A 132,813-nucleotide genomic window follows, 5' to 3' on the forward strand; every position below is an offset into this window, starting at 1 on the left:
AGCTCTGTGAGGACACAGGGAGAAGATGGCCATCCACACGCCAAGCAGAGAGGCCTCAGGAGAACCCAGCTCTGCCGACACCTTGATCTCCAGCTTCCAGCCCCCAGAGCGCCTCACCCACAATGGTGTCAGGTCTCATACCCGCTCTTTGTAGACTGCAGTTGTCTGTCTGTAACCACACAACAGCAACATCACACGGCCCTCCGTCTCAGAAACCAGTGGGCGTTGCTGCAAAGGACACACAAGTACACCCCGGCTGGGCCATTTCCTGCCCCAGTGAGGGTCAGCTGTGTGGCAACTCACTGAAACGTTCATTATGTCTCAGAAATAGAAAAATTCAGAACAGTTGTGATTCTTGAGATGGCAGAAATAACCTAACTGCTGCATTTTTGTCATTTACTTTAATCGATTAAATAGTTCAAAGGAGGGGCCTTTGTACTGAACCCCCTGGTGATCTTTGTGTTATTACAGGCTGTGATATCTCAAATCAACAGGACCTGCAAACACAGGACTAAACTGGGGTGGGACCATAACCACTTCTGAACTCCTAGAATGTGTTACTGTATAAGTATAGATATATGCACACCGCACATAAGGGCTTCCCTCGTGGCTCAGTGGAAAAGAACCTGCCTGCCAATGCAGGAGGCGTGGGTTCAATTCCTGGGTTAGGAAGAGCCCTTGGAGAAGGAAATGGCAACTCACTCCAGTATTCTTGCCTGGGAAATCCCAGGGACAGAGGAGCCTGGTAGACTACAGTCCATGGGGTCACAGCAAGTTGGGCATGACCGAGAAATTGCACATGAGCATGCCATATATATGATAAAAATTTATATGTATCATATATATAATAAAAAACAACTTTGGAAGTCTATCTCATACCACATATAGAAAGATGAAATCCATGTGTATTAAGACTTACATGAACAAGACAAAACTGCAGTGTTGGGTAGAAACAGCAAGTTTCAGGTATGTTTCCACATGTAGTCCAAACATGGAAAAGTATGTAGTATATTGCTTAATAAAACCAATATGGTTAAATATAAAGTGGAAAAAAAAGGTAAAGAGAAAATTCAAGTTTGCATTTTCTCTTAGGGGAAATAAAAAGGGGAGATGGAGGATCTGAATGTCTTTGCTTTTTTAAATTGGGTGGTGCCCACACAGAAGCTTGTTTAGTCATTCCACTTTATATCTTACACAATTTTTTAAGGTTCTTTTGTAGCTACAAATGACTTTTTAAAAGATTTTAAATGTATATATGGAAAATATGTCTTACTAGATTATTGTGAATATCAGACATGAAAATATTTGAAGAAGCATTAAATAAATTGTTATCTATTACAAAAAAAATTCACAGCATTTAGTAAAAAAAAATATCACAGTTCTGATGAGTAAAAAAAATCACAGTCCTGCTGTGTAAAAAAATCACAGCTCTGGTGTGTAAAAAAATTTTAGTAAAACAATCACATGTTTTTGGTGACTCAGGACTCAGAATCCTTCCAGCTTGTAGCACTCCATTCCCAAATTCATCATCTGCATCTGCAGAAGGGGAGGGGCAGTGGAGAGGAAGGTGAGCCTCAAAAGCCTCAGCGTTTATTACCTCTTGCACCCCAGTGCTGAGATGCCCTCATGAGAAGAGTGAGCCCCCAACAGCAAAAGAGGCTGGGACACATAGTTCAGCCTGGACTCTGGCCACAGTCCCATTTCCATGGGAGCAGAGGATGAATTTCAGCAGATAACCTGCAGGTCCTATTGCAGATTAAGGCAGAAGAAGAGTGTTAGAGCAAAGGCCAGCTGGGACCGTCATTTAATCCACTGAATCACTGGTGATGATAAACTGGATAGGTCTCTGAAACTGAGCTACCTGCCCAGGTAAGATATTGGACTTAAAAGTTACTTAAAAGTTGGTTCGGGTTAACCTCAAGAAGTTAGCTGAGGAGAAGTACACTGGCTGAAGGTAAGCTCATTCCTAAGAGAAGAATTGTTAGCCAGCAGGACATTCATCCCCAATTACCAGTTCAGCCATGTGCTAAATTCCAGGCTAGAGAGAGGAAAGGGAAGCAGAGGTCAGGGTGTTACACAAATTGGGCCCTCCCCACAGGAAACATCAGGAGTGGGAAATAACTCTTCCACTCTAAAGTCCTCCTTCAAGGGCAAACCCAGTTGTTCCTTCTTCCAAAAGACATTGAGACTCCAGGCAGAGTCAATATGCCTTCTCTCTGACTTCCCTGTGGTTTGGACTCTGATGGAGCTGGCCTTCTTTTCCTTGTATCACAGACTAGTTCATGTATATAAATTATATATACATTATCCATGAACAGACCATAGGCTCCCAAGGAGAGTTCTCATCTCCTATCATTTTGAACTATTCTCACTAACTAACATTTGCCCTCAAATGCAGCAAAATCTTAATGATGAACAAATAAATGATTGAAACTTATAATATATGTTGAGCACAATGCAGATGGATGAGCATTTATAACAAAAGGGTGAGTTTCCTGTGCTTCCAGCACAAGACAGTTTATTCTCAACACATGGAGTGCTGTTGGAGCAAACATGCTGGTTTAACTCCTACTCACAGAATGACATGAAGCCAGTTCAGAATCTCAGAGGGCATGCTCATTGCAGGAAATGAATACACAGCCTTAGCATTTCCATTTAGCTCCCAGATTCCTAAAAGTGAACAGTTTACTCAACAGTTAGCAAATTAAACAACATAACATGAATTGGTCACAATTTTTTTAAGTAAACTTGAAGTATTTTCTGTTTGGAGATCTCATTTCACCCAGTGTTTACAACAATGAATTATTAATATGACTGAAAAATTTCCATTGAAAAACAAAGCTTATTAAAAGCTTTTAGTAACAGAAGTAAATTATAGACTTGGCATTTGTAAATTCTCACTTGAGGAATACCATCCCTATTTTTTAGAATGAGGACATTGTGAGGTAAAACATGAAAGGCAATATTTTTCCTTCCAGTTAGGTAAAGTCAGTTGTTGGAATCATGAATTACTGGACATCATTTTAGAGGAATGTGACATCAGAATATAAAGTAGTTAAAATGGCTTTGCTATTCTCCCTTTGAAACATCACCTTGACAAAAGGAAATAAATCCACTATGACTGATGTTAATACTTCCCTTTTAGTAAAATAGTCTTTCCTAGTTAATACAGTGAATAGTTACATAGAATTAACTTCTGGTTTATACAGTACATCGTTACCATAGAAATAACTCCTGGTAAATACAGTGAGTAGTTACCACAGAGTTAGCTCCTGATTAATACCATACATAGTCACCATAGAGTTAACTATGCGCTATATTAACCAGGAAAGACTCTTCGAGCCCTCCCCTGGGCTAAGACCTCCCTTTGGGGCTCTTTCAACATCTGTTCAGGAGAGACTCACACCCATCATGTTGACTCTATCATTTTCAGCCTGTCTCCCACATTTCAGCCTGTCCGTACTCACGTGTCTCCCACGTGTGAGACCCTCGAGGGGAGAAATGGTTTCACTCAACCAGCACAGATCCTGGGCTAGGATGGATATTTCATGACTGATATTCCTGAAACTAAGAGTTGGTTCCTAGTGGTCTTCACACTTCTCAGCCCATCACTCCAAGCCCTTCACAACCCTATCCCTGGTTGCTTTTCCAGCCTTAGCTGTCAGCCCTATGCACGTACCCAGAGATTGCAGAAAATCCTCCTGCCCACCCACTCCCATGCCTGGGTCCATGCCCTTTGACTCCCAGCTTCTTTCAGGCAAAGTGGAACAGTGCTTTGATTTTCCTCAGAAGGCTCATCCACAGAGGAAGCAGCAACTCCATCTTTCAACCACTGCCACCCACCATGGGTCCTTAGAGAATCATCCCATTACAATACCTCTCATAGTTATGATGACCAGGCCTTTCATTCAGACTCAATTGTCAGCTACTTCAGGGCAGGGATCACATGTCCCTGGCAGTACCAGCACTTTGGGGGGCATTCTAGAACTGTTTCTTGAATTGAGACAATTTCCTAATGAGGCAATATATGTACTGATAATGTAAAAACAAGAGGGACTTTCCTGGAGATCCACTGGTTAAGATATTGCCTTCCAATGCAGGGGTATAGATTCGATCCCTGGTTGGGTTGCTAAGATCGATCTCACAGGTCTGGAGGCCGAAAATTCAAAACATAAAACAGAAGCAATATTATAACAGATTCAAAAAAGATTTTTGAAAATGGTCTGCATCCAAAAAAAAAAAAAAAATAGGCAAGAATGATCTTCCTAACATTGGTCTCCTCTGTACTTAAAAGCTTCCCAAGTGGCACAGTGGTAAAGAATCCACCTAACAATGCAGGAGACACAAGGGATACGGGTTTGATCCCTGGGTCAGGATGATCCCCCTGGAGAAGGAAATGGCAACCCGCTCCAGTATTCTGGCCTGGAGAATCCCATGGACAGAGGAGCCTGGTGGGCTACAGTTCACAGGGTCACAAAGAGTCAGATATGAAAATTGTCACCACAAACTATGTCTTTTTTCATTGCTATGGGGAAAAATATTTAAATAATCATCTTACTCTTTGAGTGCAAGTTCAACATAATGCCAGAAGGCATCAGTGTCAAATTAAAATAATGAATTATTATTAAAAGGACAATACCCAAATTTCAAGAAACTAAAAAATTTTAAATATGTTGAATATTGAAATAATTTTCTCAAAAATCCTAGAATGTATCTAAAATGAAATCAACCCTTGAAGATGCCATTTAATCAAATTACAAATGAGAATGTGATAAAATAAATATTGAGAAAGGGAGACTTGCAGGATATGTGGGTTTGATCCCTGGGTCAGGAATATCCCTGGAGTAGGTTAGGAACTCAACATATATAAATTTTGTAGGAACACAGGTTAGCTCATAACAAAATATTAATTTGCTTGTACTTTTCTTGTTTTGGACTTTTCATGGGTATAGCAATTACCTTTGGAAGTGATTACCTATATTACTAGGGTCTGTTTTCACGGTAACAGAGGTTAAAGAGATGCTTTCTGAAATGTTACAGAAAAGAAACCTGGCCTTGGGTCCCCCTGGCATGGGGACCATGCTTTTATAGTACTCATCTTTAAACACTGAAAATGCTTTCTATGCCATTATTCTGGAGAGAGGTTTGTTTCTACCCCAACACTGGGGCTACTCCTACATTGCCAGCATATTCTTTACTACTGAGCCACCAGGGAAGCCCCAGTGTTAGATTAGATAGGGCCTTTAAAGAGGTGATTAGGTTAAATGAGATCTTAAGGTTGGGGCCCTAAATCAACATGGCAGGTGTCTTTATAAGAAGAGGAGATATCAGAGATACTTCTCCCTTTCTCTCTTTCCCTACACACACACATACACACACATCATACACACAAACACAGAAACACACACACACACAAGCCTATGTGAGAACACAGACACAGTCTGCCATCTGCAAACCAAAGAGAGAGATTGCCTAAAAACCGACCCTAAAGGCACCTTGACCTTGGACTTCGGGCCTCAAGAACTGCAAGAAAATTAATTTGTGTTGTTTAAGCCACTTAATCTTTGGTGTTTTGATATGGCAACCTGAGCAGACTAATGTAAGCTGTCTCTCTTAATTCAAGCTTATTACACATGCTATCAAAATTAATGATCATCTTTCTAGAAAAAAAATGAATTATCAGCACCTAAATGTATAAAAATTAGTAGGCATTGCTGAGGAACCTAGACAGCATTGTGTATATGTTTCGGTTCAGTTCAGTTCAGTTGCTCAGTCGTGTCTGACTCTTCGCCAACCCATGAACCGCAGCACGCCAGGCTTCCCTGTCCATCATCAACTCCCGGAGTTTACTCAAACCCATGTCCATAAAGTTGGTGATGACATCTAACCATCTCATCCTCTGCCGTCCCCTTCTCCTCCTGCCCTCAATCTTTCCCAACAGCAGGGTCTTTTCAAATGAGTCAGTTCTTCACATCAGGTGGCCAAAGTATTGGAGTTTCAGCTTTAACATCAGTCCTTCCAATGGACACCTAGGACTGGTCTCCTTTAGGATGGACTGGTTGGATCTCCTTGCAGTCCAAGGGACTCTCAAGAGTCTTCTCCAACACCACGGTTCAAAAGCATCAATTCTTTGGAGCTCAGCTTTCTTTATAGTCCAAATCTCACATCCATACATGACCACTGGAAAAACCATAGCCTTGACTAGACAGACCTTTGTTGGCAAAGTAATGTTTCTGCTTTTTAATATGCTGTCTAGGTTGGTCATAACTTTCCTTCCAAGGAGTAAGCATCTTTTAATTTCATGGCTGCAATCACCATCTGCAGTGATTTGGGAGCCCAGAAAGATAAAGTCAGCCACTGTTTCCACTGTTTCCCCATCTATTTCCCATGAAGTGATGGGACTGGATGCCATGATCTTCATTTTCTGAATGTTGAGCTTTAAGCCAACTTGTTCACTCTCCTCTTTTACTTTCATCAAGAGGCTTTTTAGTTCTTCACTTTCTGCCATAAGGGTGGTGTCATCTGCATATCTGAGGTTATTGATATTTCTCCTGGCAATCTTGATTCCATCTTGTGCTTCCTCCAGCCCAGCGTTTCTCATGATGTACTCTGCATAGAAGTTAAATAAGCAGGGTGACAATATACAGCCTTGATGGACTCCTTTTCCTATTTGGAACCAGTCTGTTGTTCCATGTCCAGTTCTAACTGTTGCTTCCTGACCTGCATACAGATTTCTCAAGAGGCAGGTCAGGTGGTCTGGTATTCCCATCTCTCTCAGAATTTTCAACAGTTTATTGTGATCCACACAGTCAAAGGCTCTGGCATAGTCAATAAAGCAGAAATAGATGTTTTTCTGGAACTCTCTTGCTTTTTCGATGATCCATGAGATATTGGCAATTTGATATGTGGTTCCTCTGACTTTTCTAATACCAGCTTGAACATCTGGAAGTTCACAGTTCACGTATTGCATATGTTTACATCATGTAAAAAATTCTTTGTTAAGCTGTTGATGTATTCTGTTTCCTTGGAGGGATGTGGGGACAGAAGGGGCTCCTCTCTGAAGTTTATTGTTATGCTGTTCAGTGGGGAAAGCACGACTTTGGAGTAAGTCACGGATACTTGAGTTTGAATCCCAACCCTTATATTTATTAGTTGTGTGACCAGAGGCAATTTCTGTAATTTCTCTGAGCATCAGCTTTTTCCATTTCTGCAAGGGGAGAATTCTGCCTCTCTTCATTGCTGAGAGAAACATGATGTTGTATTCCAAATGTCTGGTGGAGAATCAATACTCCTGTTTGGTTTGCTTTAGCATTTTGTGGGCTTTCAGATACCAAAATCCTCAGAAGCTGCTTGGGAAGTAAATATTACTATGGGGATTCTTACTTGTTTATGTATTAAAGTGTTCACAGTGTTTCTTTGACGGTAGGGCCAGAGAAGAACTAGACTTCGATCAGTAGTTACTGAACAATAGGTCACGACTGGTCTTAAACACAACATAACTGGGCTCAAGTCTGGACTCTTCCACTTTCTATGTAACTTAAGCTTTATTATCTCTGCCCTCAAGCTCCTCATTTGTAAAATGGGAATAACCACCCTCTCAACCTCACAGACGTCTGTGGGATTCAAAAGCAACAAGCAAAAGCATTTTTCAATATGTCAGAAGAGAAATTAGGCTCTAACACAAAAGAATCATTGGATTCTCAGGGGTGGTTCAGACTATAGTTAATAAGGGTTCTGGGTCATGTATCCATTCAACCACTATTTAGAGAAGTGCCAGGCACAAAGTCTGCCTGGATGGATCAAAGGAATTGGGCTCTGCCCTTCGAGAGCTCACCATCAAGCAGGGAGGTAAGTAATACACACGAAGATAACTAATAAGTGTATTATTTTGAACTGTGATAAATCCTATAAATTAAAAGAATAGGCAGCCATGAAAAGGAATACCTCAGGGCTCAGGGGGGTGGGGACTGATTTAGACAGAAGGTCAAGCAGAGCCCTCTGCCAAGGTGATGAGATGGTCAGGGTGGGAGGAGGAGAGACGGGTGAGGCTGGCTGGGGGAGAGGGGGGTATGGTTCTCTGGAAGGGAAGGGGTCAGTTCATGACACCAGCCTCAGACAAGACAAGGGACCACCGCGGCCAGACCTTAGAGAGCGAGGGGGTGTCAGGAGTTGGGAGGGAGAGAGGGCAGATGAGAGATCATTTTCACCCATGTGCTGTGGGAATCCAGGAGTCGATGTCACAGGGGAATGGCAGGATCTAGTTAAGGTCGCAAAGCTTACTCCAGCTGTTCTGCACAGACAACGCAGAGGAGGAACAAGTGGGTGATGGGGAACCAGCAAGGACGGCATCCCTGCCATCAGGCTGCAGGGGTAGGGGGCAGACATCCCCTCAGTGCTGGGAGGGGATGGGGAAGGGAGCCAGTCTGGGCACTGGGATGAGAGGGAGGAAGACTGGTCCTAGAGAGAGGGCAGGAGGTGGGCGGAGTTGCTATTTTGTTTTGCAGGCAGCATAATGAAGGAGTTCTGCTCACCTGTTTTATCATAAGAGCCGGGCTGCCTTGTCACCTGTGGGAGAGGAAACATCGTGATGAGAAGTGTGAAATCACATGAATCATCCCTTCAGATAAAGCCTTTCACTAAGCTGATCATTTTTGAAAAGTATCGGCAAGTCAATTTGAAGTGTTTTGAAAGTTCTTTTTTTCTCAAAGGAAGAGTAATGTAATTCCACTAATTTCACACCAAGGAATGAAGGTAACCCATGGCCTGGGGATAGGAGAGAAGAAGTGGTTAGTATTTTATTCAATAAAAACAGTCAGTGTCCTAACCATTGTTTTTCTCTCATATTAATTGAGTGTAATAAGATTTTGTGGTTGTACTTCAATCTCAATATCATCAGTTATTTTCTTTGCCTCTGGAATTCTTCTGAAAGTTCCCTACGTGTGTTTTTCATAGAAGTGTTTATACTTTGTTGCTCAGTCGTGTCCAACTCTTTGTGACCCCATGGACTGTAGCCCACCAGGCTCCTCTGTCCATGGGGTTTTCCAGGCAAGAATACTGGAGTGGGTTGCCATTTCCTTCTCCATGTCTTCCTTTAAGTTACCATAATTATTCTAATTATATTTCTACTTCGATTTTATATTCTATTTTCTTTTTCTTTCATTTGCCTTAATGAGGAATATGTCACTAGTTTATAAAAAACGGCAGGTTTTCACAACTTTAACTTCAACACAATAAAAATAGCACTTTAACCATTTTTCCAAGGGCAGCGGTTATGAAAGAAAGCTTTACACTGTAGAAACATCAATAAAAACCAAATAGAGCTTTCCAATAAAATGCCAGCTCACAGAACTTGGAATTACAATACTTCCAGGTTTCAGTCATCACCACATTTCAACTTGTCGTCTCTTCTTCATTATTAATAACCCTTAAAGCATCTCTCTTTCAGTTTTTATCTGCTCTCATAGCACTCTGTTCTCAAGAGTTGGCAGGGAGGGAGAATGACCGCTCTCTCACAAGAACCATATACGTCTCTGTCATTCCTCACCTTCTTAAGTGATTTTGTTCACAGAAAATGTTTCCATAAATTCCTCCCTTTTTAACTTGCAAAGTGATTGATTCATTTTGTAATGCATCTTTCACTCAGCCATGGGCATATAAAAATAAATTATAGTTTACACCATTACACCCGAACAGGAGTACCACCATCCTTTGCTAGTGTTAAAGATTCTATTTATATCAAATCTACTTGAAACAGACTGATAGTGACAACACCAATAATGCTATGTATTTGCATCACATCTCTTCTCTGCAACTTGAAATATGGCTAACCTGATAAATAATTGAGTCAACTCATTTCAGAGAGATGACTGGTTTTCTACCATCCAGTAATTAACTGAATCCTCTCAGGGCAGAGATGGAGAAGGTTCCAACTTCTCAAGAGCTTCAGCACTGACTTTGTCGGGACACCACACCCTCCTGAAGTGCCCTCTCTCAGGAAAGGGAAGACACAGCTGGAATATAGATAATCTTAGCTTCCCTCACATTTTCTCACTGAACAGAGCCAGTGAACTTACCATGCTTAGGGGTAATGATGTCAAAACACTTGATCTTCTCTCTGGACCTCTACAATTTATGTACATTTCAGAAACGGGAAAAAGTAGGCATTTGATATAGCTTTCATTCATAAATAATACAAAATTATTCAGCTAATAAATTTAGTTTTGCTTACTCATATAGATATGTCTGTTTTCTATGCTGCATAACACAACTGTAAGGAGAAAAATCATAGTTATAAATGTCCTCTCTATAACACTTCGAAGTTGATATAAGGCTCATATCAGCCCCTCATTTTGATTTTGATGAGCACATCAGTACCAAGGAGAAACGAGAGTAGTTACTGGTTCTATCTCATAGGTGTGCATGTGTGCTAAGCCCCTTTGGTCGTGTTCAACTCTGTGTGACCCTATGAACTCCTGCTCATCCATCCATTGGATTCTCCAGGAAAGAACACTGGAGTGGGTTGCCATGACCTCCTTCAGGGGATCTTTCCGACCCAGGAATGGAACTTGTGTCTTACTTCTGCATTGGCAGGCGGGTTCTTTACCTCTAGCGCCACCTGGGGAGCCCCTGATTCCACCACAGTTTCGAATCTCACTGACTCCCATTCTGGTCTCTTCTGTGGCAGCCGAAGTCCCCTGACTGCTCCTCACTCTGTGGACCCGCCATCCTCCCACACCAGGAGCTCCTTAGGTTCTGTGGATGAAGGGATACAGGATGCATGAAGACAGCCTGTGTGTGTGTTAAATGACCTTGGCACCTCTCTAATTTTTACCTTCATATTGACCTGGCTGTATTTTTTAAAGAGCTACCAATGTATTTTCTCATTTTTAGTAATTGTGAATTTTCTTGTTGCAGACAGCTCTCCCACCAAGAACAATTAGAAAGACTGGGGGAAAATTAAAACTTCTGTGTGTGTGTGTGTGTGTGTGTGTGTGTGTGTGTTCGTTCACATCAAAGGCTTCCTTGTGATTTTTCTGTTGAGTTTTTGTCAGTTTTACCATGCTAACCTTGGGTTGTTGCTCTTCATTCAAATTTTGTGTTGAAGTTATTGTGTATTTGAATCTATGGCTTGGTGTCTCTCATCAGTGCTTTAAAGTTCTAGGTCTTCATTAGTCTAATATTGCCTATCTTCCTTTCTCCTCTTCTCCTATGCTGGATCCAATTCAACATACATTAAAACTTCCACCACATCCCATACATCCCTAACGCTCATGTTTGTATTTTCTAGGGGAAGAAGACTTCTCAACAGAGACAGGTGAGGCCAGGAGATCTGAGAATGTAATATGCAGAGTGTTGAAAGAGAATCGATGTCACTTTAGATATATACCCATTAAAAATATCATTTGTAAATAAAGGCAAAATAAAGACATTTTCAAACAAGTAAAATCTGGTAGAATTTGTAGCCATAAGATACTCCCTTTAGAAAATGATCCCAGAAAGAAGAATAAGGACAACAGAAGTAGTGAAAACCAAGAAAATGATAAATATGTGGGTAAATCTAAAAGAGTATGAACTTTGTACGAAAATGATAATATTCTACTGGCTTTGCAACAGCTAGGGAATGAAAATACAAGGCAGCACAAACACAGAACATGAAAGAAGGCTTACTCATGGTGGGGGGAAAGGAGTCTTTTGAATAATTTGTGATGAGTCAAATGGATATTCTCATGGAAAAAATACGTTGGCTTCAAATGCATACCATAGACAAAAATCAATTCCAAGTGGATTCTACTACTACTGCTACTACTAAGTCGCTTCAGTCGTGTCCGACTCTGTGTGACCCCATAGACAGCAGCCCACCAGGCTCCCCTGTCCCTGGGATTCTCCAGGCAAGAACACTGGAGTGGGTTGCCATGTCCTTCTCCAATGCATGAGAGCAAAAAGTGAAAGTGAAGTCGCTCAGTCGTGTTTGACTCTTAGCGACCCCATGGACTGCAGCCTACCAGGCTCCTCCGCCCATGGGATTTTCCAGGCAAGAGTACTAGAGTGGGGTGCCATTGCCTTCTCCGAGTGGATTCTAGATATAAGAATTAAAAGGACAATACAACTTCTACAGAGTCATATGTGAGGATGTTCTTTGACCTTGGGAATAGGCTAAACTTTCCTAAAGAGAATTCAATAAATGTTAACTATAAAGGAAGATAGGTTTGTATTAGGTTATGTTAAAATTACAAGCTTCTGTTCAATACAAGAAAGTGAAAAGCCAGAGTGGAAATGTGCTCTCAGTACATATACCCAACAAAAATTTTGAATCCAGAGTTCCGTTAAAGTCTGACAATATAACAGTGAAGGACAGGTGACCCTCAGTTAAAGACTTGATTGTGTGTGTTAGTCGCTCAGTCGTGTCTGACTGTTTGTGACCCCATAGAATGTAGCCCCCCAGGCTCCTCTGTCCATGGGATTCTCCAGGCAAGAACACTGGAGTAGGTTGCCATTTCCTTCTCCAGGGGATCTTCCCAACCCAGAGATTGAACCCTCGTCTCCTGCATTACAGGTGTATGCTTTACCATCTGAGCTACTAGGGAAGCCCGAAGACTTGATTACATGAGTTTATGTAAGCCTCCTTGGCATATGACCCAAGGAACCATGAATCAATAACTGGTATTATTTATAGTAAAATAAGAAGTAGGGGACACATGCAAGTTACAGCATTACTGACTGGAATATAAGCAGTCATATTTTTATAAAACTGTTCAGCAATGCAGCTTATTTTTACTATTTTCAACTGTCTTGCCACTCATTGCTTTTTCACACTGAATTATGTAGATCAAACATGAATTTTCCCATCATTTTTATTCCCAGGCAAAAGTAGGTGTTTTGACAATGAATTTATTTGCAGGACAGCAATGGAGAAACAAACATAGAAAACAGACTTATGGACACGTTGGGGTGGGGAAAAGGAGAGGGTGAGATGTATGGAGAGAGTACCATGGAAACGTATATTACCATATGTAAAACAGATAGCCAATGGGAAGTTGCTGTGTGTCTCAGGGAGCTCAAGCAGGAGCTCTGTGGAGGCCTGGAGGGGTGGGATGGGAAGGGAAATGGGAGGCAGGTTTGAGACGGAAGGGACATATGCATACCTATGACTGATTCATGTTGACATCTGGCCACAGAAAACAACAAAATTTTGTAAAGCAATTATTCTTCAATTGAAAAGTAAATCAACTTTTTTAAAAATAGTAGGGGAGTTGAAATGTGTTATTATTAGCTTTTTCATGTGTTCAATTTTTGTGTCTGTTATATATGCGTTTATGAAACCTCTGGGCTACCTATCTAACTCTACCAGGTTCTTAAAGAAACCATAAATGGGGAAATCAATAAACAGCAGAAAGATAAGCCACATCATATTCAGAGTGGAGTTTCCTAATGGTTTCATTCATAATCATTAACTTTGTGAATAAAAAAGACGGCATGTTTACATAGTGAACATAGCAACCTGCAGGAGAAAATTCTCTCTAAATTAAAATAAGCCAGGATGGAAGGACACTTCATTCCCTTATAATTTATTGATGTCTCTAAGGGCTTCCCCGATAGCTCAGTTGGCAAAAGATCTTCCTGCAATGCAAGAGACCCTGGTTCAATTCCTGGGTCAGGAAGATCTGCTGGAGAAGGGATAGGCTACCCACTCCAGTATTCTTGGGCTTACTTAGTGCCTCAGAAGGTAAAGAATCTGCCTGCAGTGCAGGAGATCTAGGTTTGATCCCTGAGTTAAGAAGATCTCCTGGAGAAGGGAAAGGCTACCCACTTCAGTGGCCTAGAGAATTCTAGAGGCCATGGGGTCACAGTGAGTTAGACACGACTGAACGACTTTCATTTTCAAGCTATAACCAACTCATTTTTTCATTCCCTGTGATGATTCTTTCAAATAGTTCCCCTTCTCCTAAAAGATCCACATACTTCTCATTAGAAGCTCTTGTTCCTAACCTATCAGTAATATTATCATTGATCTGTCTCAAATTTCTATCAGTTCTTCAAACTCATCTACATTTTCATTCACAGTTTTCCCTCTTTCAGGCCCTGGAAGGGGTTCCCCTTTCTGCAACAGTGGGACTGAGCCCTTGACGTGTGAGGTGTGATGCTATACTTGAGTAAATAGCATCTAGACTAAGCGGAATTGCAGGACACTCAGCCAGGATTAAAGAGTTTCTTGCTGGTGGGAAACACACACTGGAATTGTTAGGTGCAGGAACTTTTAGATGCTACTATGAAGCAACTGAACTGAACTGAAATGAACTGAACGGATGAATGAAACTGTTTTCTTCACTTCTTTTACAGATTGCTTGTTAGTGTGTAGAAATGGAACTGATTTTCATATGTTGATTCTGTATCCTGCAACTTTGCTGAATTTGTTTATTAATTCTAACAGTTCATACATGTGATGCCTATGTGTGTGTGTGTGTGTGTGTGTGTGTGTGTAAAATATTTAGGGCACACTTTCTTTTAAACTGTTTTACAATGTAAGGCATAGGGAATTCACACCATTGCATTTTAGCATTGAATGTGCCACTTGGGTAAGCACAAAGATGCACCACCCAGGTGCCCCTTTAAGGAAGGACTTTCTGCCCAGAGGTGGAGAGTGAGTTGGCAGACAGATTTTACAGACCTCAGTCCAGACGGTCTGCCTCTGCTTCAGGGAGCCACCTCGTCCACAGTCAAGCCCTTCCCCGGACTCCCATCTCCAGAGACTCAGGCATCAGATAAACACCTGGCCTATTCAGTTCGATGCCAACAATCCCTCCCCTAAGCCCCTGCCAGGGTGGGAGGCTCACCCTATGAAACACCCAACCCAGCCCCTGCCCTTTCGTTTCATGGTTGATAACACAAATGAACACCTTGCATCCTAATCTTAGTGTCCGCTTCTGGAAAACTCAACCTGAGACATCATTAGCAAATATAATCATTGTTTTAAAAGATGATTCCTGTTGTGTTATTTATACCTTAAGATTTTGCAGTTTGAGAAAAGTCCATTTAAACAATGGCAATAATTCATTTTTTAGAAACCCTATGACAGAAGCAATTCCAAAGTAGCAACTCTATTTCTGTTTTAATTCCCTCATCCTTGTTTTCAGGGGAATGAATAAAGATGACCTTAGGGTCTCATTTACTTTTCATGCAGAACTGACATCAGGCACATGCTATTGTTTAAATCCCAGCTCCTTGTAGCTTTACTGAAAGGCTTAAGCTCTCGGAAGGGTTATTTCATATCTTGAACTGCTGTTTTAAATACATCTATGATTAAGAGTCCAATCAGGAGTCATCATTATTGAAAGTTGCCTCATGTTCTTTCTGTGCTTTAAGATGTTTTTTGTTTATTAAGACTCTGCCTAATTCCAATCCTTCAGCTTTTATATTGCAGGGCTTTCTTTTCCATGAATAGGGATTGGGCCTGTGTCACTAAGGAAAAAGGAGAGAGGCAGAATCCCTTACAGAAATGTGTCTTCTGTCTCAGCAACTCTCATAAAACCCACCTAAAGAACAGGCCGTGAGGGTGAAAGACGGGAAAAGGCAAAACTCATTCATGTAGGTGTCACACTGCTTCTAGTCCGATCAAAAGTCATCTCTTCTGGCCATGAAATGACCACACAAAATAACTACTGTCTTATATTACTGTGGCACAATCAGCCATGATCAACTGATTTTGTTGATGACTTAAAATAACAAGATTAAACATAAATGAAGCACTATATTCATACAAAGCACGCGTTTATTTCTCATGAAATCTGCTGGTCTGGTTCCAACTTCAGAGGAAGCCTGGTAGTTATGCAATTATTGTCCCCAATGGCAACTGCCCAGATTGATAATTCAGGTAAAATTGGTCTCTGTTTCATGCTTCAATTATCAGTGTTCACTGATCCTTGCAATTTTACAATAACAGAGCAAAATAGAAAGTCACTCGGTCCAGCCGTAAGACAATAAAAAAAAACCATCAGGGTGCTAGTTCTGCCTAGTTTGGGCATTGATACAAATTTTCTGGGAAAACTTTAATACCGTCCTTCCGCTCTTTTTACTGAAAAGCAGAATAAAGAGAAAAGTGTACTCTTTTAATATTTTCAAAACCTTTCCCAACATGAAGTTCTTAGTGCCCAATGATTGAAAATCAAAAGAAAACAAGAAAAACATATGTCTCTGCCTCTGTCTCTGTATATACACATGTGTGTATGTGTGTGTGTATGTGTGTGTGCACATGAATTACTTTTTCTGTTTCACCAAAAACACTTGTGGCTCCATATTGTTGGTATCTTTCATCGTGTTTACTAAGATTCCTGGCATTCCATTTCCCCTTGGAATATTTTGAAAATTCAGTATCAGTTAGGGTTTCCTTCAGTGTAAATAACAAACTTAAAGAAGTTAATTATCTGAATCTCTTTCTTCTCAGGTAGATGAGGACTAGAGGTGTGCAGTCCTGAATGGAAAGAGTATCTACAAACTGTCCCCAGAGAATCAGGCTTCTACTTACCTGCTCTGCCATCCTTAGCATGTGACTTTCATCCTCTTGTTCACAAGGTGGCTGCTGTACCTCCAGGCACCACATCTTACATTCCAGGCAGCAAAACTGAGAGAGAGAAAAGGTCAAACAATATGCCATCTAAGTCTTTCCCTTTTTATCTGAGAAAAGTCTCACCCAAGAAGATGCTAATTATAGCTTACTAGACAGAACTGTCACATGGTCACTGCTAGCTAGAAGGAAGCCTAGGTAATTGAGATTTTTAGCTGAACTCCAGACAAAATCAGTTTTCTTAGAAATAGTAGAGTAGTGATAAATATTGGGTAGACCAAATTCAGAGCCCTCCACAACTCAATTAGTGGTGAGGATAGAGGGACATATTCATTTGTTGTCTATTTATCTTTATTGAAGGATAGTTGATTTACGATGTTTCAGGTGTACAACAAAGGGATTCAGTTAGAGGATAGATAGGTAGATAGATAGATGAGACAGAGATTCTTTTTCTGCTTCTTTTCCATTACCGGTTATTATTATAAGATATTGGATATAGTTGGAGAAGGCGATGGCACCCCACTCCAGTGCTCTTGCCTGGAGAATCCCATGGGCGGAGGAGCCTGGTGGGCTGCAGTCCATGGGTCGCTAAGAGTCGGACACGACTGAGCGACTTGACTTTCACTTTTCACTTTCATGCATTGGAGAAGGAAATGCCAATCCACTCCAGTGTTCTTGTCTGGAGAATCCCAGGGACGGGGGAGCCTGGTGGGCTGCTGTCTATGGGGTCGCACAGAGTCGGACACGACTGAAGCAACGTAGCAGCAGCATTGAATATAGTAGATCTCTGCTATTTATCTATTTTAAAATATTGATTTCTCACTGAATAATTGACACTGAATATGGGTTAAAACTTTATTTTGGGGGGCTCCAAAATCACTGTAGATGGTGACTGCAGCCATGAAATTAAAAGACATTTACTCCTTGGGAGAAAAGTTATGACCAATCTGCTGCTGCTAAGTCGCTTCAGTCGTGTCCAACTCTATGCGACCCCATAGATGGCAGCCCACCAGGCTCCCCTGTCCCTGGGATTCTCCAGGCAAGAACACAGGAGTGGCTTGCCATTTCCTTCTCCAATGTATGAAAAGTGAAAGTGAAGTCGTGCTCAATCGTGTCCAGCTCTTCTCTACCCCATGGACTGCAGCCTACCAGGCTCCTCCATCCATGGGATTTTCCAGGCAAGAGTACTGGGGGTGCCATTGCCTTCTCTGATGACCAACCTAGACAGCATATTAAAAAGTAGAGACATTACTTTGCCAACAAAGATCCGTCTAGTCAAGGCTATGGTTTTTCCAGTAGTCATGTATGGATGTGAGTTGGACTATAATGAAGGCTGAGTGCCAGAGAATTGATGCTTTTGAACTGTGGTTGGAGAAGACTCTTGAGAGTCCCTTGGACTGCAAGGAGATCCAACCAGTCCGTCCTAAAGGAGATCAGTCCTGACTATTCATTGGAAGGACTGATGTTGAAGCTGAAACTCCAATACTTTGGCCACCTGATGGGAAGAGCTGACTCATTTGAAAAGATCCTGATGCTGGGAAAGACTGAAGGCAGGAGGAGAAGGGGACCACAGAGGATGAGATGGTTGGATGGCATCACTGACTCAATGGACATGAGTTTGAACAAGCTCCAGAGTTGGTGTTGGACAGGGAGGCCTGGCGTGCTGCAGTCCATGGGGTCGCAAAGAGTCGGATACGACTGAGTGACTGAACTGAACTGAACTGATGGGTTAAAATATGTAAGGTTTGTAATATTTATGATGCCAAGAAGAAGGAGTGATCTGGGGCCGAGCCATCAAACGCTGTCTGGCTAGTGGGTGGCGGTGCTCATGGGATGGTCAGGTGAGCCCCTGGAGAAGGCTCTGGTGCAGCTGCTGAGGCTGCTGGTGCATCTTCTCTGGGTGTGCTGGGAGGAGAGCGGGTGGGAGAAAGGCAGGGGGCGACCCCGGAGCGCAGGGTCTCTCTCCAGGAGAGGGAGAATGATATACGTAACCATGGTGAAGGCTCACTCCTGCACGGGGCTTCAGATACCATGTCGCTATTCCCCTTGATACCGTGTTCATCAGAACAGAGTGTACTTTCCTGAAGCCCTGAAATCAAAACAGTGTCTAATTTCTCCACAGGACACTGCTGACCCCAGGAAGGCAAGTGATGATTGTTATAAACATGAAAATACCTCCACTGTGTGCTGATACTGAATAAGGCTTTTTAATGATCTTGCAGCAGATTCCATCCTCTGTTAGGTTCTTTACATTTCATTTGAACGAATACGTAGTCAAAAACTGATATGTAACTACGTCCTCTCGTCACTGCCTTTCATGGTAACTGAAAATATCATTTCCCTCCCCCTTGACCAGAACTTCCTCTGCTTAAACTTAGCATCTGTCAAGGCTGAAATTAACAGCAAAATTACAGGCTCTATTGTTTCCACTTCTGACTAGCTCTGTGCCAGGCCACCCATTGTTAAGTGCAACAATTGAACTAAATTACTGCTGTAAATTATCCTCATTTTATCCCCATTTCATCCATGCTATTCAAACCACACTCAGTGATTTGTTCTGTCTTTCTTTCCTCTGTGTTTAGGGACTGAAGAGGTGAACAGATTATATGATAACAAAATCGGGTTTTGATCTTGTTCATAAGGGAGTTGTACATTACAATTGATCAGAGGTCTTAGTCCTCGAGATTCTGGTTGTTTCTAAGCTCAGAGGTCGCAGGATAGAAAGCATCAGACGTGGGGTGTCTTCTGCAAAATGTGTATCTGTGTTTTAGCTCCATAATGTCACTGAAAACATTTGTGGGTAGGCTAACTATCCTCACAGCTCAGCTGATAAAGAATCTGCCTGCAATGCAGGAGACACTGGTTTGATTCCTGGGTCAGGAAGATCCACTGGGGAAGGGATAGGCTACCCACTCCAGTATTCTTGGGCTTCCCTGGTGGCTCAGCTGATAAAGACTCTGCCTGCAATGCAGGAGACCTGGGTTTGATCCCTGGGTTGGGAAGATCCCCTGGAGAAGGGAAAGGCTACCCACTCCAGTATTCTGGCCTGGAAAATTCCATGGACTCTATAGTCAAAGGAGTCGCAAAGAGTCAGACACAACTGAAGGACTTTCACTTCACTTCACTTCACTTAACTAACCATGGGGGCTAAGAATTGTGACCATGTATGTTAATTATTGTGTTTTCAGCAGTTATGGCAAAAGCAGATAGAATCCAATAAATTAATAAAGCATAGAAAAGTGATGCATTTCCTTCACATAACGGATGGGTGTGGAAATCTCTAAAAGGAAAAACTTCAGAAATCTAGACATGAATAGCTCAAGTTCAATGCCCATTAAAATGCCCATCCAATGCCCATTCTTGGATGAATCATCCAAGAATCCATTTGTATGCAACTCTACAACTACAAGGGACTAAGCCAAGAAATTCATGGGGCTTTGTGAAGAATGTATTGAGGAGCTCAAACCAGTTTTCTCCTGAGCTTTGTGACAAGCCTCAAAGATCGGGAGAAGCAACAGATAGGACCTGGTTTGTTGTGAAAGCCACTGTCGCTTCCTGCATGAGCTTCAGTCTCGAGTAGCACGTTAGGAGGTTGGGATCTTGGAAGAGAGAGGCAGACTCACTGTAAAGTTAACCACCAGAGCAAGCCAATAAGTAGGCAAGGTAAGCCAGACAAAATTTCCATTGATAATTTGCCTAGAAAATCAAGATTCAGCAAAGTAAAATGAATTTAAGATAAAACTCTAGCAAAACCAAGAAAAATAAGAACACGAAATGAGCTAATTTAATATAAGTCTGAGTCATCTGGAAACATAGTCATTGATCTCATATTTAATTCCACAACCATTTTGTTATTATGATTCATGATATTTATTGAATAAGAGTGTAAAAATGCATGAAGATCAACCACATGAGAAAAACACAGGTTATTTATGCAGAGCTTTCCATTGGCAAGGGAGTCAGCACCATCACTTGTGTTTGGAAGAGACTCAAAGGCAGGCAGAGGAGTGAGAAAAGTTTTGTTGGGGGGGGAAGGACAAGGGACAGCTCAGAGGTGCCCCATTGGATGACGCCGGTCTGGGAGGCGGGACGAAGCAGAAGGAGAGCATCCTGTGTGATTGGTTAGGGGGTGCACATTTGGCTTTCTGGGTGTGTTTGTGTGCGCGTGTGCCCAACTCTTTGCAACACCATGGACTGTAGCCCGCCAGGCTCCTCTGTCCATGGGATTTCCCAGGTAAGAATATTGGAGTGAGTTGCCATTTTCTTCAGGGGATCTTCCTGACCCAGGGATTGAACCCAGGTCTCTTATATTGCAGGCAGATTCTTTACCATCTGAGCTACCAGGGAAGCAGTGTGTTAGTGTCTACAGCAAGGAAATGACCTGAATGCATGAGTCTCTTGAATAGAAGGCCATGGTAGGGAAGGGCTCATATCCTTCCAGAGAAAGAATGCCTCATGCCTGCCCCAGGCTTCATCTTTCATTTTATCAACAATGAACAAACAATACCTTTAGGCAGACGCTCACGACATCCAGCACTAAAGTTTGCAATCAAGTGAGAAAAGTGCTCAATTAAAAGTTTGGTTGAAAGTATAGTTGTTTCAGAAGAATGTGAGGACCTTTTAATGCCCCTTCTGAATAAATAGATCCTAAGGTGATATCCTTTAAAAATTCAAAAGCAAAATAATTTGAATGAAATAGCATAATTGGGAAATTATACAGAAACGAAGTGAAATAAAATTAGGGGAGCATGAATATTCTAATTAGATGCATTTTTGAATTTTGTTGCTGTTGTAAGCCTCTGCATTTTCAAAGGTTAAAGTGCTTTGTGCTCTCTGCTGCAGTGGGTCTGCAGCCCTCACAGATGAACGTTAGGGGTGCCGAGGGAGTTATGAACACATGCAAATGACTTAAGTTCTGGATTCCATTTTGCAACATCTTACAGAAAAAGAAAAGTGAAGAATAACTTTTCATCGTTCAAATTGTCAAATAGTCTAGGCTGCATCAAAGATGAATAAGGATTATATTTACCAGTGCTAGAGAATATTAGAACTTGCTGTGCCTGGGAACGTGTGGCATGTGAAACAGAGGCTGGAGAAGAACACTGGCAGTGTGATTGATTTTGCTGCTCATTTACTAAACTTCTCTGAAGAAGACTTTGGAAGTAATCTAATTCAACCTCATTGTCTACATGTTAGTCTTAGGAAACGTCAAGATTGAACATAGACATACAACTAGCTAGCTTCAGCGATAGTACTAGAAATCACTCTTGACTCCTAGCACTTTGTGCCTTAGCGATCTTCCATTTATTATTTCATCCATTTCATTGCATTTCTTGCATGAATTCAGTGTGACAACTATCCTGGAATCTGGATGCTAAAACGAACAAGGAAGACAAAGTGCCTGCGCTGAATCTGCTCTTGACATTCTGTCTCCAAAACTGCTTTTGCCTGGTTTGGACTCTTAGACCCAATCTCTTCAGATTCTTTCCAGTGCAGTTTTCATTTCTTACAAAGGCTTTCTATTTGTCAGTTTTTCTTACATATTATTATTTCCCCAAGATTAACCCATAAGAATCTAAATAAAGCTAGACATTTCATTAGGCAAAAGAACTGCTCCTTGGTCCTTTGCTGCAACTCACTTGTCACCAGGTATTATTCCGTTTCCTTTTTGAAGTTTCAACAGTTGTTGATCTAAGGGCTTGGTCATTGAAGCCAATTTAAATAAATATTATAAGGTATACTGGTTTAAATGTTTTTTATATCAGAGTCATAAAGATATGCAATGTCTTTTCTTCTACCATCTTCTTGTTGCTTTAGGGGCAGCATAAGAAACTAAGTTCTTGAAGGAATGTAATATCTTTTTTAAAGTTCTTTTGATGCTAAAATCCTTTATGGTTAAAGGGAAATTTACTTTCCCAAATTAAAAACATATGCTTCTAAGGCTTTATGGTTGTTTCTCTTCCCTGTTGGAACTTTACCATTTACTGTAAACGACATTTGTCATTTTTGCAGTTCAGCGGCCATCACCCCTCATTTTAATAACAGCTTTTTCAGGGATAAAATGAATGACTCTTTGTGACCACATGGACTGATGCACACCAGGCTTCCCTTCATTGGACACATGTGGACCAAATCAGATTGATCACCCCTCTTACCCTGGAGTGATACCCTGGAGCAGAGGGACACTCAGGATCAGAGCTTCCCAGAGAGGTCTCTGGAGATGCTGAATCTGTTAAGTTAGTTTCCTCTTAAATCACATCTAAATCATAGCCTTATAAAAACTTCCTTTATCCCTGATTTCACCAAGTTTATTTCCATCTCTTAAAATTGAAAATACTTCATCATCCATTAAGTATTAATATATTTAAGTATTTACTTAAATATTATTACTTAAAGCAAACGTTAACATTACTTAAAATGTGCAAATCTGAATTAAATGGAATGAAAATATTTGATATAGGTTATTTTTTATCTTTGTAACTTGGTACACACATCACTTCATGGCAAATAGATGGGGAAACAGTGGAAACAGTGACAGACTTCATTTTGGGGGGCTCGAAAATCACTACAGATGGTGACTGCAGCCATGAAATTAAAAGATGCTTACTCCTTGGAAAAGTTATGACCAACCTAGACAGCATATTAAAAAGCAGGACATTACTTTGCCAGCGAACGTCCGTCTAGTCAAGGCTATGGGTTTTCCAGTAGTCATGTATGGATGTGAGAGTTGGACTATAAAGAAAGCTGAGCACCAAAGAATTGATGCTTTTGAACTGTGGTGTTGGAGAAGACTCTTGAGAGTCCCTTGGACAGCAAGGAGATCCAATCAGTCCATCCTAAAGTAGATTAGTCCTGAATATTCATTGGAAGGACTGATGCTGAAGCTGAAACTCCAATACTTTGGCCACCTAATGAGAAGAACTGACTCATTGGAAAAGACCCTGATGCTGGGAAAGATTGAAGGCAGGAGAAGAAGGGGATGACAGAGGATGAGAAAGTTGGATGGCATCACCGACTTGATGGACATGAGTTTGAGTAAACTCCTGGAGTTGGTGATGGACAGGGAGGCCTGGTATGCTGCAGTCCATGGGGTCATAAAGAGTCGGACATGACTGAGTGACTGAACTAACTAACCAACTTGGTACAAAGAGAGAAAGTCTTTTTTGCAATTCTGCTGTATAAAAATGATCATTTATCTCTTTGCAAAATCCAACACAAATGTTGACTATTTTATAAATCCCCTTACTGATTCTCCAGTTAAAATAAAACTTAGGAAGAGTTAAGCAGCAAACTTTAAAACAATAGAATTACTCAAAGTATCCACGCAGTCACCATAATCACTACTGCTGCCGAAGCCACTACTGACTAGAGGAAACAAGTCGTTGGTCATCTGCTGTGTGCTTTGCCGTTGTTGTTCAGTCACTAAGGTGTGTCTAACTTTTTGTGACCCCATGGATGGCAGCACGCCAGGCTTCCCTGTCCTCACTATCTCCCAGAGTTTGCTCAAATTCATGTCCATTGAGTTGGTGACGCCATCCAACCATATGTGCTTAGTATTATTCTAAATACTCCAAGGGTACAAAATTGTAGGCTTAGCTCATAAGCTCAAGGAACTTTCACTGACTAAAAGGGGAAAAAAATAGCATAAAAGCAGGGACATGTTGAGTTGGAAAGTTGAAAAGGACATTTTGATAAGTAAAAATGTAAATTGGTTTTCCTGTGTTGAGTACATTAGTTTAGACAGAGGAGATACTATTTACAAAGGCAGTGTCTATGAATGAAGGATTTGAGATTTAATGATTTAACTGCCATCCCACAAGACTGGGATTCCCAGGTGGCTCTAGTGGTACAGAACCCAGCTGCCAAGGCAGGACATGTAACAGATATGGGTTCGATCCCTGGTTGGGAAGATTCCCTCCAGGAGGGCTTAACAACCCACTCCAGTATTCTTGTCTGGAGAATCTCATGGATCGAGGACCCTGGTGGGCTACAGTCCATAAGGTCACACAAAATCAGACATGACTGAAGCGACTTAGCACCCACCCACAAGATTCAGTTCAGTTCAGTCGCTCAGTCGTGTCCAGTTCTTTGCGACTCCATGGACTACAGCACGTGAGGTCCATCACCAGCTCCCGAAGCTTACTTAAATTCATGTCCTACAACTCAGTGATGCCATCCAACCATCTCATCCTCTGTTGTCCCCTTCTCCTCCTGCCTTCAATCTTTCCCAGCAGCAGGGTCTTTTCAAATGAGTCAGCTCTTCGCATCAGGTGGCCAGGGTATTGAAGTTTCAGCATCAGTCCTTCCAGTGTATATTCAGGACTGATTTCCTTTAGGATGGATTGGTTGGACCTCCTTGCAGTCCAAGGGACTCTCAAGAGTCTTCTCCAACACCACAGTTCAAAAGCATCAATTCTCTGGCACTCAGCCTTCATTATAGTCCAACTCTCACATCCACACATGACCACAGGAAAAACCATATCCTTGACTAGATGGACCTTTGTCGGCAAAGTGATGTCTCTGCTTTTTAATATGTTATCTAGGTTGGTCATAACTTTTCTTCCAAGGAGTAAGTGTGTTGTAATTTCATGGCTGTAGTCACCATCTGCAGTGATTTTGGAGCCCAAAAATATAAAGTCTGCCACGGTTTCCACTGTTTCCCCATCTATTTGACATGAAGTGATGGGACCAGATGCCATGACCTTAGTTTTCTGAATGTTGAGATTTAAACCAACTTTTTCACTCTCCTCTTTCATTTTCATCAAGAGGCTCTTTGGTTCTTCTTCACTTTCTGCCATAATCTGAAGTTATTGATATTTCTCCCGGCAATCTTGATTCCCGCTTGTGCTTCATCCAGCCCAGCGTTTCTCATGATGTACTCTGCATATAAGTTAAATAAGCAAGGTAGCAATATACACCCTTGACGTCCTCCTTTCCAGATTTGGAACCAGTCTGTTTTTCCCGCGTGCAGTTCTAACTGTTGCTTCCTGACCTGGGATCACAAAGAATCAAACACTACTTAGGGACTAAGCAACAACAACTGAATGTCAGGAAAGCACATGGCATGAAGTTTATTAGACTCCTTCTAATAAACTTCTTATGCCACTTTGCTGAAATCAAGACCTGAAGAAATGATCTCTCTTCTTTCCTTCTACACCATCCAGTGGGAAGCTGGCTGCTCCTCCTCTGAACTAAGCTATCACTTTCTACCACTCTTTTGGAATGCATCAATGTCTCCTGGGGTGGCATAAACACAGAATTAAGTACGAGCCTCTGGAAGGCACAGTCCATGATCATCTCTGATCCCAAACAGCCCCTGCGTCACTCCTTCCCCTGCAGTTGCTTACCCACGGGGTCTTCTTGAGCGGAAGGATTCGTTCCAGGATCCTCACGGATGCTTCTTCCTCATCTCCATCCTCACCCGGACAGTAGCAGCCTATGAACAGCTCCCTTGTGTCTAAGAGAGAAAATTCTTCCAGACCTTGGGAGGAAAAGAAAGCTGATATTTTTACTTGTCACAATGCACAATTATGCTCCATAGATCTGCTTTCCGCTTTTTTGATAAAATACCCTTAGCTCAGTCTCAGGACGTTTATTCATGGCATGTCTTTGCTCCAGCACTCCTGGTTCCCTAGAATACTCCAAACCCACATCAAATGCAGCAGAGCTCCACAAACTTGCACACAACCCAGATGACAAGTATTGACATGTTTCCTTGGTCCAGCTGGAAGATCAGTCTTAGGCAGCTAGGTAAGCGTGAGGACAGAGCCCCACACAGGTCTGACAAATGGATGTCTGTTGTTTCCTGAGGCTCAGAGCACTGCACGCCCTCTGCTTGGCTGAACTGGGGTGGGGGCCTTAGGGACCTGAGTGGCACTGATGGGAGGAAAAGCCTGCCCAGGCCCTCCCACATGGGCTGCTACAATATGTGTTAGGAAGAACGGGCACTCAAAGACCCTATCCCAGGACACTGGATGTAAGAAGGGACCTCAGCCCTGACTCCGCCCCCAGTGTCACCTGGGACCTGGGAAGTCACTTTGCCCTCTTGCCTCAGTTTCCCCAGGGGTGGGATGAGGTGGGGGGCCTGTGACCAGACTAGCTCCAAAGGCAACACAAGCTGTGTTAACTTTGCTCCTTAAAAATATTTAGGACTCGTACAGGTCAAATTGAGATTCATAACACCGTAAACAGGTCCAAGGGTTTCAGAATACTGTAAAGGATGTGCCTCTGTCCAGAAAGACAGTTAAAATGAGATGTTTGCAGCGGCAGCCAGTTTTCCAGGATTGAGGAGCTTGTAGATGATCATAAATGATTGCATGCCTTGAGGACACACAAAGCAGAAGGCATCCCAAGACATCTACTCTTCTCCGGAGCATGGAAGCCAAAACCCGTAGAAGTTTACAAAGGGGTAGGGAATGACCCAGTGCAGTACAATCTAGGATTCCAGGTAGTTATCAGAGTAGAGCTGTGAATATGATTTTTGTCTGTTTTGTCCTTTAGGAAGATACACATTTTTAGTTCCTATCAATTATACTACCTTGAATCCAGGAGGAAATAACAAGGTGACAGAAATCATAAACATGTTCAAAACATGTTTTGATTTAGTCTTTATCAAAATATGTTTTGATATAGCCACTGTAAAGCATAAAAAATATTTTACATTGATTTTGCCAAAGATATTTTCCTAAAGATTATAGAAGTTTTATAAAGCTCTCACTGCAGTTCAGTTTCCTTTAATGGTACAATTTTCTAAAATCTGGAGTATATAAGTGCTGTTAGACACAGCTGTCTTTCAATTTTAATCTTCTCTGATGGGTTTATCGAAGCAGTAGACTGTATGAAAGCCCCTTTGTGTTCAAGACAGTGGTCTACGGGACGCTGTCAGGACATGGCCACCCCAGACTTCGCCTGGAGAAGTTACAGTCTGTGAGAGATGATACCCACATGCCAATAACCACCAAACCAGGCAGCAATACAGAAGCACGGTTGCAAATGTTCAGTCTACAAAGTCTGCTCTTAAACTCCTGCTTAAACTACATAAGGTATTGCTGATTTTTCTCAGCAACTCTACAGAATAGGAGAAGGTGGGTACTATCACTCCAAATTAACCCACAGAGGCACCAAGTCAAGTCACCAAGACCACGGTCATCAATTGAGCAATGTAGGTTTTTACTTCCTAATACATCAAGCTGTTCTTACGACTAATGGGAGACACATGTCATTCCCCAAGGTCAAGATGAGAAACTCAAGATGGCTTATTGAAGGTCAGGCTTCTGATTTGAGTCAAAAAGAGCAGGTGTGAGTTCTCTCAATGGAGTTGAGGCTGGTGAGTGTCTCAGAGGAGGAAGAGCATGGACAGAAGGATGGACAGGAGGCAGTAAGGGATGCTCAAGGGACCTACAAGCAGCGAGCTCAATGGAGTTGAGGCCGGTGAGTGTCTCAGAGGAGGAAGAGCATGGACAGAAGGATGGACAGGAGGCAGTAAGGGATGCTCAAGGGACCTACAAGCAGCGAGCTCTGCCTGAAGGACGGGGTTCCTGCAGAGCATGGAGAGGAGACAGCAGGTCAGAGTCTGCTGTGTCCAAGGTGGAGCCTGGACTGAGCAGTTTATTCTGCAAAAAGTTGGAATGCTTGGGAACATTTGTGTAAAAGATAGTGATGGATGGAATGGGTAATTTAGAAAGAGTAACCTTGAAGAGTCTTATGTTGTTTTTGTTTAGTCACTAAGTCACGTCGGACTCTTTGCAACCCCATGGACTGCAGCCCACCAGGCTCCTCTGTCCGTGGGACTTCCCAGGCAAGAATACTGGTGTGGGTGGCCATTTCCTCCTCTAGGGGATCTTCCCCACCCAAGGATGGAACCTTCATCCTCTGTATTTGGCAGGCGGATACTTTACTGCTGAGTCACCTGGGAAGCCCAAAGCAAGATTAGGGTGTTAATGTGTTAGTTGCTCAGTCGTGTCTGACTCTTTGCAACCCTATGACTGTACCCCATCAGGCTCCTCTGTCCATGAGATTTTCCAGGCAAGAATACTGGAGTGGGTTGCCATTTCCTTCTCCAGGGGATCTTCCCAACCCAGGAATCAAACCCAGGTCTCCTGCATTGCAGGCAGATTCTTCACTCTCCAAGCCACCAAGGAAGCCCTTTCTCCTTTCAGTTCAGTTCAGTTCAGTCACTCAGTCGTGTCCAACTCTTTGCGACCCCATGAACCACAGCACGCCAGTCCTCCCTGTCCATCACCAACTCCTGGAGGTTACTTACATTCATGTCCATTGAGTCAGCGATGCCATCCAATCATCTCATCCTCTGTCATCCCTTTCTCTTCCTGCCTTCAATCTTTCCCATGGAAGATTATGGAACTCAAAATGTCCAGAAGGCAAATGGAAACGTGACCCTAGGGCATCCTACAAGGTCACTGTCAGAAGATTTTCAACAGTGGAGACTCTTGTGAGCTGAATGGTGTCCTCTCAAAATTCAGACCCTGAAATCCTAGCCCCAGGTGACTCTATTTGGAGACAGCATCTTTTAAAAAATATTTATTCACTTATTTGACTATATCCAGCCTTAGTTTCTGCACGTGGGATCTTCACTGTGGCACGTGGGCTTAGTTGCCCTCAGGTATGTGGGCTCCTAGTTCCCTGACCAGAGATAAAACCCACATCCCCTGCACTGGAAGGCAGATTCCCAGCCACTGGATCACCAGGGACATCCTGGAGATAGCATCCCTAAAATAGTAGTCAGTAGGCTTCCTTGTGGCTCAATCAGTAAAGACAGCCTGCAATGCAGGAGACTCAGGTTCCATCCCTGGTTCAGGAAGATCCCCTGGAGAAGGAAATGGCAACCCATTCCAGTATTCTTGCCTGGAAAATTCCATGGGCAGAGGAGGCTGGCGGGCCACAGTCCATGGGGTTGCAAGAGTCAGACACGACTTAGAGGCTAAAACACCAACCACCACCAGGTACAGTGAGGTCACTAAGGTGGATCCTGATTCATTACTGGTGTCCTTATAGGAAGAGGAAGTTAGGACACAGATAAGGACAGAGAGAAGACCATGTGAAGATACCAGGAAGTGATCATTGCCATGCTCAGGGAGAACCTTCAGAAGAAACCAGCTCTGTGACAACTTAGTCTTGGACTTCCAGCCTCCAGGACTATGAGAAGATGAATTGCCACTGTGTCAGCTGCCCAGTCTATGGTTTCTTACTGTAACAGCCAGAGTGGACTTACACAGCAACTTCAGAAAGACTTTGCAGTTTGAAACTAGAATCTTGTGATTTCACCTTTGTACCATTTGCACATTGCCACAGAAGCTGTGTGAGATGCTCTGAAACTCTGTTCAAGTTGCAGCTTGACTTGAGCTTCACTGGAGCTCACTGTGCTCTCATTATTCGCCCTCAACTACCCCATAAGTGACTCAAATTCTTTAACCTATATTTACAGGAAAATTGCTGATCAGAAGAGGCAAAGAGCCCCCTGAAATGGGGCAGTTTGCTGGCAACCCGCAGGGAATACTGATGACTCATCAGTGCTGTGGTGCTATTTTTTCCCCATGAGGTTGCAGTCATGGTTCTGGTCTCTTGTGAGTTTTTCTAGGACTTTGCTGCACCCCCTGCTTAGCTGGAGCAGTGTTCTCCTTCCCTTGAGCATGGGCTATTGCAGACACCATCTCTACGAATAGCGTGTGATGAAAGTGATACCTCGGGTTCTGGCTGTCTCCCTGTTGGATGCTCACCCTTGGAACCCAGCTGCTAGGTTGTGCAGAAGCTCAGGTCACATGGAAAGGCCACATGTAGATGTTTCAGGCCAACAGCCTGGGTTCCATGTGACAGTCACGCATGTGGGTGAATGAAGCTTCAGATGGTCCCAGTCCCAATCCTGCTACTTCCTCGCTCCCCCATTTCGAGCTGCACAGACTCATGCCAAGATTTTTCCTTGAAAATTCAACCTTGTAAGGCCACCTTTGAGGCAGGGGAAAGGCGCCTTTTCTCTTGGCCTCTGGCCAACACTAGCCGGCAGCCTGGAGGTCCTACAACCCTGACCTACTGGGGGGTCTTCAGTGTCCCCGTGAGTCTGGGGCAGCAAGAAGGTCCTTCAGGGGCATTGCAGGTAGAATTCGTGGTCCAGTGATAATTGGCCCTCCAAGAGGCAGGCTTATTTGCGGGGACACATGGAGCACTCTAAAGACTTCCAGAAGCCATAAAGTATCCTCGGGGGAAAGAACTGAAGCTCCACTGCTAACATGGTGGGGGCTTAAACCAGGGATGAACCCACCACCTGCTCTCCCACAAGCATGCTTCTGCCCCCGGCAGTTCCCATGATGCCTCAGTTGAGAAGTTTACACTGTCCACGTGGACCTCACCTTGTGCAAACGAGACACTCTCATCTTCTCAGACTCAAGCAGAATTCTAAATGGTTGCCACCAGGCAAGCCAGCAAACTTTAAAAACATAATCCCCATAAAGCTGATAGCATGCTTGGTAAAGCAGTTTGACACACTGCAGATGGAGAGAACTTTGCCAAAGAACAATTTAGCGATGACACCAGAAGCCTGATGTAGATGCACACACAAAAATTTTCTCCCAGCAACTCTTTTATTTTTTTTATTTTTTTATTAAATAAAATTTTTCTTACATAAATTACAGGTACACAAAATACTAGTTCACAAATTTTAAAGGTTATACTCCATTTGTGGTGAAATAGATGCATCCAGATGTATCTTGGTCCCATAACTTCACTCACAGGACTGAATCTTCAGAATCTAGTCATGGACGTACACAAAAATATGCCTAAAAAGACATTTACTGAAATTTTGTTTTCAGTAGTGACTGTTGGAAGCTAAATCTCCAAAACAGAGACTGGGTATTCATGTAAGTGAAATCAATACAGGCACCGAGAGTGACTAGAATACCTATGCACACCTGCAGGAGGAAAGTGCCTGCTCTAACGTCAGGAAGGACAGTGCCTGGGAGGCAGCACTCAACCATCTGAACAGCTGCAACAGAGCAGAGCCCTATGGTCCTTCCACCATGGCCTCTGCCTGTCTTTTCTCTGCAGGAAAACTTGAACCAAAGAACAAGTTTAATCAGAGAAGTGGGAACATGTGGAAACAAAGGAAAAGAGTCAAAGAAGACCTAATAATAACAGCTTAGTCATTAAACGCAATTCAGGACCTTTAGCTCCTCTACTTCCCTGGTAACTCAGATGGTAAAAGCATCTTCCTGCAATGAGGGAGATCTGGGTTCAATCCCTGCGTGGGGAAGATCCCCTGGAGTAGGAAATGGCAACTCACTCCAGTACTCTTGCCTGGAGAATCCCATGGATGGAGGTGCCTGGTAGGCTACAGCCCATGGGGTCACAAAGAGTCAGACACGACTGAGCATCTTCACAAGAGCTATAGCTAATACTCTGACCATATCCTGTGAGTGCTGTCTTGTAGACACTGTAACCCCCACCAAGTGGAGAAGTTTACTACAGGATGACCAGCCTGCAGCCAGGTCATAAGCTGCCACCATTCTGAGAACTGGCCTTAAAGGATGAAAGGAATGAATTGACCCTGGAACTGAAGACTAACTGTACTTAAAACAATCAAGATGACGCTGATCAGACCACAACATGACCAATTTCAAGACGACCTTTGGTGCTAACTGCACTATTTCTGCACAGAGCCCCTTCCCTCCATATAGAAATGCTCATGTCAGTGAGGGGAGTCAGCCTTTGTACAAGAGTCCACCCTTCCCCCCTTCACCCCTCCACCCCTGGTGCCCACCTCTGAAATAAACCAAATTTCCTTTCCACCAACCTTACCTCTGGAGCATTGGCTTTAAAGCGATGAGTCTCCGGACCGCATTTTTGGTAACACAGCCTCCTTATCCTAAGAAACACAATCAAACAGTTTGCCATCACCTTCCTCAGGGCGGGAGGAGAGCCTGGCCAGCTTGGCTCTTGGTCTTCACATTCTTCTTTCCCACCCTCTTCCTCACTAACAGTCCCAATCATGTTTGGATCACAGTGTGCAAAGCACAAAAGTCTCCACTTCCCAGACCTCCCCAAAGCTAGTCAAGCAGATGAAGCAGAAGGCAGCTGCAGACTTCTGAGAAAGCCCTGCTTTAGTGAAGGGCTCCCTTTCCTCCTTGATTTCTTTGAATTTCCATCCTTCCTTCTCTCCCTTTCTAAAATGCAGATATAATACTTAGAGCAGCCATCTTTTGTCCAAAAGAGGGGTATCTTCAGGGGCCGGAGGATGAAGGAGTCCTGGTTTCTGAAAGCATTGCATCGGCCCTGGACCAATTACATGAGGAGGAAAACCCCTCAGGACACTAAGCCACCATTTCTTGGGTCTCTGTTGCTGCTGTTCAGTCCTCAGTCGTGCCTGACTCTTTGCAACCCCGTGGGCTCTAGCCGGCCAAGCTCCTCTGTCCAAAGGATTCTCCAGGCAAGAATATTGGAGTGAGTTGCCATTACCTGCTCCATGGATTTCTGTTACTGACTCACACTTTAAACCAATTTTTAAAAATGGATAAAATGTTAAATACAGAGTCAGTTTAAAAGATTTTTAATAAAATTTGCACAGGGCTGCCCTAGTAGCTTAGACAGTAAGGAATCTGCCTGCAATGCAGGAGACTCTGGTTTGATCCCTAGATCAGGAACATCCCCTGGAGAAGGGACTGTTCTTTCATAATAGTGTTAAAATGTATTATTTTCCTAAATATCCTTCTTATCAAATGTCTCTACTGTGTAAGCACCTCACATAAAGACTGTGTGATGGTTGGAATAAAAACGGACATTTCTGTTAGTACGTGAAGGGTGATGCTTGCAATTTCCAGGCATGTTAGCTGCCAAGCAGCTGGAAAGCAATGACAACCCTCTTGTACAGTTTAATTGCTTGACCAGGAAAAACAGAGCTACTTTAGCACAAAGCTCCGGAGCTGGCTGAAATGTACAAGCACCGTATCAGTGATGCTACCAAATTCCCTATACAAACCTGGAAAACATTTTGTCTGGATTCAAAACAACAAACACGTTGAAGTGTTCAGTTTCTCAGCGTTTATTCCATCTACGGAGCTGAAAACCGTACAATTAGGAGGAAGCCTCACGGCACTGCCTTCAGACTGAAAGCAGCTCATTCCTGATTGACGTCAAGTAGCATCTCCAAACTCCCAGGTTCCTTAAATCTGAGACCGGAAAAGCGTTTAAGAACTTCAAGTACCGTTGCCCCCACAGTGCTGTCTCTCAGCCCCTCCTCCACCGTATCTTTCACTTACCCCCTTCCATCTCCTTTGTCCCATTACCAATCATCAACCAATCCCCTCTTTCCTGGAGGAAGGAGGAGTGGGCAAATACTTACTGATATCATGACACTGATGCTGGGAAAGATTGAAGGCAAAAGGAGATGGGAGCGACAGAGGATGCGATGGCCGGATGGCATCACCAGCTCGATGGACATGAGTTTGGGCAAACTCCAGGAGACAGGGAAGGACAGGGAAGCCTGGCAAGCTGCAGTCCATGAGGTCACAAAGAGTCAGTTATGACTTAGTGACTAAACAGCAACAAAGAACAATGCAAAGTACAGTTTCTGTTAACTCAGATTTCTGGATGTTTTGGTGGTAGCTTCTAGTCCCAGAATCTGTGTTTTAAAAATACTAAGCAACATTCTGCTTTTTCAATCACCTGGTGGCCATCTTTATTGTACCAATTAACACTTGGCGAGCATTTTGAATATCCTAGGAGAAAGCCTGGAGTATCATATAGTCTGTGTGTTAACATTTGATGAGCATTTTGAGTATCCCAGGAGAAAGCCTGGAGTATCATATAGTCTGTGTGTTAACATTTGATGAGCATTTTGAATATTCTAGGAGGAACCCTGGACTATCATATATTTTGTGTGAAATTTTCCATGTAACTGTGACCTAAATGCATTCCTTCCAATAGAAACTACATAATACATGTCACTGCAAAACTTTTTATAGGTCTGAGCTGATGTCATATCAAAAGGCAAAAATGCACAGTTTCTGTCCAGCCCATGTTATGCAAGTATGCAAATCTATCTGTGTAACTGCCAGTCACATGTCCACCCAACGAAGTACAGTAAGCCCTCCACACAGGCTTAGCACTGTGTGCTGAGAAAGTGGGGTGGGGGCTTGTGAGTATCCCCAGCCAACTTTCAGATCATAACTTTTGCACAGCTTAAGGTGAGTTCTCTGGTGAGTTCTCAGGGGCTTCAGTTTCTTTATGATAAAGGACTTGAAACAAGAGAGGAGCTGGCCCCTGGGAGTATTAGAAGGGAGTGGGCAGTTCAGAAAGAAAGAGTCATGTGTGCGCTCCTTAGATGTGGAGCCCAAGCCTGGCTTATGCTTCGTTGTTGTTGCTCAGTCACTGAATTGTGTCTGGCGCTTTGTGACCCTCGTGGACCGCAACACGCCAGGCTCCTCTCTCCTTCACTGTCTCGGAGAGTTTGCTCAAATCCATGTTCTTTGAGTCTGTGATGCTACCGGACCATCTCATCCTCTGCTGCTCCCTTCTTTTGCCTTCAATCTTTCCCAATATCAGGGTCTTTTCCAGTGAACTGAATCTTCACATCAGGTGGCCAAAGTACTGGGGCTTCATCTTCAGCATCAGTCCTTCCAGTGAATATTCAGGATTAGTTTCCTTTAGGATTGACAGGTTTAATGTCCTGGTCCGATAAATATTTATAAATATGCTTAGGGAATTGTTTCCCACAAATTTCACAAAGACCCACAAGGAATCAATTATTCAAGAAAATTTAAATATATAGGTCCCAAACAATTTCCCTTAGAAATGTTACTTCAACAAAATATACAGTTCATAATTTTAACACATGAATCTATCATTTTTAATGATATCTATTAATCTGATAGATTAATGATTAATGATTAATATTAATGATATCTATTAATATCTATTAATATTTCTGAATATTCAGTAATATACCTCTAGGTATGATTAGTTGCTAACATTTATTTTATTTGACCCCACACATTTGTCAACATTTAGGGCTCGTATTAATTGACCCTTTCCTTCCTTCACTTCTGGCATTCTACACACCCTGCTGCATGCATATTCTTCAACACTTATGAACAAGTGCAGGGCAAGTAGCTATGTACATAAACAATTTGACATTAATCATCAGACTCAACTGTTTAATATAAATTATTCCTATGAACTTTTCAATACCATTAAATTAAATGTTTTGAGTTTGAAGTCATTTAGACCAAAGAAATCATCAAAATTGTAAAGATTTATTTCAAGGATTATGAAAATTGCTACTAGACAATTTGAGTTCAGCTGATGGAAATATCTCTGTTTAAGTGGCAGATGATTTTAGTTCTAGGCACTTTGTTAACTGAGGGTCTGGGGTGGAAAAAAAAATCAGTGTGATTTTGTTTGTTTGTTTTTAAAATACAGAAGATGAAAATACTATCTACTGTCATGTCTGATCAGGAGGTTATTTTGAAACTAACAGGAAATGGAGAAGAAATCTTTAAAAGCATTAAGGCATGTGAGATGCGGCTATGATAACCCCTTTGCTCTTTGTCATCAAACGTGTGTACTTTATGTCCTTCATACAAATGCAGATTCACAGGTAGTGATGGGGGAATGCGAAAACACAGAGACAATTTTTGAATTCAAGGTCCTGGGTTACATCTTCATGAAAGTATTTTTGTTAGTCAAACCTTCCATTGCCTTTCTCTGGGCACTGGCCTTTTCCTACCAGCCTCTCAGGCTTCCCCATCTCTGACAGTAGAGTCAATATTTCCGTGGACTGGTCCGGCACCATAAACCTTAAAGCCGATGGGGTTCAACTCCAGGACTTTGGTGTTGGAATAAGCAAGGCTTCCTCCAGTGGGCCCTCAAGAAGAAGGTGTGCTCCTGAGGAGGGTACAGCTGCAGGGCACACTGCAGGAAAGATGACGGGCGCCTCATGCAGACATGTGTGTGTCAGGGCACCAACACCAGGCTCTGGACGTTTGAAACTGACAAATTTCTGCTCTCACAAGTCTGAGATGGGGGCCCTTGAACTTGCAGCAAAAGATCCCTATCTATTAATAACATGCATCTTAAGACACTAACAATTTTTTAAATAGATGTATTCTTTTTAGAGACTGTTATTAGTAAAATGATAGGTTATAATTCTTCGGTCACCAAAATTTAATAGGGTAGGTCCTAAATTCATTCTAAAAATATACATGAAAACTCTCCCAAATGCCAAATAGAGCGCTACATTCAAGGCCATTTAAACATGTGGTTGGCAAAGAGATGAAGTTCAGAGTCATAAAAATCAGGACCATCTAAGGGCCCCTAGAGAGGAAATTCGCACTGAAACCGCTTTGTCCTGCCTTCCCAGCTACTAATGGCAAGTGTGTGTCAACTGATACATGCAGAATGTGCCCAGAGAGGGCCTCCCAGATTCCAAGTGCAGTGAGGTGAATCCATTTGTATACCCTGATGACCTTCAGGTCCCAGCTACAAATCCAAGATATGGAAGAAAGGGCACCAAACTCACCCCTACTTTGTGGACAAGAAAGATAAAACAGAAGAAATTCCATAGAATGTTTTCTAGATCTTACATATAGATGCCTATGTACTTAGAATGTAGCTTGCCCAGGCATCCCACCTTTGGCAGGTCGTCTAATGTTCCAGTTGGCTACTGGTTCCAGGTCATTAAGAAGGTAAATTTGATAGTAGTGTCTTGGATTTGGTACTTGACAAAGACTGAAGGGGCTTCCCTGGTGGCTCAGTGGTAAAGAATCCACCTGCCAATGAAGGAGACACGGGTTTGATCTCCTGTGTCTAGAATCCTAGACATAGATTCTACACAGGAAGATCCCCTAGAGAAGGGAATGGCAACCCACTCTAGTATTCTTGCCTGGGAAGTCCCATGGATGGAGGAATCTGGTGGGCTACAGTCCATGAGGTCCCAAAGAGTTGGACACAACTTAGCAACCGAACAACAACAACATGAGTGATGAGACCTGTAGGCATATCATGGACCAACACACACTTTGAACCAATGGTTCATAAACATCTAAACCAAGCATTTCATCTGACTCTGCAGTCAGACTCTCAGACATTTCAAATATATTATGAAATTTGATTTGAATGGCTGTAGTTTTCTAGGTAACACTGAAAAATCAAAGTATTAAAATTTCTAAGGCAGTCTATTCAACCTTCCCACAGAGAGTTGTTATGTTTTCCTATTCTACACAACTCATTAAAACTTCTTTATCCTCTTTTAATCTTAAGATGTTTGTTTAGTATCTTTCTTCAGCTCATGCATTTATTTTCTAGAATTAGGTTGACTTTTTTCTCATTTGTTGCTTTTGTTTCAAATTGGAAATGGCTTTATTTTTCTTATTACAAATTTAATGGACATTCCCAGAAAGAAATCACATATGAAAATACTAAATATTTAATCTATCTTTCCAAAGTTTTTTCAAGCACACATACATTCATATACATGTAATTATATAATGGATTACAATACAATGTTATGAAGTGACCTTGGCCACATTGTGAAACATTTGGAATTTTAGTTTCCCAACTAGGTATCAAACCTGCACCCCCTGCATTGAAAGTGTGGAGTCTTAACCATATGACTGCTCAGGAAGCCTAGAACAGTATTCTCTAAAATTTTTCTATGGATCTTTGAGTTCTCATATTGAGTTTCAAGATGCTAGACTGATTCATATGCATTTGTCTCCACTGCCCTCCAAACCCCCTAAAATGACTGTTAAGCCATAAAAAAACAAAAGCCAGAGAGATATACCTGGGAGGCATCTCCAAAAGTTTGGAGACTCAAGATACTGATAGCCAGGTACCTCCAGTGAAACAAACAAAGAACAAGTGAATTCACACCATAGAGCCCCAGTGCTAAGTGTGTGCTAAGTCTTCAGGAGTGTTTGCCTCTTTGCAACACTTTGGACCATAGTCCACGAAGCTCTTCCATCCATGGGATTCTCCAAGCAAGAATACTGGAGTGGGTGGCCATGCCCTCCTCCAGGGGATCTTCCCGACCCAGGGATTGAACCTGCATCTCCTGTGTCTCTTGCATTGGTAGGCAGTTTCTTTACCACTAGCACCACCTGGGAAGCCCCATATAGATCCCAAGATGGTCCAGGAATCAATAGTGAGTGTGAGTGAGGCTGAAAAGAGGGATTGGTTACAAGTCTGTATAAGAAATCATTAAAGCCCAAAATTGCCTTCTTCACACAATGCAGTCAAACAAACACCAAGACCCCAAGCCAGTAGAATATTTGCATTTCAATCCCCTGAGTAGTTGAACAGGAGAGATCCTGAGTTCATGACAAGAGATGGCTGAAGGAGTGAGTATCATTATGAAAACAGAAGAGCTGAATGAAAATCTACTCTAAAAATGGTGAGGCATTCACATGCCTTTCTATCTCAACTCAGAAAGCCCAGGGGAAAGGCCTCATGGTCTAGGCAGGAGCTGGAAGAGTTCTCTTGGAGAATGCCTGCCCTACTAAAAATCCTCCAGGTAGAAATTAGGTCTTTTGCTGCATTTACAACAGAAGTTAGGCTCCTACATGACTACCCTGTAGTGAAGTCCACCACTCAAAAAGCCCTGGCTTACAGAACTTCCCAGTTCTGTAAGTTGCATGATGAGTATGTAAATTTATTTTTTTAAAACTGTCCATTTGTTTTGAAAGTGGTTAATCCATTTTTTTTAATCACCAATGACTTTGTGCCACATATGACCACATGTGTGTGGGCCTATTTCTGGACCTACAATGGTAACTTGAATTTTCTACCTTCAGGTCTTACTGGTCATTGTTATCCTACTCATGTTAAAACTCTTCAACATGTTATGATTTAAACACTCAGTTTTCTTTTGGTGAATTTAAAAAATGAAAATATCTTTCTCTCTCTCTCTTTTTTTTTTTTACTATTTCCAGCATGTCTCATTAATTTATGTAGATCCATATTTCCATTCGGAGAAGGCAATGGCACCCCACTCCAGTACTCTTGCCTGGAAAATCCCATGGATGGAGGACCCTGGTAGGCTGCAGTCCATGGGGTCGCTAAGAGTCAGACATGACTGAGCGACTTCCCTTTCAATTTTCACTTTCATGCATTGGAGAAGGAAATGGCAACCCACTCCAGTGTTCTTGCCTGGAGAATCCCAGGGATGGGGGAGCCTCGTAGGCTGCCGTCTATGGGGTCGCACAGAGTCGAACACGACTGAAGCGACTTAGCAGCAGTAGCAGCATATTTCCATTGGGCTTCCCTGGTGGCTGAGATGGTATACCTGGGTTAAGAAGATCTCCTGGAGAAGGGAATACCCACTCCAGTATTCTGGCCCGGAGAATTCCATGGACAGAGGAGCCTGGCAGGCTATAGTCCAAGGGGTCACAAAGAGTCAGACACGACTGAGTGACTTTCACTTTCATATTTCCATCTGGGAATATTTTTATTCTTCCTGAACAAATTTAACATTTGTTTACTGCAAGTCTACTGGTAATTAATTCTCTCAGCTTTGTCTGAAAAAAAAATCCTTTATTTATAAAAGGTCTTTTGGGGAAAATTAGAATTCTACCTTGATAACTTTTTTCTTCCACTACTTTAAAAATGCTGTTCCATATTCTTCTGCTTCACATAGTTTCTGGAAAGAAATCTGGTGTAATCTTAGCTTTGTTTCTCTGTATATAAAGTGTTTGTTTCTCTAGCTTCTTTAAAATATTCTTGTTATCACTAGTTTCAGAAATTTGATTATAATGTCCCTTTGTATGTGTGATTTGCTTCATTTTTCTTCTGCTTGGGTTCCATTAATCTTCTTGAATGTGTAGGCTTATCATTTATATTAAATTTGAAAAAAAATTTTGCCACTTATTTCTTCAAGTATGTTTTTTCTCCCCTTCCTCTCCTCTCTTCTGAGACTGCAGTTATAAATAACCACTTTGCTGTAAAGCAATTATCCTTCCATTAAAAAATAAATAATAAAAAATAACCACTTTGTACCAGCCACCAGAGTTCTGTTGTTTCTTTTCCAGTCTCTTTATTTCATTTGGAATAATTTCTATTAGTATGTTTTTTCTTCTGCAGTGAGTAATTTGCTTATAGAGTTTGAATTTCAGGTATTCCATTTTTCAACTCTAAAAATTCCATGTAGATCTTTTCAAAATTTTTACATTTCTTTCCTCATCGTATTCATGTTCTTTTATATGCTCTTAAACATATGAGGAATATTTATATTCCTCTAACATTGTCTGGCAATTTCAGCATCTCTTTCATTTCTAATCATTGGGTTTCTTCTGGTTTGGGGTCATATCTTCCTGCTTATTTTTATGTTTAATAGTTTTGAGTGAATCCTAGAAATTATGCGTTTTATTTTATTATGTTGTTTAGGTTTCTTTTCTAACATTCCTTTATGGAGGGTTGGCATTTGGTTAAGTTCCTTTAGCTCAGTCTGATTGTCTTGAGATTTGCCTTTTAAGCCATTTGATTATCATGTCCCTTGATGTTTGATTTCTTCATTTTTCTTCTGCTTGGGTTCCACTGACCTTGAATGTGTAGATTGATCACTTATACTAAATTGGGAAAAATTTTTTCTACTTATTTCTTCATATTTTTTTAAGAACTATGACCCCAAACAAATTTTGGTAGTTTTATGGCCTATATGGACTAGTTTTTTAAACAATATATTTTAAGAAACCATATATAGACTAATGTTTAACAATTATTTCTATATTAATCTCTTTGATTACATGTAGCATGAATTAAGAACCCCAAACCAATGCATATTACAGGCTGGAATTTCTGTTTTCTCATGGGCTCCTATGAGAAGCTTCTAAATGTAGCTTTCAACCAGAGCTCCCCACATGGGCACCGGGTCCCTGTTGCTGTTGTTCAGTTGCTAAGTCATGTCCGGCTTTGTGACTTCATTGACTGTAGCACACCAGGCTTCCCTGTCCACTGTCTCCTCGAGTTTGCTCAGACTCATGTTCATTGACTCAGTGATGTCATCCAACCATCTCATCTGCTGGCATCCCCTTAGACTCCTGCCTTCACTCTTTCCCAGCATCAGGGTCTTTTCCAATGAGTCAGCTCTTCCTATCAGGTGGCCAAAGGATTGGAGCTTCAGCTTCAGCATCAGTCCTTCCAATGAATACTCAGGACTGATTTCCTTTAGGATTTTTTGGCTTAATCTCTTTGCTGTCCAAGGGACTCTCAAGAGTCTTCTCCAGCACCACTGTTCGAAGGCGTCAGTTCTTCAGTGATCAGCCTTTTTTATTGTCCAGCTCTCACATCTGTACATGACTACTAGAAAAACCATAGTTTTGACTATAAGGACCTTTGTAGGCAAAGTGATATCTCTGCTTTTTAATACTCTGTCTAGGTTTGTCATTACTCTTTTTCCAAGGAGCAAGTGTCTTTTAATTTCATGGCTGCAGTCATGGGTCCCTAAGCACTGGGTCCCTAAGTTAAGGTTTTTCTAGTCTTTATATTCTGGCCTTTTTAAAAAAGTGGGCTTCCAGTTCCACCTACATGAAAGGCATATTGTCCTTGCAGGGGCAGTGAACACCTAGTATTTAGACAATATGTGTTTCTGATTATCCCATGCTTAATACTCTCAACACTCACTCAGGCTCTGCATTTAAATCTCCCTTCATTTGAGGCACTTGTGATGTTTCTTTTCTTTCCAATCTCAGCTCTGCATTCAATTTTACATGGATCATATTTATTCAGGCTTCCCAGGTGGTGCTAGTGGTAAAGAATCTGCCTGCCAATGCAGGAGACACAGGAGACGTGGGTTTGATCCCTGAGTCAGGAATATCCCCTGGAAGAGGAAATGGCAATGGCAATCCACTCCAATACTTCTGCCTGGAGAATCCCTTGGACAGAGGAGCCTGGCAGGCTATAGTCCATGGGGTCACAAAGAGTCAGACACAACTGAGTGACTAACATTTTCACATTTTCACTTCCATTGTAATACAACTTAGTTGAGGAACCTTTAGGCATTTTTAAATAAGCTCTTTGGGTGGTAAAGTGTTAGATGTCTGAACTTTTCCTGACTTTGCTTTTATTTTTATTTTCTTAAGACAAGCCTTTGAGCCTTAATAGAGTGAGCTGAGGGAAATGGAAGGCTTAGGCCCAGGACACACTGGTCACAGTACTTTGGAGGTGATATAAAAGCAATGGAGACAGCTTCCCCACAGGAACTAGTTTGTCTCCTCAGAACTCAGCCTATCACAAAAGAGAAAATCCAGTGTCACTTAGCAGACACAGTAAACTTATTCTCAAAAGAGACAAACATCGCAACCTTCTTTCTAACCTATCCATTTGAGAGTTAGACACATTAAGCCGGTTTTCTGCTTCAGGCTGTCAGAATTTTGTACACATCTGTGTCCAGTTCTGGAAGGATAAGATGCACTCTGGATTTTTGCCCTCAATCCCTTCCCTTCTTTTGTTTCCCAACATCTCAACTTTTTCTTCATACTCATAGGATTAAACTTGGGCAAAGTGGGTTAAACTCTGAGTCCTCCTGGACTGGATAACGACTCATTGTTGACTCCTAATGCTGGTGACCCTCACTCACAAAGAACCACCTCCACAAACCCCAACACCTCATGCTGGCCCACAAGAGGACCCACTATTACCCAAACCCCAGATTAATTTTGTTGCACTGCTGAAGCTTGCTTTCTGAAAAATCTTCCAGAAAAGAACCTGACTACACTGTAAAGTTCACAGTGCTGAATGAACGGATAAAGAAGTTGTGGTACATATGCACAATGGAATATTACTCAGTCACAGAAAAGAACGCATTTGAGTCTGTTCTAATGAGGTGGATGAACAGACAGCCCACTATATGAGTAAAGTCAGAAAGAGAAAAACAAATATTGCATAGTAATGCATATATATGAAATCTAGAAAGACGGTACCGACCAACCTACTTTCAGGGCAGTGGAGACACAGACACAGGGGACAGGCTTGAGGACACAGTGTGGGAGGGGAAGGGTGGGGCAAGTGGAGAGAGTAGCGTAGACACATGTACACCACCATACGTAGAATGCATAGCCAGTGGGAATTTGCTGTATGAGGCAGAGAGTTCAAACCCAGTGCTCTGGGACAACCTAGACAGGTGGGATGGAGTGGGAGGTAGGATGGAGGTTCAAAAGAGAGGGGACATACATTTACCTATGTAATATTTCTGTGTGTGTGTTTACCAACACAAAATTATATAGCAACTATCTTCCAATTAAAAATAAATTAAAAAAATAAAGTTCACAGTGATGCATTTTAAAATGAACTGGACAGTTGGCTATTTCCTAAGCACTGAGAGCTCACCCTGCATCCTGGTCTCAGGTCTGGCAATCTGACCTTTACTGACTGCCAAGGCCAGATCACCCGTACTTAACAAAAGTCCCATTCCTACCCAAGGGGCCTTTCACATTCCCAAGACACCCACCACCTCTCCTTATTTCTCTGCCTCTAGATTTCAAAGCCCTTTTCACTAGCTGCGCTGAATTTATTGCCTCCAGGTCTATGGAAGGACCATCTTCCTAGTGATGTGTTCCGGGTGCTGTTCTTCCCGGAGCAGCAGTGTGGTTGGGGGTTTGGACAGTACCAGCTGCCCGGGGCATGGGGAATAGCCCAGGAGAGGTGGTGTCTCCACATCCTAGCCCTGCCAGCTCCACTGTTAACTGTCCTAAGTGTGCTGCACATACACTTTAATTTAAAAAGAAAGGAAACACACAACTTAGAACAAAAGCAGGGACTTGTTTGGCGGCCCTGTGGTTGGGATGTTAGGATTTCACTGCGGCGGTCCAGGTTCCATCCCTGGTCAGGGAAGATCCCACAACCATGCATGGCACAGCCAAAAAATTAAAACAGTTTTTTAAAAAGAAGAAGAAAGAAAGAAAAGAAATTAAAGCCACTCCTCCAAGGGAGTAAGAGCTGCTTGTGATTTTGACAAAGCTTCCCAGAGCCCTGCCTGGGGCCTCCTCCTGACCCATCTAGCTTCTCCCCTCTCACCTCGCTCCACAGAACTGCTCTGTCCTGTTAAACTCTTTCTGTCCTCCCAGCCTCACTGCAACCTGCCCCGAGCATCCTCGCCTCCTTTCCCGACCAATGCTCTGTGCTCTGCTACAACGTGAAGATGTTGGCCCTCCCTCTGCTCCGTCGCTGCCTTTGGGGAGAGCGCTGCATGCGCAGGCTCTCAGGAGTCTCCCTTCCTCCTCCCTGGTTCCGGCAACTTCACTCAGAGAGCCCAGGTGCCTCCCCTTCCAGGTGCCCCAGGCTGTGTGCAGTACACTCAGCCCCCCCACATCTGACAGCTCCTCACCTGGTGCGGAGGTGGTGCGTCTACTCAGGGACGGAGGAGAGTCCACCTGGGATCCGACAGAGTTGTCTCAGCATCACAAAGTCCCATTTTCCATTATTTTCGATGAAGATCTGCATTTTCAAGACGGCATCTTCCTATGCGATTGCTCCTATGAAGGAGGTTTGTATCTCGATTCAGCTGCTATAAGAGCGATCATTTTTGCTGAATTCCATTTATCCAAAGTCTTCCCACATGGCTCAGTGGTAAGGAATCTGCCTGCCAATGCAGGAGACCTGGGTTCGATCCCCAGGTTGGGAAGATCCCCAGGAAGAGGGCATGGCAACCCACTCCAGTACTCTTGCCTGGAGAATCCCACGGACAGAGGAGCCTGGCGGGCCACAGTCCATGGAGCTGCAGAAAGTCGGACCGACTGAGGGACAAAGCACAGCACGTAGCACAGCACACGTCCCTATAAGTGTTAAAAACATCCCCATTATGCAGATGGGAAACTGAGGCAGGTAAAGGTCAACTAGCATCCCAAGGTCACAGTAAGTGGCAGGGTCAGAGGATGAGCCCAGGCAGTCCCACCTGTGCCCCCCCATTCAGCTGAGCAATCTCCATTCCCACAGAGGGCAGTGACAATTCCCTTGCACAACTTGCCAGATTAGTTTGAGGATATCAGTTTCTGAGGGGCAAAAGCACACTTCAGAAGATGTATAAGTCAATATACAAATGCAGACTATTACTCTGACACTTTGTATGACTGAGGGCTTTTTGCTCTGCTTTCTCTAATGTTTATATGGTAAGTGCTTAGTTGTGCTTAGTTGCTCAGCTCCATCTGACTCTTTGTGACCCCATGGACTGTAGCCCACCAGGCACCCCTGTCCATGAGGATTCCCCTGTCCATACTGGAGTGGGTTGCTGTGCCCTCCTCCAGGGGATCTTCCCAACCCAGGGATGGAACCCAGGTCTATTGCAGATGGATTCATTACCATCTGAGCCACCAGGGAAGCCCTTAAATGTTAAGGGATAAGTTAAATAATTTTTGAAATACTACTGAATATATATAAAAAAAAGTTTGGAAAAAAATGTTTCAGACTATGTGATCATAATCTCTCAGACTACTAAAATGTGAAATAGCCCCTTGACCTGAATTCCCCCCAAAGACATAGGAAATAACACTGAAGCTGCCAAAATCCACCCCCGACTCCCACAGCTTCCCACGTTGCATGATTCACACTTCAGTTCTGTTCAGTTCAGTTGCCCAGTCGTGTCTGACTCTTTGTGACCCCATGAACCACAGCATGCCAAGTCTCCATGTCTATCACCAACTCCTGGAGTCCACCCAAATCCATGTCCATTGAGTCAGTGATGCCATCCAACCATCTTATCCTCTGTTGTCCCCTTCTCCTCCTGCCCTCAATCTTTCCCAGCATCGGGATCTTTTCCAATGAGTCAGCTCTTCGCATCAGGTGGCTGAAGTATTGGAGTTTCAGCTTCAACATCAGTTCTTTCAGTGAACACCCAGGACTGATCTCCTTTAGGATAGACTGGTTGGATCTCCTTGCAGTCCAAGGGACTCTCAAGAGTCTTCTCAGTGGTGCCTAATTCTGACCATGTAGTCATAGTTAATCCCTAAGATCTATTTTTTCCTAGCTGTACTGTGACCTTGAGAGTAGGTGGTGGAAATCCTTGATTTCTTTATATCAGCACTGCATCTCCAGGATTAATAAAAGTCTGTGGATCTGAGCTGGCTCTGTCTCCCTCTCCTCCACACACCCCAAGCTAGGAACAGTGAGTTTTCTGACATCTATTAGCATAGTGAGGTTGACAGATTCAGACACAAAATTGTACTTTCACTTCAAGGGGAGGCTTGCGTGGGTGTCTCCGTTTCTACTGCTCTAGGCGCTTTGCTGGTACATGCTGGTTTTCAAATACCTCCTGATTTAGTCAGGTCAAAAATCCACTCTGAAGCAAAGCCAGACATGGACCTCACAACTGATGGATGCTGGCCTTGCCCTGAGCACTTGGCTTTTGTTCTTTTCTTAATAGAATGGCAGTCTTCTTGCTGTTTCTAAGCACGGACGCACTTTCCCCAGGGGCTGCCGAATGCTGAAGTCGTTGAGGCTGAGAGCTTGTCCTGGGAAGCTGAACTGATGGAAATGCCCCAGCCTGGCCCACGGCTTGGAGGCCGCCTTCCCACAGGCATTGTTATATATTTGGTTATTTTGCCATCACCTGCGGGTTCCCTGAATTATGACACGCTGGGATCTAGGTAGCCACTCTGTTCTTCCCTTTGGTCCCTTCTTTCTGAAACACTGCTTGCTATCAGCAGACTTGACCATGATAAAGCCTGTCCCTTCCCCTAAGTCATTAGAAAATGCATTGACGCCATCCATCAAAACAACCCCAGAGAACTCTCACTGTTCACCTTCGTATGAACTGGCTGTTCACTCAGACCCTTCGTCCGCCTCATAGACAGCTGCTCTCATCTCTTTATGAACCACATCTTCTTTAGCCTCTCATAAGCCAGTTAGCAAAAGCCCTTCCCATTTAGGAAATGTTGAGTGAATGAGGGAGTGAAGTCGCTCAGTCGTGTCCAACTCTTTGCAACCCCATGGACTGTAGCCTACCTGGCTCCTCCGTCCATGGGATTCTCCAGGAAAGAATACTGGAGTGGGTTGCCATTTCCTTCTCCAAGGAAATGGTGCACATCTAAATAAATTATGTCTCCTGATATGTCAGCCACTATTACGTCAACTTCAGAAGTCCTGTGATGGATTAATTTTGCAAAAATTGGCGTTCTCTATTTTTCCTGTTTTTATTCAATCTCTATTGGCTAAGGATTTACTTCATTTTCTGTCCCATTTTTTCTCTTGTTCCTCCTGACATTAGACTTCAATTCTAACTATGTCCACTGGATTCATGCTCACTTCAGATTCTTTTTCTCTCTCTCTCTTTTTTTCTTTTAGCATTTCACTCCTCGTTGAATTTTTATTCTCATACAAAACCAGTCAGCGACATCTTTGGATGCCTTTTGTCAGGGTCTGTAGAATAATTACCAGGACATCTGTGTCGGTCTTTAGAGTTTATTCATGAAAGAACACCTGTTCTCTAAATGGACATCTGGTCACCCCAGCGTAAGAGCTGACATTTCACACCTCTGCCCTTAGGCCTGATTGCATCTGCAGTAATGAGGGTCCATCCTGGGGTGACATTAAAGCTCCATTCAATTTTTTATCCAAAGACATCAAGTTCACATTTCACTCTAGAAACTTAAGCACCAGGAGCTATTAAATTGGGAAATATCCATCAAGAAAAGTTCAAATTAGCTCTCTCATGGCCTATATATCACACAGACATGTCCAACGGGCAGTACCTCCGTGTGGAGCTGCCCTGAGGACAGGTGTGGGTGGAGATCAAGACCACGAGACAGTGACAGGGTCAGCGTCATGGATTTCATCCATGTTGTACTATTACTGTTGTAGCCACACATACAGGGAAACAAACTCACTCAGAAGGAGAGTGCAGAGAGTGGAGTGCAGTTTATTACTCCGGTGGGCCCAAGGCAGAGTCTCCTCTTAGCCAAGGACCCCGACCTGTTTTTGTGAAAACCTTAAATACCCTAAGTGACCGTGCCCAAATCCACCTCCCCAGATTCCCTGAAACTAGTCTGAACAAAGGAAAAAGAAAGATACAATCAAAGTTAACTCATGATTCATATGCCTTAAGCCTAGGTAGTTAACAGTAAACAATTCTCAATAGGCTTACAGTCATACCCCAATAAGCATAACAGAATGTATGATTCTATTCGGTTACACAGATAATTAGGGTATTCTTTTAGGTGATGGAGAGCGCTGGGGCTCTTCCTTTCCAGGGGCCTGGTTTTCCAGTTGGTATGTTGTTTCCATATATACCGCACATACGGCTCAACGTCCACAGTCTGGCCCAAGATGGAGTCCTGCTTTCAAGATAGAGCCTGTTCTGTTTCCTCCTTCATTACAGCTGGAGAAGACCTAGGAAAGGCAGGGACATATACGCACACCAGGTTGCCCTAGAAAGAGTCCATGTCCAGGACTAAAGTTTCAAGAGAAGGAGGCTCAGGTTGGTGTTCTAATCAGTTGTCATCAGTCACTGAGTTGTGTCCAACTCTTTGTGATCCCATGAACTGCAGGCTGCCAGGCTTCCTTGTCCTTCACCATCTCCCAGAGTTTGCTCAAATTCATGTCCATTGAGTCAGTGATGCCATCCAACCATCTCATCCTCTGTCGTCCACTTCTCCTCCCGCCTTCAATCTTTCCCAGCATCAGGGTCGGCTCTTCTCATCAGGTGGCCAAAGGATTAGGGCTTCCGCTTCACCATCAGTCCTTCCAGTGAACATTCAGGGTTGATTTCCCTTAGGATAGACTGGCTGGATCTCCTTGCAGTCCAAGGGACTCTCAAGAGTCTTCTCCTCTAATCAGAGTGGCTGCCCACACCCAGATGGCACACAGGTCTCACAAGTCCCTGGTGACAGAGGCAAATCCCCTTTCAGGCGGCACTTCTCTCTCCTCAGATGTCTGGTGCTCACCTGGCCAGGAAATACATCAGGTGGTCTCAGCTTAGGGATGACCAGGAAAGCAAAACAAAAGAGAAAGGAGGAAGCTGTCCTGCCTGGAAGTCTTCTGGGAGCAGCACCCCAGAGAGGACCAAGTTTAACTTAGACTGAGTCTCACGACCCCAACAGATCAAAGAGCCTCTTAAAGGAGGTGACACAACCTCACTTTTTATTCCTTATCTGATGGCGACCACAAAGCAGCTCTCAGGCTCAAATAACCTAACGCAACTGCATATGTTCACTTAACCACAGAATCCAGTGGTCAAGAGGAAGAGCAAAGAGAAGCAGAAAGAGAGAAGAGGCAAGGAAGGTGGGAGACAGGGCTAGCATGGGAAAGACCACAAACGGTGAGGTTTAAGGAATCCCTAAAATGGTCAGTGGTGAGCACTGTAGAGCCAAGTGTACTTGGTGTCTAGGAGCCCTTGGTTTGGGGAGCTCTCTGGATGTCTGTGCCCATCAGCTCCCACCTGCTGTCATTTCAGAGTCCCTGACTATCCCTTCCCCTGCCTACCAGGATCAGCACCATCTTGCTTTATTGTCCTTCTCTTCCACCTGGTCAAAGCCCCAAAGGAGGATAATTTCATATTGTGTGTGCGTGCATGCTCAGTCGTGCCTGACTCTGTGAGGCAGGCCCAAGGACTCTGGCCTGCCAGGCTCCCATGTCCATAGGATTTTCCAGGTGAGAATACTGGCATGGGTTGCCAATTCCTCCTCCAGGGGATCTTCCAGACCCAGGTATCAAACTCGCGTCTCCTGGGTCGCCTGCATTGGTGGGCAGATTCTTTACCACTGAGCCACCTGGGAAGCCCAGTTTCCCATCAAGGACCCTTAAAGTCCATATATTAATGCATATCTACGGTATCTAGAAAAGTGGTACAGGTCAACCTCTTTGCAGTGCAGGAATAGAGACGCAGACATAGAGAATGGATATACAGACACAGTGGGGAAAGGAAGGCGAAATGAATTGGGAGATAGACGTATATATTACCATATGTAAAATACATAGCTAGTGGGAACCTGAAGTATAGCACAGGTGCTCTGTGATGACTCAGCTCAGTGCTCTGTGAGGACCTAGATGATGGGTTGAGGGTGGGAGGGAGGTCCAAGAGGGAGGGGATATATGTGTACGTATCGCTGATTCGCTTCTTGTACAACAGAAACTAATACAACATTTTAAAGAAACTAACACAACATTTTAAAGCAAGTATATTTTAATTAAAAAAAAAAAGACAACAGGCAAGTTTGAAAGAAAAAAAAGAAAGAGAAAAGCTATAAAAACACATTAGAATAGTTGTTTATATAATAAGAAAATGTCAACATCTGTTTTGGCATATCCCTAGAACTGGCAGACTCATTTGCTTAGCAGTTTTCTACCAGGAGTTGATGATATTTGAAAGGTTAAATGAAAACAATGAGACTATGTTTTCCATAGGGTGATTCAATGGCTAGAATGGAAAACAAGGCAAGATATTTAAATTCTGATGCCTGAGCTTGATCGTTTCGGTTTATTGATCAATAGTGCCAAGTCCACAATTTTATAATTTCTGAATTGAAATTTTCTATTCTAAAAATTTCAGAGGAAGGCGGTCCTAAGATGGTGGAGGAATAGGACGGGGAAACCACTTTCTCCCCCACAAATTCATCAAAAGAACATTTAAACGCTGGGTAAATTCCACAAAACAACTTCTGAATGCCGGCAGAGGACATCAGGCACCCAGAAAAGCAGCCCATTGTCTTCGAAAGGAGGTAGGAAAAAATATAAAAGACAAAAAAAGAGACAAAAGAGGTAGGGATGGAGCTCCGTCCCAGGAAGGGAGTCTTAAGAAGAGAGAAGTCTACAAACACCAGGAAACACTCTCACTGCCGAGTCTGTGGCGAGCCTTGGAAGCACAGAGGCAACATACCAGGGAGGAAAACTAAATAAATAATTAAAACCCACAGATTACGAGCCCAACGGTAACTCCCCCAGCGGAGAAGCAGTGCAGACACCTGCACCCGCCACTAGCAAGCGGGGGCTGGGCAGGGAGGTGCGGACTGCAGTGCTTAGAGTAAAGACTGGGCCTGAATGTCCTGAGGGCAATCTGAGCGAACTAACTTGGGCTAGCAAACCAGACTATGGGATAGCTACCATGCGAAAAGCCCTAAGACACTGCCAGGCTCGCTCACAGAACAAAGGACTGAACAGAACTAGCCGGCTGCAGACCATCCCCCTCCAGTGACAGGCAGCCAGAGTCGGAAGGGGGCAATCACAGCCCCAGAGAGACATTATCTACCAAACTGCAAGCAGGCTTCTTTGCTAACAAAGCCTTCTTGGGGTTCTGGACAGTCAACATACGCCTGAGAAGGTGCGCTGGTTGTACACCCAGAAAACCGAGCGACAGGGGCAGGGGAGGCGATAAGTCGCAGCAACCGGGTTCGCCAAACACCTCATCACCTGAGCTGCTTGGACCTGGGAAGGGCACAAAACGCAGGCCCAACCAAGTCTGCACCTCTGAGGAGTACCCGAGTGCCTGAACCTGAGCGGCTCAGACCTGGGAGGTGCATGCAGCCCAGGGCCCGCATCAGACGGTTCCCGGCGGAGCAACCTAGAGCCTGAGCGGTGTGGGCAGGAAGGGTACATGCGCCGTGAGCAGGGGCAGGCCCAGTGTGGCTGAGGCACTGTGAGCACATGCCAGTGTTATTTGTTGGCAGCGTCCTTCCCTCCCCACAGCACGACTGAACAAGGGAGCCTAAAATGTGTCCACCACTGCCCACCTTGTGTCAGGGCTGAAATCAGACACTGAAGAGACCAGCAAACAGAAGAAGCGAAAACAGAGGGAACTGCCTTGGAAGTGAGAGGTGCAAAAGATGAAAACCCTGTTGTTGGTACTGACTCCATAGGAAGGGGCCTAGAGATCTTGAGAAACATAAGCCAGACCAAGGAACTATCCAAAAATGAACTGACCCCATAATACCCACAACAACACCAGAGAAAGTCCTAGATATATTTTTACTATTATTACGATCATTCTTTTTTTTTAATTTTTTTAAATTTTTAAGTCCTCTATTACTCCTTTATTTTTCACTTTTATAACCTACTATTATTTTGCAAAAAAAAGACACTATTTTTTAAAAGCAAACTTCATATATATATATTTTTATAATTTTTGTGAATTTTTTTCTCTTTCTTTTTTTCTTCTTTTCTTTAATATTGTATTTTTGAAATTCCAAACTACTCTAGATTTTTAATCTTTGCTTTTTGGTATTTGTTTTGGTATTTGTTTGGTATTTGTACAATTTTGTACCTTTAAGAACCAAATCTTCAGTACTCATTTTTACCTGGGAGCGAGATTACTGGCTTGACTGCTCTCTCCCCCTTCGGACTCTCCTTTTTCTCCACCAGGTCGCCTCTGTCTCCTTCCTACCCCCTCTCTTCTCTACCCAACTCTGTGAATCTCTGTGTGTTCCAGACGGTGGAGAACACTTAGGGAACTGATTACTGGCTGGATCTGTCTCTCTCCTTTTGATTCCCCCCTTTTATCCTCCTGGCCACCTCTGTCTCCTTCCTCCCTCTTCTCTTCTCTGTATAACTCTGTGAATATCTCTGAGCAGTCCAGTTGTGGAGTGCACATAAGGAAGTGATTACTGGCTAGCTTGCTCTCTCCTCTATTGATACCACCTCATCTCATTCGGGTCACCTCTAACTCCCTCCTCCCTCTTCTCTTCTCCATGTAACTCCGTGAACCTCTCTGGGTGCCCCTCACTGTGGAGAAACTTTTCATCTTTAACCTAGATGTTTTATCAATGGTGCTATATAGAAGGAGAAGTCTTGAGACAACTGTAAAAATAAGACTGAAAACCAGAAGCAGGAGGCTTAAGTCCAAACCCTGAGAACACCAGAGAACTCCTGATTCCAGGGAACATTCATTGACAGGAGCTCATCAAATGCCTCCATACCTACACTGAAACCAAGCACCACCCAAGGGCCAAAAAGTTCCAGAGCAAGACATACCAAGCAAATTCTCTAGCAACACAGGAACACAGCCCTGGCTCCAATACACAGGCTTCCCAAAGCTACTCCAAAACCATTGACATCTCATTACTCATTACTGGACACTTCACTGCACTCCAGAGAGAAGAAATCCAGCTCTGCCCACCAGAACACCAACACAAGCTTCCCTAACCAAGAAACCTTGACAAGCCACTGATAGAACCCCACCCACAGTGAGGAAACTCCACAATAAAGAGAAGTCCACAAACTGCCAGAATACAGAAAGGCCACCCCAGACACAGCAATATAAACAAGAAGAAGAGACAGAGGAATACCCAGCAGGTAAAGGAACAGGAGAGTTGCCCACCAAACCAAACAAAAGAGGAAGAGATAGGGAATCTACCTGATAAAGAATTCTGAATAATGATAGTGAAAACGATCCAAAATCTTGAAATAAAAATGGAATCACAGATAAACAGCCTGGAGACAAGGATTGAGAAGATGCAAGAAAGGTTTAACAAGGACCTAGAAGAAATAAAAAAAGAGTCCATATATAATCAATAATGCAATAAATGAGATCAGAAACACTCTGGAGGCAACAAATAGTAGAACAGCAGAGTCAGAAGATCGGATTAGTGAAATAGAATGGTAGAAATAAATGAATCAGAGAGGAAAAAAGAAAAACGAATTAAAAGAAATGAGGACAATCTCAGAGATCTCCAGGACAACATGAAATGCTCCAACATTCGAATTATAGGAGTCCCAGAAGAACAAGACAAAAAGAAAGACCATGAGAAAATCCTTGAGATAATAGTTGAAAATTTCCCTAAAATGGGGAAGGAAATAATCACCCAAGTCCAAGAAACCCAGAGAGTCCCAAATAGGATAAATCCAAGGCAAAACACCCCAAGACACATATTAATCAAATTAACAAGGATCAAACACAAAGAACAAATATTAAAAGCAGCAAGGGAAAAACAACAAATAACACACAAGGGGATTCCCATAAGGGTAACAGCTGATCTTTCAATAGCAACTCTTCAGGCCAGGAGGGAATGGCAAGACATATATAAGTGATGAAAGAAAATAACCTACAGCCCAGATTACTGTACCCAGCAAGGATCTCATTCAAATATGAAGGAGAAATCAAAAGCTTTACAGACAAGCAAAAGCTGAGAGAATTCAGCACCACCAAACCAGCTCTCCAACAAATGCTAAAGGATCTTCTCTAGATAGGAAACACAAAAAGGGTGTATAAACTGGAACCCAAAACAATAAAGTAAATGGCAAAGGGATCATACTTATCAATAATTACCTTAAACATAAATGGGTTGAATGCCCCAACCAAAAGACAAAGACTGGGTGAATGGATACAAAAACAAGACCCCTATATATGTTGTCTACAAGAGACCCACCTTGAAACAAGGGACACATACAGACTGAAAGTGAAGGGCTGGAAAAAGATATTCCATGCAAATAGAGACCAAAAGAAAGCAGGAATAGCAATACTTATATCAGATAAAATAGACTTTAAAACAAAGGCTGTGAAAAGAGACAAAGAAGGCCACTACATAATGATCAAAGGATCAATCCAAGAAGAAGATATAACAATCATAAATATATATGCACCCAACATAGGAGCACCGCAATATGTAAGACAAATGCTAACAAGTATGAAAGGGGAAATTAACAATAACACAATAATAGTGGGAGACTTTAATACCTCACTCACACCTATGGATAGATCAACTAAACAGAAAATTGACAAAGAAACACAAACTTCAAATGATACAATAGACCAGTTAGACCTAATTGATATCTATAGGACATTTCACTCCAAAACAATGAATTTCACCTTTTTCTCAAGCGCACACAGAACCTTCTCCAGAATAGATCACATCCTGGGCCATAAATCTAGCCTTGGTAAATTCAAAAACATTGAAATCATCTTTTCTGACCACAAGGCAGTAAGATTAGATCTCAATTACAGGAGAAAACCTATTAAAAATTCCAACATATGGAGGCTGAACAACACGCTGCTGAATAACCAACAAATCACAGAAGAAATGAAAAAAGAAATCAAAATATGCATAGAAACGAATGAAAATGAAAACACAACAACCCAAAACCTGTGGGACACTGTAAAAGCAATGCTAAAGGGAAAGTTCATAGCAATACAGGCATACCTCAAGAAACAAGAAAAAAGTCAAATAAATAACCTAACTCTACACCTAAAGCAACTAGAAAAGGAAGAAATGAAGAACCCCAGGGTTAGTAGAAGGAAAGAAATCTTAAAAAATTATGGCAGAAATAAATGCAAAAGAAACAAAAGAGACCATAGCAAAAATCAACAAAGCCAAAAGCTGGTTCTTTGAAACAATAAATGAAATTGACAAACCATTAGCCAAACTCATCAAGAAACAAAGGGAGAAAAATCAGATCAATAAAATTAGAAATGAAAATGGAGAGATCACAACAGACAACACAGAAATACAAAGGATCATGAGAGACTACTATCAGCAATTATATGCCAATAAAATGGACAACGTGGACGAAATGGACAAATTCTTAGAAAAGTACAACTTTCCAAAACTGAACCAGGAAGAAATAGAAAATCTCAACAGACCCATCACAAGCACGGAAATTGAAACTGTAATCAGAAATCTTCCAGCAAACAAAAGCCCAGGTCCAGATGGCTTCACAGCTGAATTCTACCAAAACTTTAGAGAAGAGCTAACACCTATCCTACTCAAACTCTTCCAGAAAATTGCAGAGGAAGGTAAACTTCCAAACTCATTCTATGAGGCCACCATCACTCTAATACCAAAACCTGACAAAGATGCCACAAAAAAAGAAAACTACAGGCCAGTACCACTGATGAAGATAGATGCAAAAATCCTTAACAAAATTCTAGCAATCAGAATCCAATCATTTCCTAAGACAGTGTTGTCTCCTAATTATAGGTGGAGATGTGGAGGCTCAGAGCACGTGAGCAACTTTTCTCAAGGCTACACGGGCCAGGTAGATCCAATATTAACTAACGTCCCTCGTGCCCTTCTTCCTGGGCAATGGGAAGAGACTGGCTTTCTTTTTTTTTTTTTTTTTTACTTTATTTTACTTTACACAAAAATGTCTGGCTCAAAAACTGGCTTAATAGCTCATTGCAGAAGGAAAAAAAAAAAAATGCACCACCTCGTTGCCTCATAGGGAGTGGGGCCGGGGGGAGGACATTTACTGCGCTTGAAAAAAAAGAGTTAGTTGAAAACAGTGCAAATGTTGTCTCGGGGCGCTCTCTAGTGGAACGTTCCTGAAGTGACATCCTTTTAGGTCTTCATTTCTTGCATTTCCCTTGTTCCTTTAGAATCTACCTAAGGAAGGCCATGGGGCTTGGTTTCACAAGCAAAATGAAGAAGGCAGTTTCTCATACGGGGGAGGGGGCCTTTATCCTGACAGTCACCTGCGTCACCGTCACTGAGCTTTGCCAGGGCTTCCCTCATAGCTCAGTTGGTAAAGAAACTGCCTGCAGTGCAGGAGACCTGGGTTCGATTCCTGAGTAGGGAAGATCCCCTGGAGAAGGGCATGGCAACCCATTCCAGGGTTCTTGCCTGGAGAATCCCATGGACAGAGGAGCCTGCAGGCTACATGGCCTTGGGGTTGCAAGACTTGGACACGACTCAGCAACGCAACCATCGCTAAACCACCGCCCAGGGTCCCCCTGCCTTCCTGGCACACCTCACTGCAGCGGCGGCTGTCGATGCCCTACGCTGATGTCCTCCACGGGGTCACCCGTGCCCAGGCTGCTGCTGTGGTGAGTTCTGCAAGAGGCTGGCCTCGAGGGGATGGATACTTGTTCCTCTGGCAAGAGGTGTAGCCCCAGGATGGACGGTGATCACTTAGACGGCAGGTTCAAAGCCGTGTCGGTTTCTCTTCCTTCTCTTTCTCAACTTTTTCCTTTTTCTCGCATCCCTTTTCCTTTCCTGAACAATTCAGGCCTCAGGGTAGAGCCAGGGAGGCGTTTGAGGTTGGCATCCAGGTACTATGGGGCCAGCGGGCAGCGTCCGGGACTGGGCGAGGGGAGGTCATCCCAGGGCTGGGCAGCCCTTCTGGGAAGCGTTGGTGGGCGGGGGCGGGGAGGGGGTCTCCTGAGCACACCGAGGACGTGGGACGAGGTCCCCAGACACAGAGGGAGACCCCCCGGGAGAGCCTGCCTGCAGGTTTGTGCCCCGCACCCAGGTCCCCGGGCATGTGCCCTTTAATCACCCAGGTTCCTCTCAAGGATTCTCTGAGCCTCCTTCGCCTCACCTGTGATCTGCCGCACAGGTGAGGTATTTCCTATGCGACCCTAACCCCGGGGGGCCCCCTCCAAGCGTGGCCCCTTTGATGTTCCAGGACATTGTTCCTTCCGAAGCACAGAGCGGTCGATTGGCTCCCGAAGGTGGATGGACACCCCTGGGTCTTCTAGAGCCTCTAACGAACATGAGACTCCAAACAGACCCACAATTCCTGCAGCAGGCTCCTCCTCTTCATAACCTGAGGCTGGATAATCCCAGAGGGCATTACTGGAACATTCCACAAGCCTCACCTGACATCCACCTACTTTTCATTTCTCCATTATTTGGTCACTGGATTAACAGAGTGGAAGGAATCCATAAATCTGTAGCCTGTCCTGATTTTGTCAGAAGCCTCCAGGGCTGAACAGTTCCCAACCTGGGACCGTTGGGTGAAGCCATTCAGGGACCACTGCACCTGCAGCGAGAAGCTTTTACTGTAACCCTGAAGCAGTCCTCAAGAGAAGCAAGAGCCAGATCTTATACCTGTCGTCATTTCTCCATTTGTTAGCCGTTTGGATCCCCGGGGTCAAGGCCACGCTCAGATAAAAGGACTTCTGCGGCACTGGTAACATAGTATAGCATATGGAAGAAGTATGACTCTCTTCACATGCAGATACTTTGTCATTAGTCACCTGAATCATTCCTGCAGGTGCCTGGGGAAGGCTGGGGCCAGCTGACATCGCTGGGATGATTGTATAGTCTCTGTGTCTCACACAACTAAAAATAGCTAAGTTGGAACATTTCAGTAGGCCTACATTTTTTCTGCCTAAGCAAAAATCGTGCCTATTAAACCTCTTGAATCTGCTTAGTGTGGCTCTTTGCTTTAAATACCCTGCTTGCTGTGATTGGTCAGTAAGCTGGCAGGGAAATCCCACAGTTCACTTAAGTGGCTGATTTTCTGGGCAAAGTCTAATGATGTCTCAACAAACAGAAGGGAGAAGTCCATATTATCTCCCAGAGCATCCTATAATGTTGGATAATTGCTTGTGTTTACCTGCCGGTCCTAAAATGAGGTTGGTCCAACCCCTCCCCTATCTCCCTGCTGATGTATTAATACGAGCAGCCTAAAGAGTTAACACATCATTTCTGAGGTTTACAGACTCAGGTTTCTGTACATTCAGTCAATATCCCGATGAGGCTGCATTTCAGGATGGGATGAACCTTTGCCTTATCTCATCCTGGGTGCTTAAGGTCCTTGAAGGACTCCTCTGTCCTAACCCAAGAGGGCCAGTCAGGGGGAATATCTGCTGGTCAAAGTCAGGCCTCCTGTCCAGCTATGATCATTACATAGGCAAGTGCTGTACAGCACGTGGATGACTCAGATGGAGAAGTCCAAGTCTGTAATGGATGTGAACATGAGAATGTGTTTTTGTCATCCAGGACTGTAGAAAGTTTAAAGGATGTAGACAAAACCTCATGCCTCATTATAACTGAGCCACCCAGAGGCTGGGGACTTAGACCAATTGCAAACTGACTGAAAGTGTCAGTCGCTCGGTAATGTCTGACTCTTTGAGACCCCATGGACTGTAGCCTGCCAGGGTCCTCTGTCCATGGGCTTCTCCTGGCAAGACTACTGGAGTGGGGTGCCGTGCTCTTCCCTACCCTGGGATTAAACCCAAGTCTTCTGCGTTGAGGCAGATTATTTACCATCTGCGCCACCAGGGAAGCCTCTAGGTGATGTCTTACTGTTGTTGAGTCGCTCAGTTGTGTCCGACTCTTTGAACCATGGACTGCACGCCAGGCTTCCCTGTCCATCACCAAGTCCTGGAGCTTGCTCAAACTCATGTCCACCAAGTCGGTGATCACATCCAACCATCCCATCCTCTGTCGTCCCCTTCTCCTCCTGCCTTCAATCCTTCCCAGCATCAGGGTCTTTTCCAATGAGTCAGTTCTTCGCATCAGGTGGCCAAAGTATTGGAGTTTACGCTTCAACATCAGTCCTTCTCAGGAACATTCAGGACTGATTTCCTTTAGGATGGACTGGCTGGATCTCCTTGCTGTTCAAGGGACTCTCAAGACTCTTCTCCAACATCACAGTTCAAAAGCATCAATTCTTCAGTGCTCAGCTTTCTTTATAGTCCAACTCTCACATCCCTGTATGACTACTGGAAAAACCAGAGCTTTGACTAGATGGACTTTCATCAGCAAGATAATGTCTCTGGTTTTTAATATGCTGTCTAGGTTTGTCATAGCTTTCCTTCCAAGGAGCAAGTGTCTTTTAATTTCATGGATGCACCATCTGCAGTGATTTTGGAGCCCCCCAAAATAAAGTCCCTCACTGTTTCTATTGTTTCCCCATCTATTTGCCATGGAGTGATGGGACCAGATGCCATGATCTTTGTTTTTTGAATGTTGAGTTTTAAGATAGCTTTTCACTCTCCTCTTTCACTTTCATCAAAAGGCTCTAGTTCCTCTTCACTTTCTGCCATAAGGGTGGTGTCATCTGAGGTTATTGATACTTCTCTTCGAAATCTTGATTCAGGCTTGTGCTTCCTCCAGCCCAGTGTTTCTCATGAAGTACTCTGCGTATAAGTTAAAAAAGCAGGTTGGCAATATACAGCCTTGATGTACTCCTTTCCCAATTTGGAACCAGTCTGTTGTTCCATGTCTGGTTTTAACTGTTGCTTCTTGACCTGCATACATGTTTCTCGGGAGGCAAATCAGGTGGTCTGGTATTCCCATCTCTTGAAGAATTTTCCACAGCTTGCTGTGATCCACACAGTCAAAGGCTTTAGCATAGTCAATAAAGCAAAAGTAGACATGTTTTTTGAATTCTCTTGCTTTTTCTATGATCCAACAGATGCTGGCAATTTGAACTCTGGTTCCTCTACCTTTTCTAAATCTAGCCGGAATATCTGGAAGTTCACGGTTCGTGTACTGTTGAAGCCTGGCTTGGAGAATTTTGAGCATTACTTTACTAGCATGCGAGATGAGGGCAATTTTGCAGTAGTTTGAACATTCTTTGGCATTGCTTTTCTTTGTAATTGGAATGGAAACTGACCTTTTCCAGTCCTGTGGCCACTGCTGAGTTTTCCAAATTTGCTAGCATGCTGCGTGCAACACTTTCACAGCATCATCTTTTAGGATCTGAAATAACTCAACTGGAATTCCATCACCTCCACTAGCTTTGTCCTAAGGGCCCCTTGACTTCGCATTCCAGGATGTCTGGCTCTAGGTGAATGATCACACCATCACGGTTATCTGGGTCATTAAGATCTCTTCAGCACTCTTGCCTTGAGAACCCATGAACAGTATCTAAAGGTGATATATTAGCTCAGTTCAGTTCATTTTAGTCGCTCAGCCATGCCCAACTCTCTGCGACCCCATGGACTGCAGCACGCCAGGCCTCCCTGTCCACTACCAACTCCCGGAGCTTGCTCAAACTCATGTCCATTGAGTCGGTGATGCCATCCAACCCTCTCATCCTCTGTCGACCCCTTCTCCTCTTGCCTTCAATCTTTCCCAGCATCAGGGTCTTTTCTAATGAGTCAGCTCTTCACACCAGGTGGCCAAAGGACTGAAGCTTTAGCTTCAGCATCAGTCCAAAGTATTGCCACCTTTGCATCAGGTGGCCCATGAGTGTTCAGGAGTCTCCGGCAGAGGAGTGGGCCGGTGGTGGCCTGTGCAGGGTCAGGGGCACAGTGTAGCCATGAGTGCATGGAGCCTTTGGAAGGAGGTCACCTTTATCTCCATCACCTCCACAATAGTTTGGTCTCAGGTCAAACAACGTGAGGGAACACGGTCCCCCCCCCCCCATCAACAGAAAATCGGATTAAAGATTTACTGAGCATGATCCCACCCATCAGAACAAGACCCAGTTTCCCCCACAGCCAGTCTCTCTCATCAGGAAACTTCCATAAGCCTCTTATCCTTATTCTTCAGAGGGTAGACAGAATGAAGACCACAATTACAGAAAATGAATCAAACTGATCACATGGACCACAGCCTTGTCTAACTCAATGAAACTATGAACCATGCCATGTAGGGCCACCCAAGACAGATGGGTCACGGTGGAGAGTTCTGACAAAACATGGTCCACTGGAGGAGGAATGGCAAACCACTTCAGTGCTCTCACCTTGAGAACCCCAAGGTGACATATAGGTGTTAATTACCTAACACTTACATTTATGTAATTAACATTCAAAGTGTTGGGGATCCACGAAGGGTCTTTAGTCTGTTAATCATGGCCACCAGAATAAATAGTGGGACTTTCCTGGTGGCCCAGGGGTTAGGAATCTGCCTTGCAATGCACAGGACCCAGGTTGGTCACCTGGTTGGAGAGCTAAGATCCCAAATGCCATGGAGCGACTAAGTCCACAGGCTGCAGCTAGAGAGTCCACGTGCTGCAAGGAAAGATCCCGCGTGATGCAACTAAAACCCAGTGAAAGTGAAAGTGAAGTCGCTCAGTCGTGTCCGACTCTTTGTGACCCGTGGGCTGTAGCCCACCAAGCTCCTCCATCCATGGGATTCTCCAGGCCAGAATACTGGAGTGGGTTGCCATTTCCTTCTCCAGGGGATCTTCCCAACCCAGGGATCAAACCCAGGTCTCCCGCATTGCAGGCAGACTTTTTAACCTCTGAGCCATCAGGGAAGTCCCAAAGGTGTGCTCTTTTAGTAGAGCCCTAAAGGTGTGGCTCTAAATCAAACCCAAGCACCCTGTGGGACTTCCTGGGACAAAAACTGGTATCTTAGAGTACATGAAGGCTGCCCTGTGGGCGACTGAGAAGTACAATGGCCTCTAAAGGCATGAGTGAGTGAGTGAAATCACTCAGTCGTGTCCGACTCTTTGCAACCCCGTGGACTGTAGCCCACCAGGCTCCTCTGTCCATGGGATTCTCCAGGCAAGAATACTGGACTGGGTTGCCATTTCCTTCTCCAGGGAAGATCCAATACAGCCACACAGTTAAATATTAAAAAAAAAAAAGTTTATAAAAAGAGAGGAACACAGGGCATCTCTACAGGGCTGCCTGGTTGGCAGTGTACTCCCAAATCTTATAGGAGCAAGTCACACTCATCCTCTGGGGTTTTCTAGTCCAGCTTGAAAGAAGCCTTCCCTAGTCCATCCCCTTTGATAATTAAGTAAAAATGCAGGTGAGTCATTTCCTGCTACTACTTTAGCTTATTCATTCGACTCTTTGCGACCCTATGGTCTGTAGCCCACCAGGTTCCTCTGTTCACAGGATTTCCCAAGCAGGAATACTGGCATGGGTCGCCATTTCCTTCTCCCGGGGATCTTCCCAACCCAGGGATCGAACCTGTGTCTCCTGAGGCTTCTGCATTGGCAGGTGGATTCTTTACCACGTGAGCCACCTGGGAAGCCCCTTATTCATCTATAATTTCCACTAAATAGGGTGCAAATGAGAAAATAATCTGTGCATGTGGCTAAGTCCCCTGGCTGCAGTGGTTCTCGCATATTTTACTGAGAAACTTCATACAAAGAAAATACAACCTTCTCAGTATTTTTCCCTTGAAAATACTAAAGCGAAAAAAAAAAAAAAAATAACCTACAGATATATTGTGAAATAAGGGCAGGATTTAGCTGCTCTTAGACACAATGGAGTCACGCTGTTTGGTGAAAGTCATTCGTCTGGAAAAATAGAAACATGATTTAGACCTTTTCCAAACTGTTCCTCTACCTGTTAACATTTGGACCATGAATTAAAGCTGGTGAGAGGTGCTGAGTTAATGGCTATTGAATCGAGGGCCGTGGAGACAGACATGTGCTCTGGGACCAGGCAGTGGGGTGGGCACTTGCTGGCGGAATGGGAAACAGCAGAGTGAGCTTGCCATAATCAAACGCCCTGAAATTCAGAGCACACCCAGCCACGAAGCAGTGTTGCTCCCAGAGTAATGGCAGAAGAGAAAGGGACAGAAGAGACAGGAGCAACAGGAGCGGTATTAGCAACACTAATAGATAGAAACACGTTGGAAATCCTTATTTTGTATCAGGTGTAGCCCTAAGGACTTGAAATCTGCTAATTTCTCTAATGGACAATTGTGAAAATTCCTGTCCATTTAGGTTAAACTTTCTCCCCAGTTGCCAATATTGATGAAGATTTAACAGTCTTCTCAGAAGGCAGACGGTGTGATGCAGGCTTTCACACCAAGTCTGCTGGGCAGAGTTCTCTGTCCCGTAAAGGCAAACAGACCAAAGGTATTCTTGCCATCAAGTGTCATGCCCTGCTGTTTATCCAAAGCCCCCAGCTCAAAACAAGGTCGGGATTCTTTGCAGAGAAAAAATGCAAGGTAGCACTCTGTCCACATCATTGACTCTGTGATTAACCACTAAAGAAATACCACACAATTCAGTCTCACCCTGCACAGAGCAAAAGAGCGTCCTGTTGCCTGTTCAGAAAACCTGCATCCAAGTATGGACAGAGGTGTGAGGAGAACGTAAGCCATAAAGACCCACAAAGTCTCCAGGATGTTTTAAGCCACATTTGTCTTACACGGTTGGAGGAAATTGAAGACGTCTTTTATAACGAATATTGCCCTTGTCCTTGGCTTGTCTAATATTGATAACAAAAACCAGATTTTCTTATATGTATCTGAAAACTGGAGTTAAAAATAGGTGAATGTTCAGGAACTAGAATGCAATTAAGATGTACAGAAAGAACACCATTTTATATTTTCTTAATTTGATGAAATTAAAAAAAAAAATCCAAAGCTAAAAAGATCCTGGGCAGACTGCTTTGCAATATCTGGATAAAGGGCTGAATGGAGATAGCTGGACACCGTGGAAGTCAGTGTCTTGCAGTCACCAAAGCCCATCCAAGCTCATGCCAACCACACAGGCTTTCAGGAGCATGCGTGTGTGACCGCGCCCGTCCATTCCCCGGAAACTTGACCTTCACAGCTGCCAGGTGGCTCCATCAGTCAGCGACCAAATTACAAGCCCAAGGGAACAAAACAGTCCTGACCCAATGCCCCTTCTGACCAATCTTCTGACCAATATATTACAGCGGACATGCGATTCCACTTCAGCAACCTCACATCCACCAGGGCACATTTGGAAGCCATGCAAGATGCTAAATGATGCAGAAAGTCCCTTTTCTTTTTTTTAAGACAGAAATAATGAAAGCAAAGGAATGACACTCACGTGCTGGACATTCTGTTTTCCAATTTCTGCGTCTTAACATAGTAGAAAATAACGAGCATGTTAAGAAAATGGTAAAATTTTTAATCTTTTCATTCTTCTTTCATTAGGTGTTTTTTTGATGGAAGACTTCTTCCTCCGGAACAGAAAGTGCCTCCTCCAAGAAGCTATGTTCTGTACTATTACGACCCCATGATGCTCCCCTCTTTCTGAAGCCAAATTTCATGTCGGTGGTGGCCTAATTTAACACATCGGGCATCTGGTAGATCATGGTTTACCATCATCTTACTGGCTCAGATGGTGAAGAACCTGCCTGCAATGAGGGAGACCTGTGTTCGACCCCTGGGTCGAGAACACCCCCAGAGGAGGGCATGGCAACCCACTCCAGTATTCCTGCCTGGAGAATCCCATGGACAGAGGAGCCTGGCAGGCTATAGTCCATGGGGTCGAAAGCAGTTGGACACGTCTGAGCAACTAACACTAACCTCTTTGTGACAGTAATTTTCACTAGTAACTGCGTAGTGAAACCTAATAATGACAAGAGAGGAACACAGTAAAAATTTCCTCTTATTGATCTTGATATACATATAATTGGGGCTTCCCTAATGGCTCAGATGGCGAAGAATCTGTCTGCAATGCGGGAGACCCGGGTTTGATCCCTGGTTTGGGAAGATGCGCTGAATAAGGGAATGGCTACCCACTCCAGTATTCTTGCCTGGAGAATTCCACGGGCAGAGGAGTCTGGCGGGCTACAGTCCATGGGGTCGCAGAGAGTCAGACACAACTGAACAACTAAACATACATATAATTTTTAATTATAAACATCAAAATTAAATATTATAAAAGATAAATATTATAAAATTATAAAATATAAATATTATAAAAAGATAAATAGCAATGGATTGCTTCTCTTTAATTGCACCAAGTCATTCTTTGAAAAAAGGGGGAAATTCATAACTACATATCCATCTAATGGCTTAACAAATTACAGAACAGCATTTATTTCAATCTGTAACTTCTGAATATTTGTCAAAATTAATATTCTTTGCATATTCATGTTCAATGGACATATAACAAGATTTGTCATGTCACTTCACCCATAGTTAACTGAAAAACACTTTTTAAATGTTAAGTTCAGAAAGTTAAGTTCATGAAGAAACAGATATATGAATTGTTAGGAAAAGTAGTAAATATAAGGAAAAGTTTGTCAGAGATCCATAAAAAAAATCATATTTCACAATGAATTCCAGAAACTGAAATACTGTTCCTGTCTTTGTCCCTTCAGGACTGAGTCTAATGGTTTTCAAATGTCTCTGCAATAGAAGAATTTCCCCTAAGATATCTTCAGCATAAATTTCTATTAAGTGAAGATGTACAACAGAGTCTGAGAAAAGAGCTAGATGTTAAGAAACATTAAGGATGTTTAATCCATTACTTTAGAACTGTCCAGTTCTTGGTGAAATCAATAAAACACTCAAACAAGCCTTGTGGTCCCTTCTGGCAACCCAAGGCTGGCCTCTTTTGTCCTTCCCCTGACATTCTTCCTTAATGGAAGAATTAAATTAAATTGGATTCTTTTTCTGTGCAAATGTCCATTTACTTACACTTTACTGTTGCATAGTTATCAATAAAATTTTTGTTTAAATTTGTGGTTTTCTCCACAACCTCTGATCTTCAGGCAACAGTTTTAAAGCTTGAGCTTCACTATATCATTTTTAAGGTTGTTTCTGACTGTTTATAAATATTTCTATATCTGATTTACTTGATTTAAAGTTTACACCAGGGAAAAAAGATGGCTCAGAAAAAAATGATATATCTCTACATATAGTAGAGAACAAAATCCAAGAATGACCTGCTGTGTCCATGTTAATTTTCAGATGGCAGCGCACTGCAAAGGTTGATGCGGACGTCTAGATCTGTCTTAAGCCCGTGTAGAACTTCATATGAGCACATTATATCAATAGGGAGAGTCATTCCAGGCTATATCTAGATTTCAAAGCATTTTTTACCTATAAAGTGAGAATGAAGGAAGTAAGTAATTGTTTCCCAATTATTTTCCAATGTTAGAAAGGGCTTCGCTGGTGCCTCATTGGTAAAAATTCATCTGCCAATGAAGGAGATGCAGGTTCGATCCCTAGGTTGGGAAGACCCCTTGGAGGAAATGCCAACCCACTCCAGTATTCTTGCCTGGAGAATCTCATGGACAGAGAAGCCTGGCAGGCCACAGTCTATGGGGTCACAAAAGATTAGGACACAACTTAGCAACTAAAACAATGTTAAAAAGAAAGTCACCATGAAGGAAAACTTCAAGCGGTCAGACAGAATAACAAAATTGAAATAGCTCAAGTTCTATCTGTTTGTGTCCATCATCCCCATGCCATCATTTTAAATTGTGACTCTTTTGTTCAAATGTGGTAACACCTAAGGCAGCAGAGACTGAAGATGGGGCCATCCTAAAGCTCTAATGAGGCTGACTCCTACTGATTCACTCTCAAAATAAAAACAGGAGCTCGCAGTCATTGCTGGTGGGAACACAAAACAGGACAGTCACTTTGGGAGGTAATTTGGCAGCTTCTTAGAAATTTTTATTTACAAAAGGAAAAGAAAAGCTTAGCATCCAACCCAGAAATCCCCCAGAAGTCCCATATATGTATCCAAGTGAAGTGAAAAACTTACATTCATGCAGATTGTCTTCAGTGGCACCCCCCTCCAGTGTTCTTGCCTGGAGAATCCCAGGGACGGGGGAGCCTGGTGGGCTGCCGTCTATGGGGTCGCACAGAGTCGGACACGACTGAGCGACTGAACTGAACTGAACTGAAGGTGGCTCAGATGGTAAAGTGTCTGCCTACAGTACAGGAGACCTGGGTTCGATCCCTGGGTCAGGAAGATCCTCTGGAGAAGGAAATGGCAACCCACTCCAGTACTCTTGCCTGGAAAATCCCATGGACAGAGGAGTGTAGTAGGGTCCTCAGTCCATGGGGTCGCAAAGAGTCGGACACGACCAAGCAACTTCACTTCACTTCACTTCAAAGTTTTTTAAAACGTAACTTAAGAATCACAGAATATCTAGTGTTCCTAAGAATAAAATGAACAAAAGATGTGTAAACACTGTGTGGAAAAAAAAAATTACAAAACTTTACTGAAGAACATTACAAAAGATTTAATCAAAATGAGAGAACCATTTTCATGATAGTAAGCAACACTATGGTAGAGATTTCAGTCCTTCTATAATCTATTCAAGGCAATTCCAATTTAAAAATCTCATCAGGATGTTGTTGATGAACTCCAAAAGCTGATTCTAAAATCTACAAAGAATAACAAAGACCTGAGAATAACCAAGATGCTCATTTAGAAGAAAAATAAGATGGCATGTTTACGGGGCTGTTAAATCTTAGCCAAACCTCCTCGTTTGCAGACTAGGAATGATGACACATAGCTCACAGAAACTCAGTGATGACTATATGAAGTCCACAAGGGTTGACACACAGGAGTAGATGAACGCTGTTAACCCTGGGATGTGGTGGATGTGGGCAGACTAGGGAATCCCAGGTCCTGAGCTGAGCTTCTTCTCCGATCACACAACCCACTGCTTACAAATGTTATATTCACACATACACTCGACATCATAAATGCTGAAGAGAGGCTGATCCGACAATGAAATGCATTCAGCATTCTTCAGCCAACTCTAGTTTAACATTCTTACTCTAAAAGAATACTTCTAAAAATAAAAGTTGTTCTAACCTTAAAAAACACAGCTGAACCTCTGGTCATGAAAATTTAATGGATGTCAAAAGCAGTGTTTGGATTTCCATGAAATGTCAACCAACTCCACTTAAAAAGAAAAACGTTAGCTTTAAACGAAGCATAGATGAAAGACTGGAAGAATCGATTTAGCAACAGAATGAGTAACACTGCTTTTAATAGTGTTCAACTTAATGTTCCTTTCTGAGTGGGGAAAATTAATCATATTTATTCAAACACTGCAAATCTATTTAAATTACCTCAGTTTTCAACTTTGAAGACTGTCACTTAGACCTGTAATGTACACGTGCATTAGGTAAACTGCATCACCTGGGTGATTAGAACTAATCTTTGTGGCTCAAAGAGTGAGAGGGAAACCAGAACCAGCCGGATCACGGCACACGGGACATTCTACGGGGCAGCCGGGCTCCCTCGGTGGCTCAGTTGTGAAGAATCCACCTGCGAATGCAGGAGACGTAAGAGACAGGTTCAGCCCCTGGGTCGGGAAGATCCCTGGAGGAGGAAATGGCAACCCACTCCAGTATTCTTGCCTTTGAGATGCCAGGGACAGAGGAGCCTGGCGGGCTACAGTCCATGGGGTCACAAACACTTGGACACGACTGACCGAACTTCACATCACAGTGCCCCTCAAGCACGTACTGAAGCTGAGCAAAACTTTCCATAACCAAACATGAAAAAGAAAATCACTGCAGTCTCTAAAGCAAAATAAACTCAGTACTTCAATTAAAAGCAGATAAACAGATAAAAACTTAAAAGCACAAATCCAGATGAAATAACTTTATAATTAGTGTAGTGATAAAAGAAGTTAAAGCTTAAATTTATTAATGTGGATAGCCTTTCCAGTATTTTATTAATCTGACTGATGAAAGAGGAAATTGAAGTACAGTCCACTTAGTGAGAACTTATCAGGAAAATTCAGTTAAAACCAAGTCATGTCCAGTGGGAAAAAAAAATTTCCAGAGTGGAGACACAGGGTTCTGAGCAGGCAAGAAAGCAGCACAGCTCAGAAGCCCCAGGTTATTGGAAATCATGCCGCTGCCCTGGGGATTTTAAAGCCAAGGAATAGTTTGGGTACTTGGGAGCTTGGCAAGTCAGAAGAACACCCTCAAGTCTGATCAGAAAACCCAGGTTTAAACAATACAGTATACTAACACAAATATATGGAATTTAGAAAGATGGTAATGATGACCCTATATGCAAGACAGCAAAAGAGACACAGATGTAAAGAACAGACTTTTGGACTCTGGCAGAAGGCGAGGGTGGGATGATTGGAGAGAATAGCACTGAAACATGTGTATTATCATATATGAAACAGATCGCCAGTCCAGGTTTGATGCATGAGACAGTGTGCTCAGGGCTGGTGCACTGGGATGAGCCAGAGGGAGGGGATGGGGAGGGAAGTGGGAGGAGGGTTTAGGATGGGGGACACATGTACACCCATGGCTGATTCATGTTAATGCACAGCAAAAACCACCAAAATATTGTAAAGTAATTAGCCTCCAATTGAAATAAAAAAAAAAAAGAAAAGAAAACCCAGGTTTAAGACTTACTTAGACTTCCTTAATTGTTTATTTTTCATGTAGCAAGTTTTAACATTCAGTAACAATCTGATATACAGGAATACATTGCCTTTATTTCATCCTAAGTGATCATAGTTTGCTCATAAACCTCTTAATCCAGGCTTGGTAACCAAACTGTTTTCTCTCATAATATGTCTGACACCATGTGTACAGGTTTTTTCTTATGCTGAGATATATTTCCTCTACACCCAATTTGTTGAGGGTTCATATCATAAAAAGATGGTGAATTTTGCAAAACTATAAAATATAAATGAATGAAACTGTGGAAGACACAAATAAATGGAAAGGCAGTCCATGCTAATGGACTAGAAAAAGAAACACTATTAAATGTCCTTACTAGCTATAGTGATCTACAGATTCAGTGAAACCCCATTCCACTGGCACTTTTCATAGAAATTGAGAAAACAATCCTAAAACTTGTATGAAATAACAAAATGTCCCAAATAACCAAAGCAATCATGAGCTGAAGTTGTTTTAAGGCCTTGGTAACCTATGTAAGATCGAAGGCAGGAGGAGAAGCGGACGACAGAGGATGAGATGGTTGGATGGCATCACTGACTCTATGGACATGAGTTTGAGCAAGCTCTGAGAGCTGGTGATGAACACGGAAGCCTGGTGTGCTGCAGTCCATGGGGTCACAGAGTTGGACATGACTGAGTGACTGAACTGAACCAACGTAAGCCACCAAAACTTTACATAGTGCCTCAAGGTTAAGAAATCAAACCTAAGGACATCCAGTAACAAACAGCCAAATAGACTTTCCCAAATAACTCTTAAGCCATAGGCCGTCAAGGAATTTCCTTGCTTCGCTTCCCCATCTTCCCTGTAAGTCTTCTTCCTTAACTTCTGTAGGTGGAACACTCCTAGCAATTTCCTGTTAGGAGTTTGATTTTTTTTTTTTGCAGGGAGGGGTGGTGGGGGGGAGGGGCCGTGGGCATGCCTCAAGGCTTGAGGGATATTAAACCTGGTGGGCCCTGGCAGTGAAAGCATTAAGTCCTAACCACTAGATCACCAGGGAATTCCCTGAATTGAATTTTGCTGCAATAAAATCTTAAAATTTTAATATACCTCTAAATAGACACAACGGAATGTTCCTCAGTCTTAAAAAAGAAATTCTGCCATTTGCAACATGAATGAGCACAGAAGACATTATGCTAAGTGAAATAAGCCAGACACAGAAAGACAGAAATTGTACAGTCTGACTTATATGTGGAATCTAAAAATGACGAAGTCTAAGTCATAGAAATAAAGGGTAGAATGGTGGTTACCAGGGGCTGGGGGCTGGGGAAACGGGAGATCCAGTCAAAGGGCACAAGCCCTTTGGTTATAAGAAGAATAAGTTCTGGGGATCTAACACAAAACATGGTGACTATAGTTAACAGTGCAGCATTGGATACTTGAAATGGAGTAAATCTTAAACTTTCTCATCACACACACTGAAACATGGTAACAATGTGAGGCAATAAATGTGATAATTAACCCGATTGTGGTAATCACGTCACAAAGTCTACACAGACCAAATCATTATATTGTACATTTTAATTATATACAATTTTGTTTGTTAATTGGGCTTCCCAGGTGGTTCAGTGGTAAAGAGTCTGCTTGCCAATGCAAGAGAATCAGGACATGGGTTCAGTCCCTGGGTAGGAAGATTCCCTGAAGGAGGAAATGGCAAGCCAGTCCAGTATTCTTGCCTGGAAAAGTCCATGGACAGAGGAACTTGGCGGGCTACAGTCCATGGGGTCATAAAGAGTCAGACATGACTGAAGCAACTTAGCATGCATACATGCCAGTTTTCTTGCCTGGAAAATTCCATGAACAGGGGAGCCTGGTAGGCTGCAGTCCATGGAGTTGAAGAGTTGGATAAGACTGAGCTACATGCACGCACACTGTTAATTTTACCTCAAAAAAGCTGGAAAAAAACCTTAAGACAACTAACATTTGCTTTACTGGTTTTCTCTATTGCACTTTTTTTTTCTATTTTATTGGCATCTTCTTTTATCTTTCCTGTGTTCTTCCATATGCTTGTCATTTAATGTACTGGTCCTTTTCCAACTTCCCGGTATTTAAGCTTAGATCATTGATTTTTCAGCTTCTTTAATTTGATCAGAATTTAGACACAACAGTTTCCCCCAGAACACTGGTCTGGTTGCAAACTTCAAATTTTGAAACGTCTTTTCTTGTCTTCATCAAAATATTTTATAATTTCCTTATGATTTTTTTCTTGAGTCATAGGTTATTTTGTGTTCCTTATTTTCCAAACATTCGGAGGTTATTCTGGTTTCATTTAGCTATTTTTAGTTTAATTCTTAGAAAACCTATTGTACAGCTCCCATCTTTTTGAAAGTTGGTGTATTCTGGTATATATTCAATGTAAGCTGGAAGGTATGTTCTATTCTGAAGTTGTTGGTGTTGGTGTTTTATATATGTCCATCAGCTCCTGTTGTGTTAAAAGTTCTTTAAACACTTACAATTTTGTCTGCTTGTTCTTTGTGTGCTATGTCAACTTTCCCAACTGTGATTTTGGATTTGCCTTTTCCTTTAAGTTTTGAGTTTTTGCTTTCCATCAATATATTGAGTTGGCGAAAAAGTTCGTTCAGGTTTCTCCACAGCCTCTAACAGCCAAATCCCAAAAGAACTTTCTGGCCAACACAGTATTTTTATGCTTTCTTACTAAGTGGATATTTAGGATTTTCATGTCTTTCTCATCAATTCACTCTAATCACTATAAAAAATATCCATCCCCTGCAATATTTCTTGAAGCTTCCTTAATTTAATAATTTTTATTTATTTATTTTTGGCTATGTTGGACCTTCATTGCTGTGCAGGCTTTTCTCTAGTTGTGATGAAAGTGAGTCACTCAGTCGTCCCTAGACTATACAGTCCATGGAATTCTCCAGACCAGAACACTGGAGTGGGTAGCCTTTCCCTTCTCCAGGGGATCTTTCCGACCCAGGAATTGAACCCAGGTCTCCTGCACTGCAGGCGGATTCTGTACCAACTGAGCCACAAGGGAAGCCTTGTTGTGGTGAGTGGCGGCCACTCTCTAGTAGGGTGGGGGTTTCTCATTGCTCTCACTTCTCGTTGCAGCTCCCGGGCTCTAGCACACAGGCTCAGCAGTTGTGGCACACGGGCTGTTTCCCCCGGGTGTGTGGGATCTTCCCAGACCAGACTGAACTGGAGTCTCCTGCATTGGCAGGCAGATGCTTTACCACGGGGTCACCACAGAAGCCCTTCTGAAGCCTGCTTTTACGCTAATTAAACTACACTCCCTTTCATTTCCATGGTATTTTGTTGTTGTCGGTCAGTTGCTCAGTCATGTCCAACTCTTTGCAACCCCATGGACTGCAGGATGCCAGGCTTCCCTGTCCTTCACCATCTTCCGGATTTTGCTCAAGCTCATGTCCATTGACTCAATGATGCCATCTAACCATCTCCTCCTCTTTTGCCCCCTTCTCCTCCTGCCCTTAAGCTTTTCCAGCATCAGGGTCTTTGCAGATGAGTTGGCTCTTCACATCAGATGGCCAAAGTATTGGAGCTTCAGCTTCAGCATCAATCCTTCTAATGAGTATTCAGGATTGGTTTCCTTCAGGATTGACTGGTTTGATCTCCTTGCAGTCCAAGGGTCTCTTGAGAGTCTTTTCCAGCACCAATGTTCAAAAGCATCAATTCTTTGGTGCTCAGCCTTCTTTATGGTCCAACTCTCACATCCATACATGACTACTGGAAAAACCATAGCTTTGACTGTACGGACCTTTGTCAGCAAAGCGATGTCTCTGCTTTTCAATATGCTAAGTTTGTCATAGCTTGCCTTTCAAGGAGCAAGTGTCTACAGTGATTTTGGAGCCCAAGAAAATAAACTCCTGTCACTGCTTCCACTTTCCCCCATCTATTTGCCATGAAGTGATGGGACCAGATGCCATGATGTTAGTTTTTTGAATACAGAGTTTTAAGCCAGCTTTTTATTTTTTAATTGAAGGATAATTGCTTTACAGAATTTTGTTGTTTTCTGTCAAACATCAACATGAATCAACCATAGGTGTACATATGTCCCCTCCTTCTTGAACCTCCCTCCCATCTCCCTCTCCATCCCACCCCTCCAGGTTTATTTATTTGCAAGGCAGCAATGGAGAAACACACATAGAGAACAGACTTACGGACACAGGGAGAGGCGAGGAGAGGGTGAGATGTATGGAGAGAGAACCGTGGAAACTTACATTACCATATGTAAAACAGACAGCCAATGGGAATTTGCTGTGTGTCTCAGGGAAGTCAAACAGGGGCTCTACAGAGCCAGCTTTTTCACTCTTCTCTTCCACCCTTATCAAGAGGCGCCTTAGTTCCTCTTCCCATAACCTTTATTATCTTCTCAGACATCATAATTGATATTCATTCATCCATTTATGGCTCTCCTCAGTAAGAATGCAAGTTCTGAAAAGAGAGGCTTTTATCTATTTTCTTCACTGCTGTTGCCACAGTACTTCAGGACCTGGCGAAGCAGGCACTGGGAATACCTGTGAAATGGATGAAATTTCCCTCTGGGTATTGCTTTGGCTGCAACTCATGTGTGTGTTTGGCACTTTGGAAGAAATCAGTCCTAAATATTCTGTAAACCACTTTCATTTCCTATGCCACAAGTCATTTGCATGGGTTTAAAAATTCTTCAGTGTGGCCTCAGTGGGCTGATATAGTTGCTTCTTAACTCTGTCAAGACCAGCGAACAATGCCTTATCCCACACTATCTGTTGTCTCCCTTTATGGCCTAGGTCATGGTCAATTTTAAAACCGTCTCAAGCATCTGAAACCAGTGTGGGTTGCAGATGCCTGGATGCGGCTCACACGTCATCTAGGTTGCCAGCTGTGAAGTGCACATTCCCACATTTTTTAACCTGACAGTTTATGACTAAGTAGATTACGTCCCAGTATTATGGTGTCTGGAATTCAGTTTAGACTACTCCAGCACAGACAGAGGTGTTACAGAGAGTAAGGAACTCTCTGGGTGCAGTCAGCATCCTAATGAGGAAAACCAAACAGCTGATGGCTACCTCAAGCTCTTCTACTAATTTCATCACTCATCAGCCTTATATCACCCAAAATAATGGGCCCAACAGTAGCTTCTTACAATGACAGGTTAGAAAGGGGCTCTCACTGAACACCTAGTAGTACTATGATGGAGTTTGACTATATTAATCAGAGGTACTTCCCACTGCTACACAGACGAGGTCAAAAAAGACAACCAGCAAGACTCTTGGGGTGGCGCCTGAGGCGTAACCGCAGAACAGCACTGTGTCCAGCCACTGGGCTGGGGGTGGGGGTGGGGTGCAGTTCATGATGCTGAGAGGAGCGAAAGTCTGCCCTTTTCTTACTCACATCCACCTTGATGTGAAACTTTTTATGCAAGATGTAGCCGGACCACCTAGAGAGACAGCGCTGGAACTTCATTAAGCTTACAGGCCTGGCTGTAGGAAGAGTTGTGCCTGACTGCTAATAAAGAAAGAAAACTTCAACAGCTGTGTGTGCTGCAGAATCTGGCCTGGGATCTAGTCTTACCCTCATCTGCTGGCAAGGCTGTTAGGGAGCAGCTGATTAACTCTCATCTGAACCTGGTAACTCACAACCTAACAGAAATTACCCGGATGTTGGGCACCAACCACACAGCTCAGGCCAGGATCTGAGAACATGATGAACACTCTTCAGGTTCTGTTTAGGGATCTGTCAGTTGGGCGGTCATGTATAGGCTTCCCACATGGTCTAGCGGTCAGGACTCCTGGCTTTCACCCAGGCGGCCCGGGTTCGACTCCCGGGATGGGAACGTGGTAACACTTAAGACTTCCCTGGTGGCTCGACTGTAAAGCGTGTGTCTACAATGCAGGAGACCCGGGTTCGATCCCTGGGTTGGGAAGATCTGCTAGAGAAGGAAATGGCAATCCACTCCAGTACTATTGCCTGGAAAATCCCATGGACAGAGGAGCCTGGTAGGCTATAGTCCATGGGGTCGCAAAAGAGTCGGACATGACTGGGTGACTTCACTCTCACAGGCTTCCCTCGTGGCTCAGACAGTAAAGAATCCACCTTCACTGCAGGAGACCCAGGTTTGATTCCTGGGTTGGGAAGATCCCTTGGAGAAGGAAATAGCAACCCATGCCAGTATTGTTGCCTGGATAATTTCATGGACAGAGGACCCTGGCATCCTACAGTCCACGGGGTCACAATGAGTTGAACACAACTGAGCCACTAACACGAACACAACAACATGGATGGGCAGCACTGGCACAGGGACCCAAGTTCTCAGCGGTATTTTCTTGTTAGAATGGTCAACAAGGAGTATCGTTCTTTGTCCCTTTTCATGTTTTCACCTTTAGTCTATTCTGGCTGACATATATCAACATATGCACATAATTTTGCTTGATATGTTTTCTTATGCCTTGTAAGTTTTTCCAGAAGTATTTCTATTGTAAAAGACATGAAATATGTATGGTTAGAGGTTGTAACAAACTGCTTTGAAGTCTTGAGAAATCTTAAGATTATACACAGTATTATTTTAGATATTTATCTTTCAAAATGACCAGAACCCTGTGACAGGTAGAGATTTTTTAAACGCCAATCTCTTTAATTAAAAAAACAATATATACCAGAGACTAGGAGAACAAATTTCCATGCCCCTTTTACACTGGTTTCTGTTCTGACAAACGCTAGAAGAGAATGGGCCGGTGGGCACTGCCTTAGTCCAGCAATCCATTTGAGCTGCTCTAACAAGGTATCGTGGGCAGCTTATAAACGACAGAAATCTTTCAGTTCTGCAACCCAGAAGTTCAGGCCAGGTGCCACTGTTGTTCGGTTCTGGTGAAGGCCTCAAGGTTGCGGACGCCGACTTCTCGCTGTATCTTCACAGGGCAGGAGGAGCAGGGAGCCCTGTGGGGCGTCTTGAAACAAGGGCACTGATCCCATTCCTAAGAGCTCCACCATCATGACCTTGCCACCCCACAAAGGCCCAGCTCCTGGTACCATCATATCAGAGGTGAGGATTCAAACATATGAATCAGGAGGCAGGGGGGAAGCTGGAGGACATAAATATTCAGACAATGGTAGGAATTTATTAAATACAAGGGTATTAAGTAGGCATTTTAAGCCCAGGTTACAATCACAGAAATAACAATAAATTATGTGGGAAAATTTAAAAGTACACCAAAAGGGGCAGAAATCAAAAGATGGGAAATGAATCTATAATCTGAATGCAAATTTCTTTAAATTCTGGAACTGTGATTTTAAGAAAAAATAACCATGCTAAGTATAAGTAAATCATATGCCAGAGTGGAATTTCAAAATATAGGTTGTATTTCCAGCATCATGAAAAGAATCACTATAAGCATTACCTTAAAATGTTTTTATCAGAAATATAGTTTTGGTAATAAACCATCTGATAAAATTATATATAAACATGTAATCAGATATACTATACATATATAATTTTAATACACTCATATGAATACTCTTTATGGTGTATTCTGTATAAAATAAAATTTAATTTTAGATTATTAAAAAAACTGGCAACAAGTTCACAAGACCTGACCACCTACCAGGTCAGCTCCCATGCTCACATTCTGCGCTGAGAAGCCCTCACACGCACCAACAGAGAATCCCAGTGAGCTGGTCGACGTCCCTGCAAAAATTCTCCAGGATGTGGAGGTAGCCTGGGAGGTGCTGGTGGAGGAGTCAGGGCCGCCTTTCCGCTCAGGGTGGTTTGGGGAGAGGGGAGGTATGGAGGTATGGAAACCTGAATTGAAAGTTTCCTGTATAGTTAAAACAGTTCACAACCCACCCCACCTCCTCCAAGAAATGTTGGAAAAAAAAAATTTTTTTAATTTAAACGTTGAAAGTCCCAAGCTTCAAGTCAAGTTTCATGTTAGTACTTTCAGCCAAAAAAAAACCTTAGTTCTCTTCTTTTGCTTTCTAGGTTTATCACCAAATATCCTGAAGATACCGCTTTTCTTCTTTTAAAGTGGCCAACGTTTTCATGGCCTCTAGTTTTTCAGCTCCAGTCTCTCTGCTTATTATTTCCACAAGGGCATCGTGGACATCCTTGGCCATATTCTTGGCATCTCTACAGAAAAATGAGTAACAGCATTCTGCTTAACAACAGGAACTGTGTACTAAATCCTCCTGCATTCACGAATCTCAGGCTGGGCCTGCGTCACCACACTGCAGCCCCCCTCCATCTCTCTGGAAAGTGACCCTGAGGTCTCCAGGCACTGGTCACCACCACACCCCCCAGCCCAAGGCCAGGCCTTTGCCCAGGGACTACCAGCACATGCAACGCTGACCACCCCATTCACAGCTTTAAGTCCTTCAACGGGCTCTGAGCTCCAGGAGCAGCCGAAATCTTGACGCGCCTGAGGACCTCACGTGCTGGGCCCTCCTTGCCTCTGCCCTCCCTCCACTCTCAAGGCCTTCCTGGGGCAAGGAGCTCCCCTGAGAGTCTAAGCCTGCATACCTGGCAGGCACACGGGCACACAGTTATTAACAGGCACATCACTGAGAACTTGCTGAGGGCTGCCTTGGTGCAGTTCCACGGCCCAGCTCTTTCACTGCAGGCCGGGCGAGGCCCCACACAACCCCCCCTGCACCGTGAGCACTGCTTCCCTGGCTCTCCCACAGGGAGTGGGTGGCTGGGGCAGAGGGCACCTCGCCCACCTCCCGTCTCCAGACACATGCACGGGCCAAAGTGCCGGCAGGCACTGTGATATCTGCGGTGTGAGTAACTGCCAGACAGGACTCCACTGTGCTGGAAGCTGAACTCACCCTGCCCCTTCCAGCGAGATTCCTTGAGAAAGCCGTAATGGCTGCTCCAACATCCTGCTCCTGCTCAAGCACGCCAAGAGCACCCTAAGGCCTCCCCCCTGCCCTTCCTCAAGTCCGGGGCTCCAGCCGCCACATCTCCTGGGCCCTGTGTCGTCTTCTTACTTGACTCTCAGCAGCAAAGGCTCCCCCTTGAGACAGTGTCCCCTGGGCCGAGGGACAAGCTCGCATCTTCCTCGGTGGCTGTCCTCCTCAAGGTCCCCTTTGTTTAGTCCACACTAGAGGCCAAGGGGCGTTTAGTCTGAGCCCTCATCTCAGACCAGCTTGAATGCTATCAACCTCACTTCACGGATGTGAAAGAATGAAGCACCAGTGATGGTGAAGGGTTACTTCTGGGCTAACATTTTAAGATTTCAAGTACCAGTTATTCATATACTTGTACATGTATGTTTGTACACAGACTTCCCCTCCATTACTTTAGGGCTGCACTTAAAACTTCAGCCTAAATCTGACAGCACTCTCCTCTGCAAACAGAAGGAAGACCAAATACTTCACTAGAAGCTACATGAAAACAAAAACCAACACAACATCCAGGAGCTTGGTCGTTTCTGACCTAAAGCAGCTTCTTCTATCTTAGGAGTCGTTAATGGGTGGTGAAATCAACTTAGGAGCCAAAGTCAGCTTTCTTTAAAAATGATACAACGAACAAATAGACGTTATCAGAATGTATCACAGAGAGTAAGTCCAAAAAGTAAGTTCTGTTTTATAAACCTTTTCAATTATATTTATATGTACTCCAGGTCATTATGCCAATATTTCTTTTTCTGTGTCAGTTTTAGAAATCAAAAAAACCCAACCTGGTAACTTAACGGAACATTTTAAATCCCAGGAAGGGAAGTGTTAGGATAAAAAAAAAATAAGTGTAGTTTCTCATTTCAAAACTCCTTTTTAATTAGCAAACATTTTGAGTTCCATTAAAACAGTTCCTAAATTTTTTTTTCCCTATGGCAATCTTGGGTTTCTATAACGGATCTTGTCTCAAAAAGTAGATGAAACGTAAGAATGACTGCTGGCGTATGTCAACTTTGACATTACAAATTATGTCTTAAGAAAAAAATCCTAAATTCACATTCTCAGTGAAAAGTGAAAATGAAAGTTGCTCGGTCTGTGTCTGACTCTTTGGCAACCCCATGAGCTACACAGTCCATGGAATTCTAAAGGCCAGAATACTGGAGTGGGTAGCCTTTCCTTTCTCCAGGGGATCCTCCCAACCCAGCAATTGAACCCAGGTCTCCAGCATGGCAGGCAGATTAATTACCAGCTGAGCCACAAAGAAAGCCCAAGAATACTGGAGTGGGTAGCCTATCCCATCTCCAGAGGATCTTTCTGACCCAGGAATCAAACCGGGGTCTCCTGCATTGCAGGAGATTCTTTACCAACTGAGCTTGAGGGAAACCATTCTCAGAGTCAAAACCAAAGCTGTTTTCCTAGGTTGACTGCACAAATCACACGTTTAGTATTCACTGATCAAAATCAATTAAACAATGAATTAGGCATAGCAAAAACAAACACAGAAACCTAATTTAAAATAGCACAGAGCAGTTCATAATGCACAAGTTAATTTTCTTTTGGGATCTTAGTTCCCCAACCGGGGACTGAACCTATGCCCCCTGCAGTGGAAGTGTGGACCCAGGGAAGGCTACATGAGTTAATTTTCACTCTGTTTTCCTGATAACAACTTCCTGGCTATGGAGGGTACGTAAAAATAGTTTTAGAACTTATATTTCTATCCCTGTACTTGAGAATCAAATCTCCCACCCATACAGGTCCGGGTCGTTAACCAATGGGCCCCTGGATTCTTTAATGAACACCACCGACTGTCCCCACCCCCTGCACTCACCCACACACGTAGATGTAACCGCTCTCCCGGAGGAGGACCCCCACCACCTGCTTGCTGTGACGCTGGAGGCTGTCTTGCACATATCTGGCTGGGCCTTCCTCCTCCCCGACAGCAGCATCTCTTGAGAAGGAGACTTCCAAGTGAGTGAGCACTCCACACTTAAGGAAGTGTCTGAGCTCGTCTCTGAAACACAAATACGTAACGAGTCACTGGAAGATTCGTAATTTCAAGTTGGAGAAGCCTGAGATGACACCTGTAGAGCATGGCAGAGCCTTACAACACGAGGGCTGTCAAGTACCTGAACAAATAATCCCTCTCCTTGTGTCGGCAGCCAAAGAACAGCCACGTGGCTCCAAAGCGGCCCCCTGCGTGTCGTTCCCGGAGCTTCTCTCTAAGGGGACAAGAAAGCTGAGGCCTGGCAGAAAGAACAGGTAGCCGCAGTCTCTCTCTCTTCTTGCCTCTCCAGGCAGGTCTATAAAACCCAACTCTGCAGTCACTCAAAGTCCGTTTACTGACTTTACACTTCACTGTCCACAGGGTGAGTCGCCCACTCCAGCGCACACTAGAGAAAGTAAGTTTACCTCTGGGCTGAGACATCTATGACCTTTACATGACATCTCCAGAGCAAAGGTAATTCAAATGACCACACTGTGAAACCTCGACTAATTTCTACACTAAATACTAGCAACGATCTTATGACTAAAAACTCTCTTAGTGTACTAGAGAAGTGGCACAGGGCTTTAAAAGGCAGAACAGTCTGCTGCGCAATTTTCAGACGTGATTGACACGTCCCACTTTTTTGTTTTCTTAACAACAACAAAAAAGAAAACTACACAAAGATTTTGTCTGAAACGTATCACTCCACTACCTGGGGAACATTACATAAGAATTGCTATTTTACACATAGGGAGAGAAGCACAATTTTATTTGTATCAAATAATTATGCCCTGATATGAAGATACATGGATTAATGTTATTCTACTGAAAATTACTGGCGTTAGGGGTTTGACTTTGAAATGCTGGGTGTAATTGGGTCTTTGCGACGACCCAGTTAAGGAATAGATGGATGCTGGGAAACGTTGAGGGCAGGAGAAGGGGGCAACAGAAGATGAGGTGGTTGGGTGGCATCACTGACACAACGGACATGAGTTTGAGCAAACTGCAGGAGACAGTGAAGGACAGGGAGGCCTGGCGTGCTGCAGCCCATGGGGTTACGGAGAATCGGACACGGCTGAGCCACTGAACAACAACAACAAAGGAACAGATGGGGCAGCTGCACGTCAACACAGCATACAGATGTGCTTGAAATCTGTCCCCAGCACACACACTACAATCTACAGTTCAGGGCTGGGCGGTGGGGGAGTAAACACCACAGTAAAAACGCAAGTTCCAGCACAAACCAAAATCTCTAGACAATATATTCACTTTTCCCACAGTGACAAGCTATGCTAAGCCATCACACATTTCATAATAATTTTTTAAAATAAAAATTCTACAACTGAAGTCCAATATCCTAAAAACCCCAGAAGAAACAAAAAAAACGCTCTATTATACTCCCAGCCAGGTCCACGAGGGATACATACCTGTGTTGCAGGAAGCCAATGAAGGGGGCCACACCCGCTCCTGGACCCACCATTATGATGGGGACTGAAGGGTCATTTGGTAAGTGGAAAGAGTTTGTTGTTCGAGGAGAAATGAGTATCTGAAACATTAAGGCAATGCTCATTAAGTCTGAAAAAAACAGAACCTGAACAAAAGCATATAACCAAGGTGCTGTCTGCCAAGGAAATCAGAAAGTGAAACTTCCCCTTAATTTCATCACTTCCCCTTTCCCTTAGAAGCATCACAAAATTAAGTAGCAGCATTCAATCTTACTGAAACCACAAGCACATCTGTCAACACAGAGAAATAAACAAGTCTGTCTTGTAAATTGTTTTCTTACTAAATCAAAAGTATTTTTAAAATGACAGGGCTATTTCCGAGGTATAACACTGAATGAATAAATAAATAAATAAAGAGTTATTTTTCTAGGCCCAAAGTAGTGGGCAACCCATCATATGCATCATGAAGAAATACACACACAAGATGAAGACATGGTCCTTCGCATCAGGACATAAAGGGGCAATGCAGATGAATGCCAAGATGGGGAGAAGGGTTTAAGCGGAAACTAGGCAAGTGAGTGAGAAATGAAGGGGCTGCCCTAAGGATGCCAGGGCACCTCGTGGCCTCTGCTCCTGTGCATCCAGGGTTTGCTGCAAAGCTAGACTAATAAATGAGACACAGATAAAAATCTTTTTGCTACAATTTCAAAAGGGTTTTCTTCTAAACCATGTGCCAGGGACACTTACAAGGAATCAGCTTGTTAACGTACTTGACTCTCAGTTTCACTCTGCCATATGCTTCAGTTATGCTGAGTGATATTAACACTTAAGAATGACAGGAATCATCCCTACATTGCATACAGATATAATCGTATATATTTTAGCCTTTAATTCAAGGGAAGCTGTCTGAAGTTCATCCACAGGATAGGTACAGTAGTTTTTAAATGGAGAACTGGCAGAGTTGCGTCAAATGACTATTCCAGTTTTGGAGTGAAGCTGTGATGGATATTACATTAGCCTTATTCAACTGATTCATCCACCTAACAATTTTACTGAAGGTACTCAATATGACAAGCACTTAGGATGGAGAAATGAGCAAACCAAATCTATGTCAACGGGATGCATATTCTACTGTGTGAAAAAGACAACAAACAGACATTCATCTACAGAAAGACAGATAATAAGTAAGTCCCATGAAGCAGAATAAAACTGCTGAAGAAACCATACTCCCATGTTCCAGGGACGGCGAGGAGACGGGAGAGTACTAGTCGGCTCCTGCTGCTCACGGGACGCTCACCCTGTCTCGGCTCAGGGCGCCAGCTCTGCACCATGACCTCCTTCACCTGCATCCAAAGCCAAGGAGCATCCCTGACCTGAGTCATCCCATTCGAGGTCAGAAGGGAAGATGAGAGAGGCAAGCCGAGCAACTCCATTGGGCGCGGAGCTCCTGCTGAGACCTGGCACAAGCCTGGCCACTTGCCTTTCCCTGCGAGCCTGGTTACGTGGCCCAGCCACCCAGGAGCGGGAGGGGACGTCTACTCCCTGGGGGCAGGGGCATCTGTGAACCACAGGACCACCTACCAGTTGGGGTCAGTGCGTGGTGGATGGATCATGGACAAAATATGGTATTACATGGCAAGATGAAACTTAACTAGTTATAAATTACATCCTTTCTATCTGTACCTCCAGGGGCTCAAAACTGGGCAGTCAATAAAAATCTATTAAAATGGGGAAGGAGTAAGAGGAAAAAGGATAGGAGGAAAGAAAGACTTTGTGAGAGGCACCCACATTTGGTGTTTGTAATACAGGTGTTTCAATATGCCATTTTTAACTTTCTGGAGATCTGCTATTTTTATGAGACCATGAAGTGGCACGATACTTGCGTGTCAGTTCTATTACTATAGTATTTCTTTCCAAAAGAGAAGTTTCTTGGTTCTCAAAATTTTGTGGATGTAAGGAAACACATGTGGTATAACACCTGTTCCAGGGAGCAGACTGGGAAAACACCAAGTTCAAGGGCAATTTTAAGCCCCAGTCTTAAGCTCTCTCAAGTATATATCAGAAGTCTTAATTCCCCCAAGGGCTGTCAACTTTTTAATTTCAGTAACTTAGAACAACCGAACCAGGAGTAAGACATTACAAATGTCTTATTTTTCAAAACCACGGAAAAGACTTCATGATAAAGACTCAACTTCTTTTTTCGATTTCAACCATTCTTATGGGTGAGGAGGGAGAATGTAATTGTTCCCTTTGCATACGGTCTCAAATGAGATTTTTGACAAGTGTGAATCAAAATAGAAAACACAAAAGGTCTTCTGTTTATGAACGTGATGAGCAAGGAGCAAAGACTGTACTGTATACAATTCACACTTTACGCATCGAGGAAACACATGGACTGTTTGATACTAAGTGAAAATTATGTTCTAACTTTCCAAAAGACTAAAGCTCAAGTGTGGCATAGAGTTTCCTTTGAATGGTTTATTGGTAGCGAACTATGCAGGGGACATTTTCCAACTAAGCAATGAATGCTTCCAACATCACCAAAACTGCACTCTCCTCATACCTTGGGAGCCAGGGCTTTCTTGCCATCTGCACGGTTTGTACACGTGTACGGCTGAAGAATTGATTCAACCAAGGTGGCCAGCCAGCCCGTGCACACGCCTCTCCGAAGAACCACCTCCGTGGTGTTAGACAAAAACTCCACGATGTTAAAAATGAAATGAAGCTTCCCTGGGTGAAATAGACTTGAGCTGCAAAGACAGAGAGGCGAGTTTTTAAACTCCGCATCAGGACTAACACATACGGGCCAGACCAAGCCTTCTTTTACTGCACTGGGGGGTATTTCTGAGCGGGCACTAGTCACCTTCTCATTCTTCAGAGAACAGCTCTGCTGTTTACTGCAAAGTCAGCCCTGCCCCCAGCGTCCTGATATCACTCAGGACAGTTTCTGGTTACCTGTGTGCCCCCAAGACTAGATGAGATTTATACAGAACCCCTCCCTCTCCTCTTCCTCCTCCACCCCCAGCAAGGCGGCCAGGCACACCAGCAAGGCGGCCAGGCACACCAATAAGGCCGCAGGGGGAGGACTTGGAGACTCTCTAAGCGGGGACATGGTTCTGGACCGCAAGAGCCATGGAAGATGCCACGCCCTACGAACTCTGGGGGGACAGGAGGCCAAGCCTGCTTCTCTTCACTCCTTATCACATCTGCTACCGTCTTCCACAAATCTGGTAAGTTTTCAGTAAATGGACCTGTAGCTAGCAAGGATTTGAAAGTCGGAGTTTCATTGTATTTTAGGAGAAAGATGCTATGTATTACGTTAATAAGCATCAGTACCTTGCACACGAGTATAGTCTGGGTTGGAGCTTAGGAAGATGTTCTAGAAAAAAGCAAAAACAGGCAACTATTAATTCACTCCTACTGAAAATAAAGTATATGTATACATGTAAACTACATGTAAAGGTCTGACTTTTAAGTGTTCTCTTATTTAGAATATTCAAAACAACTGTTGCTTCAGTTTTCATCATACTTTTAAGTACCTATTCATTCACTGTGGGTAAGCAGACCATTACTAGACGCCACATCCAAATCTTAAAGACCAAACAGAATCCGTTTCCTTAATGTGAAGTCAGTATTTCTATCTAAAGGCTGTTTGGTTTTTTAAAACCAGCAAACAGGAGTAAGAGTAAGGTCCACAAATGTTTTCTGGGGTGTCTCCAGAGTTTTCAGACTTGAAATAAAATCGTGACTCAAAGATGATTAGACTGTGGAAAATACATAGGCTGAAAATATTTTTCCTTCTTGTATTTATAGGGTTATAACAAAAAACTGGAGTGTAACGGTGGACATTCTTAAATCAAGTTACCCAGAAATCCAGTGATTTCAAGACACATAGGTACTCTTCCAAAAGGAGACTAACAGTCAATATTTGAACTGTCCACTAATAAAACTCTGGAAGTGTTTGTGTTCAGTATGTTATCATTTTGATAGTTATTTAGCAAAAATTTGGAAAGCCCTTTCTGAAATGTCTTACAGTTGCAATGTCAGAATAAGATTTAAGAGAGGGCTCAACACTAACCCCTAGGTGCACTAAGTTTTCTCATAGAAATTAGGAAATAATTGAAGTTTCTCTAAGTCTCAATTATAGAAACTTCTAGTTTATAAGCTAAAGCGTCAATATTTTGGTCACCTGATGTGAAGAGCCAACTCATTAGAAAAGACCCTGATGTTGGGAAAGCTTGAAGGCAGGAGGAGAAGGGGATGACAGAGCATGAGATGGTTGGATGGCATCAGCATCTCAATGGACATGAGTCTGGGTAAACTCTGGGAGGTGGTGATGGACAGGGAGGCCTGGCGTGCTGCAGTCCATGGGGTAGCAAAGAGTTGGACACGACTGAGGGACTGAACTGAACTGAACTATTAACTCAAAAGAAAGACGGTAAGAGTGTTCATCTGAACAGGAAAATGGGAAGAGCAGCCTCACCACTTGGAGGAGGACAGAGAACACTAAGAAGTAAAAACGGAAGGCAAGCCTGACTTGTCACAGAGCCTGACTTGTCACAGAGCCTGACTTGTCAAGGAGCCTGACTTGTAAAGGCCTGACTTGTCAAGGAGCCTGACTTGTAAAGGCCTGACTTGTCAAGCAGTGCCCTTCACTGTACTCGCCATCAGAAGGGGCCTTGCTGGCCTAACAGCACAAAGTACAGTACACGTTTTCCTGTCACTATTTGTCACTCCAGGAAAACAGACAGGAGATGACAAAAGTGCAAGCATAGAAAGTATTAGATAACAAAGGTTTTAAAATCCTGTAAACGCTTACAGTCACCATCCCTGGTAAATGTCTCCAAGTCCGGACACCAGGTCCTTAAAGGAAGATCTGAAACTCTCTTCTGCTGGAGTACAAGGACCAGAAGACATGATCAGGGCAAAAACCAGGGTAACCTTCCATCTGGATGCCTGTCTCCCCAAGTCCACACTTGGAGGCACTGAGTAAAGCCACTGTTTATGCGGGGCCAGCACGAGGAGACCCTCGGGCTCTTGAACCAGAATCTGGACCTGCCCAGGTGGGACACTTCTGAATCCTGCTCAGAGGGCACACTTCATCATACTCCGTCAATTATCACTATCGTTGAAAAAGATACTTTTCTTGGAAAGTTCATTTTTAGATAAAATTTGGCTAAGTGCTTTCTGAAAAACAGATTCTAGGCTAAAGGCTGAGCGAAAAAAAGAGAATTATAACTGATTCTATTAATGGAGAAAGACTCTGCTGCTGGGAAAGACTGAGGGCAGGAGAAGGGGACAACGGAGTATGAGATGGTTGGATGGCATCACTGACTCAATGGACATGAATCTGAGCAAACTCCAGGAGACAGTGAAGGACAGGGAAGCCTGGTGTGCTGCAGTCCATGGGGCTGCAAAGAGTCAGACACCTCTTAGCGACTGAATGCCAACAATGATACTGAGAGAGCAGATGGCAGTGGCAATGGTAGGAAAGAAAACTGGAAAAGCAACAAAACAAAACAAAACGGGAGAGATTCTCTGGCCTCAGGAAGGCAGTTCAGCTGGGTAAGGCCCCAGGAAGCCCAGCTGTGACTCGCTTGCATACTGACCAGTATGGAGACGTGCCCCCACAGGCCTGCAGGAACTCGAGGTGTCCTTAGCACAGAGGGGCTGCCCGGGGAGGGGGGCTGTGACGCCGGTCACTCACCGAGCAGGAGGCCGAGCGGAGGCTGGCAGGACGGGAAGGCCCGCAGCAGGTCGGACAGGCAGGCGCCGGCGTCCCTGACGAAGCGGGAGTAGTCGGCCGCCCCCTGCCGGCTGCACAGCTCCTGCAGCCGCCGCCTCTCCACACTGTCGCCTGTGTGGTCCACAAGGGCGCGCAGGAATGCCTGTGGCCGAGAAACCAACAAGTCACCACGCGCTCTGTGGTCACAGCGTCAGAATGCGGGGTTGGTGTCCACCTGGGACGCGCCCAACTATAAAGAAAAAGGGAGTGTGGCCACCAGGAGTGTGGCCGGGAAAAGGGCATTTTGTTTCATATTTGCTCTGATGGCAGCCTGTCAAAGTGGGAAGACCCACTTTTATTTTTTGGTCACCTTCCCTGTATCTTAAACTGACCTAATCAGTCATAAGGATGGTCTCAAATTACATGACAGGTATATGTGAGTAAGCAGGAAGTCAAGTCTCCCAAGCAAACTTTTTTTTTTTAATATTTATTTATGCAGCATCTAGTTCCCCAGGCATGTGGGATTTTAGTTCCCTGACCAGAGATCAAACCAGGGCCCCTGCATTGGGAGCCCAGAGTCTCAGCCACCAGACCACCAAGGAAGTCCCTCATTAACCAAACATTTTTATCTCAGGACACAATACCTGTTCCTGTCTTAGCTGATGACTATAACCTGGATTTCGACACTTATTTGACCACCATTAAGGGCTTTTTCTGACAGGCACTGGGTACAAGAGGACACCTAACTTGCCCAAAAGGCTTCACAGGAGAGTGGGAGCAACAACGCTACCTGCGACGGGAGTGGGCACCACGACATCCACGGCCCCTGCACCCGCAGGCCCGGAGCACGACATCCACGGCCCCTGCACCCGCAGGCCCGGACGCCCTTGACGGGGACGGCGAGGGCGAGAGCACATCCCCGCGGGGCCGCGGGTCTCCACTGACTAGCCAAGAATCCCTGCCCAACCTACCCAGAGACCCACCAGCTACAGGAGCTTACCAAGAACACTTCCAGCCAAACTTTCTCAAGTCAATACACTCTCCTAAATTACAGGCTAAAACAGTAGCATATTTCTCACTTTACACTTAACAGAAAATTCACAGTACTAACAAAGGAAATACTGTATTATGTAGAGAACAAGTTGACAAACATGACTAAAACTTAAATTCTAAATATTTTTAACACAGTAATTGTACTCCAAGGAATTTATTTTTAAAAGAAAATTCAGACAGGTGTATACAGATGCAAACAGAAGGCTGACCTAAGTGGATTTTTAATAGTGAAAAACTGGAAACAATGGACTGTCCTTAAATCAACCATTATTGCATCTTTTAGTAAGATCTCCAGTATGTTTCCATGTTGGGATATGCAAACTCATGATTTCCTTTTTTAAAAAAAGGCAGGTTACAGAACAGCGTATATACTAGCAACACAAATCCAAATGTTAACTGCCCTGTGACAGCGGCTCAGTCGAGCCTGACTCTACAACTCCACGGACCACAGCCCGCCAGGCTCCTCTGTCCTTGGGACTCTCCAGGCAGAACTGGAGTGGCTTGCCCCTTCCTTCTCCAGGGGTCCCGACCCAGGGACTGAACCCAGACCTCCAGCTTTGCAGGCAGATTCTCTACTGAGCCACCAAGGGAAGCCCTGTTAACTGCAAGGGTCTAATTACAAAGCACTTTTGCTTCCCCAATTACTTTTGTGTCCAGACTTTTTACAAGTGTACTGCTTTTGCCATAAGCAAAAATACATTTTTAAATATATACACTGTGAAGTTTTCAGAAATGGTAGAGTTGAACAGAAATTGTGAAATTATGCAGGAAATTTTCATCACGGTGCCTCATAAATTTACTCAAATTATACCTAGGACTAAGTCTCTCTATTGAGTTCACTTCCTGAAGACACCAAATGCAGTCAGCACCTCAATAAAACAGAATGAGCACTGCAGCATGGACAGTGTAGCGTAGTCACGCTTTTATTCATCGGCAATACAAGTTCCGTAAAACAGCTTGCGAAGTGCACCCACTAACAGCCACTAACAGGGCCCGAAAAGCAGCGGCAACGCTGGCGTGGCGCTGACACCCGGCGGACCAACCCGTCTCGACGGCAATGCGACCCGCGCCTTTCCCTCGAGAATCCTGACGCAATAAATTAACCGCCGACTCTCACACGAAAAGGGGTCTTCCCAACCCGACATGAGTGACAGGTGAGGGGAAAGCCTCACTCCCCAAGCCTCCCGGCAACCAGAGAAAACGCGTCCGTGCACAGCTGGGAAACCCATGTCATCGAGGGCCGCTTTCATCGCTGGTTGACGCGCAACATCGAGTTAGCGTCTAGTAAAACAAGATTAAGGAAAAGCCCTACTTGAAATTCTCGTTTCAGAAGAAAAGGTAACATTTCAATACAAGAGCAATTTAAAAATATTTGTCCATGACGTCACAGAGACACAGCATGGCTTGGGAACTATTCTGAACACAGGCTATGAAGACCACATTTTCTAGGCCTTCAAATGATTTAATAAGCTCTATAGAGAGATAAGCATATTTTTAAGTAGGTACCAAAAGTACTTTAAAAAAACAGTACCTTCTTGGGAACGGCTCGTATTTCGAGGCACCAGGTGAGAAGGAACTGGAGAGAACACCTCTCAGGTACGTGATGGGGCAAGGCTGCGCCTGTCCAGGGAGACAGGGAAGAGTTCACAACACAGAAAATAGAGATGTTTCCAACCCCTAGAAACATAACAGCTGTAATCTTTTACATTATAGTGCTATCAAAGTACAATATGACTTTGGCCAACATTTATTCAGTCAAAAGATTTCCTCAGCAAAAATGTGAAAGAAAAATCCACTTTACAAAAACAATTTTATTAATTCAACAGTATTACTGAATCAGCCATACCTATGAAATCTAGGTTTACCAAACAAAAGGAAGGGACATTATCTAACACCAAGGAACAAAAAAGCCCAGGAATCGAACTGGGGTCTCCCGCATTGCAGGTGGATTCTTTACCAACCGAGCTATCAGGGAAGCCCCTTCAAAAGATGGCAGTGGCCCCAAAACACTACCTGTCTTCCTCAGAAAGAATTTTAGAGCTGCCTGAGCTCTAGTTCCAGATCACAAGCAAATCACTGAAAAATAATTTCCTTTAATCGTGGAAAATGCAACTATTTTCATGTATTAAATAAGCAATAACAAATAGGCCATGAGACACAAACATAAAACAACTACCTCTTTTTCTGGCCACATCGTGCAGTTTGTGGGATGTTCTCCCACCAGGAATTAAACCCGGGCCCCAGACCTGAAAGCCTGGAGCCCTAACCACCAGGGAACTCTCAACAAAAAGCAGTTTTTAAAACAGATTCATATAGTATAGCTTTTCTGCATGACAACTCTAGTGTGCTGAGAAACAAGGCAGTGCTGACTGAGAAGAAGCAAGCTGACACACTGGCTCAGCTGGCCATCCCGCTGCACTGAGACCACAGTTACCCTGACACACTGGCTCAGCTGGCCATCCCGCTGCACTGAGACCACCGTTACCCTGACACACTGGCTCAGCTGGCCATCCCGCTGCACTGAGACCACAGTGACCCTGACACACTGGCTCAGCTGGCCATCCCGCTGCACTGAGACCACAGTGACCCTGACACACTGGCTCAGCTGGCCATCCCGCTGCACTGAGACCACAGTTACCCCGACACACTGGCTCAGCTAACCATCCTGCTGCTCTGAGACCACAGTTACACCATCTTTGTGCTTCCCCGTTTGCTGTAAGCTTGCTGATGTCTAGAGTTCTGGAAAAGCTGATTCTTCAACTTCATTTTTAATGTCTGTAAGCATCCGATAAGCACAAACTCTATCACCACCTCATTCAGGATAACTGACTCGCCCAGGGCACCTGCGGTGGACGCTAAGGACTCCCACCCAAAACCAGCGAGCGCCTATGTCCCACACTCAGGCACCCGTGCAGACTCGCCCTGTCACCCCCGTGCCTCCAGGGACGTCCGGAGCAATAAGACACAGGGCTGCACCTTTCTTCCTCGTGTCTGCCTTAATCGTCATGGCGACACGGTGCTCTCTCCTGTCTGCGAGCTGCAGTCTCTGCAGCAGGAACTGCACTTCAGAGTCGCTGTTGGGACAGATCACGTTGAAGGCATCTCCAGGCTGGTAGGAAAAATCTGTTTTCTAGAGAAGAACCGACACGAAATAAAAAAATGCCACATGAGTTAAGAGTTTTAGCTGTGGGGCAACCAACACAGTTTTTCTTAGCAATTAGAATTATTTTGTTTCTAACAAGTAAGACCAATTAACTAAACAAGCATACTTTTATTAGAGCTATTTTTTAAAAAGAAATTCTGTAATTATATAATATTTTGCTTTATATCAAGTATTCACAGACTAGAAATTAAGACCTGCCTCTTTTGGAGATTAAGGTGTCCCAGTATGTAGTGTTTTTAATAATCCATGTAAAAACCCTCTTTTGAAAGCATAACACACACTTTAGGAGCAAAGAAACGCCTCTTCAGTGGTCTCTCCTTACTCCTTTCCTTCGGAGAGGAACGAGGTGGGGGAGGCCACTTTTCTCCCTTTAGTGACGTGCAACATTAAAGCGCCTGGCTCAGTCCTGGCTGTGCACAAACCCGGGCTCCACGTGGAGCCCCCTCCCACAGCAGGTGTACGCACTCTGCACAGAGTGGGGTGGGGGTGTGAAGGGCTCTGGGAACGGGTCTCTGACCACACATGCTCACACCCCTAGCCTGTGAGGGACACAGACACAGACCGGACCCACCAGTATGCCAAACCTCACCTCTTTATGACAAAAGTGTGTAACAGAAGTGAAATGCTTTCGCATATACAGGATATTTAACAGTGGGGATAAAAATGTTCAAAAGAAAATGGAATTACTCAATAGTATGACAGTCCCTTGGATTGCAAGGAGATCAAACCAGTCAATCTGAAAGGAACTCAACCCTGAATATTCACTTGCAAGGACTGATGCTGAAGTTCCAATACTTTGGCCACCTGATACGAAGAGTCGACTCATTGGAAAGGACCTGGATGCTAAGAAAGATCAAAGGCAAAAGGAGAAGGGGGCAGCAGAGGATGAAATGGCTAAAGAGCATCACCAACCAACTCAATGGACATGGTTTGATCAAACTCCAGGAGACAGTGAAGGACAGGGAAGCCCGGCACACTGCAGTCCATGGGGTCGCAAAGAGTCGGACACGGCTCAGTGACTGAACAGGACAATAGTATGTAAGCAAAACCATCTAGTTTTGATGCCTGCCGTATTTCTTTTTTTCTATTAGAAATTCAACTAAACCTCCACCAACAGCCCTGACACACTCTCTTCTGAAAGTCCAGCCCACTGAGCTCCATGGGACCCTCATCCAGCGCTGAGCTGCACGACTGTGAGGAGGTCCAGTCACGGCTTCCCACCTGAGGCCAGCAGCTGGGGCAGGGGCTGGGGGAGGCTTACGGATGGGGCTCCGAGAGCCAGCACAGATACCTCCTAAAACTGTGGGCAAAATGCTTATATATAATCATTATTCTGAAGAGGGGGTCCATGATTTCTCCCAGATTCTCAAAGGAACAAGGACTGCCACTCTGAGAAGTGACCGTCACAGGACAAGCTAGCCTGGGCTTGACTTCCCTGGCCGCTGACCTCAGCTTCCTTGCCTGGGGCTCCTATATGCCAGTGCTGTGCTGATTCCATTATTCTTTCGTGGCTTAATGAGTAAGGCAACAAAACTACTCTCTCCAAGTGGAATCACCTCCAGACACTCCTCATTTCAGCCCCTCCCTGAAGTGAAAAGAAAACAGAGATGAGACGGAGAGACAAAATGACGGGTGAGGAATACACACGACAGGCCAGGTGGGTGGCCGCTGTCCAGATGCCGCCTCCTCCTCCTCCGGCGCGTCTGGGTGAGGACACACCACGGGCGAGCCTCCGCACCGACTGGCGGCATCATGTGCTCAGAAACACATTCTGGAACTTACCGAGATGTCCAATTCTATCAGAAGAGTGGTTTTTACGGCATCATTTGCAGTCAGCTGAACTGCCTTTGAAATTGGAACGTGAAACACTGGATCCGCCGAACTCACAGGTGCGTGGCTTTCCTCCTTGAGAAAGAAACGTGATAAAGTGCTATGGAACGCGATTTTCAACTGCACTTACCACTGCTTCACTTAGCAGCAAAGGCAGAGCTACAGGATCTCTCAACATTCCCTGATGAGATTTCAGAATTCTTCTCTAAGGTAAACGGCTACAAACAGGCCTCTCGGTCTTTCAGAAGAGAAGCTCATCTATATTTTAAACTCCTTGTCTACTAGACTTTAAAATTTCTGAGATTTTATGGAAAACATCAGATACTAGCACTTTCCACGGAAAAGTCTAACAGTCTTCCTAATGAACTATGCAAAAAGAGTGTGTGTGCCCATTTCAGAAGGAGATTCTAAAGGAGTAACAGATGTTTACAGCCGGAAGCTGCCTGCACAGATGGTGACAAGAGCCCAGAGCAGCGGGCGGTGCTGTTCCGCAGAGCTCTCTGGACGGCGGGGATGCTCCACGACCTCACTGGCCGGTACCTGAGCCCTGAGCCCTGAGCCCTGAGCCCTGAGCCCTGGAAACATGGCTGGTGTGACTCAAGAACTGAATTATTAATTTTCATTAATTAATAGTAGCCACACAGAGATAAAATTAGACAAAACAGGCCTTGGGAAACTAGAAAGAAACCCAAATCTTGGTCCTGCCTCACCAGATTCATAACTTGATGCTTCTAAGTTCTAATAAAAATAGAAACTTACATCTCAGAAAGTGCTGGTCAGTTAGCTGTGGATGAGTGGCTGCGTGGGAAGGCCGTGGAAGCCCAGGGCTGAGGGTCTGAGAGTTGTGGTGACGGGGACATAGCCTTTGGCAAGGCTGCCAACAGCGCTCACAGTGGGGCCCCAGACCCTCGCCGGCACCTCCGAGGATCCTCTGAGCACTCAAGGTCACACCTCCATCTAGAGGCCGCCCATAGCCAACGACATCAACGACTGTAAAGGCCCAGCCCCTATGCACAACCCAGGACAACCCTGAAGGCCTGCAGCTCAGCTTCTCCTGTGCCCTATCTGGCTCTTGCCCCCTGACATCCCGAGGTGAGGAGGAGGCCCAGAAGACCATCTCACAGTGATTCCAGGGAACCCAGCCTGGGACAGCCAGGGCCAGAGTGGCCCGAGAAAGTCGCTAAAATGGGCGTGTGGCGCTGGAGGGCTGCCCCGACCAGCAGTGAGAGCACACCTGGGGACACATGCTCAGGAACGAGGAGGGCGCGGCACGATCGGCCGCTGGGACTGGAGGCCTACGGCTAAGCTTCACCGACACTTTTGGAAAAAATGCAAAGAGCCAAGAATAATGAGGCAACAACTAAAATCTACCAGTGAAAGCCAGAGGACACTCTGAGTAGCTTACACATGAGCACTCACCTGCTGCAGCCTGAGGGCAGAGAAAGCCAGGGAAGGCTCGGCAGGGAAGAATGGGAGAGGGACACCTGGGTGAGCGTCTTCAGTCCCGAGATGAGCCCTGTGGCCCGCGGAAGGGGCTGCTCCTTCCCTAAGGGCAAGAGCTCCCTTCTCGCATTAACAAGAGCTCCCTTCTCGCATTAAGACGACGCAGAGACTCCACCCCGCACCCTATCTCTCCTCCTGGCTGCTGGACCAATAACTACAGTTAAGAAGCAACAGGCCTGGCTGCCCGTGCACTGGGCCAGCTCCAAAGAAGGCAGGACAGCACCATGCATCAGCAGAACACATGTGCCCCAGACAGGAGGCCGAGGTCCCGGGCCAGGCGGGGCAGGACACAGGTCTGGACGAAGGGCTTTCTAACTGGGATGCTCTCCTAGGACTCAGGCTTTCCTCACCCTGGCAGAGCCCCAGAGATGACGTAAACACACGGCCAGCAGGGCGACTAGAGCAAAGGAAAAGCGAAGTGGGGCAGAGATGCCAAGATGTTTGAAGACGGGATTGAAAAGCTCAGAGAAGAGGGCCGACCAGAGAGGACAAAGCCATGCAAGGCCACACCCACCAGCTGACAGATGCTCCCTGGAGCACCCAGAGACCACCTCACGGCCAAGGCCCACAGGACCGCGCTGGTCGGGGCAGCAGCGGCAAGCTCGCCCACTGACCAGCACTCACAGAGCAGGCGCCCCCACCCCCGGCACCAAGAACTGAGGGAGGTGGGAACACCTGGCCAGGAACACCAGGGAGGGGTGTGCACAAGGACCACAGTGAGTAGAAAAGCTGGGGGGCGGCCGAGGGCCCAACTCCCAGAAATAACAAGAATGATGGCACATGGCTTCCAGAGGCTCAAAATGAACAGGCAGCCGGCAAGGGCACTGGACCAGTCCTCATGAGGAAAAGAAACCAAGACACTATGAGCGGGAAGCTGTCCAAAGAAAGCTCCAGAGCCCCGTCCAGCTGCTGGACCTGGGTCAGCTGTCAGACCTGGAGCCCGCCCCCATGATGGCAGGAGCAGGCAGGCCCCAGGAGGAGCGACTCCGCGAGGCACAGAGACCGCACTTGCCGATGCCACCCCCAGGGGTAAACGAGCACTGGACTCAGGGACAGAGGGGAGAGGGCAGTGCGGCTGGGGGCCCACACAGCCCCAAGGCCTGAGGCCGGGCGTGGCTGGAGTCCAGGGGTAAACAAGCACTGGACTCAGGGACGGTGGGGAGAGGGCAGGTGCAGCTGGGGGCCCACACAGCCCCGAGGTCTGCGGCCGGGGGTGACCGGAGTCCTGGCTCAAGTCTGGCTCAAAGGGCCCAGCCAGTGGCTCACCTGGCGGTTAGCAGTGAAATCCTGGCCTGTGGGCTACGAGCCATCACAGTGGGGAGGGTCAAGAAGAAGCCTCTGAACCTGACACCTCCCTTTCTCCATCAAAATAAAAGATGAAAATTAGACTATACTAGGGAGAGTGACAGATATCAAAACAATCCTTAGAAAGCTGAAGGACACGGGAGGGTGTCTATCGTGGCTCCATGGAATTCACCCATCGCCCCCTGGAGAAACCAGACAGGTCCTGGGGGATGACCCTGAGCCAGCAGCAACCCAAACAAGCAGCAGCCCCAGCCGCGCCCGGGTGGATGGTTCTCTGATAGAGCAGTTAATGCAGCCTCTCGTGCAGGGCTCACCCAAGAGATGTGGCCAACGTGCTCTTTTCCATCTCCACCCACAGAGGACCAGACGTGCTCACAGGCACGTACTGTTTACCATTTTGCCCCAAAACCGTGATAACGCTCCTGCTCACTGGCACAAGATGGCGTGAGTAAATGGGGACCGTCTGGACACTCAGCAAACCTCACCCAGGCCCGGCGCGTCAACGCCTTCACGCCGGTGAGACGACGCTGGCGTCCCCACGGCCTGTGGAGACTCAGGACCCATGGTGCGGTCCGGCGTGTCAGGACGTCCCCTCCCGAGGGGAGGATGCACTCTCTCCTCCTGCCCTTCGCCGGGAGAGGTGCCTCCCACCTGGCAGGCCCCGGCAGCTCAGGGCCGCACACCCCACCCAGACACTGGGCGACACGGGAGGCCGCCAGGGCTGGGGGCCCGGGGCAGGGAAGGGCTCTGGGCAGGGCCCGAGACGCGCCCACCGAGGCCGTGCAGCGCATGGCCCACGGTCCAGGCAGCCCCACGGCGGCGGGGGCACCAGGGACGCGGAGATGGCGCTGGGGGGAGTGGGACCGGCTGTGGGCTCTGCGGGCTGCACGAAGCGCCGGCTTCCCAGGGGGCGCTAGCGGTCAAGAACCCACCAGCCAGAGCAGGAGACGACAGAGACGCGGTTTCGATCCCTGGGTCGGGAAGATCCCCAGGAGGAGGGCATAGCAACCCACTCCAGTATTCCTGCCTGGAGGAATAATCCCACGAAGGGGTGAGCCTGGTGGGCTACAGTACCTGGGGTCACCAAGAGTCGGACAGGATGGAAGTGACTGAGCGCGCGTGCACCGAAGCTCAGCTTCCGGCTCTGCCCAACCCGGCGCCATCACCCCCTCCCCCGCCCGCCCCGCTCCTCAAGGGGGTTATCTCAAGATGACGCCCTAAAACAGGAAACTTATTTTCCTCAATCCCTTATCCTCTAGGTATGTCCTTTAAACAGATTTACACAAGTTTCCGTTAAATAGTTGAGATTTTAAAAAATCTTTTGAAGACATTACCAACAACTCAAGTCTATTTAATGACACCTATTGTAAAAGAAACTCTCAAGCAGATCCTAAGTGAAGCACCTCCTCAGATCAATCAGAGATGACACCCCTGCCACACACACTCATCCTTGCAGAGCAAACCCGGGGCCAGCTCGCCACCCTGAGCCCACCCGCCTGGCACATTTACCACAGCCACCGCGCCTGTCCCCAATCCTGACTAAGACGTACTTGTTGTGATAATCCCTTTTAATAAAGAATGAAACATGAGTGTGAAAACAATAACCCAGGGAAGGTCATATAAAAACCTACCTGTTTGTCTGAATGCATTAGAAAAAACACTGTAAAAATGTGATGCTGAAAACACTGGTATGCATTATCAAGTGTTTGCAAACAGTTTTCAAATAAACTAGAAAGTTGCACTTAAACTGTTTATCAAATGTCTTTCCTCATTTAATAAAAGGAAAAGAAGAAACCAGAAATCACGACAATTGCGTTAAGTGTGGTTTACCTGAGAAAACCCACATAGAACTCCCTCTGAACAGAGAGGGGTCAGCCATGCGTCACAAGACCGGCTGCCCTGGAAGTTTATTCCAAGCATGCTGGAAGAAATTTCAGGGAACCATATACTGACAATCATGGGGTAATATCAGCTATTATTCAACTTGATGCTCTGAAATGTACAGATCACTTCAAAGTCATTTATTTACTGATAGGGAAGATACTCAAGGCATAGAAAAAAAGACTTAAACAGACAGAAACAGGTCTATAAAATATTACCAAAAGAAAAACCCCTAAAATGGAGTATCCCAAGACAGCAAAGATCCACACTGAAAAAGTGATCTTACTGCACCTGACTCAGATTAGTTGCTGAGATAGTCTTCTGACAGCCCACAACTCGCCCTCACCTGACTGACATCTAACGCAAGAAGCCAAGACGTTACTTCTCCAAAGGAATGGAGAAACTGAGCTCATACCCATTTACTTCCTCAAAGAGAAGCCAGGTAATAACACAAGCGCATCTTTAACGCCTGGAGGTCACGCCTCTTTGGGAGCTACTCAACTCCACCACTGCAGTTCAGAAGCAGCCTTGGATGGGCATGGCTATGTTCCAATAAAACTTTATTTACACAAGAGCTGGTAGACCACAGTCACCCAACACACCATAGTTTGTTGGCCTCCACCATAACATAATTTAAAAAATACCACCAACATCACTGCTTACCTGGCCAAGGGCCTCCTCCAGATGCACCTCTAAATATTCCGGTGGTAAAGAGGGAATATTCAGAGAGGCTTGTGAAAGTGGGGGTACTGAACGGGTAAGTGAGGCCTCAAAGTCTGCAATCAAAGTACTTGACTGACCACTGTTCACTGCATTTTGTTCCAAAACTTCAGCAGCCTTTCCTCCAGAATCATCTAATCTCAGAAGTCCAACTTGTGATTCCACGTGTAATAATTCCGGCGTCATGGGGTCTGTCCTCTGGGAGGCATGAGATGCCATTGTGAGAGTTTCACTCATGTCCCCTCTTCCTCTGTTCAACAGAAAAAGCTTCTCGAGGGCGGCCCAGAGTCCATTAATCCATGGCTCAACCACAAGTTCTAAACTGAGTTGTAAAAAAAATAAGAAGAAAGAAACAAACACTTTAAGTTGTTCATTTAAACACATAACAATGGGATAATGGGAGAATCTGTCCACTTGACAGAATGCTGTGCAATGGTCAGTAACATTCACTATGAAGGCTATTTAGAATACAATAGTAATCAATAAGTAATCAAAAATACTTATGATTTAGCTAAAGAGCAAAATATTACTATGTTAATTAGCACTGAGCTATAAAAAAGGACGAACAAGCACAAAAGTCAGAGAACAAAAATGTAGATGATTTAGTAAAAGGTAATAACAGGAGTAAGATTCCACTTAACTTCCTAAAATAGAGTTGACATTATAAGAAGATGTGGTTTTAAACAGGCATGCTAAATTCTGATGAGGCTAATGGAACATACTCAAAATCCAAGTCTACTCTAATAAATGATAATTATCAAATGCACCACCTTTTTTTGCCTAGTCAATTTGCTGATCTTTGTTTCCTACAGACTAAGATATCACCAAGAAACCACTCCAGATTAATGCTCTTTGACTAATAGCTCAACCCTTCAAGCATCCTTTAGGAGAGCTGAATTAACCGTAAGTACACTGTAAAATATGCTCATCTACTGACTACTGGCTGGAGAAGGAAATGGCAACCCACTCCAGTATACTGGCCAGGAAAATCCCATGGACAGAGGAGCCTGGCAAACTACAGTCCTTGGGGTTGCAAAAGATCAATAAAGTTCCAATTCATAGAGCTAAGTGACAAGAGGAGACACATTTTAGACCTCTGTCTTACCGAGACTGGCTATAATTTCATTGTATTCATTTACTGCTCACGTGGCACATAGTTCAGAGTTTGGTGACACAGTACATCCATCCCTCAGGAACATTTGGAAAAGCAAGCGTATAAAATTAATGCCTCAATGACAGCTACATTTAAAACACCATTCTCACAACTCAGAAATACTAATATGGTAATACTCTTACAAGAAAGCTCATGCCCACTGAGTATGCACTATATGGTGGGCGTTGTTCTAAAACAACAAGTTTCATTCATTCATTTAATGCTTCAAAGAATCTTAAACAATATATACTGTTATTATCCATTTCACAAGGGGGGACACCAAGACACAAAAAGTTTAAGTAATTTGACCTGTGCTTCATCATCAGTAAGTGAGGAAAACCAAGGATCTGAATGCAGATATTTTAACTCCAGTCTACATTCTTAACCCCTTCAGTGTGGTGGTACAGTAAGCCAAGATGTCTCCTTGAAAATATTCTAATTTTAGAAGAGTACTTAGGTTGCAAATTTTAGAGATGCAGGCTGCTGAAATACACATTGAAGAATTTTAATGTCAGTGCAATAAATAAACAGTGAAGTCAAAAGCCTCTGAAGTAAAATATGAGTTGAGCAATAGGAATAATGGATTTATAAGCATTTAGCATTTAAACAGCTCACACAGGACAATAAACATTTAATCCCAACAAGGTTTTTCGTGGGGAAAAGAGCCCAACACAGCGAGACAAAACTGAGAGGCAACAGGTAAGGCAAGGTGGTGGAGCTGTCACCATAAGGGACATGTGCCCTGGGGCAATGGGGAAAAACTCGCAGCATCACAGCTGCAGAAAATGACGGACGTATGGACTCACAAAGGTGAGTTGCGGGCAAACACAAGTGTCTCCAACATGCCCATGCAAGGTGGTATATGCAGAAAAGCACAGCCTTTGCTGAACTTGTCATGTTGCATAAGCCCAGATCCAGTGGGTGAGATTTACGTAATACACAGAGAAAGCAGGAAAAAAGATCAAGTGCATGCATGTGCTGTCATGACAGAACAAGGACAATCCAATAAGGTCTTTGAGTTCACACGTTAAGAGGATTTGTAAGGCGGCACATAGGGTGAAATACTGAACTGTAAAAACAAGAATAAATTAACGAAACAGAAATTATATTCCTGGTTGGCAGGGTGGTAAATGACCCTGAAGACAGGGAAAGAGAGTGCCAAGGAGCCAGGGTGCCGGGAAGGCCTGTGGCCCACCTTCTCCACGTGTAACGCACAGGCCAGGTGCCCTCCACAGGGAGGTCCAGAGTCCAGTCACTACCCTGCAGGCACACGCTCTCCAAGTTCCTAAAGGAAACAATGACTTTTGCAAACAGCTGCACACTTCCAAGCCTGAGGTAACTGTACTGGGCTACCTTCCTAGTGTCTTCCATTAGTAGACACTGAGATGGACGAGGCACTTAAAAAAAAAAAAATTTGGCAAAACAGATAAATCAAGCTCTGGAGGATTTTCCTTGGTCCCAAAACTAAAATAGGACTTTCAAGACTGAAAGTTAATGCTAGTTCAAAAGTGAACCCTTTTTGTAAACTGACCTACATCATGTACAAACATGGTTTACTGGAAATGACAGAGGTACATTGCTCTTACCCTACACAGTCATCCGCGTGGCCAGTGTCGTAGAAACGCTGGGCTCCAAGCTCCTGAAGGCGTTTATCAATTACCTTCCCCCCGTTACAGAAGTACGTGTATTCTGAATCACCCAGACCTGGAGTCCAAATGGGTTATTAGCATGCAGTAAGATTTAAATTTAACCATATACAGAAGAGAGAAACACAACATTCAGAAGAACACTATTCAAAGCTCTTCTTGATGGAACAGGAAGTAATGTGTAGCTTCATATGTTCTTATTTCTTCCTTGAGGAATGCTAACTATGCAAACAGAAACAAAACAAGTACTTTGGACCACTGTTAACAGAAATGTATCTCACATTTTTGTTTCCATGAATCTGTGTAAAAATATGGTAATCTGCATATAAGGGTTAGCATACTAAATGAGAGGGTAAGGCAGGAAGGCCAGAGGTCTCCAAAGGGAGGAAACAGGCTGCAAGTGTCAGACACTTTTTCTCTCTCTCCCTCTAGCAGCAGGAGAAAACATACTAGTGTTAAATGTTGTCCCCTTCTCTATACACATTTAAAAAGAGGTTTCTCTTAAAATTCTGTGTTGCCATGAGGACACCTGGCTCCACCAGAACTTTTCTCAAACCTTGAGCTAACCAATGCGTTTTTCTTGTGGAAATATTTGTCTTAAGCTATGTTAATGAACTATGTATTTACCTTAGACCCTTGTCTTTCCTCTTAGGACTTAGAATGACAAGGGCTCAACAAACCTATATGTTCTACTCATACATTGTTCCCCTAATCTATAACTGTTAATGAAAGTATATATTTTCTTGGAAACCTTTCTTCAAGATTCATGCCAATCGTTTTATGGCCCGGGATGACTCACCTGGTGCCACCGTTATCTCAAAATGCATGTTGTGGGTGAGGGGCTCATTCTCTGAGTTTTGGGACATCTCCTTTCTCTAATTAGCAGCCTGTTGACAGGTATACAACATACTGCTAAAGGCTAGCAGGGGGGAGGGGGGGAGGGGTGGAGGGGACTCTTTCTGTTCCCTTCTGATGTCTATGTCAGAAGCCTTCTCTACCTGCTTAATACTTTAATAAAACTTTATTACATAAAAGCTCTGAGCAATCAAGTCTCGTCACTGGCCTGGGACTGAATTCTTCTCTGGAGGCCAAGAATCCCGGCGTCTTTCATGGTTTAGCAACAACCTTTGCTGAAGAGCAAACAACCTTTGCTCCTTTCATAAGAACATGCAACATCTGTATTTTCAGGCTTTTCTGATCCCACTGCAGGGTCTGCAAACTACAGCCTGTGGGCAATTACCATCCATTGTCTCTGCAAATAAAGTTTTATTGGAACACAGCCAGGTCCAACTGTTCATACCTTGTTCAGGCAGCTTTCAAGCTCCAACAGCAGAGATAAATAGTTGTTAGATAGACCAGTGACTTATGAAGCCTAAAGTATTTACTATTTGGTCCTTTATAGAGTTTACTGACTCCTAATCTAGAACAAGAGCTACATTCAAAACACAAACGACCATTTATTTGCTGTTGCTGTGTTGGTATATTAAGAATTGCTTCTGTGTTTCCTCTTAAGAAATGGACTAACACTTTCATACTTAGTTGAAAATTTTAAATTAAGAGCTTAAATTTTGCACTTGTTTGTCTCCCTGGATTTTTCCTACAAGAACAAGGTGAGCAGTCCATCGGTGGGCCCATACACAGGCCTAAGATGGACGAAAATGGCCAGACAGGCTTCAGTCTTTCCTTTTAAATAATTCTGAGGAATTTTTAAAGCAATATGTACATGTTCACTCTTCTAAATAAATAAATTGGAAAAACTGAATTAAAAAGCTATACACATTCTAAAATCCTCTCATGAATACACTACACACGACAGATCTCAGCCAGGCTCATCATCTCAATCCCTATCCAGTTGCTTATCATCGCAGATTCCATCCTTTCTAGATACCCTCCCCAAAACTCCTCTCAAAGAAGAACAGAGAGTGCGAGCCAGGCAAATGGACCCTGAATTCCCTCTTTGGTGCAACTATCTCACTGAGCTGGTCCTTCTGAGCCTTTAATATTTTAAAGCTGTTCTTCACAGAGCCCTACACTAGGCCAGTGCTTCTTAAGTTGGGGTACATAGTAGTCACCTGACAGCTTTAAAAAACACTGATTGAGAATGATTACAGAACACAGAATGATTAAGTCGGAATCACAGGGCGGTGGGGGCGCCACTCAAAGCCACGACATTGGGAGGAAAACTCCCAGCGGATGCTAGTGTGCGGCCAGGCTGGAGAACCAGTATCCCAGGGGAACGGCCGTCTGCTAAGGTAAGGAAGCTGTCACATGAGAACTTTGAGGAAAAAAAAAAACACAGCATTCCAGGTTGCTCCTTGGGTATTAGCAGATTTGGGGTGGGGCCCAACCACTAACATTTCGGAAGTATTTCCCAGTTGAATCTGGTATGCGCCCGAGGTTAAGATGCTATTTGTGGGCCTCCAGAGGAGCTGCTGGGGGGTCATAGCTAGGAAACAACACCTTGGTTACCCTCAAATATTATACACACATAAGACTTATCAAAACTCGAAAAGGACAAAATCTATACAATGGTGCACCATGGCTTTGAAAAACACATCCAGATACTAGCGCTACAGCCAGCAGTAACATTCCAGTAACTACACAAAACACAGTCCACACCTAGTAATCCGTACCGCAGGTGAGCCAGGAAGTCAGGCGGCAGCGTCTTGTCCTGTATGGCTTTAACAAACTTGCGGGCTGTGTCAGGCGGGTCTCCGTTGCCCGTGGTAGAAACCACCATCACAAGAGGGGCTGTTTCAGTTTTCAGATCATACTATAAAACAAGAGTGTCATGTCAGAGATCTACTGCTATGCAGACAACATACCAGCAAAACAATCAGCTTCATTTTCCGTCCCAGCGTCTGTGTCACATAATGGCAGAGAGGCACACGGAGCATTTTAAACGGCAAACTGAAAGTGTTACTCCTCAGAGATCAGGAAACCTAGCTGTCAGGAAGGGCCTGACCGCCTCAGGGTTCCAGAGAGCCAAGAAAATGGAACACTGGTGTTTCCAAGCCTTAAAATTCACGTTTCCTTATTCTAATTCTCAGCTAAATTTCAAGTCCTCCCAATTCAGCACTTCACTCTCTCTGTTCACAATCATGAGCTTTACTATCACTCGGCTCCGAGGTGTTCACTTCACTTTTCATGCTGACAGTAACAGGTGAAGATTTGAGCTAACATCTTACCAGGCGACTCAACACTTTTAGAACACAACTCTGCAGTTTACAGTGAGTGACTTTACCTTGAAAAAGACAACTGACTGAGGAGGACAGAGAGCTATTAGGTTAAAGCTGGATGAGGAACAACTGGAGAAACCATTCAGCTGAGGAGAGCAAACAACACGACTACCGTGATATCAAAAACAACTCACTACTGACTTAACTTTTCAAAGAGCTGCTGGCCCCACTGGGGTCACTGGCGAGGGGGCCATGTTAGGGCTAGTTGCCTGATGCTGCCGACTCTGTCTCTGGGGTTAGTAACAGATTTGGACGGAGCTCCATCCTGTGGCACCACAACTCACTCTGAACGTGCTGCAGGATCACAGAGCCCATGACTGGCAGTGCCCCAGGACCCTCCCAGCTGGGTGACTGGCTCCCTACCAGGAGCCTCCTGCCTAGGTGAGTGGCTCCGTCGGGACGTCGGCAGAGTAGAACTAGTGGCATCAAGGAACTCGGTGGTTTCCCCTCTAGGAGCTGAGCTTATAATTCACCTCTGTGGCTGACAGGCTAGTCTTTCTGACCAGACACATGGGAAGGAACAGAGGAGGCTGTGAACTGGAGCGAGAGTGCATGGCCAGGTGCTTTTTCAAGTACTGAGCTGAATTCGAGGACTTAGGGGCTGGCACATCACCATGGGTGTTGGAAGAGCCCTGCTCGTGGCTCAAGCCTGAGTGAGTGTTAGTCGTTTAGTGGTGTCCAACTCTCTGCAACCCCACGGACTGTAGCCCGCCAGGCTCCTCTGTCTGTGGGATTCTCCAGGCAAGAATACTGAAGTGGGCTGCCATGCCCTAAGGCCTGAAATGCATGAGACTATAACCTGAAGGCCTCAGACTAAGTATTCTAAGCACAGATCAGTGAACACGAGTCTGAGCAAACTCTGGGAGGTAGTGGAGGACAGGGAGCCCTGGCACGCTGCAGTCCACGGGGTCACCAACAGAGCGACACGACATAGCGCCTGAACAACAATAACAACAATCCTAAGGTGGGAACTTCTGCAGAGACTGAATACAGAAACATAGGCAGTCCCCGAGGCTCCCGCAGATCTTACACCTTCGCTCTAATTTCTGTCTTCACAAAAGACTTCAGTGGTTCTTCACTCAGACGAACTCTGGCACAAATGACAAGGTCATTATTTCAGGGAAGTTTGTACAGGGCACCAGGATTCATGAGGTGGAAAGCTCACATGTTCCTGTGAACAGACACACCTCATTTGTTCCCAGGCACCCAGTGAGAAAAACAAGGCAAACATACTAGTTTCATTTATAGTTGAAAGTGGTTAGTCATCCTAGTTTTTAAGACCATGTAGTTTAACACATACACAGAGAAAAAAATTGGCAGAAGTCTTTCAACACAGTTGATAAAATGAATTTCTAAGTGTTTAAAAAAACAAAAAAAGGATCATGGTGACATTTAGGGTCCCACTTCGTTTTTTAACATCAATTCCCAACCAAGATACTTCAAAGCATGAAACACAGTAAAAACCATGACTTACCTTATCCGACTCACTAATACAGTGGAGATCTGCAGAAAAACCATACGTAACTGCTTTTTCACTTATCTCTTCGGCTATGGCCTTTGCTTGTCCTCGTTGTGTAGCATAGAGTAACAAAAACCTCCTCATTACCTCAAGGCATATGCTATAGCTGTAATAGTTACACTGTAAGACGGAAAGGGAAAAAGGGATTTCTCTTTTAATGGAGCAGTAACAACCTGCATGTATTAATTTTCTTGATTAAAAATGGACTGCAACAATATCCAGGGATAACATAAAACAGACTTACTAAGTTTTTTAGCATTAATTCTTAAGGTTTAAGAAAGAGACTATTTATTAAATCAAGGCAAATCCAAGGAAAGCTCTAATGCCACAGCTCAGAGATCAGATTCTGGAGCCAGACTACCAGGGCTTGAATTCAGCCAGGAGTGACCATTCACAGGAGGGGAACTTCAGGCTGGACTCAGGCCTACTGACCGGTCTCTTGGTTTTGCACCTTTAGAGGGGAGATAATGACGGTACCTACCTGACAAAGACAGCAGTGTCCAATAAATTTCAGATACCTTTGCTCTTTCAAAAAAAGGTAAAATTAAAAATTCACTAAAATGGCAAAAATTTGATTGATTCCTACTTGATCCCAATGCTAAATAAATCACAGTACTCTAGTTAATACCTTTCTTATTTAATTCAATTTCATATACATCTGCATGCATGTGTAGACATACATACCTATAAACAGAGAAAAACACTTTTAATCCACTCACATCTTTTACTAGTTTTATGTTTTTTCCTGAACAGATACCTGGGAGTAAAATAAAGGGCTCACAGATTTTTCACCACACCTCAAGTGTCTAAACCTGAGAGACTCAATATGTAAGGATTCAGGCTTCCCAGGTAGAACTAGTGGTAAAGAACCTGCTTGCCAACGCAGGAGATTCAAGAGAGGCCTGGTTAGATTGCTGGGTTGGGAAGATCCTCTGGAGGGCATGGCAGCCCACTCCAGTATTCTTGCCTGGAGAATCCCATGGACAGAGGAGCCTGGCAGGCTACAGTCTACGGGGTGGCAAGAGTCGGACACGACTTAACCACTAAACTACCACTACTACTACTAGGCTCCTCTGCCCATGAGATTCTGGAGTGCGTAGCCATGCCTGGCGGGCTACAATCCATGGGGTCACAAAGAGTAGGACACGACTGAAGCAACTTAAGCACGCATGGCAAACTGAAACTCAAACCCCAAACTTGGCTTTTGGGGAACAAACCGCAGATACTTTTTTGCTCATCTGGCTAATTAGATCTGAGGACAACTTAAAGCCACGAAGGAATTAAACGGTAAAAGCACAGTATTAATAAGCAGGATGCTAAAAAGCAGGGAACAACCTGCGGAACAGAACAGGGCTGGATACAGCGGGTACGCAAGAGGTTAACTCTGGATTTAAAAAAAAACAAAAACAAAAAAAAACCAGAAAGCTTCCCGCATAGCTCAGTCGGTAAAGCATCGAGACCTGGGTTCAACTGCTGGGTCGCGAAGATCCCCTGGAGAAGTGGAGTGGCAACCCACTCCAGTATTCTTGCCTGGAGAATCTCATGGGCAGAGAAGCCTGGCGGGCCACAGTTCATGGGATCGCAAAAGCCGTACACGACTGGGCGCTATCTTTCTTCTTTCTTCCTAACTCTAGATAAACGGGTAAGGGAACGACGTGGAGATACTACACACCGAGCTGATCCAGAAGCACGGCAGCGCAGCGATGGAAAGGGCCTCGACCACTATCCAAGCCAAGGACCTGGGGCACTTCGCAGGAGCCACATGCACCGTCCGAGATGCTCGCTGCGTGAGACCCTTGGCCCCTCAACCACCTTGCGGAGCAGGCACGTTTGTCAGGGGGTGGGGTCCCCAGGAGCCGCAGGACAAGGTCGGGGCGGAGAACCAGCGCGCGCAGCTGGACCCGGCGTCCGGACCGGTCCGCGCCCCCCGCATCCCGGCCTCCCGCGTCCCTCCCCCTAACCCGATGCCCCAACGCGCCTTTCGACCCTCGTTTAGAAGAAGTGCTCGGACCCACAGACCCCGACGGAGGAAGGGCCCGCAAGGACCTGCGGGACCGGTTCCGCCTTTCTGCACGCCCCGCGGCGCCTCCGGGAGGCGACGGTGAGGGCGCAGGGCCGAGTCCCCGGCGCAGGCCGGAATCCTGACCTCCTCCCCGCGCGCGTCCAGCCTGGACCGACAGGAGGGACGTGGAGGCCGCCAGCGGTCGCCCAGATCTGGTAGCGGCGGCTGCGGCGCACGCTCACCTGAAGGAACCCCTCCCGGCTGCTGAGCGAAAAGCCCAGGGACACGAGCCCCGGCTCCCGCGCCTGCGCACACCGCCTCGAGCCTGGGACCAATAAAGAGGCTCGGGAAAAGGAGCTGAGGCCAATCACCGCGCGCTGGGCGTGGCGTGCCCGCCCCTTCCTGGTGCATGCGCCGGAGGCCCCCTGAGAAGGGCGAGCTACGGAGGCCGGCGGGGCTGCGCAGCCGCGTGGGTTGCTGGAATCCCGGCGCGCGCGGAGTCCGGTAGGTATCCAGACGGGCCGTGGGCTTGGCTGTCCCTGCCCGGCGTGCGTGGCCCACGGCTTCGCTGAGGCGCTCGCGCTCGCTCCCCGGCTCGCCGCCCCGCTCTTCGGAAGCGGTTCCCGCCCTTCCCGGTGCGTGAGCGTAGGATTCCGCGGCGCCCGTTTTGGGGGCGCCCGGCCCGTCAGGTCCCTTCCCTCCAGAGAGGACGCGGCTCCCCCTTCCGGGCGCCCCGTCCCCCGCTGTCCCGCACCCTCGTGTTCCCGGGTCTCGCACAGCGGGGCCGGCCCACCTTTCCCCTTCGTTGATAAGCGTTTTAATTTTTTTTTTTTTTTCCCTCGATCTGCAAAGCTAGACCTTCTTGTTCCTCAGTCCTAGCCAGATCCTTCTCGGGAAACCGACCCCTCGGAGACCTTGAAGCTGCTCTTTTCACCCTTGCCGTGTGAATTAATGGTCACTTCAGTTGTGTGTTTTGAGAACGTTGGACCAAGTGCAGTTCTTTCCGTCAACCAACACATAGGAGACGTGCGAAGGAACCAGACTACCCGAGGTGAAGTCTGGCTCAGCCGCTTACTAGCTGTGTGAACTGGACAACGTGAGATCTCTGTGCTTCGGTTTCCTCGTTTCTAAGATGACGTTAAAGTACTTAATTCATTGTGTTGTTGGGAGAATTAAATACAACATTACCTGGCAAATGATAGCGATGATTATGAGGTCCAGCCTCTATTCTGTAACCTCTTGGAAAATCTCCACACCTTCCCCCAAATAGAATAATCCTCCCACTCATTAGCGTATGAAATTACCCAGCCTATAAAAACTAACCACACCTAATTTCGCAGCCACGTTCACCCTCTGCAATGACCCACACTCTGTCTTCTGTCTGTGGAGTGTGCTTCTGTCTGTATCTTGAGTAAATCCACTTTTTACCTATCACTTTGTCTCACTGAATTAATCAGAAACTTGAGCTTCATTAGGTCCTGAAACCAGGTACTCTGAGTTTTGGCTGGGTTTGAGTCCCAGCCACGTGGGTTCAAGTCCCATTCAGGATTTTGGCTGGATTCCAGCCCCAGCCATGTGGGTTGAAATCCCAAGCAGGGTTTTGGCTGGGTTCGAGTCCCAATTTGAGGTAAACAGTTTCAATTCTAAGCTCTAGGGTGCAGAGTCACTATTCTTCTAGTACTTGGGCCTTCTTGCTGTTGTTTGCTTTCATTGGAGTATAGTTGTTGCTTTACAACTATATTGCGTTAGTTTACAACTATATGTTGTGTTCGTTTCTGCTATACAAGAAAGTGAATCAGACGTGTGTATGCATACATCCCCTCTTTGGATTGCCTTCCCATTTAGGTCACCACAGAGCCCTGAGTTCCCTGTGCTGTACAGGAGGTTCTCATTTGTTGTTTTCAGCCACTCAGTCCTGTCAGACACTTTGTGACTCCACGGATTGCAGCAGGTTTCCCCTTCCTTCAGTTTCTCCTGGAGTTCACTCAAACTCATGTCCACTGAGTCGGTGATGCCATCCAACCATCTCATCCTCTGTCATCCCCTTCTCCTTTTACCTTCAGTCTTTCCCAGCATCAGGTTCTTTTCCAGTGAGGTGGCTTTTTGCATCAGGTGGCCTAAGGATTGGCACTTCAGCTTCAGCATCAGTCTTTCCAATGAATATTCAGGGTTGAGTTCCTTGAGGATTGACTGGTTTGATCTCCTTGCTGTCCAAGGGAATCTCAAAGAGTCTTCTCCAGCACCACAGTTCAAAAGCATCAATTCTTTGGCACTCAGCCTCCCTTATGGTCCAACTCTCACATCCACACATGACTGCTGGAAAAACCATAGCTTTGACTATACAGATCTTCGTCAGCAAAGTAATGTCTCTGCTTTTTAATACACTGTCTAGGTTTGTCATAGCTTTTCTTCCAAGGAGCAAGCGTCTTTGAATTTCAGGGCTGCAGTCCCTGTCTTCAGTTATCTATTGTATATGTAGTATCAGTAGTGTTTATACGTCAACCCCAGTCTCCCCATCTATCCCGCCTCTTCGCCCCCCTTGTTCCCTATGTCTGTGTCTCTGTTCCTGCTTTGCAAATAAGTTCGTCTATACCATTTTTTAAATTCCTTATATATACATTAATATAGGATATTTGTTTTTCTCTCTGATTTACTTCACTCTGTATAACAGTCTTTAGTTCCATCCAAGTATCTGCAAATGGCACAATTTCGTTCTTTTTTTACATCTGAGTAACATGGTGCTAATGTTTGAGTGGAAAATGTTTAGTGGGAATGACCCCTTTTGGGTACTCATCCTTAGTTTCATAAGCATTGATGTTGAATGAACTGTGTTCTAATATATTTGACCACTTTTTTTTTTTTTCTTTTTTTTAGCCTTTTAACATAGTTGTAACTCAAGAGGAGCTGAGACTCTGATGGCATGGCTTTAGTTACCTTACGGAGGAACCTCTATCACTTATCTGACTTTCGGATACACGGAGCTCTGGCTGCTCTGAAAACTCAGCATGTAAATCATGTTCACAAGACAGTCAAAGAGCATCTGTGTCCATGGTTCTGGTCGCTGCACCCTGGGCCCATCAGGGTCCGGTTCCATCATGCCCATTGTAAGAAGTTTCATTCAGAAAACGGAAATGACCTCCATCCAGTTGGGGAGCCAGGGTTCTCTCAAGTACACAACTGGGACAGGTTTGAACATGGTGTTAAAAATGTGGACGAACAGATGTTTTACAGGAAACTAAACAGCTTCACTTCATCAGGAGAAGTCTTACATTTTATAAGCACACTGGAGACTTTGCCTGATACTATGATGGCAGGAGCCTTACGTCGTATTTGTGAAGTGGAAAGAAAAGATGGTGATCAAAGGTTGCCAAAAGAAATACTGGAGAGTAGTGCCTTTCAAGCTTTGTGTGATCAGTTTGGACGGAATCCCTCGGATCTGTCAAATGCGGGTTTGGTGACTGCTTTTCAAGCCTTGACTCTGTTGTGTGGGGATGCCCAGAGTCGCTTGCTGATGAACCTGGAGGCAGAATGCCAGCATCGTCTTGAAAGGGGCAGCCTGGATGGTCACAGTCTTTGCATTCTGGGGGAAACTCTGATTAAACTGCACGGTCCAGGCTGTTTGACGCTAGACCTGATCATATATCAGCTGCAAGGGGAAAGTTTGGAAGCATTTACCCCTGAGGATATCGTGACCCTTTACAGACTATTACAGGCGAGTCCTGAAAAAGCGGACCAACAGCAGTTCTTAAATAAGATCAACCACTTTTCTCTATCACTCGTTTCCAACCTGAGTCCTAAATTGATGAGCCAGATGCTCACTGCCCTAGTGGTCCTTGATCAGACTCAAGCCCTTCCCCTGGTTATCAAACTGAGTAAATACGTCGTGCAGCACATCGCTCGCTTCACTAGTGAAGAGCTCAGAAAAGTCTTAGAGGCGTTCATATACTTTGGGCATAGTGACAGATTCTTTACAGAAACCCTGGAGCAGCATGTTGCTTCACTGTGCCTCACTCTGGATCCTGAGCTTGTCAGCAGAGTCATGGAGTACTGCAGCAGAAAGCTGATTCTTTCAGAACCCATCTTCAACGCAGTGGCAGAAACTTTTGTTTGTCAAGCAGAAAAATTTTCACCTAGTCAGACTGCCAAGTTAATCGAGCCATTTGGAAAACTCAACTATCTGCCACCAAATGCTTCTGCTTTATTTAGGAAGCTAGAAAACATGCTGTTAACCCACTTCAATCATTTTCCCCCCAAAACACTGCTGGAACTTCTCCATTCGTGTTCTCTTATTGAGAGGCATCCGGTCAATTTTATGGCCAAGATATTCAGCCCATATTTTCTTCAGCAGCTGCAAGGTGAGTTGGTTATGACTTCTGAGAGTAGAAAACTTATCGTTTGACCTTGATGTTTTCAAGTCACATATATAGCTTTTCTTTTTTTTTTCTTTTTGGAAAAGGAAATGGCAAGCCACTCCAGTATTCTTGCCTGAAAAATCCCACAGACAAAGGAGCCTGACGGGCTACTCTTCAAAGAGTTGCAAAGACTTGAACATGACTGAGCAACTAAGCACACATACACAGCGTGTACCTTTTTTATTGAGCTTTATTTTTTTCTTCCACTATGATCTGAAGAAGAGATCTGAAGTTGCAGATGCTAACATAAACACACGGTTAAAGACCAGTAGAACATTGCTCGGAGAGATAAAACATTTTGGGGTAAACAGACTCTGCTACCCTAGCTGAGAAACTGAATCTTCTTGTAGAGATCTGGTGATGACAATGGCAGTATCGTAATAACATGTTAGGAGCTTTGATGACAGCAGCTGTATCATTCTTTTTCCTTTATTAACTGGCCACATGTGAAACTTCCCTGACCAGGGATCGAACACATGCCCCCTGCAGTGGAAGCATTGGGTCTTACCCACTTAACCACACCAGGGACGTCCTGTCCTTTTTTTGAGAGATGTTCATCTTAATTCAAGACCACCCAAATCTGAAAGAATCTAGATCTCCATAGGTAAACGGAATCCCCACTAATTCTAATTCTAACATGTATCTGTCACTTTTAATTATATTCTCCAATTAGGAGCTTGCATTCTTGAAAGCCAGAATGAGATTTCATTGAGATAACAGGCAGGAAGGCATAATTAATTCTAACAAGTTATTTCCCTAATGTCGTTTAAAGGTATCTTATTAGAGTGAATTAATTAATGTTGTTGTGGTTCAGTTGCTCAGTCATGTCCAACTCTTGCAGACCCCATGGAGTGCAGCACGCCAGGTTTCCCTGTCCGTCACCATCGCCTGAAATCTGTTCAAGCTTATGTCCGTTGAGTCTGTGATGCTATCCAACCATCTCATCCCCTGTCAACCCCTTCTCCTCCCACTTTCAATCTTTCCCAGCATCAGGGTCTTTTCCAAGAAGAGTTGGCTCTTCGCCTCAGCTGGCCAAAGGATTGGAGCTTCAGCTTCAGCATCAATCCTTTCAATGAATGTTCAGGACTGATCTCCTTTAGGATGGACTGGTTGGATCTCCTTGCAGTCCAAGGGACTCTCAAGAGTCTTCTCCAGCACCACAGTTCAAAAGCATCAGTTCTTCAGTGCTCAGTGCTTCTTTATGGTCACAATTAACGTTGTGCGTTCTAGCTATTCTTTTCTCTGATTACACACAGCAAAATTCAAACTTAACTCTGACCAAGATGCTTTGTATTTCAGGTGAAGAGTCCTATTTGGACAGACTGAGCCTAGCACAACTGACCCAACTCTTCTTAACCTCAATTCTAGAATGCCCGTTCTACAAGGTAAAAGTTAAGTTCCTTCTCTTTTGAGCTGAGTAACCTCTTTAAAAAACAGAGTTTTCATTCACTTGGAGTCAGTTGCCACCAGGTAGACTTTTCTAATAATAACACTCATCATGGATAGACTTACAGGCCTTTTCCAATACTTGTCTTGATCAGCCATGCTGTCATAAACATGCATACATACCCTTTCATACTGGAGCCCTTTTGTTGTTTTAATCTAAAGACTAGACTCCTGACCATGGGGTGTTGCTGTTCAGTCACTCAGTCATGTCCAACTCGTTGCGACCCCATGGACTGCACCCCAGGCTTCCCTGTCCTTCCCCATCTCCCAGAGCTTGCTCAAACTCCTGTCCATTGAGTCAGTGATGCCGTCCAACCACCTCATCCTCTGGATGGCTGGATTAATTTTTGGCAGACACTGACAGATTCATTTCCCCCTAATAGTTGTAGATGTCTCATTTCACCAGCAGTGAATGAAAGTGACTGTCTCCCCCCATTTCTGTCGCAGTATGTTCTTAGTGCCTTTAATTTTGTCATTTGGCTCAATGAAATGTCATGTCACATGCTTCAGTTGCATTTTGATGCGCAGTAATGAAGTTGAACATATTTTCACGTGTTTATTGGTCATTTACATTTGCTCTGAATTGCCTCGTTATGCCTTACTTCTTACTTCGTAGGGTTGTTTGTCTTTTTTGTTTGGTTTTTTGTCCGAGTGAAAGTGAAAATCCCTCAGTCGTGTCCAACTCTTTGCAGCCCCGTGGACTATACAGTCCATGGAATTCTCCAGACCAGAAACGAGTGGGTAGCCTTTCCCTTCAAGGGATCTTCCCAACCCAGGGATCAAACCCAGGCCTCCCACATTGCAGGCGGATTCTTTACCAGCTGAGCTATCAGGGAAGGCCTAGAACATGTTGTAAAAGACATTAATTATTATGTGTGTTGCATGTATGTTCTCCTGGTTTGTTGTTTTAAATTTGTTTCGTTTTAATTTAATATTGTTTATGATGCCTTTTTGCTACACAGAAATGTTTGTTTTCTATAGTCAAATCAGTTCATTTTTTATGGCTGCTGGGTTTCCTGTGTTTATGAATATTTTGTGACTCCTAAGGTAGTATAAATATTTTACTGAATTTTAAAAATACTATTTTCCTATTACGTTTAGATCTTTAATTTACCTGAAGTTAAGTATAGTCTGTAATGTGTGGCAGAACTCTAGCTTAGTTCTTTTCCAGATGGATAACCAATTACTAGCACCATTATTACATAGCTTTCCTTTTCTTACTAAACTGAAATGTCAGCTCTATCACATTTTCCACTATTAAAAACTCAGCTGGGCGGCCTCAAGTCCCTTAAAGCAGTTCTAAGAGCTCTAGGGATGTTTCTTGAGCTGGCTTGCTTTCTTTCTCTTCCTTCCTTCCTTCCTTTTTTTCTTTTTGTGACCGCTGACTACATTTAAAACACGTTTAAAAGGTATTTTGGATTATTGGTCTTGAACTATAACAGGAATATTTGGCATCGTCTCATTGGCAGCAACATGGATGGACCTAGAGAGTGCCACAGTGCGTGTAGTCAGAGGAGAGGTGTCGCGTGACAACCCTTATGTGTGGAATCCGAAAGAGACAGTATAAATGGACTGACTGGCAAAACAGAGACTCAGAGAATGAACTTATGGTTGCCAAGGGGAAGGTTAAGGGGAAGGGGTAGTTAGGGAGTTTGAGTTGGAGATGTACACACCGCTGTCTTTAAAATGGATAACCAGCAAGGGGTAGGACAGGAAACTCTGCTCAATGTTACATGGCAGCCTGGAGGGTGAGGGAGCTTGGGGGAGAATGGATACCTATATGCACATGGCTGAGTCTCTTACCTCTTCACCTGAAACTATCAACTCTCATTGTTAAGTCAGCTATACCCCAGTTCAAAATAAAACGTTTTTCACAAAAAGAATATTTGGCATTGTCCTTTTGAGAAAGATATTTGTGCTAAGTCTTAAAGACACATATTGCCTATAAAGTAATCTTGGATCAGATTTTTATACAGCATTCATTTTATTCTCTGATTTTGTGTCTGATTTTCTTTCTCACGTTTGCACATACATTTTTAGGGTCCAAAACTTCTTCCTAAGTTTCAAGTGAAATCCTTACTTACTCCATGCTCTTCCCTGGAGACCCCCATGGATTTTCACCTTTATAAATCTGTGATGATTGGACTAATCGACCTGTTAGGAGCAAGACTGTATTTTGCTTCAAAAGTGTTAACACCTTATTGCTACACAATAGGTAAGTAGCAGGGCGTTGTGTTGTTATGCAGTCCTCTGATGGAACTTGTGGGCCTTAATAGCCACCACAGGTCTGGGAACAGAGTGGAGCTGGTCCTTCTGAAGGCAAATGGGAACAGGGGTGGGCAGTGGGGTTGAAGGACCAGGACGCTGTGGGTGGAGTCCTGCAGGTTAGCCTCATGCAGCAGAATGTCTTTGGGCGTCCTTTCGGGGCATTCATTCAAGAGGAATAGTGACCCAAAGTAAACAAATGAAGTAGCTCAGACTAATACCCAGGACACAGTAAGTGCTCAGTAATTATCAGCTATTCTTATCTGCTCGGGGCTGCCCAGGCAGCTCAGAGGTAAAGAATACTTCTGCCAATGCAGGAGATGCGAGTCCAATCCCTGAATTGGGAAGATCCCCTTGAGAAGGAAATGGCAACCCACTCCAGTATTCTTGCCTAGAAAATTCCATGCAAGGACAGAGGAGCCTGGTGGGCTCCAGTCCCTGGGGTCACGAGGAGTCAGACACAACTGAGCATGTGAACACTTGTCCTCCAGGCTACTGCTCTCCAATACAGTAGCCACACATACTAGTTGCTGTTTAAATTTTAATCAGTTACAATTGTAAAAATTTACAGTTCAGGTCCCCAGGTACGCTAGCCACCCTTGACATGCTCTGTATCTGGTACAAGTGTTTCTAGCATCGCTGAAAGTTTTGCTGGACAGCACTGCCTAGAGAGTCAGAGGCCTTCTGTTTTCATACTGTTGTGTCAAGGACAATCAGCTCAAAGAGGACAGTGTTCCTGGGCTTCCCACGGTCACGTCTCACTCCCCTCCTTCATGAGCTCCCTTTACAGGGAAGGACGGGGCGGCTGCGCGCCCAGGGCCCATGTGTCAGAGTTCTTTCTGTCTCACCCGCCCCTGGGGTGCCGGAGCTCAGGGACGCCAGGTGCCAGCTGTGTGGGATCGTCTTCACTGTTTCCACCACCTGTTGCCAGGAGAGTGAAAGTGTGTGGTTCCCGCCGGGCCCCAGGGACCCAGAGGGCCCCCTCCTTGTTCAGGTGCAGGGGAGCCCTCACATTACCCTGATGTGGTTGCGCAAAGCTCTGACTAAATTAAAGTTCTCACCATTGTCTGGTGTGGTTGTTACTTTGCAGCCTTCTGCCCAGTTGATAAACGCAGTGCGGAAGAAATCAAAGCAACCAGAAGGGAAGGAAGCTAGTGTTTGTGAGGGTATCACACGAAGACTTTTTCCTTTCTTCTCTCACCAGATGTTGAAATTAAATTAGACGAAGACGGATTTGTATTACCATTTACAATTGATGAAGAGGTACATAAAAGGTAAAGAAGACCATTGTGATCTAGATGTTACGAAACTTGTCCAGGTTAATCCACAAGGACTGTTTCTTAGGAAAGTGGAAAGGTAGACACAGTCTGGAGATAAACACTATGGCGTACGAGTTTTAGGAATTCCGTATCACTTTTTATGAGCCTTAATGCTGATAAAGCTGAGTGCTTTTTTCATCAAATCATTGGATGACAGTCATGAGTCATTTGAACACAGTATGGGCACAAGAGCATAGCCAAATCCCAAATAAACTCTGGAAACTAAAACTATATGAATATTTTGGATTGTTATGAAAATGAAGTTTCTCTTCCGTTTTTTAGAGTGGCACTGTGCATTGATGGTCCCAAAAGGTTTTGTCTGAATAGCAACCACTTACTGGGGAAGGAGGCTACTAAACAGAGACACCTGCGCTTGCTTGGTTATCAAGTTGTCCAGGTACGGTTTTGCCTTTTTTGTTTCCCCAAAAGCCATTTCTAGTTCAGATTTGCTTTTCCCAGGGTCCTAAGCGGTGTGGCAGCCCAATGGACCAAGACTAATGTCTAGTTATACGTCAGCTTTGTTCATTACACTTGTCTCTTGATTTGTATTTCGAAACACGGTTTTTAAACTTGTTTTCCAAAAGTGAGACATCCCTAAATTGTGTATAAGCTGTGCTTTACTTTGCTTTTAGAATTGCTAGATAGAATGTCTGTTTTAATTTCCCTTGATGTAGTGAATAAAATGGACACGATGGCCCATAAAGCCCGGGCCTTCACGACTCCTGCGTGTAAGGCCCTCGCTTGCCTTTGCACTGAGGGCCACTAACAGGCTCTTCCGTGAGGAGTCGCCGTGCGTGTCGGGGAGGTTTTTTGTCACCCAAGCTGTCTACCACCCTGCTCTCTGCTTTCCTGTGTAGTTACTTTTTTCCACTCCATCTTGTACGCACCCAGATTAGTTTTTCTAAAACAAATCATTGCCAGTGTGCTCAGAAACCTTCCTTGTTTCCTTACCGCTTATGGGATAAAGTCAAACTCCTCTGCCTCTCAGCATTCCGGATGCTCCGTGGTCTGCCTGCGGCCAGACCGTCTGCTCCGAGCGCAGCAGTCTCCCTTCTGGCCTTTCCCTCTCGCCCAGGCCACTCAGGTGGTCCCCACCTCTCGGAGTGTCCCAGTTCTCGTCCTTCATAACTCCCAGTGAGGTCAACCTCTCACCCTAATGTAAAGTGTCAGAAACTCCCTCTCAATACTAAAGCATGACTTTCATTTGTGTGTTCTGCTTATGTTTTGTATTTATTGCACATTTTAAGTTGGTACCTGATTTGTAAGCTCCCTGGGGACAAGGATCATGTTTAGCCTGGTGTAGTCACCCCCCGCAGCGCTGGCAGTGCCACCGCAGGCTCTGGGCTCACAGGACACGTGAGCTGGCTGTGATGTCCTCCTGCCAGGAGCTGATACTCCACCATGGGGACTGGCATGACAGATGGACAGGGCACCCCCAACGCCAAGGTGATTTCAGATTATGAAGGATCATGATGGTTTTCTTTTCTTCTCTTCACAGATACCCTATTATGAGATTGAGATGCTAAAATCAAGACTGGAATTAGTGGACTATTTACAAGGAAAACTATTTTCTCAAAACTCAGGTGGTCATTGGTAATAAGAACGAATACTGACTTCTGAACTCACATAGTGAAAGAACTTGCGAATTAGCCATTTATTTATGGAATGATCTGGAAAGGGTCTCTCATTTCCTTATACTGTGTATACACTTTTGCTGTGTCACTAAGGCGTGTCCGATTCTTTGCAACCCCATGGACTGCAGCACGCCAGGCTTCCCTGTCCATCACCAACTCCTGGAATTTGCTCAAACTCATTGAGTCAGTGACGCCATCAAACCATCTCATCTTCTGCTGCCCCCTTCTCCTTCTGCCCTCAATCTTTCCCAGCATCAAGATCTTTTCCAGTGAGCCAGTTCTTCACATCAGGTGGCCAAAGTATTGCAGTTTCAGCATCAGTCCTTCCCATGAATATTCAGAGTGGATTTTCCTTGAGGATGGACTGGTTGGATCTCCTTGTAGTCCAAGGGACTCTCGAGCCTTCTCCAACACCACAATTTGAAAGCATCAATTCTTTGGTGCTCAGCTTTCTTTATAGTCCAACTGTCACATCCAGACACGACTACTGGAAAAGCCACAGCTTTGACAGTATGGACCTTGGTCAACAAGGTGATGTCTTTGCTTTGTAATACGCTGTCTAGGTTTGTCATAGTTTTCCTTCCAGGAAGCAAGCGTCTTTTAATTTCGTGGCTGCTGTCAGCATCCACAGTGATTTTGGAGCCCAAGAAAATAGAGTCTGCCACTGTTTCCTTTTTTTCCCCTTCTGTTTGCCATGAAGTGATGAAACCTGATGCTGTGATCTTAGTTTTTTGAATGTTGAGTTTTAAGCACTTACCAGTAGCAAATTTAAAATGAATCTTTATTTAACACTAGTATCATAGGTACTTTTATACATCAAACAGAACTGACCAAGTACAATAAAGGAGTAAATGTCATTATTTGTTTTTAAGTCTTGTGTCTTGTGATGGTCATCTGCTAACTGAAAATATATTCTTGAGAGACTTTTGCTTGCTCTTCTAACAAATGTAAGAAATTTTATCTCCTATTTTTTTCTTTTGTATTTTATTAGAGGAAGTAATATATGGTAAGAAAAGCAGCAAGGAAAATAGGTTTGCATATGAACATATAGAATTATAGATTTACACAGACGTAATCCTTTAGATAATAAAATTTTGTATTGGTATGGGAGCTTTCTTATTCATAAAGGTATAAAGGTGTGAAAAAGGCAACCTAAGCAGGGTTGGGGGGTGTTGGAGGGAGAAACCTCTAAATCGAGCCTGGCTTCAGACTGCCTAGCTCACTGTGTGTGCTCCAGTGTCCCATTATGGCGAGTTAAAAGTTTCAGGGATGAGAAATGTTCTGCACCCAATTAGAGTGTGTGTGTCGGCCAGGGGGTGGGGGGTAGGGATCTCCACACACCTCCAAGCTATGCTCCAGCACCCACTGAAGGTCCTACAATTGAACTCCGTTCTGACAGTGTCTGCCTGGAGAGAGCTCCAGATCCCACAGGTGGAAGGCTCAGGCCCACAAGACTGTCCACTCACCCCCACCCTTGTGACAGTTGCCGCATGACCTGACCAACTGTCTATAGGTTAGAGGCTTCAATATGCCCCCTCCTTCAGTTCAGTTCAGTTCTGTCACTCAGTTAATGTCCGACTTTTTGCAACCCCATGGACTGCAGCATGCTAGGTTCCCCTGTCCTCGACTATCTCCCAGAGCTTGCTCAAACTCATGCCCATTGAGTTGGTGATGCCATCCAACCGTCTCATCCTCTGTCATCCCCTTCTCCCACCTTAAATCTTTCCCAGCATCGGGCTCTTTTCCAATGAGTCAGCTCTTCGCATCAGGTGGCCAAAGTATTGGAATTTCAGCTTCAACATCAGTCTTTCCAGTGAATATTCAGGACTGATCTCCTTTAGGATGGACTGGTTGGGTCTCCTTGCAGTCCAAAGGACTCTCAAGAGTCTTCAACACCACAGTTCAAAAGCGTCAGTTCTTTGGCTCTCAGCCTTCTTTCTGGTCCAGCTCTCAACATCCATACATGACTATTAGAAAAACCATCACTTTGACTAGATATCTGGACCTTTGTTGGCAAAGTAATGATGACCCCCTCCTTAGGTTCCATCAATTTGCTAGAGCAGCTGATACAACTCAGGGAAATGTTTTACTGACCAGAATGTAGGTTGATTATAAAAGGATGTAACTCAGAAACAGCCAGAGGGAAGAGATGCTTGCGCAAGGAATGGGGAGGGTTGTGGAGTCACCCTGCCCTCTCCAGGCACCACTCTCCCCTAAGATCCACCTGTTCACCAACCTGAAAACTCTGAATCTGATCCTTGCGGGTTTTTATGGAAGCTTCAGTACAAAGAGGTTACAGTAGTTTGTTATATATGCTAGGAAAAAAAGCAGCATAGCCTAAAACCTTCATCCACCTTTTCCATTTACCTGAATTCCCATCCATTGGGACTTTTATTCCTTATTTTTCTAATCGAAATGAGACACTGGTTCTGCACTGTTAGTAGTAACACGCTCTGTTGAGCCTTTGTCTCACTGGGCTCTCCCTTACCCTCTTCATTCATTCATTCACTCACCAAACATTCAGTAAAGAGCCCTGATAATGCTGGGCTCCCACTGAACATCAGAGCTCTGGAGGGAAGCAGCAAAGAGCCCCAGCCTGGAGAAGCTCCGCGTGGGGAGAGACAAACGAGGAGGTGATTATAGTGATGAGCCCGCTGGCAGTCCTGAAGCAGGAGCAGGACTCTGGAAGGCAGATTTCAGGCCTGCCTGGGGGGAGAGAAGAGGCTTCTTGGAGCAATTTGTGAGCTGAATTCAGAGGACGGAGGCAGGTTTCTGATTGCCATGCCCAGAGCACCCAGCACAAAGCTGACAGGGTTGCCACAGGAAATGGAAGTGAAAGTGAAAGTCGCTCAGTCCTGTCCAACTCTTTGCGACTCCATGGACTGAATTCTCCAGGCCAGAATACTGGAGTGGGCAGCCTTTCCCTTCTCCAGGGGATCTTCCTGACCCAGGAATCAACTGGAGTTCCCTGCATTGTAGGCGGATTATTTACCAACTGAGCTCTCAGGCTTGAAACTAAATGACACTTTGTTTTAAAGAAAATTTTAATCCTGAAAATGTGTGGGGATATGTTAGGAAAATAGTTTAGGCTAACAAATAGATATGAGATTGCTGATTTCACCAATTGGAGTAAATGTGGCAACCTCCATAAGATTATAAAGCCATGTGTGCTTATAAGCTGAATCCTCAGGAGGATTAAAATCTACCTATAATGGCAACCCACTCCAGTGTTCTTGCCTGGAGAATCCCAGGGACAGGGAAGCCTGGTGGGCTGCCGTCTATGGGGTCGCACAGAGTCGGACACGACTGAAGCGACTTTGCAGCAGCAGCAGCAGCATGTAAACAATGATGTGAATTTTCTTGTTGAAATTACATATACAGTGTGATAGACCATTGTGCCATGTATTAATAACGTTTTTAAATAAGACATAATCTTGATGATGTTTTTTTAAAAGTAAAGCAAAGGGGAAAAAAGTAAAGCCAAGAAAAAAATGGGTGAAAAATGTTAACTTGCAAGCCTATTCCCTGAAAGCAACAGTGGTTATCTTCAGACCAGACACAAGAGGGCAGCAAAGGCTCGGACATTTATTGGGCTTCAGCGAAGAGTTGACTCATTGGAAAAGACTGATGCTGGGAGGGATTGGGGGCAAGAGGAGAAGGGGACGACAGAGGATGAGATGGTTGGATGGCATCACCGACTCGATGGCCATGAGTTTGAGTGAACTCTGGGAGTTGGTGATGGACAGGGAGGCCTGGCGTGCTGCGATTCACAGGGTCGCAAAGAGTCGGACGCGACTGAGTGACTGAACTGAACTGAACTGAATGGAACTATAAAACAAGTGGAGAGTCGAAGAATTGATGCTTTTGAACTGTGGTGTTGGAGAAGACTCTTGAGCATCCCTTGGACTGCAAGGAGATCCAACCAGTTCATCCTAAAGGAGATCAGTCCTGAATATTCATTGGAAGGACTGATGCCGAAACTCCAATATTCATTGGAAGGACTGATTGAAACTCCAATACCTTGCCACCTGATGCAAAGAACTGACTCATTGGAAAAGAGCCTGATGCTGGGAAAGATTGAAGGTGGGAGGAGAAGGGAATGACAGAGGATGAGATACTTGGATGGCATCACCGACTCAATCGGCATGAGTTTGAGCAAGCTCCAGGAGTTGGTGATGAACAGGGAGGCCTGGTGTGCTACAGTCCATGGGGTCGCAAAGAGTCAAACACGACTGAGCAACTGAACTGACTGAATGGAACCAGATGTTCCCTGGTACATGTGTGTGTCACAGGCCAGAGCTGTGGAAGGGTGACAGTTTTGCCTGAATAAAATGCAGTTTTCTTAACCTCGATCTAAAGAAGGAATGCACTTTGGCTGAACCAGGCCTATCAGAAGAGGGTAGGTGGTATCTTGGGATGAAGAGATGCCGGCTGGTTTCTTGAAGACGAGGATCCTGCCTACAGAGTTTCTGTACACCTGGCTGCATACGGAGACTTCCTAAGTATTAGGTGGAAGAAAAACTAGGAAGGAGCGGGACTGAGCATATTTAATAGAATTCCAGGAGCAGGGGGAGATCAGTTCCCTCAAAAAAAAAAAAAAAAAGCTGGACCCACTGGAAGACTGAGTACAAATTCAAGGAGGGAGTCCTGGCTCCATGGTGCCGAGTTAACCTCTGAAAGCTGAAAGTTCCCCAGCTGGAAACATATCCAGATCCACTTGGAGTCTGAACACGTAGTGTAGGGTTGTCACCAAACCAAACTTGGGTCTGCTCACCTGCACAAAAAAGCCAATCGGCTGACACTGGGTTGTGCTGAAGGGAAGTACAGGGTTTATTACAGGGCACCAGGCAAGGAGTCCAAGCAGCTAGCGCTTCAAAGACCTGAATTCTGATGGACTTCAGCAGTTCAGTTCAGTTCAGTCACTCAGTTGTGTCCGACTCTTTGAGACCCCATGGACTGCAGCACGCCAGGCCTCCCTGTTCATCACCAACTCCTGGAGTTTACTCAAACTCATATCCATTGAGTTGGTGATGCCATCCAACCATCTTATCCTCTGTCATTCCCTTCTCCTCCCACCTTCAATCTTTCCCAGCATCAGGGTCTTTTCCAATGAGTCAGCTCTTCGCATCAGGTGGACAAATATTGGAGTTTCAGCTTCAGCATCATTCCTTCCAATGAACACCCAGAACTGATCTCCTTTAGGAAGGACTGGTTGGATCTCCTTACAGCCCAAGGGACTCTCAAGAGTCTTCTCCAACACCACAGTTCAAAAGCATCAATTCTCTGGACTTCAGCAAAGCGTTTTTAAAAGCCAAGTGAGGGAGAGGGGCTCACAGGGGCTGTGATCAGCTCATGCACAATTCTGTGCTTGGCTGATGCAGACATAAAGGGGCCTTGTTGCAGGGGTTAACGGAATCAATCCTCAGGCGCCAGTAGGTCTGGGGGCTGAGTGCTCAGGGTCATCAGGTGGCTAATTTCTTCCATTTGGTGGTGGTTTCAGCATCTGTAAATCAACTCAGGGAGTGTGCATCAGATGCTATTATCTAGGCACTTCAGAGAGGAGCCACAGCAGAGGGTGCGGGGGGAGGGTCTGTCCCAGGAAGGCCCCTTAGGGTCCTGCCCAGTTTCAGGATCATGAAATAAGACGTTGCTTGTCAGCTGTATGACAGGAACTGGAAAACAGTAAATCCCCAGCGAGCCATGCAGGCTTTTGTTATTAGTATGTGAGTTATGGTGCAGTCAGACCTCCTTGTTACAGCTGCAGAGATGGAGCCCGTCAGAGACTCCCAACAAGAAGCAATACCGAAGAGGAAAAGTGAAAATTTTTACATAACCTCCTGCTCATCCTGCCTCTGTAGCTCAGCTTGCTCTTTACAAATTCTGGATCACGTAGGTCAGGTAGTCCCAGAAAGTGGGACTTACAATGCTAGGAACTGGAGCTTATCTCACTCACCCTCGTCCTGCAATTTCCCGGGCCCTGCAAACCTGCTTAATCATGCCTGTCCATGTCAAGGTCAGGCATTCCCCTCCCCATCTTGACTGCTATTCCCGTGCGTGAAACCCCTTAGTTTAAACCAGCATATGGCAGCAAGTGGTGCCCACTATTGTCTGTCTATAAAAACTCTGTAACCTCTTTGTTTGGGCCTCAGAGCTTGGAGTGTGAACACCTCTCCTGCCAGCGTAATTAACCTGAGTTCTCCAACTCTCCGAGTGTGGTGCTTGGTTTCTCGATTGCTGGTTTCTGCCAACAGTACTGCTCCCCCACAAGAAAGAGCCCACGGCCACTGCTTTTGGGGCATGCCAGACATCGTGCTGAGAAACCTGGTTCTATAAAACCTCTGCTGTAATAAGAAAGGAATGCACCTCGGTGGCCTGCTCCATCATAAGACCGTTTGCCTTAACGTGCTTGAAATCCCATCTCAGAAAAGCCCCAACATCTCTCTCCGTGACTCCTTGAAGTCTCTAGCATATAGGGCACACTCTTGGTGTCTTGAACTTGTCTTCTAGGATCTAACATTTGCAAGAAGCAACATCTCAATGATTCTACTGTGACTTTTATTGTGGAAAACACTGAGCGCACATAAGCTTAGGAAGAGGGCTTCCCAGGCAGGCGGCTCAGTGGTGAAGAATCCGCCTGTCGATGCAGGAGACTTGAGTTTGCTCCCTGGGCCAAGAAGATCTGGAGTAGAAATGGCAACCCACTCCACTATTCTCGCCTGGGAAATTTCATAGACAGAGGAGCCTGGTAGGCTATACAGTCCATGGGATCACGAAGAGTCAGGCACGACTGAGCAAATGAACACACATTCGAGATTAGAAAGACTGGCATTAATGGGTTCATGTGAGTTTCTTTAATCATCATGAAAAAAATACTCGTATTTTCCAATCCTGTCTCATCTCTTTATTCTCTTATTCTTTTTCTTTCTTTTCCTATATTGGAATGTTTCTAGAAAAATCCAAACTATCATCTACTTTTATCCTAAACACTTCAGGATGAGTCCATAACCAATCAACTTTTTTTTTCTTTTTTATTTATTCTGCTATTATTACAACAAACAAAACTGGCAATTCTTGCCCATGGTCATTTAATATCTGGCCTATATTCCAGGTTTTCTATGCTGCCTCAGAAATATTTTTTAAATTTATTTTTGGGATTGAAGAATAGTTGATTTAGAATGTTGTGTTAATGTCTACGGTACAGCTAAGGGACTCAGTTATACCTATATACATTCTTTTTTATGTTCTTTTCCAGGATGCTTTGCCCCAGGATACTGACTTTATTGTAGTTCCTATGCTATAAAGTAGGACCACTGTAGGTAGAATAGTTCGTATCTACTAATCCCAAACTCCCAATCCATCTCTCCTATACCTCTCTCCCTCTTGGCAACCTCAAGTCTATGAGTCAGTTTCTCTTTTGCAGACAGGTCCATTTGTGCCATATTTTAGATTCCACAAGTAAGTGGTATCATATGGCATTTATCTTTCAAAAATATTTTTTAAATGTTGACTCCTTTGAATCAGGATCTGAACAAAGACCACATACTAATTTTAGGTGTTAAACCTCTAAGTCTTAAGTCTCACATCTGTATTCCCCGCGCCGCCCCCCCCACCCCCCCACCCCCCCCCACCCCCCCACCCCCCCCCACCCCCCCCCACCCCCCCCCACCCCCCCCCACCCCCCCCACCCCCCCACCCCCCCCACCCCCCCCACCCCCCCCCCGCCCCCCTGTCACCTAGGTTCCATGTCATGAATTCATTGGAGAAGTCAGATCAATTGCCCTGGAAAATGTCCCACGGTTGACTTGACATTGTCTAACTAGTTCCTCTGCTGAACTTCCTGTTAAATGAAAAGATCCAGAGGCTTGCTTAGATTCAGCTTAACTTTTTCCGCAAGGCTGCTTCAGAGGAGGCACTGTGTATTTGTTTTGCATCATACCATAATGTCCTGTTACCCTGTTAGTGATATTATGATTGATAGTGGGTTCCTGGCTCACCACCAGCCTGATCCCTCCACTCTAGTCCCCATCAACCTGTCACCTGAGGGCTTTAGCATCTGTTAATGACCGTTGCCTGGACTCGTTCTTCCAATAGGTGATTTAAAAAAGATTTCCTCACTCTATCATTCCTTCTACTTTTATCTGCTGGTATTCATCTATAAAGAAGAAAGTTCTGCCATCAACTATTGGTGAACTCTAAAATAAGGTTTGGGCTTCCCTGGTGGCTCAGACGGTGAAGAATCCACCTGCAATGCAGGAGACCTGGGTTCGATCCCCGGACTGGGAAGATCTCCTGGAGAAGGGAAAGGCTCCCCACTCCAGTATTCTTGCCTGGAGAATCCCCATGGACAGAGGAGCCTGGCGGGCTACAGTCCGCATGGTCACAAAAAGTTGGACAAGACTGAGTAACTAAGGGCAAAATAAGGTTTATACACAAAGTTATCCTACCGGGGGAAAGGGAAGGAGGGAAAAACTGGGAGATTGGAATTGACATATATATACCACTACTATATGTAAAAATTGATAACCTAGTGTATAATGCAGGTTATACACACACCCTCAGGATTGAGAGGTTTTATTCGGTGGGAGTGTTAGGACTTGAGTCCAGGAGACAGTCGCTCAGGTGACTCCAAGAGAGCTGACTCTGAGGAGGTGGCGGAGGGGCCAGACTATATATGATTTTTCAGCCAGGGGCAGGTAATCTGAATATGTGAAGATTACTGTTAATCAAGAGAAAACAAAATCTCCTACATGAACAGATTTAGTGATCTTCTGTGTATGGGAAGAGGCAAGCATCTGGGCTTGCTGAAATCATTTCTTTCATAAGCCTCTAGCCATCTGGGGCCAATCCTGCTTTCTTTACTGTTCACATACTAATTCCGTGTGTACCGTTAAGAGATGGCGAATGTGGTGGATGGCTGCCTCTAACTATCCCCCAGTTCCTCAGCGCTTACCAGGGAGGAAAGTAGCTAATGGCTTCCAAATAGCTGGCTATGTTTCACCTGGGCTCAGAAATTTGCATTTGGAAAAGGCTTGTGTACTGGCAAAGCATAAAGCAGAAAACATTTCATTTCACACAGGTAGCTCTTCTCCATCCTCTTTAATGACCCATATGGGCAAAGAATCCAAAAAAGAGTGGATATATGCATACATACGGATGTGTGTATAAATGATTCGCTTCGCTGTACAGCAGAAACTAACACATCTTACATCGACTTTGCTCCAATAAAAATTTTTAAATGATGAATTACACAGAAAAATCAAGATGACTGCGTCTTTTGTTTCATCAGGTTTTAGAATAGAGAGCTGGTTGTCTGGTCAGTGTTTTCCTTGTTGTTGCTTAGGCCATCTGTGAATTCATGACGTTTTATCTGCTTGATGTGCTCCAATCCGTTACAGTCATCTTTTGGATGTTTACCTTGTATTTTAGACTGGTGGTGTTACAGAGTCCAAGCTCGCTCTGCTCGCCACACAATGGGCCGATGAAGCCGAGAGAGGAGATGTTGGGGGCAAGGAAGAGACTTTAATCAGAAGCCAGCAGACTCATAAGATGGCAGGCTAGGGCCTCAAAATAACCGTCTTATTGGGGCCTGGATGGCAGGTTGTTTCATAGGTCAGAAAGAAAGAAGCAAGGAGGAGCTGAAGTCAAAAGGCAGAAGGGAGAGGAAGACGCAGTGGGGAAGTAAAGTGAAAGGGTCTTCAGTCTTGTAAAGCATCTCCAAGGGAACATCCAGCCTTCAGAAGGGTGTGTTATCCCTCCTTGAGCTGAACAAAGGCACTTAAGTCTGCAGTCAAGCAGAGGGGCAGGGTCCCTCCAGGCAAGCCATTGAGTATAATAATAAATAATAATTTTTAAAAAGGCTTCCCTTGTGGCTCAGCAGGTAAAGAATCCACCTGTAATGTGGGAGACCTGGGTTCATTCCTGGGTTGGGAAGATCCCCTGGAGAAGGGAAAGGCTACCCACTCCAGTATTCTGGCCTGGAGAATTCCATGGATTGTATGGACATGACTGAGAGTGTGCTTATTATTCACAATAATAAAAGCCAGTCAAAGAAACAGTTTCCAACATAAAGTCAGCCCTGGCTTTCTCCCTGCCACAGTGGGATACCCTTCATGTTGATCTGTCTATCCTTTTGACCTGGAATACTCATGTTTGAAAATTTCTTGGCAGAAGAGGGTGTCCCAGGCTCACTCACCCTCTCCTGTCTCAGCCTTGGGGTCAGCCCTCTCTAAGGAGCCTGGTTCTGACAGGCAGTCTTGCTCACTTCTAGAATCATGGGTGTTGGGGATTTTTAATTTGGGACATCTATGAAATCATATTCATTTTGATTTCAAAATCAACCAGGGGAACAAGGGGAACAAATCACAGTTAAATTTACACTTACATGCCTTGAAATGTAACTTTGATGCTTAAAGGGACTCACAGGGACTCCATCAATTGAACGAGTCAGCCTCCAGGAAAAACCTAATGGCAAGCATGTTTTCTAAGTCTACTGGTAGTATCCTACAGGGAGGGGAATTGGCCTGACCTCTTTACCAGGGAGGAGGTGTAGAATAAGATCAAGGCTTGTTATCCCACCACGCATCACTGCCTGTACCCCACATCTGCTGAAGGTGATCTGGAGAATGGGCTGTGGCTCCCCTGTTGATGGAGCCAAGGTTATAATTTTATTCTGTCAAACATTTGGAAATGTGTGGCAGGAGCATTCTGCCATATCCCTTGAGTTCATAATAACCTTTAAATTTGCTGGATACACAGACCCAGTTGGGAGCGGCAGGCACCCGAGGTCCTGCTGGCTCTGCAGAGCAGGCTGCCTTAACAGTATATTTTAGCCAGACCAGAGCAAAGTCATCACCCAACGTCAGCTCTGGGCACTAGTGTAGATTCTGTGACGGTGGAATGGGATTTGGAGAGTAGACATGCCAGTCAATCCTAAAGGAAATTGACCCTGAATATTCATCAGAAGGACTGATGCTGAAGCTGATGCTAATACTCATTGGAAAAGACCCTGAGGCTGGGATAGTTTGAGGGCAGGAAGAGAAGGGGGCAGCAGAGGATGAGATGGTTGGGTGGCATCACTGACTCAATGGACATGAGTTTGAACAAACTCTGGGAGACAGTGAAGGACAGGGAGGCCTGGCCTGCTGCAGTTCATGGGGTCACAAAGAGTCGAACACGACTAAGTGAGTAAACAACAACATCCCAGATTACCGAGGTTGTCAACTGCAACAAAGCTATCTGATCTGCAGAGTTACTCATGCTCAGCCTGCTTGTGGGTAATATTATCCCACTTATTTTAAGAGCAGGGTTTTTGTTCCTTTATCCTTCCCTTCCCTCACATAGGACTTTGCAAGTACAAGTCACAGACACAAGGGACTTAAATACATTAGACTTTTTGACCTTGTATTCCACTCACGTACCTGGAATATGTAATAGGATCATATAGGAAAGTATTTTTAAAAAAATCAACTAAAATCTCTTAATAATAGAAACCAGAAAAGTTCATCTTGTCTACTGTTTCCTCCACCTCCGGTTCCTGCCGTGCAGGATGTGAATTCACTCCCGGGGTGGTGGCCGTTCCACAGGGCTGCATCACCTCCTGACCACGCGTCACACCTCAAGTGATGCTGGAGACTTTCACAGTCAGGCCCCTGGGCCTCTGTGACACCAGGCAGACCCACAGGGGCGCTGAGGCAGCACTGGGCTGGGGTCACACAAGGTCACATAAGGAAGGAAGTCTCGCCCCAGGAGGACGGGGAATGAGAATTAAAAGATGTCTCCATGGTGAACTAAAGGTGATTCTGAGAGGCTGCTCCATGCTCCTCAGAGAGTCTTGGGCAAGGTCAAGCTCCAGTTGCCCTGAGGAGTGCCCTTGAGAATTCAGCCTTATATGGACTTCCCTGCTGCCCTCACTCGTCTGATGCCTTGCTCCTGATCCCTGGAATTACCTCCCAAATAAAGCAAGAGCATCCAAGTCCTTCCCCTTCATGGATCACTGCCTTGTTATGGAGAAGGGGCTTGTGTAACTGAAAGAGTCAATTCCTAGGTAGGTTGATAAGAAGTCCAGGGTCCCCGAGGAGGAGAGAGGGGTCTGAGGCTCTTGAGGAGGAGTTAGGGGTCTGGAATTCTCAAGGAAGAGAAAAGGACACCTTAGTCCTAGTCACATAAAACTTTTTTTTTCTTTAATCCTGGAGCTGATGATAGCACAACAAAACAACTCAGCTTAAACTCTGCACTGAGGATTATCTAACAACAATGTATCCTGCTTGAGGTCAGTTTCTCCTTCTCGAAAACCTTCTGACCAATCCTGTTATCTTAAAATATATATTATGGTAGTGGGTCTGCTAAGAACTTTCTATTGTTAGTTCTAATCCTGTCATCTTAAAATGTAAATTGTGGAGTGGGTCTAGTAAGACCTTTACAACCGTGAGACATCTTTTGACTTATTGTAACAACCAATTGAAAAAGTAACTCCCTTTAAGACTGGCGAGTGTGGGGGCACTCTCTGCCCCC

At 44.5% G+C, this 132,813-nt stretch overlaps 2 protein-coding genes and 1 non-coding gene across 4 annotated transcripts; 2 read left to right on the top strand and 1 right to left on the bottom strand.

The window, feature by feature from the left end:
* The first annotated feature begins 75,931 nt into the window (after positions 1–75,931).
* Positions 75,932–76,003, top strand: TRNAE-UUC (transfer RNA glutamic acid (anticodon UUC)). Its single transcript has one exon. It is a non-coding gene; the product is annotated as a tRNA-Glu (tRNA).
* Positions 76,004–77,744: 1,741 nt separating this feature from the next.
* Positions 77,745–107,749, bottom strand: MTRR (5-methyltetrahydrofolate-homocysteine methyltransferase reductase). Of its 2 annotated transcripts, none has more exons than XM_052659183.1 (15): positions 107,707–107,749; positions 107,181–107,345; positions 105,087–105,240; positions 102,408–102,525; positions 99,612–99,990; positions 94,212–94,334; positions 92,243–92,396; positions 90,798–90,886; positions 88,196–88,376; positions 85,825–85,867; positions 85,052–85,238; positions 82,471–82,589; positions 81,186–81,278; positions 80,888–81,070; positions 77,745–78,292 (listed from the first exon to the last, which is right to left on the bottom strand). In XM_052659183.1, the coding sequence occupies exons 2-15, from the start codon at positions 107,307–107,309 to the stop codon at positions 78,151–78,153; spliced, it is 2,094 nt and encodes a 697-aa protein (XP_052515143.1). In that variant the 5' UTR covers positions 107,310–107,345; positions 107,707–107,749; the 3' UTR covers positions 77,745–78,150. The 2 variants fall into 2 exon arrangements, with proteins under 2 accessions (XP_052515143.1, XP_052515144.1); XM_052659184.1 differs by lacking the exon at positions 107,707–107,749 and adding an exon at positions 106,737–106,877 and having other exon boundaries at positions 107,181–107,242.
* Positions 107,750–112,147: 4,398 nt separating this feature from the next.
* FASTKD3 (FAST kinase domains 3) lies at positions 112,148–120,969 on the top strand. Its single transcript, XM_052659247.1, has 6 exons — positions 112,148–113,582; positions 114,939–115,024; positions 117,126–117,300; positions 118,555–118,624; positions 118,952–119,066; positions 120,168–120,969. Exons 1-6 carry the CDS (start codon positions 112,148–112,150, stop codon positions 120,264–120,266), a joined length of 1,980 nt encoding a protein of 659 aa, XP_052515207.1. The 3' UTR covers positions 120,267–120,969.
* Positions 120,970–132,813: the final 11,844 nt, after the last annotated feature.

This window comes from Budorcas taxicolor, chromosome 20 (assembly GCF_023091745.1).
Source record: "Budorcas taxicolor isolate Tak-1 chromosome 20, Takin1.1, whole genome shotgun sequence".
Taxonomy (NCBI): domain Eukaryota; kingdom Metazoa; phylum Chordata; class Mammalia; order Artiodactyla; family Bovidae; genus Budorcas; species Budorcas taxicolor.

What these genes read in the sequence shown, in the direction of transcription:
- FASTKD3 (XM_052659247.1), top strand. Translation starts at nt 112,148, where the DNA reads ATGGCTTTAGTTACCTTACGGAGGAACCTCTATCACTTATCTGACTTT. An exon ending in ACCTTATTGCTACACAATAG is followed by an intron (nt 117,301 to 118,554) that starts GTAAGTAGCAGG and finishes TTCTCTCACCAG; the next exon opens with ATGTTGAAATTAAATTAGAC. An exon ending in TTGGTTATCAAGTTGTCCAG is followed by an intron (nt 119,067 to 120,167) that starts GTACGGTTTTGC and finishes TTCTCTTCACAG; the next exon opens with ATACCCTATTATGAGATTGA.
- MTRR (XM_052659183.1), bottom strand. Translation starts at nt 107,309, where the DNA reads ATGAGGAGGTTTTTGTTACTCTATGCTACACAACGAGGACAAGCAAAG. An exon ending in CACGCGGATGACTGTGTAGG is followed by an intron (nt 99,991 to 102,407) that starts GTAAGAGCAATG and finishes TTTACAACTCAG; the next exon opens with TTTAGAACTTGTGGTTGAGC. An exon ending in GAGAGGGATTATTTGTTCAG is followed by an intron (nt 81,071 to 81,185) that starts GTACTTGACAGC and finishes TTTGTGTTTCAG; the next exon opens with AGACGAGCTCAGACACTTCC.